We start from the raw sequence: 137,306 nt of genomic DNA, 5'->3' as shown, positions 1-137,306 counted from the left end.
AGAAATTTCATCCCGGGTCCAGTCTGCATGCCACGGCGGTCAGGAGAGCCTCTTTGACGGGTCATGGCCTGAAGCCCTGAATGTGCTGCGGACCATACTGCAGGTCATGCAGGCGCATGGTTACTACTGTGTGGGCTTGTTGTTTTTTCAACAGCAGCTTTATTGAGATATAATTCACATACCACACAAAACAGCCATTTAAAGCGTGCCATGCAATGCTTTTTGGCATAATCGCAGAGTTGTGCGACCATCACCACAGTCAGTCAGTCATATATAACATTTTGATATTCTCCCCCCACCCAAAATATCCTGCACCCATTGCCCCCAACCTTCTCAATCCTAGGAACCAGGACTACCTGTCCCTATAGAATTGCCTAGTGTGGACTCTTCAGATAGATGGAAGCACAATATATGGTCCTTTGTCTTTGTGACTGCCTCTCAGCCTAATGTTTTCAATGTTCATCCTTGTCAAAGATCATGCTTTGTATCTTTTAATTACTGAATACTATTCCATTGAATGGATATGCCACATTTAGTTTATCCTTTCACTTGGTTGATGGGCAGTTGGGTCATTTCTAGCTTGGAGCTGTTGCGAATGCTCCTACTGGGAACATGCATGTACAGGTTTGTATGCAGATACGTTTAACATCTCCTGAGTGTATTCCTGGCACTGGAATTGCTGGGACATGTGGTAACACTGTTTAACCCTTTCAGGAGCCACAAAACTACCAAAGCAGCTGCATCAGTTTTCATTCCCAAGGGTGTGAGGGTGGGTTTCGTAATGCAAACAAGTTTGGTTTGTTCCGGAAATGAGTAACTTCCAGAATTCTTATTTAGGTGCTTTTAAAGATTTACTTAATGCCTTCCTTTACAAAACAAAAACTAGACCTTTATTTATTATGAGACTAAGTGCTTTAATACCTGTGAAACTAAAGATCCCTGAGTTCTGTGTCCTGTCTTAATTGCATGGAAGCTGCACTTATAAGCATCCAGACAATTTCATGACTATATAATGCTTTATAAATATACCATATTTCTTCTATTTTTTAACTTGGAGGATATTATCAACTTCTCATTTATGCTGTGAAGATATATATTATTAATATAAATATTTTCCTGTATCCTGAGATATTTACTTAAGAGATTTCCAGAAGTATACAACACAGAATATAAACACTACTGAAGCTCTTGACTTATATTGGCAAACCGTTTTTTAAAAAATCCTCATGACAACTTACAGTCCCACCATCAGAGTGTAAGTGTTCATTTCATTGTGTCCTCATTAGCACAGGGTGTTCTTTCTTTTTTTAAAAATACAATAAAATTAAAAACCCTTAATTTTAAGAAAACATTTCTATTACAGTAACATACATAGAAAATTACACAAATCATTTATGTATAACTTGATGACTTTTCACAAAGGGACTTCCCTGGGGGACCAGACCCAACTCATTAGACGGCATTTTCAGCCACCATCAGACCCTCTTCCAGTGACCAATGGTTTCCACTCCCTCTCTCCCCAGGGAAACCACTGTCCTTCCAATACAGGAAGGGGGGAGAGCTTTGCTTATTTACACATTAAAATGTATATTATGCCTAAATGGTGATGGAGCAGTGGATAGAGTATTGGCCTGGGACGCTGAGGTTACTGGTACAAAATCCTAAGGGTACCGGCTTGAGCATGGGCTCACCAGCTTGAGTGTGGGGTTGCTGGCTTGAGCGTGGGATCATAGACATGATCCCATGGGCACTGGCTTGAGCCCAAAAGTCACTGGCTTGAAGCCCAAGGTCCCTGGCTTGAGTCCAAGGTCTCTGGCTTGAGCAAGGGGTCACTGGCTTGGCTGGAGCCCCCGGTTAAGGCACAAATGAGAAGCAATCAATGAACAAAGTGACATAACTATGAGTTGATGCTTCTCATCTCTCTCACCTTAAAAGCATAAAAAATAAGTATATTTTGTTCATGTAAACCAAGTTACCACAAAATTTCCAACCCTTTTTGCCATTTGTGGGTTTTTTTGGAACTCCAGGGCCTCTACTCTGCACAGATAGGTTTCTGTATTTCAAGTCCACGGTTGAATGGGGGAGGTGGGAGCCCATGTGATTTCTAAATTCCAGGAGTTCAGGCTTGACCTGGGCCGTGTGCTCAGTATCCCTCTTGGGAACATGGTGAGACTTCTTTCTTAGTCTCTGGGCTTTTTCCCGCCCCTCGTAAATGATCAAATCAAACTCCAGAGGCTGTGACTCAAGGATTCTAGGAACTTACAGAATGAGTGAACCGTTTCTCCCAAGGCAAGTCCATTGCCAAACTCATGGCTCTCCTCATCAATTTTCTGTAGGTGGTGAGCTCCCTTTCTAGAACAAAATAGAATAGCACCACAGGAAGCCATTGTTCTTTCCTCTTAGACCTGGGTAGAAGCTGGAATGAAGAGGCCGTGGAGCCAACCGCAGTTCCCAGGGCCAGCTTGCTCCAGCTGAGCCATGGCTGTGGGAGGAGAAGAGAGATAGGCAAAAGGGAGAGGAGGAAGGATGGAGAAGCAGATGGGCGCTTCTCCTGTGTGCCCTGACCAGGAATCAAACCCGGGATATCCCCATTCCAGGCCGATGCTCTACCACTGAGCCAACTGGCCAGGGCCCCATCAATTTCTAGAAAGGGTCAGATGTGACCTCAAGCTGCTCTCTTTGCCGCTTGCTCCTTCTCCTCAGTTCACACACTCACCTGTCAGGCAGGCAGTGATTGTCCGAGCAGCAGCAGAGATGCAGCTTCCTCCAGGGCTGGGGGTGTGGGTGGGGAAGGGCCATGAGCGGCAGGCCTCGGAGCTTCGACAGAGGAAACTGTTAAGGGCACAGCAAGGACTGGTTCTTCTGAGGTCAGCCTGGCCCTAGGGTCAAAATCACCACAAACCATGGCTTGAACACCTCATCAGCTGGGGATCCTGTTTGGTCATTCAGCGACCAGCCATTTGCTGTTAGCAGGGCTTGTCTGTGTGTCTGTCTGCAGGTGACAGTGCTTATAAACCTGTCACAGAAATAAAATAAAATGTAAAGCCCTAATGATTCTCGCTGCATTTGCACTACCCACCACAAGGTGTCAGTCGACTGCCTAGGAAAAGGGTGTTCTCAGCCGCAGGTTGGCACCTTAGTCCCTGTGCCCTTGAGGACAGGTCCCTCCTTCTGCAGTCCTGTCAGAAGCCCTGAGTGGGCGTCACCGACGCTTCCTTCCCCCTCTGCCCCTCTGGCTCTCACTGTCACCTCAGTGCGTCTACTCCCACAGTGCCCGTGCGTTCTCCCCAGGACACCCACTCCCCTAGCACTGCCTTCCAATGGCCTGAATTTGTACATTTACTATGTGCCAGGCTGAGATAGAAACATAGAATCACTCGATTTAATTACTAAAACCAGGCCTACCAGGCAGACATAGCTGTTTGACAGATGAGGAAGTGGAGGCATGGAGGTTAACAGTAATTGGATCAGAAGCCTCAGCCGGGCTTCACCTGGGTGTTTTCCCAGAGGCAGGGCTCCAGCCGTGGGCTGGGCCACCTCTCTCTCTCTGTCCTCTTTACTCACAGGCAAACTCTGAATGGTTCCCAATCACTGTGTGCAGCAGCCCAGACTGAGGCGGGTCATCCACATCTCCCCAGGTGGCAGACAGGTGTGGGGCAGTGCCAGTTCTGAGAACACAGCCTCCTTCCGCCTTACGTCCTGGGACCCAGGCACACTGTTTTTTGGGTTTGTTTGTTTGTTTTTGCCTTTTCCTAAATACAGTGTGTTCGAAAAGTCATGGTGCACTTTTGACCAGTCACAGGAAAGCAACAAAAGACGATAGAAATGTGAAATCTGCACCAAATTAAAGGAAAACCCTCCCAGTTTCTGTAGGATGATGTGGCAGCATGTGCGCATGTGCAGATGATGACATAACACCGTGTATACAGCAGAGCAGCCCACAGCCACGCCAGTCGAGATGTGGACGGTACAGAGGAAAGTTCAGTGTGTTCTGTGGCTCGCTGAATTCGAATCCGTGACCAAAGTGCAACGTGAATATCGGCACATTTATAACGAAGAGCCACCACATAGGAATAACATTACTTGGTGGGATAAGCAGTTGAAGGAAACCGGCAGTTTGGTGGAGAAACCCCGTTCTGGTAGGCCATCAGTCAGTGACGAGTTAGTAGAGGCTATACGGGATAGCTACCTAAGGAGCCCTATAAAATCTGTGCGTGCGCCCACATCGAAGTGTATTGAATAGGTATGAAACTGGGAGGGTTTTCCTTTTATTTGGTGCAGATTTCACATTTCTATCGTCTTTTGTTGCTTTCCTGTGACCAGTCAAAAGTGCACCATGACTTTATGGACACACTGTATGTTAACCTCCAGCTTTCTCATCTTGACTTTGGTATCACACAAGAGGTTGCTCATTTTCTGCTCAAAATCTTATTCTTCCCTCAAGGTCCTGTTATGAGACGACAGATGACACATACCCCCAAATTCCTGTACCAAAGTCCTATACCCAGTACCTCAGAATGTGACCTTATTTGGAAACAGGGTTGTATAGATACAGTTAGTTAAATTAAGACAAGGTCATACTGGAGTAGAGCCCTGCTGACTGGTGTCCCACTAAAGGCTGTTGTGTGGAGACAGTGTCACAGGGAGAGCACCAGGTGAAGACTGGAGAGGTAAGCCCCAGCCAAGGAAGGCCACGGATGACTCGCGTGGTGGGAGAGGGGCTTCGATGGCTCCTCCCACACAGCCCTCGGAAGGAACCAAGCCTGCCTGCACCTTGATTTGGGACATGACTTTGACATCTCAATTCTTGGACCTCCAGAACGATGGGGAAATACATGCCTGTTGTTTAAGACAGTCAGTGGTAATTTGTCACGGCAGCCTCATGACACGCATGCAGGTCCAGGTCCAGTCCCTTCTCTGCAGTCTGTTGAGGGTCAGCACTCGGGTCCCTGAGGGGCCCAGGAAGGCCCAGGCTGGTATCAGCTCCAGAGTCTCAGTGGCATAGCCCTGCCCCTCTAACTGAGGGTGCCCTTCCCCAAAACAGGCTCTAGGCAGGGGGGAGGCAGCCTTGGCCTTACTCCCAGGCAGCACTGAGCATGCTCAGGAGAGAGTCCCTAGAGCCCAAGGCCCAGCCACCACTGGTTGGCTCGGCCACTGACCACGGATGCAGGTGTTGGGTGGGCCCTGCTTTCCAGGTGATGCCTGTCTACCCTCAGGCTGCGAGCTGTTTGAGGAAGAGTCTGTTAACCTCAGCCCAGACAGATCCTAACTGGGACTCTGAAACAGGATAGCGACCCTGCGAAGTGGTGGTGACCAGGGCCGAGGAGGAGCAGGTACATGGGAGGGGGGCAAGAGGAAGAAAGGAACACTCGTTCCTCTGCACGGTCTCAGCCCAGCAGCAGGCTCACCCGAGAGCGCCAGAGCGACATGGCCTGCGTCTTCCTCTCCACTCACTCAGCCCGCCCTGGGGGTGGGGCGATGTGGGGAGTGGAACCTCTTCAATGTGACGAACAGGTGCTACCTTCACTTTCTGCTCCCCGTGACTGACAAGTAGTCGTTGTGGTTCCCATTTTACAGATCAGAAAACTGAGGTTTACATTAGCGAACTGGACAAAAGCTCCACAGAGGTTGGTTACTAGCAGCAGCCACCAAATCTGCTCTGATTCACAAGCTCTGGTGGCTTTTGGAGCAGGACACCCCTTGTCTGGGTGCTGGCTTGGGTCCTGGGTTTGAGGGGAAGCCAGTCACAGGAGCAGCCAGCTGCGGCCCCTTCTGCCACTGAGGACCTCTGTACTTCTTCATCTGTGAGTTCACTCCCTGATTCTTATCACAACCACTAATTAGAATCTTATCATAACCCCTCTGTGACTGAGCCCCGATGCCCCCCAGGGCTGCCTGTTAGACAAAGGGCCTCTGTTCCCCTCCCCCATCATCACAGCCCGGAGAGACAGCAGGTAGCCCAGCAAATGGGGTGTCATGCGCAGCTGTGCCAGCACACTCAACACTCAGTCCCTAATCCTCCTCCACTAAGTGGTGATTGCTGCACAGCCCAGGGCCTGGGCCTCGGCCCCCTGACTGCAGCCGGTGGCCGGGAGAGGGTAGCAGCTGGCGGGCGCACTTCGGATGGCTGCCGCGGAGGCAGATGCCAGGCCAGATTATTCCAGGAAGGCTGCGCGAGGGGTCTGCATTTGCACTTCAAAGGGGTCGGACCACAGCTCCCCACTCTTGGGACCTCGGTCTATTGTGAGTGAGTTACCCACCCGGCCCCCCTCTTTCCTAACCTGAGGGTGCTTTACACACCCGAGGAGTTGGAGCCGCCAGCCCTGCCCGGTCTGGAAGCTCTCCTCCCGGTGGGTCTGCTTAGTGGGCCCGGCACGGACTCCTCACGGTGGCCTTTTAGTCTTAGACCTCCCAACGCCTCGGTGAGAGGTCAAACTGTGTCCCTCAGTAGCTGTGTTGCCATCGGAACCCTCAGTACTTGAGAACCATCCTTGTTTGGAAATGGAATCCTTGCAGATGTAATTAGGTTGAACTGGCCTTGAATCCAATCTGACCAGTGTCCTTACTGAAGAGGAGAGAGACACAGAAAGAACAATGCCCGGTGAAGACTGACGCACCAGGCAGCCAGGGGAAACTGAGGCAAGGCTGGAAAGATGCTGCTGTGATCAGGCTGGGAGATGCCGGAGGCCACAAGGTGCTGGGAGAGCTGGGACCACCCTCTGGAGCCTTCAGCGGGGGAGGGGCCCTGCCCACACCTTGATTCCAGGTTTCTGGCCCCACAGTGTGAGACAATGAAGTTCCATCAGCCTGTGCTGCTTGTTGGTAGCCCTAAGAGAGCAGCAAGCCCCTGAAATGCAGGTGGTGTTACACCGCGTTAACTAAAGAGGAGAGGAGCTGAGAGCCCCTGACTCCCCAGGGGCAGAAAGCTAGGACTGCTGGGGCTTCTGCTGTTCCCACGCTGGGCACTTTCCCAAGGACCAGGCTCTGACTCCAGGCGATCTGTGTGGCTGGGGAAGGGGAGACCAACCCTAGCTCCCCCTCGCCCCCCATGTAGTTAAGGTGTGACTAGGGCCTTAAACCACCTCATGAAGCGGAAAGAAGACTGGACTGGAAGCTGAGAGCATCCCTCCTCCACCTGACCCCTCTCAGCTCCCCACGTGACCACGGTCACCTCATCATCACTTGTGTTTGTGTCTCCTCGACCAGGAAGCCAGTCCTGAGAGCAGCGGGGGCTCAGCCCTCTCCCCACTCCTCCCACTCTGCTCAGCGCATGCCTCCTGGCTGGTCCTGGGCCGGGATTTGAAAGGCATGAGCATCCTCAGGAAGCTTACCATCTGGAGGAACCGTGAAGGACGAGGTATTCCAGCTCCTTCCAGGCCAGTGCTGTCAGAGCAGCTGTCAGCCTTCCTGAAGGCAGCATGTACTGAGGTCCAGCCAGGCCCAGAGCACAGGCCCTGACTAGGTACTATTCCGCTCTGCACTGTACAACCCCACCCACCCCGGTTCTGGGCAACCTCATGGGACCCAAGGGTGGGCTATGTTCCACTCCCAAGCCAGGCACCCAGTCCCAGTGGAACAGCCCCGTCAGTTTCCTTGGTCCTTCCCCACCGGAGACCCTGGCCGGTGGCCTCCAGGGGGTGGAAGCCAGCTTGTAGGTCATCTAGCAGCACCCTCGCCAGGCTCGTGAGCGCTGCTGGCATCTGGGTGGGGCAGAGGTAATCGCTCATCTTGAGATGTCACCATCCCTTGTTGTCTGTCTGGTGCCTCGGGGGACACAGACTGGAAGATGCTGAGGGGAAAGACCACCACGTGAGAATCTTGAGAAAGTGTTGTTTCAACGGCCACCAGCCGTGGAGGTGGCCCTTGACAGTGTCCTGGTCATTCAGGGAGCTGTGAAGGGGGTTCAGCGTGCCTCCCGGCACAGGAGTGCCACAACTCCTGCGGTGCGTACACCTGGGACTGCAGAACCACTGTGCTTTCCCCGACAGTCTGGGCTGCTGCCTCCCTCCTCCCGGTGCCTCTGAGAGAAAGGGAGGCCAGTTATTGTGCCTGCCCCTCCTGGGCCAGGAAGCGAGGGGAACCCTCCCCTTGTGCCAGTCCAGGCCCTGTCTCCTGCCCAGGAGTCTGAAGCAGCTTAATGACCTCTTCTTGCTTCCATAGGCGGTTGAAAGGCGAGCCCTCAGCCCTCCCTAGGCCACCTCCCTATCATGCAGCCATTTGTCTACAGTCTGTCCTTTCTTCTCTGTGTAGAGCACAATAGCCTGGAAATGGCCACTTCCTCTGTCACTTACTTCCTGAGATGGCCTCACCAGCTGCACGAGGGAAGAGCCCTCACCAAGGATGCTCCTGATCATTATGACATGTGGATAAGGGAAGCTGGACCGCAGAGGTTAAGGGGTTTGCTCAAGGTCACTTAGTGAACTAGCCATGAAGCCTGTGGAAGTCTGACTCCCCATCCAGACCCTTCTGCCAAGGACTGAGCACCCACTGTGGCCAAGGACGTGCTGGCTGGCTTTTGGGCCACTGCTCAGAGGTTACTGATAGCTGGGCTGGTAGGCTGGCTCTTAGCAACCACAGAACAACACAGCACAGCATGCCCTGGGCCCCCTTCCTTGCCAGCCCCAGTTCTGGTGGCACCAGCTGTCCTGCACATGCCTGGTGTCTGTCTCACTATGGGAGGTTTGCTGCAGGCATCTGAGGAGTTCTCAAAAGTGCCTGTCACTGAGCACACTGGAGAGATTCAACACACGTTTCTTCTTTTCTCTGTAACTTGCCCAAGTTACAAGAATGATCCTTGGCAGTGAGCAACAATGAGCATTTGCACAGCTGTCTTTAGGGGACAGGAAGAGGGCGCCATGCATGTGGGTCACAATTCAGCTTCCCCAGGGCACTGGATTGGCTCTCGGCGCCATCCCGTGAGGACCTGGGCGTGGGCTGGTGAGAGCCAGGACAGAGGCCCCCGCCATACTGCTCTGGTTTGCAGTGCAGGTCAGGGGTGGAGGTGGGCAACAATGAGGGTACAGAGATGAGGGGGGAGAAGAGAGAGAGAGAGAGAGAGAGAGGCTGTGGTGGGGGCAGACCACCCTCCAGGAGGAGGGGGCGTAGTGGCTGCAGCTCTCAGCTGAGGTTCCCTGAGACTGGCCCTCAGCTCCGAGAGCCCCTGAGCCCACAGCACACCTCCACGGGCAGTGGCGGGGGAGTGGGGATGGGGCAGGCGGTTGTACAGGCCCAGGCCTTCCACCCCCCTCGGTGTGAGGATCAGCTGAGCACTCACAGGGAGGGCTCCCCTTTACGGGTTCGCTGGCTTCCTGTCCTTGGGGTGATCCTGGGACAGGTTCCCCCGTGGAGCGTGGAGTGTGCGTGCGTCTGTTTAGACCCAGCCGCCTGGGCTGCCTCACCAATGTCAGAGGCACTTTCTGGAGGTTGACCTGCTCTCTGGTAAGGAGTGGGGATGAAACCTAGGAAATGTGGCGCCCTTTCCCATTTGGAAGCACCCTCCAGCCCCTTCTTACCACCCCCATGTACACACACTCACACCCACCACACACACTCGCACATACACACACAAGCCCTAATCTTCAACATCAACTTAGAAATACCTGGAAACTAGAGAAAAGGAGCCTGTTTTCGCCGGTTTACCCATATGTGTGTGCGCACATGTGCACATGTGTGCGTATATAAGACAAGTAAGTGGCTTGATAGTCATCTTTTCTGTGTGGCTGTGCCCTTTGGGAGTTGTAAGTAGGGAAATCCCCTACTAAACTGAGCCATTTCAAGATGGCAGTGTGAGACTGAGCCTGAGCATGACCTGCTTTCCTCAGGCTCAGGAAGCAAGAAGGAGCTGCTGACCAGCTGGGACCGCTGGGCTTTAGGCAGGAGTCAACTGGTCTTCCCGTGCTGTGCCTTTCTGTGATGCCAGCTCTGGCTGGGAGCCAGCAATGGGCATCGTTGTGACCCCCTCCCCCACTTTCTAAGTATAGCCTTTGAGTTCTCATCAGACGGAGCTGGAGCCAGAGTCTCCCTGGAAAGCACATGCTTTTACAGGGCTGGCTGGGAAGCGGGGCAGGAGGCCCAGGGGCTGGAGGGGGGCTGAGCAACTCAGCCCCCCCATGGCTTCCTACCTGGGCGGCCTGGTTTGCTGGGCTTCCTGTCTATACAGAATGGGCTTGGATGGAGGCCCAAGTGAGCGGCTATCTCCTGTCAGGCTGATAGTGGCCAAAGGTGGGGCCTGAGGAGACCATGCTCTGAGCATTTTCAGGGGTGGAGGATGGGTGGCTCTGATTGCTCGGGCCACGCTCATGAGCAGTGGAGGGGAAAACCAAGGCGGGCCCTGGCCGGTTGGCTCAGCGGTAGAACGTTGGCCTGGCGTGCAGGAGTCCCGGGTTCTATTCCCAGCCAGGGCACACAGGAGAAGCGCCCATCTGCTTCTCCACCCCTCCCCCTCTCCTTCCTCTCTGTCTCTCTCTTCCCCTCCCGCAGCCGAGGCTCCATTGGAGCAAAGATGGCCCGGGCACTGGGGATGGCTCTGTGGCCTCTGCCCCAGGCGCTAGAATGGCTCTGGATGCAACAGAGCGACGCCCCAGAGGGACAGAACATCGCCCCCTGGTGGGCATGCCGGGTGGATCCCGGTCAGGCGCATGCGGGAGTCTGTCTGACTGCCTCCCCATTTCCAGCTTCGGAAAAATGAAAAAAACAAAAACAAAAAAAAAAACAAAAAAAACCCAAGGCGACCTTGGTCCAGCAGACATTCGTCTACTCACTGCTGCTCCCTTGCCACCCCCAAGCCCAGACCCCCTCCTGGAGCCCGGTGTCTCCCAGGTCCCGTTTTTCTCTGTCTGGGAAATACTTCAGAATCCCATTCACTTACTCAGGGGTCACCTCTGCAGGGATTACTCCTGTTCCTTAAAGCTCAGCCCACAGACGTGCGCTTCTGACAGTGGAGTGTCAGGCCGCGCAGGGGAGGGCCTGTGCTGAGGTGATGGTGGCTCTCTGTCTGTGGGCAGTGGAGCAGGGGCTCAGACACCACCTTCCACGGCTTGTCAGGGACAGTGAACCGGAGCTTACTGTAATGAGGGAGGAAGCAGAGGCAGCCTGGGGTAAGCGCTGTGGCCGCAGCCAGGCCTCACGTCCTGGGGGCCTGAGCTCCTGAGCCATAGCCCCTTGACACGGGAAGTGCAGGGCCCTGTGAGGGGTGGACGCAAGCTCAGGTTTGGGAAGTCACCCAGCCCCAGGGGCGCACATGGGAACATCCCTTTGGGCTTGGGCAGCAGCTCCGCCCCACTGGGCCTGCTCTGCTACACACTGGTCTTCCTCCCTCATAAAGCCAACCACGCGAAGGGAGCCGTGGCTTTGAACCCACGGGCTCTATGCACAGAGCCTGCAGCCCAAGAAGGTGCCACCAGTGACAAGTCATGGCAGGAAAATCATCCCGTTACTTTTGGTGTAGAATTTCATTTGTCTCACCCGTCGCTGATGATAAATACTGTCTTGAGCTACCTACTGCTCAGTTAGCCCTGCTGGAAGCAGTGGGGCCAGGGGTGGCAGGAGAATGGAGGGGAAATCTGTGCCTGTGTGTGCACATGTATGTGGATTGTGCTGTGTGCACATGTATGTGGGTGTGTGTACGCACATTTGTAGGAATGATTGCGAGGCAGGGCCGAGTGTGGGGAGAGCGGTGGGCGAGGAGTGGCTGCCCCGGGGGAGGGAGCAGGGTGCTGACTGCGCCCTTTGGCAGGGATCTTGGTCAGTGTCACAGGCTGGCTCAGGCCCAGGCCTGTTCTGCCACACCCCCTAGCAAATTTCTCTTTGTTCTTTTCTTTCCGCAGCTGCGCCCTCCCCCAAGGGGCTTTCCCCACAAGCCAGCCTTCTGGTGCTGAGGAGGGGGGAAGAAGAAGGTGGAGAGACAGCTGACAGGATCAAGTCAGCTGTTCTCCAAGAGCTGGGGCTGCGGAAGTCTGGGTAGCCACTGTAGTCATCATAGATTGGAGCAGTGACATATTAACAAACAATAATAACTATGGTTAACGAATTATGATAGTAGTAATAACAATGGCAACACTACCGTATTTCTATTGGATATTATCTCGCTTAATTGTCAAATCAGCCCTCTGAAACCCAGGGTTAAGTCAGTTATGTCACCAATGTCAGCCAGCGGCCGTGGTGGAGCCTGGAGCAGGGGGCAGCCAGCTCTGGTGCGCAGGTAAGCACCTGTCCCCTCCCGGAGCTGCCCTCCACGCAGGCACCTGCTGGCCTCGGGGTGGAATGTGGGACTGGGCAGCACAGTGGCGTTCTCTCACAAAGATGGTGACTGACAAGAGGAATGTCTGGGTGTTTACTGAGCCTGTGCTGATGGTAGATGTGAAGTTTCGGTGAGTATACTTTGGTCTGTAGTTAGATTCGGTTTGCTGAGATAGGTGTTGGGACCACATAGTGGAGAGGCTTGAAGCCAGCTGAAGGCATTGAACTTCATTTGGAGGTCAATGGGGAGCCCCTGAAGGGGTCTGAACAAAGGAGGCAGCATGGGATAAACCCGACTGCTGAGTGTTGGTGGCTTTAATGGGACAGAGTGGGTTGACAGGGTTGCCAAGGCGACTGGGTCTGTCATTCACTAGCCATGTGACCTTGGGAACTCCTTTCCGGTCTCTGTCATAGTGAGGTGGTTGGAATTAGGTGCTTAAGGTCTTGGGCATTGTGTGATTCTCCTGATGACTCAGCTGAGACAGTAGGTGCAAGAAGGGAAAAGGACAGAGGGCTCTAAGAGGAGGAGTGGACCCTACAGGATCTAGGTCTGACTAGAGGGAGAGGACGAGGAGAGGCAGGTAGCCAGGGGCAGTGCCCACTGCAAGACAAGGCTGGTGGACGAGAGCAGCCCCGGGACGGGTCAGATGACACAGCGCGCGAATAAATGTCTGCTGAGCCCCCAGCAAAGCAGACCCCTCTCATCCAGACAAAAGGACATTAAGAAATATGTATAGATGGATAAGTTAATTGAACATGTCTCATTCAAGTCACATGGAAAGATGCTATTTTAGCTTGAGCCTCCATACAAGGTTTAAGCCATTTTACGTAATTTTGTTTTTAATTTTCACGTGTGGAAGCGCGATGCTTCATACTTCAGGCCTGCCAGTGGTCTTCGCTGGAAGTGACAGGAGGAGCTGTGGGAGAGGAAGGCAAGGTTGCAGCTGCTCAGGGCTGCAGGGAACATTCAGGTGCAGTGATGAGGATGCTGAGGTTAGAGGAGAGCCATGAGTCGCCTGTCAAGAAGCTGTCTGCTGAGGCCCCAGGGAAGGTAAGATTTCCACAGAGAGAGAACTTAGGGGTGAGCGAGGGGGAAGGTCCAGGTTAGGAAAGGACAGTGACTAGCACAGGCCCCCAAAATGTTGAAAAGAGGGGATGCTTCGGCGCTTCAGCCTTCCTTTTCTTTTCTTTTTTTTTTTTAATTTTATTTATTTATTTATTCATTTTAGAAAGGAGAAGGAGAGACAGAGGGAGAGAGAGAGAGGAGAGACAGAGAGAGAGAAGGGGGGGTAGGAGCTGGAAGCATCAACTCCCATATGTGCCTTGACCAGGCAAGCCCAGGGTTTCAAACCGGCGACCTCAGCATTTCCAGGTCGATACTTTATCCACTGCGCCACCACAGGTCAGGCTCAGCCTTCCTTTTCTTGTGCCGTCTCTCCCTCTCCCTGCCTGTGGGCTCCGCCCTGCCCAGCGCAGAAGAGTCCCTGTGCTTCCCTGGCACTCGGCAGAGCGGGGCCGCCTGCTTCCCTCTCCTGCTGCAGCAGGAGGTCTGTAAGGAGGGGGACCTCGGCTGTTTCTGTCCACCTCTGTGCCTCTGGTACCCAGAACAGGGCTCAGCATCACACTGGAGCCCAATGAGTCTTCACTGAGTGGATACACACATGCGCATGTGAGGGAGTGAACGGTGATGTTCGATGCTTCACCTTGTGATGTGTGGGTTGAGGAGAAGTTAGGGGGCAGCATGATTTTCCTCACATAGCTCAGAAAGCATCTGCTACGGAGGCTGCCTGGGGCCATCGCCCACTGCCCCCCCCCCACAAGCACAGCACAGTCCATCTAAGGCCCAGGGAGGGCACCCTGCGACTGTGCTCCTGTGGCCATGCTGGGGTTCCAGCTGTTTGTTCTGAGGAAGAAAGAGGCTCCTTCCCCCTCCCTCCCTCTCTTCCTCCCCCACTTCATTTCCCTTTGTTCTTTTGCCCCTAAAATAATAAGCAGGTTTGGGGGTTCAAGGAAGGCTTGCGTCCTGGACTACACTCCAGGAGTGGGGTGGGGAAAGTCTTTGCCCCCCACTCTGCTGCCCCTCCTGAAGCTGGAGGAGTCACTCATGGCCTGTCCCTTTCCAGGGGCCCTGCTTCCCTCGGTTCCTAGACCTGTGGGTGGAGTGGGGCTTGTTGGGGTGGCATGGGGGTGGCTGGAATGTGCTTTGGTTATTTACTTCTAAGCCACATAATAAATCACCCCAAATGTTGAAAGTTGGGCTTAGAAACCCTGCATGGCATGGTCCTGAGGGCAGGTTTGTGGGAGGGCAGCAAGGGGGGTGGGCAAATCTCTGTTCTACAGGGGTTGGCTGGATCTGGTCACTGTTCAGCTGTGCTCAGCTGGACTCTAGTGGGACAATAGGGCCTTCTGCCCCTGGGGTCTCTGTAGAAGGCTTGGGGGCTTCTCACAAGGCAGCTCAGGGCCCCCAAGAGTATAAAAGTGGAAGGTTAAAGAGAACCAAAGGGCCTGCCTGAACTCAAGGGGAGGGGGCCATACAGGTGTGAACAGCAGGAGCCTTATTTCAGGGGAAGCCACCAATTCAACAGTCTGGCAGCCTTGGGTCGGGCTGCGAGGAAGGTAGGTGGGGCTTCCCAAGCTGGGCCTGACTCCCTGGCCCCAGTGCAGGGGGCTTGCCATTGGACCACTGTGGGATCCAGTCTCAGCCTGGTCACTCTCAGCAGCCTGGCCTTCCTGCTTCTCCAGCATGCTCCAGGGACCCGCGCGGGCAGGCAGTGACCTCGCAGGTGTGAGCACCTGCCTTGGCATGCACTTCTTCTCTTTCCCTCCCCATTTTCTCCCCACCTTGTCCCCAAGGCCCCTTCTACCTGCCACCTTCCCTGGACATTCTGATCGGTCCCACCGAAGAGACTCGGTCATCTAACCCCCATGCATGCCATAGGCTGCCTCCTGCTCTGAATTCCCTCCTTCCACGGCTCTTCTGTCATCTGCCACCTGAATAGAAGCCCTCTGATCCTAGGATCTGAGCCCAAGGCAGTAAGTCGGTAGTGCTTGCCGAAGTAAATAAGGTAGGCTGGCACAAGATGGCTGCACAGATGGCCACTGTGGTGACTGCGTCTCCCCAGCTGGAGGCCCTGGGTAGGGGGAACAAGAGCCACTCTGGACTCCTGCCAGAGAGGCCGTGTGCGACAGACCAAGGGGTTGGCTGGTGAGGTGGGCGCTGGAGGCGTAAGGTAAGGGAGGCCGAGGTTAGGGCTGGGGAGGGGTTCTTTTGGGGAGGAGCCTTGGCCTTTGCAGAGGACCATTCCCTGGGTCTCCTTTCCCCTTCTCAGGGCTAACCAGGGTCCATTCACTGATGAGGCCACAGGGTTGGCAAATGGCAGGGTCCAACTGGATATCTAGCTGCTACCAGACCCGTGCTTTCCTCATGACTCATCGTGCAGTCCCAGCTCCATCCCTGGTCGGAAGGGCATTGCCTTTCTTTTTTTTTTTTTTTTCATTTTTCTGAAGCTGGAAACAGGGAGAGACAGTCAGACAGACTCCCGCATGCGCCCGACCGGGATCCACCCGGCACGCCCACCAGGGGCGGTGCTCTGCCCCCCAGGGGGCGATGCTCTGCCCATCCTGGGCATCACCATATTGCGACCAGAGCCACTCTAGCGCCTGAGGCAGAGGCCACAGAGCCATGCCCAGCGCCCGGGCCATCTTTGCTCCAATGGAGCCTTGGCTGCGGGAGGGGAAGAGACAGAGAGGAAAGCGCGGCGGAGGGGTGGAGAAGCAAATGGGCGCTTCTCCTATGTGCCCTGGCCGGGAATTGAACCCGGGTCCTCCGCACGCTAGGCCGACCGGCCAGGGCCGGCATTGCCTTTCTTATTCCACATGGAGCAGCCCCAAGAAACTGCCGAGCTGTAGACAGGGTGAGGTGGGGAGTGTGGGGAGTGTGGGGTGAGGTGGGGAGTGTGGGCAGACAAGAGTGGCTATGGAGGGCATGGGAAATGGCATTCTTTATTCATAAATAAAAACATAAAATCACCAGAAATAGTTTACATGGCCAAAAAGGGGGCATCAAAGAACAAAATAAAACAAAGCTGTCAAAAGCAAAGCAAACCAAACAACAACAAACAACGAAGAGAAAAATAACTGTGTACATACTCTTCCGAATGCGAGTCCATCTAGAGGCAGCCGTGGCCAGGGGCTCTGGTGCTGCCTGCAGACACAGCATGGACTCCGCACAGAGGGGAGGGGAGCGCCCACCTGCACAGGGCTAGCGCTCAGGCTCAGCGAGCTCAGGGCCGCTGGGAATGACCCTCCTCGAAGCTGCTGCTCCCGTGGTCCAGCCCAGCTTCCCTTGGGCGGCCCCACTGGGTCAGAACAGGACCAGGGCGGGGACAGAGGCGCAGCAGTTTCTTCTCAGGGAGACACGGCCCCCAGTCCCCACAGGGCTCAGTGCCCATGGTGTGCAGAGTGCCTCAGCAAGGCTGCCTGAACACCTGCAGCAGGCACCCAAGAGTCTGGTCCTCTTGAGTCCCACAGGCGACTGCCCCCCTGGGAGAGGGGCTGGGTGCTCTCTTTGTGGACAGTGTTGCCATGTTCAGGCATTCTTTGGGAGCAGAGCGGGTGGGTCTGGGTGAGCAAGCACGCCAGCGGGGCTGCTCAGAGGGAAGGACAGCGAACTCATGTGGCCCCAGGTCAGGCTGAGGCCACGTCGCCTGACCTCCCCAGTCCCTGCTCAGCCTCCGCTGTTCGGAGCCTCCTTCTGGACAGCTTGGCTTGGCATAGTCCAGGGGGAGTAAGGAAGTTTTTCCACAGGGAGGGGAAGAAAGTCCACATGGCAGTGAGTTTGCTATGTTACAGGACACTGATGCGCTCTGGTGCCACTGTGGGCCATCCTGGGGCCTTGGGCTGGTGGCAGCCCAGGGAGGGCATTCATGGGTTGGCTGAGGGCAGGGATGTGGGGTGCAGGGTACAGTCACACAACAGTTAGCACCTACCATCCCGGACTCAGCACCCACCTCTTCTCATGTGAGGGACTGTCTTTGGGGAGGGGTATCAGGGGTATTTCTAGCCTGGAAAAGGTGCACAGCCCCCTTTCTCTGTCCTGCGGGGCAGCCTCACTAAGGGAGGGACTCGGACAAGGCACGGGCTGGTGGAAAGGGAGAGATGAAGGGCCACGGCACAGGGGATTTCTGACTTAGGGGTCTGCACTCTGCCCCCGAGGCAGGGAGGGGATCCTGGCCTATGGGGTCCAGGTTTAAATCTAGTTTATGACTAAGAGCCATGGCTTCAAATTCCAGACACACTCCTCTGTCGTGTGAAGGCAGCAGGACAGGCACAGCTTAACCCTGGGGGTCGGAAGACAGATCCAACCTCAGGAAGACGGCCCTGCCCTCACCCCAGACTCAGGGAAGGAAAAGGAGCAGCTCCATTCCCACCTGGAGGCCTGGAGCTAAAGGTCAGAGGTCAGAGAGGCAGCTGGGGACCGGCACGGAACTGGTAAGGACCCAAACTCTCTGCCCCCCTGGCCTCCGGGTGAGCCCTCCCAGCAGGCCGGTACGAGGCGTGGGAGCCCAGCAAGGGCTGGCTGTCCCCAGCGCAGCAGCTGCGGCTAGAGTAAAAAATAGAGCACAGAACAGCCTGGCTGCCTGCTAGGACTCGCTTGCTTCTGAAAAAAAACAAGAAAAGAAAGAAAAAAAGGAAGGAAAAAAGATTCCTGAAATAAGCAACTGAGAAAGTCTATCTTTTCTGTCCTCCCCCAGCTCTGCGTGTCTTCTGAAGAGAAACCCAGCCTCCCCAGCACTGGCCCAGCTCCCAGCAGCTGCCGCCTCTGGCCTCTGACAGTCGGGGTTCTTGTGGGGCCGTGGTGGGGCTCAGGGCGGAGGCAGACCAGCGGCAGCCCTGGGATGTTCCCGAGGCTGGGCCTGCGCCCCTCAGCCCTGCCGCTTGGCGCTCTGGTGGGAGGACTCCAACCAGGAAGGACCCCTGTCTGAACTTGGCACTGGAGCTGTGAAGGGAAAGGTGTGTGTGTGGGCTGTGTGTGCTGCGACCCAGATCATCCTGCCAATGCTGGCGGGTCGTCTTAGTGGACGCGGGCTATTTTGGATCCAGCTAAGGCTTGATTCTTGGGAAGAAAACAAGTTCAAAGTAGCTGTTGGTCAACTTCAACCAGGTGGGGAAGCCCTGCCTCCAGCCCTTCCCCGGCACTACCTGGAGGTTCTCCTTGGGACAGCTGGAAAGCCACAACCATCCCACACCATGGTGCCTTCCATCTTCCCTTCCCAGCACCTACTCAGCTCCTCAGCATCTGTGGCTTTACGGAGAGTGGTTGCTGAGGCCCAAGGTCGCCCGCCACCCAGAGGCTGCTAGCCTCCAGTTAGCAGAGCCCAGCAGGGTCTCCCTCTGCCCCGTGGTCCTCCCTGAGCGAACTCCGGGGCTGCCACAGCTCTGCTCGCTTTCCGTGGCTGCGGGATCAGGACAGTGCTGATGGTGCTCAGCCCAGTTCTGCACACTCCACTCCAGCCCCTACACCTCCTCGGCCAGAGGAAGAGCTCCGGTTATGACTGGGTCAACTTACAAGGGTGCTGGTCACAAATGGCTTTTTTCTATTCCCAAGGCATCCCAGTGTATCCAGGGGAGAACGACTGTGGGAAGAGAGGAGGTCACTGGCCTTCACGGCAGCCACCGCCATCCCTGGGGGAGGGAGGGTACCTCTAAGTATTTGAACAGAGGCCAAGGCTGAGGGAGACCTTAAAACTGGAGGCCTGGTGGGCTGCAGAATGGTGAGCACTGGACCACGGGAGAGGGGCAGAGAGGCCAGGCGGCAGTCCCTTCTCTCGCCTCCTGGCCCTCCCCTCAGGGACCCCAGGCCTGTCCCCGGGCAGGCCCCAGAGAGGCCCAGCTACTGAGCAGGGAGGGGAGGGGGCCTCCTGGACAGGCCCAGCGCCTCTGCCTCCCAGGGCCAGGCCCCCGCTCTCCCCCTCCCAAGAGTCCCTCAGATCTCAGTGGCTATTATGTCCTCGTAGGGGATGTCAGCCCCTTCAATGTCAATCTCCAAAGATAGCCCTGTGCCGTCCCTGTGGGCCAGCTGCTGCAGTGCCTTCTCCAGGTGCTGGTTGCGCTGGTACATGGCCAGGTAGCTCTGCTGCAGCTGCTTCTGGTACTGAATCACCTTCTCCTTCTCCTCCTTCCACACCAGCCGCTCATGCTGGAAGCCCGATGACATCTGGCTGTGGCCTTGCCGCTCCTCCTGCAGCTCAGCCCGCAGCCGCTCCAGCTCCCGCTGCAGGGCTGGGATGTCCTCGCAGAAGGCGGGCGCTGGCCCCGCCCCCAGCCCCGGCCCCCAGGCCACGCAGTCCCGCTGCAGGGCGGCCTGGGCCCGCAGCTCCAGCAGCTCCTGCTCCAGCAGGGTCACCTTCTCCCGCAGCAGCTCGGCCTCGTTCTTCTTGCGCTGCAGCTCATTCTCGCAGACCTCCAGCTCCAGGCCCTTGGTGTGCAGAGCGCCCTCCAGATCCTGCGTCTTCAGCTCCACGCCCTCCAGCCTGCCCCGCGTGTCCTTCAGCTGCGCCTTCAGACTGAGGATCTCGCTGGCCTTGGCGTTGACCTCCATCTGGGACTCTTTCAGCTGCTGCTTCAGGAGGGAGATCTCGCCTGACTTCTGGCACACCTGCCAAGGGTCGGGGCGGGAGAGGAGAGTGCAAGGAGTGAGACATCGTAGCCCAGAGTGAGTTACATCTCCACCGCCTCCCAGCACGAAGCCATCCTGACACGGAGCCTCCCAAGAGGCCCCAAGCCTGCTGGTCTGAGTGACCCATGGAGCCCCCCCCACCCAGGCTCATTTCATTCTGTAGTTTGGCTTGGTCTGTCCTCATGCCTCCCTCACCACCAATTCAGAGTCAAAATCTCCATCTATACCCAAGCCTGTGGTCATGGGTCAGTCAATGACCAGGGGCTAAATCTGTCCACTGCTGGCACCTCCATCATCCACATTTAACATCGATGGTACCCACTTCCATGTCTGCCACATTTCCACCCCCACGCTTATGCACATACATTCTGATCTGTCCCCTGCATACCAGCTCCCCTCTCCTGCCTCTTGGGGTGAAGATACAGCCAGGCATTTACCCTGTGATAAGCACGGCACCTGGCTCAGAGACAAGGCCTAATTCCTACCTACCAAATGACGGGCTACTGTGTTTCCACTGCCCCCTGCCCTCACATTTCTATTCCTCTTCCGCACCCAATGTTGGCCAAGATCTGCAAACAGACCAAAAGCACTGCAGGTCTGTCCGTTTCTGAGCCATGGCCATTCAGGGTCACGGGTGGCTCAGAAGACCAGTCTGGTGCATGCCACAGAGTGTTTCCCGCTGCCCCGGGAATGCTGGCAGAGTGAGGTCAGGGCGTGGGCCTCTGACGAGGGGATTCTGGGAACAGGACTGGAAGCCACCTAGATACTCCTCACTTTTCATCTCACAGTGGAAATCTGCCCCCCCCCCCCCCCCCCCCCCCGCCGCTGTCATGAACCACCTCAGAAGCACTGACTGGAATCAAGGCCAAGACTGCATTTGTTCATGGGGGGAGCAGCACGGAGCCATGGTGGAGGCATGGGTCTGGCTGGGGATCCTGACTTGACCACTCATGCCCTGAGTGACCATTAGCGCAGTAGTAATATGGTATGGTATAGTGGTTAACAATTTGAGCTCTGGGGCCAAGCTGTCAGGATCAAGTCCTGGCTCCGATACTTACAATGTGGTGGGCATGGGCAAGTCATTTAACTTGCTGTTTGCTATCACAACCTCTCTGTGCCTCAGTCACCTTGACTATAAACTGAGGATTAGTAATCATATCTTCTCCACCGGGTAAGGAGTAGAAGAGAGAACCTAGGGCCTGGCACTTAATAAACACGCTAAACATTATTGTTATAAATATGTTTGAATGTATCTATGCTATAAAAATGTTTAATTTATTTAACTTACTGTTTTACTGTATAGCCTGACTGAACAACCTGGGAGTGAGGTTCATAGCAATGTCCAGCTTAGTTCCAGGTCAGACAAACAAGGATGGGGTGCCTATTGCCAGCACTAGCTTCTATCTCCGAGATGCTCTGAAGTGTCCCCGAGCCCTGGCTGACAAGCAATGACCCAGAGAGGGTCTGCTGCACCCACGTCGACAGGAAGGAGGAAAGGCACTGCTCCCGTGGCTAACGTCCTCTCCGCTGCGGGCGACCTGGCAGACGAGGAGTGACTCTCTTCTCACCTGTCTGGTTCCCCATCCATCTCTTCCACAGAAAGGAGCCTTTCCCTCCACTCCTGGTGACGCTGTCACTCTGATTCCCAGTATAAGTACACAGAGCTCCTGTGCAAACAGATGGCTGAGCTGCTAGGGTGGTAGTGCTGGTCCAACCAGACACAGTGACCCCTCAGTCCCTGTCCAGGGGAAAGTCTGCCCTGGGGTGAAGCACAGCACCCCCCTCATCCCAGCACCACCTCCAGGGGCCTCCCAGAAATAGAAGCTGCTCTCAGGCAGGATGTGGGGGTCAAGGCAGATGCACAGGCCTCACCTCCAGCTTGCCTGACGGTGCATGAGCCCTTTTCTTCCTCTTGTTTCTATCTCAGACCCCTGATAGAGCCTCCACTTCCACTTCTAGAACTGCTCCATTCTGTCACTGAGACCTGCCACAAACAGGGTCACTCTCACCAGTGGGTGGGGCCCTTCCCTCAAAAAGTAACAAATCCTATGCTTTCTTGTGGCTCCTGGACCGGCATGAATCCAGGTGTGGCTGTGCCTCCGTGGAGGATTCTGTGAGCAGACGAAGCGAGTTGGCCCTCAGGTACCCAGCTAGGCTTTGTTTCTCATGACTCCAGCCTCTCTTGGTCAGTGACTGGGTCAACAAACTCCATTCTGGGGCCATGAGACCCTGACACAGGAAGAGAGGGAGAAGCCCAAAGTGCATCCCTGATGTGGTTACCCAGGAGCCTCTCGCTTGGATCATGGAGCTGGCTCTCCAGCACAGCATGCTGGGCTAGGCTGTGTCATACACCACTGGCCAGACCTGGAGCAGGGGAGGGGTCTGGGCACCAAACCTCAGCCACCCCAAGCCTCACCTCCCACTGGGTCTCCTCCAACGCAGGGGCGAAGCTGGTCTTCTCCTTCTCGTAGGACCGCAGCTTGGTCTCCAGGAGGTCCTGCTCCTTCATGAGGTTGTCGAGCTCCTGCCGGAGCTGTCGCTTCTCCTGCTGGAGCTGCAGCACCTGCAGGTGCAGCACTTGCTGCGTGCGCTGGCCTTTCTGCGAGGCCGACTTCCGCTTGCTGCCGCCCTTCTGCTCCGGACCCTCCGGCTCCTCCTGGCAGCGCCAGCGCCGCTCCTCGCACGCCTGGCTGGAGGCCAGCTCCTTCTCCTCGAAGCTGCGCTGCAGCTTGTGCAGCGCACCCTCCCGCTCCAGCAGCTTCTGTTCCAGCTCCTGGATGGCGCTCTCGTCCGTGGAGATGGGCGAGCGCACGCACGAGGAGCCCCTGTCCACCTTGCCGGGGTGGGCCAGCTTGCTGCCCCCATCAGAGAAGGACAGCGCCTTCAGGCTCATCATGTTGCTGTCCTGGAGGAGGATGCCCTGGGTGATGTTGTGGGCTGAGCCACCGAAGCGGCTGGCCGGCCCCACGGCTGTGACCAGTGGGTCCAGCTGGTAGCTGCTGGTGGTGCTGTGCGTGGGCAGGCTGGACATGGAGTTACGGCCGGAGTCGGAGAGTGCCCCGGAGCACAGGCCGGGCTTCAGCTCCTGCTCCTTGGGCTTGTCTGGAGGGGCGGGGTGCAGCTGGTGGCTGGTGCCCTCGGGGGAGGCATGCAGGACGGCCCCCGATCGCGGCAGCACGGGCTTGAAGGCTGTGGGCCTCGGCGCACCCTTCTCTGAGGCCTGGGGAGAAAAGAACCACACGACCTCATGTCCCCCTCCCCACGCTGCCGCGTGGCGCCCTTCTCCATCACAGCCACAGGCGATCTCCCCCGGTGCTCGGAGCAGCCTAATGTGTGGAATCCTCCTCTCAAGCAGGAGAAACCCCTCCGTGCCAGGGGCAGTGGGGACAGGGGGATGTCTTTCATAATCACCCGGGAACTGCCACCCGTCACCAGCTTGCCTCAGCTGCCTGAGACGGGGAACAGCTTCAGCTCTGTCTCTGTGCAGTGTAGGCAGGGACTCTGGGATAGGTGAGCACGGTGTCCCTGTGATAGTCAACCCCTTGCTCACCTCACTGTCCCTTCTGGTAGACACCACCCTGGCCTCCTCAAAGGTTGGGAAGATCACTTGGCATAACCTTTTTCTTTTTCTTTCTTTGTTGTTTTTTTTTTTAGTGAGAGAAGGGGAGATAGTAAGATAGACTCCTGCATGCACCCTGACCAGGATCCATCTGGCAACCCCCATCCGGGGCTGATGCTTAAAACCAGGGGTCCCCAAACTATGGCCCGCGGGCCGCATCCGGCCCCTGCCGCACTTCCGGAAGGGGCACCTCTTTCATTGGTGGTCAGTGAGAGGAGCATAGTTCCCATCGAAATACTGGTCAGTTTGTTGATTTAAATTTACTTGTTCTTTATTTTAAATATGGTATTTGTTCCCGTTTTTTGTTTGTTTTTTTTTACTTTAAAATAAGATATGTGCACAGGGATTTGTTCATAGCTTTTTTTTATAGTCCAACCCTCCAACAGTCTGAGGGACAGTGAACTGGCCCCCTGTGTAAAAAGTTTGGGGACCCCTGCTCAAACCAATCGAGCTATCCTCAATGCCTGAGGCCAACATGCTCAGACCAACCAAGTCACTGGCTGCAGGAGGGAAGAGAGAAAGGGGAGAGAAAAGGGGACAGGGAGGGGGAGAGGTGGTCACTTCTGTGTGCCCTGATTGGGGATCGAATCTGGGGTGTCCACATGCTAGGTTAATGCTCTGTCCACTGAGCTCTAGCCACTACCATTTTCACTGGTAAAGTGCTTTTCAGTTTATAAGCCCTTTAGTTTGTTTTCTTTTTTTTCTTTTTTGTATTTTTCTGAAGCTGGAAACGGGGAGAGACAGTCAGACAGACTCCCGCATGCGCCCGACCGGGATCCACCCGGCATGCCCACCAGGGGGCGATGCTCTGCCCACCAGGGGGCGATGCTCTGCCCACCAGGGGGCGATGCTCTGCCCCTCCGGGGCATCACTCTGTTGGGACCAGAGCCACTCTAGCGCCTGGGGCAGAGGCTAAGGAGCCATCCCCAGTGCCCGGGCCATCTTTGCTCCAATGGAGCCTCGGCTGCGGGAGGGGAAGAGAGAGACAGAGAGGAAGGAGAGGGGGAGGGGTGGAGAAGTAGATGGGCGCTTCTCCTGTGTGCCCTGGCCGGGAATCGAACCCGGGACTTCTGCACGCCAGGCCGACGCTCTACCACTGAGCCAACCGGCCAGGGCCAAAGCCCTTTAGTTTGAAAAGCTTAAGGCTCTACGCAAATGTGGAGGGTCACTTCTTGGTGTGTCCAAGCCAATGTGGGGCAGGTGACCACTGGTGGGCCCCATGAGAGTTTAATCTGGCCTAAGGACTGGGTTTCTGAGTATGTAGGACTCTGTGTCCTCATTTCTGCTAAAGATTATGGCAAGAAATTCATAGTCCTCATCCAGTCAGATGCCTCCTGGCCCAGCTTGAGTGAGCAGCTCTGCACCATCCGGCAGCCAACGAGGAAGGAGTCTGCTGGCCAGGGAAGTGCCAGCTCTCTGCGTGGACTCCCCGTCTGCTCTTCCAGACAAGCCAGAGCACCCTCTCCTCCCACACACACTGAAAATGCTGCTGCTGCTCCTGCCAGCCCGGTGGGGCAGGGAGGGCAGGAGCTCAGAAAGCCTTGCATTTCCCCTTCGCTGTTTGCTCAACGGCTCACCCAGGACTGACCAAAGCTTCTCTTCCTTTGTTCAACCTTTGATTTCCGCAGTGTGGCTGGGCACCCTCGCCCTCACTGAGTGCTCCAGCCCTTCGCAGCTCTAGATGCTTAGATCATTGCCGCTACCCCTCCCTGCCCTGTGCTCTCCACTCGTTTTGCTCTCTCCTGCCATTCCAACCCATCTGCCATTACCAGAGACTCCCACTTACCACTTCTAGTTGATCAGAGAAGGGCATGAGCTTGGGTGGGGTAGACGGGCCAAAGTCCACCCTAGCCTGGCCCCCTAAGTCCCCACTGGACAGGGCAGTATAATCAGGGTGGTGGGAGCCTCGAGCCTTCTGGCTGACTTTGATGTAGAAAAAGTCTTCACTCTTTCCCATTTTGGACTTGCCATGACCTGAGTCCTGGGAGAAGCCAAATCTGAGCAGCCCGTCTGAGTACCGGTTGAGCTTCTTGAGGTGGGAGGGCTTGCGCAGCTTGTACTGGGAAGCCCGGCAGTGCTTGCTGTGGAAGCCGTGGCCAGAGATGAGGCTGCTGACGCTGCCCATGGCGCCCCGGGGCTGGGGCCAGGCGGGGCAGAGCGGGAGCCTGGTGCGGCTGCGGCAGCGAGCAGCAGTCCTGGAGCTGCAAGGGTCCTGCGGGCATAGCAAACCGCTCACAGAGCCTGGGGGAGCGCAGACCTGGAAGAGACACAAGGGCAGAGTCAGACGGGCTGGTGGCGCCTTGAAGGGAGTCATGCTCACTGCAGGGTCTGGGCGGTGGCGAATGTATGTGCCTGTTAACAAAAGCTCAGCCCTGTTTGTAAGCTCTCTGTTCTTCCTTTGTCCCCAAATTCAACAAACCTTCGCCGAGGGCCTTTTTCTGTCCGGCACTGTTCTGGGCATGGAACACCGGAGTGGCCAGGACACTTCCTGTCCCCGTGCTTGTGGCTCGTGCCGAGTGCAGTGAGGACGGGCCAGAAACAAACGTGCACCATCTCAAGTGACAGAGGTGACATGGGAAGTAAAGCTGAGTGCATGAGATGGAAGTCGGAGGGGGGTGTTGTTTGTACAGGGAGCACCAGGGAGGCCTCTCTATTGGGGTATAATTTAAAGGGACCCCCACAATGAGGGAACAAGCCATGCAGCAGTGTAGGGTCTTGAGAAACAGTTCAGAAGCAGTCCGAGTGCCGAGCCCTGAGTCCCAGCGGTGGGGAGAGCCCAGCAGAGGCGAGACCTGCAAGGAAGCCAGTCCCGCAGCAGGGCGGGCGAGGAGAAGTCAGGTGCTAGCAGGCCTGGGCCACACAGAGCCTGGTGGCCTAAGGGTGTTTGCTGTTACTCTGATGGCTTTAAGCAGTGACACCATGATCTGACTGAGGCTGTGGAAGGTCCCTCTGGCTGCTGTGTGGGGAAGAGGCTGTTGAGGGGTCTGGGTGAATGTGGAGGGCCAGTTGTGTTAGATGAGTGACTACCATGGCTGGGTCAGGGTGGTAGCTTTGGAGTAAATTTAAGATTTAATTTTAAGTTTCAGCTGATAGGATTTGTTACAGGATTGAACGCAGGGAGCAGGAGAAAGCAAGGAGCCAAGGCTGACTCCACTGTTTTTATCCAAGGAACTAGAGTAAGCATGCTGCCATCCACTGAGATGCAAGACCACAAAAGGCGCCAGTTTAGGATGACGTGGGGTGGGAAGTAGGGGCTCAGTGAAGACGTGGAGGAGTGTTGCAGAGTGGGTGGCGGGCTGCGTGGGGCCTGTGGGGGCTGCAGATGGCTCTGCGAAAGTTGTCTGCATAGAGAAGGCAGCTGAAAGTGGGGGAGGCCATTGGAGAAGCAAAGGCAGGAAGACAAGAGAAGGCTGAGGACTGGTTCGTGGTGGCAGGAAGGTGAGGCGTCTGAGGAAGAGAAACTGAGACGCTTCCAGTGATGCAGGAGACAAAGGAAGCCACGTGAAGACGTTGTCTCAAGGGAGGGCACCAGAGCTGCCGAAGTAAGGTGACTGAGAACTGGTCAGGGGATTGGGCCCTGGGAGGTCATCAGTGGCCGCAGCAAGAGCAGTTCTGGTGGAGTGGCAGGGAGAGAGGAAAGAGAGAAAGAGGAGGGAAATAACTACACCTTGGATGCTAAGAAGAGGTACGTGATAATAGGGGGGTCCTCAGGTTACGACAGTCGCAACATATGATGTTTCAAGTTTACGACACTCACTCCCATAAAAACTTAAAAATATTGAGATGTGAGTGTTTTGGCTTACACAGTTCGCGTCATACTTATGGATTATGTAGGCAAACCAGGTTGTTATGGGTGCCTTGCAATGCTATAGCCAGATTTTGGAAGAGAAGTTGTTAACTTTCCAGACAAGCCTGCAACAATTCTTTAAGAAGGTAGAGATACCTGCAACAGATCCTGTACCCTCTACATCAGCTGCTTCTCGAGATGAAACACCTGGAGTACAGGTAGAATCATCTCCAGCATCTCCTGCCTGTTCCTTAGGTAATCCTGATTCTCCTGACCCAGCATCTCCAGCACCTTCTATAGGTTCTCCTGCCTCTCCAGCTTCCTCCTCCCCATAGGTCACTCTCTCCACCTTGCAATACCCTTCCAGTGTGCGAGTCAACCATGGGAATAAAGGTAAGAATATTTTTTACACTCATTTTTTGTAACTTTTTCTATTGCTACAGTACAGTGTCCAGTACAGTATATTTATGTCCTTTTCCTTTTTCTGTGGCTTAGTTGTGTTTTTATGTTCTAGATTATGACTTTACAACTGTGTTAGGATAGGTAAGTGACTTAGGCTAGGGTGTGTTTCAACTTACACCAAAATTCGGGTTACATCATTGTCGTAGGAATGGAACTATGTCACAACCTGAGGACCTCTTGTAAACAGTTTGGATTCCCAGTTATGCCCCCCTGCCAGTTGTGACATGTGAGGTAAACTCTAACATCTTCAACCTTCAGTTTTGTTTCGAAGACAGTTTCAATTCTAAGACACTAAACAATTTTTTTTAAGTAATTGAAATGCATCTAATAATAAATGCTGAAAACTATAACAACGACCTTGCCTATCACTGGACAGAGGAACACACTGGGACTTCAGTGCCAACACACTCACAGATCTAGGCAAATCTGTAAGCACTGGTCACATGACTTCCAAAGCAAAGAAAGGCTGTGGAGTTGTCGTGCGTTGTGAAGGAGTATTTCTCTTAGCCAGTCAAAAGATCCAATTAAGAAAGAAAAACGACAAGTTTAATAAAAAATGAAATCAGAAGGAACCCTGTGCTCTTTACTCTGCTCTAAATGATACTCTTGATCCTGAAGGGGCAAAAAATGTCCCGGGCAGGCAGGCAGGCTATGGGGAGTTAGTTCCGCATGCACAGCGGAAGGAGCCAGAAGCCTCCTCAACTGTGAATGCAAAGGCTTGGACTAAATCATGCATTGTTACCCTGAAGAATGAAGTGGCTATGTTATGAATAAATATGCTTTATGTTCCATTTGTAAAAGCACAATACAACCAAACATCATTGTGTAAGTGTAATGTATGTTTTCCTCTGGAAAGCTTTTCCTAAATTGACGGCCTCTGAGAACCCATGAACCATAGCCATTCCTACCCCAGAGGATCGTGATGAGGAGTGTATGAGATACCACCATCAGCTAACAGGTGTATACTAGGTGTTCAGAAAACGGTAGCATTTTCATTGGTATTATGATATCATTACCCTTGTTCCCTCTAGCAATCATCATTCCTATGTTATCTTTGATCCACCCCCCACCCCCATTTTCCAGCATGAGATCTTGCCCTTCCAAATGCAAACAGAGCTACCTAGGAGTATGGAGTTCCTCTGCTCACTTAACTGGTTGACAATGACGAATATATTTTTCATCCCCCAGGTCATCCATCTCTTATTTAGCCAAGGCCTTCAGTTCCTTGGAGAAGAAAAATTCTGTTGTCCATATGTAGGAAAGCTATTTTTGGCCAAAAGACTCTCCTGCACTCCGCACGTTATACCCCGTGGGCGACTGGCCCATCCCAGTGCACATCTGTGAGCATCTGTACGGACAGTGTTGTGGAGATACGGCAGATCTGGATGTGAAAATCAACTTCTCTGAGGTTGCTTTGCTCACCAGATAAAAATAGTAACTATTTTCGAGGGTCGCTATGAGGATGAAGCAGACTAACAGAAGTCAAGGGCAATGCTCGGCACGTGATGGGTGCTCTACAGACACGTGATCAATGGAACGGCGGGCGAGGGTGTCGCCATCGAGAAGGGTAGAACACAGTGAGACTGTAACTAGGCAGACATACTCCATGGGTCCCTTTGCATTCCCTGGCTCCTCTGCTATCTCCTCTCACCTGCCTCTTGAGACACCGCCAAATTTGTCTTTCCCCGAACTGGTCATCTTAAGCATCTGAAGTGGCACAATCATCACGCACCCTGACGAAAACCCTCAAGGCTCCCTATTGTTCTTAGAGTAGAGCAGACTCCTTACCAAGTTCTGCAGGCCTTGATTTGCCTGCTACGCCAATCGTATCTCACCCTCTTCTTTCCTTGCTCATATCTACATCGACAGCCCCTCAGCTATTTTTTGTTGGTTGAACACAGCAAGCCTTTCGCCACCAAGGGGCTTTCGCTCCTGCTGTTGCCTTTGCTGACAAGTCCCTTCCCTTAGCCCTTTACACAGAATAGCCTCTGCCAAGGTAGCTTTGTCTGGTTACCCCAGGAAAAATCCATCTCCGCAATTACTCTCTATTCTTCCAATCTGTTCATTTCCTTCATAACACTGGCTTGATTTAATCTGAAATCTTATTTTTAAACGTGTGTGTTGTGAATGTCGCCACCAGAATATGAGCTCAGGGGGAGCAAAACTTTGCATCTATAGTTTCTAGAACACAAAAGAGGAAAGTGAGGCACAGATTCAGAGAGGTGAGATGATCTGGCCTTTGTTATTCAACTGATCAGTGACCATGGTGGACCTAGACCCAAAGTCCATGAATCTGCTCGATGGTACACTGTTGAGGACTTCAGGTGAGGTTCAGAGATGTTAGGGGTCAGCCTTGGATAGCAGTGAATTTCCAGGGTTGGGGCAGAGAAGCCTGGAGGAGAAATCAAGGCTGTTGCCCTTGGCCATAGCTTCACTTCCCTGCTGGGCGGATGACAGCAGGGTTTCAGGTATAGATGAGCCCCTTTGCTACCTGAGCAGCAGCCTGGATGGCTTGTGAACCACAAGCACTGCTCTAGGCCCCAGAGGACTGGGAGAAAGACCCATGATGCAGGGGGGCAGAGGAAGGAGGGCTGAAGGATGGTGCCTCCAGCCCTCCGAGTGCATTCTTAGTCCCTGATCCCTGCCCTCCCTCCATTTCCCAGGTCTTGAAACACAGAGGAGCTTTGAAGTTTGAGATTATCCCCAGATCCACTAATTACCTTTAAATGTCTGGACTTGTTCAGTTTTCAACTTGGAGAGAACATCACAGAAAAGTTGGCTGTGGTCCAGCCTAGTTCCCAGCCCTAGTTTCCCACCCACCCAGCTCTGAAGGACTGTGTATCTGTGCTCAGGGAGGAGGGAGGAAGGGCAGTTTTACTCCTGGGAGACAAATCCCACTAGCCAGGGGTATGTGTGCAGGGTGGAAGTAAGCAATCACACAGATCCCGGGCGTTCAAACAGGGGGAAGGAAGAGGGAAGGACCAGGTTGAGGAAACAGGGGAAAAATGATAGAACTTCACAGTGAGTATTTTGGAGCAACCTGTCTGTACGACCTCCCACTGATTTCAAAGGAGCAGCAAGAACTATACTTCGGTTCTTAAAGGAAGAGAGAAACAGAGAACAGCTAGTGGAAAAGGAACCCCTAGGCTATCCTTCTCAGAATTTGGCCCCAGAGAACTCAGGAGATATCACCTCCAGACCCAGTGCCATCCCAGTCCCCCTTTAAATGACTGTGGCTGCTACAGCAGGACTGGCAATGACCTGGATTCTGGGACACCCTCAGCTCTGAGCTGCTTCTACTCCCACCACAGCCGCCTTCTCCCACTCTATTCTGCTTACTCTTTAGCAAAGGAAACCAGGGCTGATGCCACAGAGACCACATGTCTCCGATCGTCCCTTCCTGGAATATGGAGATAGAGACACGGAGGTGAAGAGGGGCCTGTCTAGACTCAGGAAGGTGAAAAGTAACGCTACACACCCTCCCAAACACAGGGAAGAGCAGTTTAGGACCTGCCCATACCAATCTAATCCTTCTGGCCTGGGGAAAATGAGGGTCCATACCTGCCCTCCCCTCTCCCCCAGGCCTGAAGAGGTAGGTCATCACAAGATGAGGATACTCAGCCTCCAGCCACCTTACCCCTTCTCAGCCCTCCATTCTCCCCTTCCTCTCCCTGTTTTCTCTCCCTCCTTCACTCTCCCCTTCTCTCCTCCTCCCCACAGCCTCCCTGGGCGCTGTCCTGGTGGGAGTGTCAACCAGACACCCACAGCCACACTGTGAGACATCTCTGCTCTGCCTGGCCCCTCCCATCGACGAGGTACCACTGCCCACTGCGCACCCACAAGGACTCACGGAGCTCCCTGAGGACGCGCCAGAAACCTGTGTAGCCTCCTCCAGCATCCAGGGTGAGCTGTGCTGGCCGCTCCCAGGCCCACCCGGTGGGGTACGTCCCAGTAACTGCTGTGCAATGTCACCTGCAAGCTAAGCCTAGATGATGGGGCTGTGTGTGGACGGTTCATTTAATCATTTATTCAATAAATATTAATCAGTATCTGACAAGGACCAAGTATGCAAAATGCAAGGGGAGGGAGAAAAAGGAGAGCAGTTAAGTGCATAGAATAAAAAACCAGGATTGACCTGTGGTGGCACAGTGGATAAAGTGTCGACCTGGAACGCTGAGGTCGCTGGTTCAAAACCCTGGGCTTGCCTGGTCAGGGCACATTGGAGTTGATGCTTCCTGCTCCTCACACCCCTCCCCACCCCTGGTCTCTCCTCTCTAAAATGACTAAATGAAAAAAAAATCTAAAAAAAACAACAACAGGGAAGAACAGGTGTGTGTGTGTGTGCGCACAGCATGCACAGGCACATATGAGGGAGCATTTACTACTTCACTGGCCCCAGGGAAGGCCTCTGAGGAGATGGCATTCAGGAAGAGGCTGCCTGATGACATTTTTCAATAGAAACCTCCCTTGGGGAGAACAGCAGTATCAAGGCCTGAGGTGGCGCCACGTGCTTGGCCTTGGTTCTCAGGTGGGATAACTTGGCAAATGGCTAATTTTGGGGACATTGACTGTCATGACTGGGATCTGGTAGATGGAGCACAGGACAAAGACAGCCCCTATGACAGAATATCCTCCCAAACTATCAACAGAGCTGAGGTTGAGAAGCCTGGTTTTAGAGGAACAGAAAGAGCATTTTTAGATCGTCAGTTCTGCCACTGACTCTGGGACTTTGAGCAAATGATCTGAAAACTCCGTGCCTCAGTTGCAACGTGGAGGCAATCATGCCTGTGCTGCCAGAAGACTTCTATATTGTCAACCAATGGTCAGTGGGGCTAATTCAGCACCAACAGGAATCCCCGCTTTGGAGTATGGTGAAGGAAATTTATTTACTGCAAACAGCTTAACGGTAATTGTACACCATGGCTGTGAAAACTGCTGTGTGCTCAATATAGTGCAGCCTGGCCGCGCCACAACACATCGTTCAGTGCCTTCGGCTCCACCTAGGAAACAGTCTTCCTTTTTGGAAAACGCACTCTCCCAGGTATAGGGCAACTGACTTATATACACAGAAGTCCCCACCCCTGGTCCGTGATTGGTCAGAATAGAGCCACTCTGATTGGTCAGAGCTCGCAGTTTCAGTTGGGTATGAGAAAGTCTCAATCCTATTAGTTGAAATAGGACTCCAGGAACTCCTTAATTAGGGGTAGTTCAGATGGCAGAAACAGTGCTGGCAGGCACCTTGGCACAGAAGCTGGCAGGTTAGCACTGAGGCTTCTCTTGCTAAATACAGTTTGCCTGAGCGGCCCATGTGTAGAAATGGCCGCTAGGCTGTTTTTAAAAATTTGAGCCCAGTTAGCCACCAGGAGCCTTTCTTTCTTTTTTCTTTTCTCTTCTCTTCTTTTCTCTTTTCTTTTCTCCCTCCCTCCCTTCCTTCCTTCCTCCCTCCTTCCTTCCTTCCTTTTTTCAGGGTTCACAGTATGAACATAAAAGGAAGTGAGAGCTTAGCAAGTATTTGGGAAAATCACCAGTGCTGGTTATTGTATTATTTCTCATTCTCCAGGCCAATTTGCTGAGATGTTCAATTATACAATAGACGGCTTACTACAGGAGTGCCTGGCACTCCCAGATCAACCTGGCTGGCCACCAGTACTGCCTCAGTGGTCTGCAGAATGCAGATTTGCCATGTTGCTCCTGTACCCAGGAGAGACAGATGGGAAGCCAAGTGTAACCCCCCCTCCCCGCCCTTTGCAGTGGAGCCTATGCCCTCTCTGGGCTGTTTCCAACAACCACATGAAGGTTTGGGTTCAGTTCAGTTCTTTGAGACCTCTTGAGTGAGAGCTATTGACCCACTCCCCACAAAAGTGTCTCCCCTCCAAGAGCTGGCTATGACTTCATTCTTAGGGTTCCTCCTTGACCCGGAACTCCCTTAACTGACCCAGATTAAAAAGATGAACATATCCTATCCTGGGGGGATCAAAGGTGAGCTTGGGGCTCTGAGGAGGAACACATAACTTGGTTTTAGATTATTGTCTTAACTAATGACTCCCGGCTTCCCTTCAGGGGCTGGGGAGGTGAGAGCAAAGAGGGGAAGTGAAACTAAAGAAACTGTATCACCTCAGTGCAGCCTGCTCTTCCAAACTCAGACTCCAGGGCCCCAGCCCCACCTTCCCAGGATTGGGGCAGACTTCAGACCTACTTCAAAGGGGGTCATAAAATGAAAGGAGGGGCCAGGCAGTCAGAGGGGCGGGCACTAGAACCTGATGAACCAGGTTCCGGGTGGGCACCTCACCAATGCTTGCCGCTGCTCCTGACATGATGATATTAGAGCTCTCTTCTTCTATTTATTTTTGATTATTAAAATAACAAAATACTATAAATAACATGAGTAGCTCATGCAGATTTGACAACTGTTAAAACATTATCATATTTGTTTCAGAAATAAAACATCTAAGTAGAAATCTCCATTCCCTAGTCCTTTCCTCTCCCCATCTTTCTTTCCCTTGGCGGGAGGTGGCCCCCTATCATGAATTTTCTGGGTCCATTTCTTTTTTTTTTTTTTTTTTTTTTTTGAGAGAGAGAGAGAGAGAGAGAGAGAGAGAGAGAGAGAGAGAGAGAGACAGGGACAGACAAACAGGAAGACAGAATGATGAGAAGCATCAACTCGTAGCCAGAGACCTTGGACTCAAGCCAAGGACCTTTGGCTCAAGTCAGCAACCTTGGGCTTCAAGCCAGCAATTATGGGGTCATGTCTATGATCCCACACTCAAGCTAGTGCAGCCATGCTCTCAAGTCAGATGAGCCTGTGCTCCAGCCGGTGACCTCAGAGTTTCAAACCTGGGTTCTCTGCATCCCAGTCTGATGCTCTATTCACTGTGGCACCACCTGGTCAGGCCTTAAACATTTTTAATATACAAGAATACTCTATGTATCACTTGGTTTTTCACTTTTTATAAATGGTGTTGAGATAAGAATCCCTCCCCCCCCCTCTTGAACTAAGAGGTGTCAAGGGCATTTTATGATTTAGGCCAAGTGTTCAGAGAGATTTTGTAAATGTGATTTTTATACTTGTGTGTGATTTACAACCAGCTCAAGATGGCCAATTGCATTCCTGCTTAGGAATGGCTATTATATTGCAAATGGAGAGGTTTTTGTACTAGAAGGTTTTGAAAGGAAGGAGGAAGGAGACTTCCGACCCCCCACCCTTCTCCACACCTGTGAGGAGGAAGATAAACAAGTAAGGAATGCAGGGGGGAAGGGAGATCTAAGGATCCCTTTCCTGTCCCCGTTCTTTCAGTTTCTGAGACCTTAATGTGCGATTTATAAACACTTATCCTCTGATATCACTTAAATCCCGTCCTATCCTGAAATCGTGTGATTGACGTGTTGTAAAGCCAGTAGCCACTGCCACCATCACAGCGGCCTGGCCCATGCAGGTTTGCATTAGATTCGAACAGATGGTAATGAAACTACGGAGCCAAGAACTGGTGGGCCATCATCTTTATCCTACCTTGCACCTGGTGGGCAAGAAATACACACAGTGGGAAAACACTTCCCTTTCCATTCAGGGCTCCCAAAGCCACTGACTTATCCGAGTTTCCTAGAATCAAAGGTTTCTAGCTCACCAGCCTTATTCACCTCTGTTCCCCATCTCCTTCTCTCTGCACAAACTCTGCACAAACTGGCCTCTCCTTCAACACTCCACCATCTTGGCTGCTTCTCCTCTTCTCCATGTGGCCTTTCTCTGTTCTCCTCCAGCATGGGCTCCTCTGCCCCATTTTATAGTGTAGAAATAAAAACCTTTAATCCAATATACAAACAAGTGTTAAAAGTACCACACCCCAGTTTCTGAAAGGCACTGTACTTCACTTCACTGATTCCATGTAGAGACACCCAGTCCAGATAAATTTTTTTTTTTTTTTACAGAGACAGAGAGAGAGTCAGACAAGGACAGACAGACAGAAATGGAGAGATGAGAAGCATCAATCATTAGTTTTTCATTGTGCATTGCAACACCTTAGTTGTTCATTGATTGCTTTCTCATATGTGCCTTGACCACGGGCCTTCAGCAGAATGAGTAACCCCTTGCTCGAGCCAGCAACCTTGGGTCCAAGCTGGTAAGATTTTGCTCAAACCAGATGAGCTTGTGCTCAAGCTGGTGACCTCGGGGTCTCGAACCTGGGTCCTTGGCATCCCAGTCTGATGCTCTATCCACTGCGCCACCGCCTGGTCAGGCCAGTCCAGATAAATTTTGAAGAGTTTTATTAAAGGAGGAGATTTATTAATATGCCAGCTGCATATGACTGACACGGGGCATCAGGCCCAAATCGTGCAGTCCCCCAAAATAGTTCAGGGGCTGTTTATATACTCTTAATTATACATGGGAGGGGAAAAAACCTGACATCACGGCATAAGTTTATACCTTTTGTTTAGAGATACATACATTAACTACATGCTTTCAGGAGGGGAGGGGTAGTTTCCATAGGGACAAATGCTTGTAAATGGTTCATCAGTATAAGAAAAGATTTTAATTTAATCTCTTCCTTCCTGTACCTGGCTAGCTATTCACCCATTTCCCCATAGGTATGGGGGAAGATCAGGGAATCCAAGTCTCCTTCCTCTTCTGCATTTACAACACAATGCCATAGGCCATATCGGTTCTATGCTAATCACAAGTACAGAGGTCACCCACAAAACCTCTCTGTACACCCAACCCAAATCAACAAAATGTTCTTTAAACTTCCTAAAATATTAATATTAATTCTGTAGCTTTTGGCACCTTACAACACAAGGAAGTTTCTGACACAGAGTCACTTATCTGAGGCATAATGGGATTCCTCATGAGAGTGCACCACCCCACATCATGCAACCGTCAAGGGTGTGTGGAAAAGCTTAGTCTTAAAACTAAGCCTTAGGCTATAATGACCCTGCCAGCTTACAGCCTGTCCCCCATACTCAATGCAATCTATAAGCGAGCAAACATATATATCATATTTACAAACTTATTTGACCAACACGTGTGTACCTCTAGACAAAGGAATCACGAGATCCATGTATATGAACCTGTGTTCTGTAAAGGGTATATAGGATGTAAGAAATCTAATTTCGGGGAGCATGTGTCTTTGGAGCTACTAGTCCCATGTGCTCCGCTGGCTTTTTAAATAAAAATTCTCTTTTCCTCTTATACAGTTTTCTGAGTGTCTGTCCTCCGTTGATTCATTTTCCTGCAACAGTGTCATGTTGCACATATTATTCTGCAACCCTGATTGCTTCATTTAACATTTTGCACACTGGGATCACTTGTGTTGCGCCTTCATTTGCTGTGCAGCTTTTCTCTCACATTTGATTGACCATTCCCTACTCAGGTGTTTCCATTTTGTTGCTAACACCCTCTTGTACACAATTACTTCCCCACATGTATGGGGGGTTTTGTAATAATTATTATTTTTTTAGTCTTGGTAGATAGCTAGTTTTTAAAGCCCCTTCCCTTAAATTGAAGCTCTCAAGAAGAGGTAGCATCTGAGACCCATATTGACCAATGTCTCAAAGAAGGGCAAGAGTGGGACCAGAGCCCCAAACCCCACTTTGCCATATTACTCCAGAGTGGGGAAGGGGCACATCATTGTTATTCAGAAGAGGAAGCCATTGGCAGAACAGCAGCAGGAGGGAGGACCCAGGTGACAGGGTATAGAGAAGGAGTCTTGGCCAGAGACCTCATCCTGCTGCAGGTGACAAAGGACCTTCCTTCTCTGAGGCAGCCTGAACACTGAGGACAGCACCTTCCGTCGTCAAAATTCCACACCAATGAGGCCGCACCAGAGCTTAGAGAGCCCTCAGCCCAACCCCTTTGCTGCACAGGCTGCAGAGAGGCCCCGAGCAGGAAAGGGACTTGCCTAGTCACATAAAAAGTTCTAGACTTGAAACCAGCATTCTTTCCATTGTACCAACAGGAGAGGGCTGTCTTCCATTTCCAGACAAGGGGTGAGCAGCTCCTTGCTGTGTAGGGGCCCAACATGTAAGGGATGTATGTGAAGAGCGTGTGATACAGATGGGATTCCTTCCTGTGAGCTCTCAGCTCTCTGCACCACTCCGATAGAGATGATCCCCTGGGAGTCAGTGCCTGAGAGGCAGAGGAGGAAGCTGGGCAGGCTCTGCCTCCGCTTGGCCCAGCCGTGAGGGATGGGGAAGCTGCCCTGCCTCCAGCAGTGACTGATGGTGGCTAGGCTGGGACCACAGCTCTACCTGCAGCTGTCTCCCCCAGTCTGGGGGGCATCACAGTCCAGGACAACTTCCAATCTTAGCCCCGGGAGCCACACCTTTGTTTTCTTAGTTCAGGTTTTATCTGTGGAACCTGGAGAACACACTCACTATTAATTCATTCACATTTGTCCTTCAGGGTAGACCACATGCCAAATGTCAGGAAAGGTGGTGCCTAGAACAGGGGCAAGCCTCTCACAAAGAACTTGAGCCTAGGAGTGAACAACCCGCAGCTTCTTTTTAAAGGATGAATCCTGCCCCCTCCTGGCCTGGCTTGGGTCTCCTCACTTTGGGAAGCCCTTAGGACCCTAGGAAGCCCTCTTTCTCTGCTTTCAAGGGGATGGTGGAGAGACAAGACAGGTACATCTAAATAAGAAGCATTTTAAAAGGCAGCACCAGTTGAACTGAGGATTATAGCTAGCTCCGCCTCCAGCACAAATGGTTTTTAATGTTTTCTTTCATGCAGAAGTGATGCCAATGTTTCCACTCTACTGTCTGCTAATGGACTGAATGTGTGTCCCCCTAATATTCATGTGTTGAAGCCTTAATTCCCAATGAATGGTATCAGGAGGTGGGCCTGGAGGGTGATTAGGGTGAGATGAGCATGTGGGTGGGGTCCTCACGATGGGATTAGTGCCCTTATAAGAAGATATCAGAGAGCTTCTATACCCTCAATCTCTCTCTCCCTCTCTTTCTCTCCCTCTATCTTTCCACTACCATGCGAGGACACAGCAAGAGGCGCTACCACCACAGACAGATCTGCTAGTGCCTTGATTCTGGACTTCCAGCCTCCAGAACTGTGAGGAGTGAATGTGTGTTGCTTATGCCTCCATTTGTGCTATTTTGTTACAGCAGCCCCGCCACGCCATTGTCCTCCTTCCCCAATCAGACACCCTGGCAGAAGATGCTACGTAGGCCACCCTATTTCTGGCACTGTCCTTCCTCCTGTTTCTCTGTCCACATGGTGCAGATTGCCCCAAAGTACTCAGACTTGCTGTTGTCTGGGGACAGTTATAATGGGACAGTGCTTGGTGGAAGTCAGGGAAGCTCAGCTCTACTTCCGGCTCTGTCTCCTCCAGCTCAGACTCACAGCAAACAGGCTCAGTTTCTGGCCCTGCCTGCTGTGACTTGTTTGCCCCCTCAGGCAATCCTCCTGAGGGCAGGGCCTGTGCCTGTGTAGCTATGTGTCCATGGGAGAAAGCCATCAGGCATCATTCAGTGGGTTCTACATGACCTGTGTGCCACCTGCCTGATGGCATTGGACCCTTGACAAAGGCTCAGAGGTTAGTGGATCTGTTTTGTCACCTGGCATAAGGTTTAACCTCCTTTCATCTTTATTTTCTTATGGGTCGGATAAGTACAGCTGATAACTACCTCACAGAGGAGGTATTCACATGATTAGATAAAAAAATATATATGAAAATGCTTAACCACAGTAAGAAGAAGTGCTTGTGAAATGATCAAGAAGTGTGGAGTGTGGTAAGGTACCAAAGAATTGCAAAAATTAATATTTTTTTAGGAGGAAAAGTCAGGCTTCTTGCCCCATCCTTTCTTTAGAAAATGGAGGGAGAAGAATGCAGAAGCTTTCCGGCTTACAAGGACGACTGGTGTCGGAAGCCGATCAACGGCTGCTGGTTGACAAAGTCACAGCAAAGAAAAGGCACAACGATACTTCCCCCTTTAACTTTTTGAATTAATTTGGCCTTTTATCCCCCCTTTTCTGGGTGTGTGTGCTATCATCTTTGGCACAGGGCTTTCCTTGTAGATTCATAGTAATTTCTTTGGAAATGAGACAGAGGGTGTGAGTTCCACAGAAAAGCCTGTAAGCCCCTTTGCCTGGGCTCATAGACATAAGAGGCTGGCTATGATATCCTTCGAAAAGGGTTAAGTTTGTAGGAGAATTCCTTCCTATTAATAATGTTAGAAAAAATAGATTGTGACTTATGAATAGGTAGGAAACAGTGACTATACACAGAAGTACCTTTCAGCCTTCACTTAATTTATTACTTTACCTCCCTAGCCTTTTCATGTGGTAGAGAAACTTTCCTTTCTCCTTGCATACCTGACCTGCAGGTGGTGGAACACTCTGAGAAAAATAAAGTTAGAACTTAACTAGTGTATGAATATAGTAGACAAATAAAATTTGACTAGACAATAGGACATTAGGTAAGGTAGAGTTATTAATCAGTACTGACCTTTTAGAAGTTTGCACCAATATTGTTATTGCTGCTCAAGTTATTGTATAACTATGCTTAGAATGACTTACCACCTGATTTATAGCTTATAGAAATGAATTAACTGTTGCCTAGAAATATGTAACCATAATGAAACAAAAACAATTATTAATCAATGTATTCTGAATACCATGTGATTGTAATTTAGTGTGTGTGTGTATAAAAATAAATCTAGACTAGCCATTGGCAGAGATGCGTGGCAGTGAATGCTAAAAAAAGAATTCGGCTCTCTCACTCATTTAGTGCCAACACCATCTCTTCCTATAGGACCCCTGGATTCCCCTCAGGGCTGGACCCTGGCAGACTGGGTCATTTAGTTTAACTATAGAATAAAGGTTATCTGAAGAACTTCCTTTCCCTTTCAATAAGAGACAATATTTGCATGCCCTACGCTGATTTTAACTCTTCCTGCCCTCCTAGAGTCCTGAGAGTAACATATACCTCGAATGGGAGTGTGAATGTCTTTGATATGTAAAACGACATCACTATTGTGTTACCTTGTAAGTTTTAATGATTTTTATAGATCCTATAGACAAATGTTATAAGCTTGTTAATGACTGACTATTGTGTCATGTTCCCCTTCCTTTTTACCCCAACCTGTACGTGATCAAGTCAACATAACTAGCTACAAGACTATTTTTGGAACACACACGATTTGGGTCAGCTATACCCCGTGTAAGTCATATGCAGCCAGCTTATTAATAAATCTCCTCCTAAAAAGTCTTCTGTATCCTGCCTTGGTGTCTCTACATAAACCCGCAGAATTAAGATACGTTACTTTACAACAGAAAGATGCTAGAACCAAATCCTCATGTCTTGAAGTTAAAGGAGCAGGTTTTTAGGGAAGGATCACCCCCCCCCCCGCCCTATTTCCCTGTGGAGAGCCGGGCAGGGCGAGACCTGCCTCTTTGCCTGCAGGAGGGCATGGGGGGCTTTCAGAGTGTGAGAGCAGCCCATTGGCATCTGCTTGCCCTGGGTGGCCCCCAGCCAGCCAGCTCCTCAAAAGAGGTTTCCCTGGGGCTAAATGGGGTACATGCTCAGGATTACTTGACCCCCCTTTCAAGATGCCTCTCCCCCTGACTCTGTGTCCCCCACCCAGTACACTGCCGACTCAGCTTTCCTTACCTGGAATTCCCATGTTTGTATTACTGGCCGAGGCCTCTTTCACCATGTACTGCCTTGGGTGAGGATGGGCGCCAGGGTCGGGGCTGGGCGGGGGTGAGCTCGGTAGCTAGTCAATCATCTTAGCCCAGTCTGCAACCCACCCAGTGCTTGCTTTGCTGATGCCTGGAGGGCTGCATGTGCAAAGCTCAACACACATTTTCTGAGTGAATGGATGAATGAAAAAGAGGTGAGGATGGAGGAGGAAGAAGGTGGGGGAGCTTGGGCAGCCTGGAGAGGCTGAAGGGGGTTGAGGGAAAGCAGGTTACAGGTGGGCTGAGAGCAGGGGCCCACGCAGCTCTCAGTTAAGTACACTTGGGTTCTGCAGAAAGGCAGAAAGTGAAAGGGAAATTGCTGGCAGGCTGAGTCATCCCATTGGGTGAACAATAGGAAGCAATTCTGCTTCCCACTGCTGGGAGTAGTCAACAGACATTCTTTCTGCCAGGCAGTCTTTTATATGCAGATTTCAGCAGTCAGCTGCTGGTTGAGCCCTCCTCAGCTTTGTGGGCAGTTTGTCTTAACAGTGCTGATTGGGATTCCTCCTTAGGAACATAACTGCCTACCAATGCCAACCTGCCCGTCTCCTTTCCAAAATTAAGCCACAGTTACATGCAAAGCTCACACAAATTTTACTCCTGCTGCTGTGAGGGCAGTGGCTGCTCCCTTGTGAAACAGCAAAAGGTGAGCTTTGTCCATGTCCATGACCAGGGCGCCATGGGCCACCAAGGCCCACTTCTCCTCCTTCAGCTCCTAAAGCATGGTGACTCAGGTCTTCAAGGCGAGGGGTGGGGGTGGTGTGTGTGTGTGTGTGTGTGAGTGTGTGTGTGTTGTCCAGGGCAGGGGTGTGTGTGTGTGTGTCTGTGTGTGTGTGTCTGTGTGTGTGTGGTGTGTGTGTGTGGTGTGTGTGTGTGTGAGTGTGGTCCAGAGCAGGCTGTGTGGTATGTGTGTGTGTGGTGTGTGTGGTGTGGTGTGTGTGTGTGTGTGTGTGTGTGTGTGTGTTGTCCAGAGCAGGGCTGAGGGTCTGGCTGACTCCTTCCCATCTCACTGGTCAGGGTGAGGGGCCCAGGGCCTGTTATGACTTTGGAGGCCAGAATTCAGGGGACAGATGGCCCCCTCGCCTGCCAAACCCTCACCATCCTAGAGTACGAACTGAGTGGGCACATCCTGGAAGGGTGAATTTGAAGACATCAGGCCTGTGTCTGAGTACCTGACAGCCAGAAGCAACAGGGTTTTACCTGTTTACCATCTCTGTGGCTACCTGAAGTGTTCTGAGGGCAGGTTCAGGCTCAGTAGGGAAGCAATGTGGGCTATGGGCTTGGAGAAGAGTGACATATGGTTAGCAACATGACTTCCCTGGTTCAGGTACCAAAGTTGGTACCTAGTTAGCCTTTGGCAAATCAAACAACTCAGCATCTTCAATTGGATGGGAGGTGTCTCAAGTTCCCTCAGGGTCTCTCTGATTCCATGGAATAATTTTGTGGCTCCATCTCTCTAAAATCCTGACCTTCCTTCACCTGTCCCCAGCTTTACACTTCTTCACTGGAGACACTGGGGTCCTGGGTGAGAGGAAAATACTTAGGTGTGCTACCTCACATTCCATTTCAGCCTGGAGCAGAGAGCCTCTTATTAACAGTGTGCTCCCTGAACAGCTAAAGGGTTCCAAGTCCCCTTCAATGGCATCACAGAGACACCCATATAATTACTGAGAGAGCAGGAGCCTACTGCCCTCATCAGTAAGACGAGGAACAAGAGAATGGAGAAAAACTTTTAAATCCTAGAAGTGTTGGCGCTGGCAGGGTGGTTCTGTTGGTTGGAACATCATCCAGCTGCACCGGGGTTGAGGGTTCAAAGCCTGGCTGAGGAACACGCAGGAGGGTTCGAACCCTGGCTGAGGTACACGCAGGAGGGTTCGAACCCTGGCTGAGGTACACGCAGGAGGGTTCGAACCCTGGCTGAGATATACGCAGGAGGGTTCGAACCCTGGCTGAGGAACACGCAGGAGGGTTCAAAGCCTGGCTGAGGAACACGCAGGAGGGTTCAAACTCTGGCTGAGGAACACGCAGGAGGGTTCGAACCCTGGCTGAGGAACACGCAGGAGGGTTCGAACCCTGGCTGAGGAATACGCAGGAGGATTCGAACCCTGGCTGAGGAACACGCAGGAGGGTTCGAACCCTGGCTGAGGTATTCGCAGGAGGGTTCGAACCCTGGCTGAGGCATATACAGGAGTCAACCAATGAGTGCATGGACAGGTGGAACAATAGATCAAAGTCTCTCTCTCTCGTTTTCACTACCCCCTTACTCCCTCTCTAAAATAAATGAATTTTTAAAAATTCATATCAATGCTCTATGATAAGAGAACACTGAGGCCCAAAGAGGTGACTTGTCCAAGACCCACAGCAAGGCGGGGAGCAGAGTTGGAGTAGAAGCCTTGTCTCCTGGCTCCCTAGCCAGCGTTCTCCCCATGACTATCTTCCTTCAACAAGAAAGAAGGAGGGGCTGAAGTGGCTACCTCACTCTAAGCTGAGAGGTACTGCTTCCATTACAGGTACTCAGATTGAAGTAGTGAGACTGAAGGTGAAATTAAGTCCCCAGTCTACATCTCAGCAACCTGTGACTTATTGTTATCACCAGCTTATCAAAGGAGTATCTTTCTCCACTGGGAAATTAGAGCTCATAAGTTTGGTTGGTGTGAGAGTGTGACAAGGAACAGAGGCAGCAAGACACAGTAGAAAGAAGCAGGCAGAGTAGAAACCCTTCCACTCCTGGGAGAACTCTGCTTCTGGACGGAAGAGGGAGATCTCACAACAAAAGGCACTGACTAGCCCAGAGGTGGGCAGGTGTGGAAGAAGGTGCAGGGTAGATGAAGTATGGGGGAAAGAGGACTTGTCCTCAAGAGCTTCCCTTTGCTCCTCTCCTGCCCCTCGTCCCCACCACAGGCTGGCCTTTACAGCCATTGAGTGTATCCAGTATGTGTAAGTGTGTTTATGGTGGTGTACCTGGTACTTTTTTGGAACTGTGAATCCTGAGAAGGAAGATATCAAGTAAGAAGAGCTCCTTGGTGGCTAACTGGGCTCAAATTAAAGAAACAAAACAGAGGCCCTGACCAGTTGGCTCAGTGGTAGAGCATCGGCCTGGTGTGCAGGAGTCCCGGGTTTGATTTCTGGCCAGGGCACACAGGAGAAGCGCCCATCTACTTTTCCACCCCTCCCCCTCTCCTTCCTCTGTTTCTCTCTTCCCCTCCCGCAGCCAAGGCTCTATTGGAGCAAAGTTGGCCTGGGTGCTGAGGATGGCTCTATGGCCTCTGCCTCAGGAGCTAGAATGGCTCTGGTTGCAACAGAGCAATGCCCCAGATGGGCAGAGCATCGCCCCCTGGTGGGCATGCCGGGTGAATCCCGGTCGGGCGCATGCGGGAGTCTGTCTGACTGCCTTCCCATTTCCAACTTCAGAAAAATACAAAAACAAAAACAAAACAGAGCCTAGCAGCCATTTCTACATGCAAACTGCACTCTAGGGAGAAGCTTACACAGAACTACCTGCCTCAGTGAACTGCCTGCCTACAATGTGTTTCTGCCATCTGAGCCAACTCTTATAAAGAAGCTTCTGGAATTGTATTTCAACCAATAAGACTGAAGCTTTCCCTATCCAATCAGAGGTACATAGCTATATCCTATCAGCATCTTCACTGACCAACCCGAGTGCCTCTATTCTGACCAATTCCATGGCAAGGATTTGTGCTCCTCATTTGCATGAAGATGAACCGATCAGGGGCCAGGGCTAGGTGCTTCCATCTATCTAAGCCAGTTCCTATCTGGCTAGGAGAGCACACTTGCCCTTTCCATTGAGGACTGAGTTTCCCCACCAGAGATGTCTTGCTAGATCAGAGCAAAGTAGCATGGAGTGGAGCAGAGCAAGGCTGTCTTGAGGCTTGTCTGAAGGCCACCGTGCCCAAGGGCTACCTCACTGCTCTGCTGTTTTCATAGCTGTACAGTATCACAGTTATTTCCACCGAATAGTTTCCTTCTTCACCGCACCCCAAATTAGGGATTTCTGTTTGCACTGAATTGGCACCAGTGACCAGCAGTTGACAAAACTCAGAAAGGGACTGGAGCTGGGGAAGCCCTAGCAGAGGGCAAAGCTGACTCCAGACTCTGGATTCTGGAATGACCTAGAATGGCTTAATGAGTTTAGCCTGGTCCCTTAGAGGGTGTGGCTTTTGGTATCTAGAGTTGTCCGTGTGTGCCTGAGTGTGTTTTGTGTGCTCAGAGGCATGGTCTGTCTGATGGGATCTGTGTGCACAACGCGGGAATTTGTGACCAACCGTTCCTGATGAGTCTCTACATCTTACGTGTCTGGCTAGGGAATTTTGACTCTGTGTCACCTCTGCCTGGATTTCTTACCCTCACTGCTTCCTCCTCCAGGGTACATTCCTGTCGGGAACTAGAAGCCTCACATCTATATAGCAAAGCAGCCTCTGATGAGTATCAAGTAACCCTGCTCCCCTGCTGGAGCTTGCTGCCTGCACTGCCCTGACAGGAAATAATTACTCGACAATTACTGCAAAGCCCAGGGATCCTGTAGCATTGGCCAATGGCTGCCCCTAAAGTCCCTCCTGACTGCCCCTTCACCTGTGCTACTTTAACCAGCAGGGGTTACCATCTGACATAACCACAATGGTATAAAGAGGCTCTGAAGAGCCATGTGGAGATGCTGGGACTTGAAGGTCACTCTGGCTTCCTCCTGCTCCTTCTTGGGCTTCATGCTCCGGTGAGACTGAACAACTCGTGGCTCCCAACCCGCCTCTCATGCGTTTCCTCTGCCAGGAGGGCCCTCCCTGATGTTGGCTGCTACTCTGGGAAAGGCAGAGAAGCCCCTCTCCTTCCTCAACTGTGTCTGAAGGAAGCAATGCCAGTCCTATGTCCAGCTGGGAAGTCAAATCCAAGGCCACAGGTCTTCATTCCCTGAACTGCGGGAGGAGCACTGGGCACACGACAGCGGCTAGAGACCTCATATGTCTCCTGAACACTGTTCTGTGCTGGTATGGCAAAATGAGTCACCTAATCCCTCAGTGTCTTTGTGGACAATAACCTCACGTTCTTCATCCAGTTTACATGAGAATTAAATGAACAATGCAAGTTGAACACTTGACAATTTGTGCTTAGCACATCGTAAGACTCAATGATTGTTAGCTATCCTATTTGGTATCCTGAGCCCTGTTTATCTGTCAAGACCCATCTAAAATGCTGCCTCCTCTGTGGAGCTTCCCACATGAATTCCAGGCATGTCAATCTCTAGATCCTCTTTGACAATGGTTCTCAAAGTATGACCCCCAGATCGGCAGCAACAGCGTCCCCAGGGACCTTGTTAGAAATGCACATTCTCAGGCCTGCCCCAACCCAGCTTCCTGGGGCCCAATAATCTGGGTTTTTATGGCCTCCAGAAGATTCTGTTTCAGGAAAAAGCTTGAAAACCATTGTTTTGGTATTTTCTTTGTATTTTATTATTGTATTGATCATAGCTTGACCTGAATTATTATAAGCTTCTTGAAGGTAGACCTTGTCTTATATGCCAAGGAAATGCTCGGTGCATCCTTGTGAATTTGAGTTTGATGAACTTAAATTTTAATTAGATTTCATTTGAATAATTCTTTTTTTTTTTTTTTTGCATTTTTCTGAAGCTGGAAACGGGGAGAGACAGACTCCCGCATGCGCCCGACCGGGATCCACCCGGCACGCCCACCAGGGGGCGACGCTCTGCCCACCAGGGGGCGATGCTCTGCCCATCCTGGGCGTCGCTATGTTGCGACCAGAGTCACTCTAGCTCCTGAGGCAGAGGCCACAGAGCCATCCCCAGAGCCCAGGCCATCTTTGCTCCAATGGAGCCTCGGCTGCGGGAGGGGAAGAGAGAGACAGAGAGGAAGGAGAGGGGGAGGGGTGGAGAAGCAGACGGGCGCTTCTCCTGTGTGCCCTGGCCGGGAATCGACCCGGGACTTCTGCACGCCAGGCCGATGCTCTACCACTGAGCCAACCGGCCAGGGCCTCATTTGAATAATTCTTAACCTTGCATTTCCCCCACCCCCATCCCCTCAACCTTCCTATCCACTCAAGGCCCTGGGGAAATCATCTTACCCTCTTTCAGTAAGAGATCCCCTCCCCTCCCCTTTCCTCTCCTTTCCTTTCCTTTCCTCTCCTTTCTTTTCCTTCTCCCTCCTTTCCTCTTTTCCTTCCTCCCTCCCATCTTCCAAGATAGCCACTGAGGGCTCATGTAAATGACAGTGTGGAGTAAGGGTGAAGGGCACTCCAGGACTTTCAGGAAACTCTAGATATCTACGTTTGGATCAGAGGTATAAGATATTGAGCTCTCCTCTCAAAATGAAAACCAGGGCAAGGGAGTCTGGTCCTACCCCCAACACAAAGACTCCTTCCAGGATGCCCGGTGCCTACTTGTTGTGACCATAGCATTACAGCCGGGTGGAAGAGAACTAAGGACACAAGAACCCCCTTTAATCCTTTCCCTATCACCTCTGTGCTGGCAATGGCTCTTCCCCAGGTCCCATGTGCAGAGTAACTAAAGGATGGGGTGACTATGGCCAGGGAGCCATGTGCAGCATAAGCATGTGATGTAGCCATGCTGACGTCTACTCTGGGTTCTCTCTGTGTCCTGCTAAAGCTACTGATTTACAAACACAAGCTTTCTCAGGGACACAGAGGCTTTGCACACAGCGCAGGCTATCAGGAGGGTGACCATATAATTTGGACACTTTGAAGAGTGAACAGGGCACTGGTATAAATTACACTAGGACAGCAGACATAAAGTGGGACGTGTGGTCACCTTACTATCAGCCATATATCTTGCCATGAGGCCAGGCCAGGAATAAGGATGTCGAGAAGGGAGATCTGGTGTCTCTTGGTGAGCTGCCTCCTCCCCTCAGCCTCTTAGCATTCAGTAGACTACAAGGGACAAGGAACAGGAAGCAACTAGGAATCAGTGACTGCCAGCTAAATGGGCCATTACCAGGTGCTCTGCCTACAGTGACACAGAGGGTGCTGTGGCACCATATACTTTCAGCACCTTCACACTGGCCCCGTATCTCATCTGTCTTCCCCACAGCCCTGGACAGGTGTTGTAACAGAGTTCCAGGATCACAGCTAGAAGAGCCAGTTCTAGAACCCAGGACTTCTGGCTCATAGGCCAGTCAAGGGGAAAGCAAGGCAAAGCAGGACTGACATGCCCGGCAGGGTGGGTACAGCTGTATGTCATTTCCAGGACACATGTCAGCAGTTGCTTTGACAAGTGGAGAGATCTGTCCCTGTGGGGTGCGCTGCTGGGAATACACATGCCTTCATTCAACATTCCCAAGTATTGGGTGAGCATTCACTGCACACAGGCATAGCAGGGGGCAGAACAGAGCCTGCCCTTCTCCACAGGTACAATCGTCTCCGAAAGTAACAACTCTAGCTTCATTCAAGGCCCTGTACATCTAAGCCCAACTTCTTTTCTCACCTCACCTGCCACTATTGCATGCTACAGCAACGAAGCACGTTCTCCAACTGGTCCAGGACACTTAGGGTTGCAACTCACATCGACAGGGATCTCCTTCCCAGCATCCCTGAGTACTCAAGGGTCCATCCAGCCCTTTCCCTGCCCTGTGCCTTTGTCATGCTGCCTCCATTCATCTGAGGCTCAGCCCCACACCCCATCTCAGATCTATCCCTCCTGCTTTCTCTTGCTTGGGAGGCTGCATTGCTGAGTAGTGCTCTCATCACCTAGAGAGTCAACTTTTTGAGCCCAGATTCTGGGGGGCATACTAAAGAACCCAGATCTCCTAGCAAGCCTACATTCTGCCTTCTGCCTTCTGTATTTCTCAAGTCAAACCTATTAAACCTTCTCCACTCTGTAAGCCTGTACCCACCTCTGCACTTGACTCCCTGCGAAGTAACTTCATCTCCACGATACAGAGATAACTGGAAATACCAGAGAAAAACCTCTCAATTCCTCAATGCAACTCCATTTTCCCCTCCAGGAACAACTGTCTTTCCTCCCATTCACAGCCATACTTCTTGAGATAGAAGCTATACTCACCGTTGCCACTGGCTCATTTCCCACTTCCGTCCCTACCAACCCACTAGAACTGTTCTCCAGGGATGTTGCCAAATCCACTGATAGTTCTCAATAGTTATTCAACTTGACCTCTTAGTAGCTCATATTAGTGTCTCAACTTCATTCTTTTTGGGACCATCTTTCCTTGGCCTCTCCTCTGTCACTTTCACCTCTTTCATCCTGAAATACTGGTTTCAGGGTTCTATCTGGAGCCTGTCCTCTGCTCCTGGCTGCCCCATCCTTTCTATGGTTTCAGCAACATCTACATCAGGGGTCCCCAAACTACGGCCCGTGGGCCACATGCGGCCCCCTGAGGCCATTTATCCGGCCCCGCTGCACTTCCGGAAGGGGCACCTCTTTCATTGGTGGTCAGTGAGAGGAGCATAGTTCCCATTGAAATACTAGTCATTTGGTTGATTTAAATTTACTTGTTCTTTATTTTAAATATTGTATTTGTTCCCGTTTTGTTTTTTTTACTTTAAAATAAGATCTGTGCAGTGTGCATAGGGATTTGTTCATAGTTTTTTTTATAGTCTGGCCCTCCAATGGTCTGAGGGACAGTAAACTGGCCCCCTGTGTAAAAAGTTTGGGGACCCCTGATCTACATGGTGATGACTTTTGGATCTGCCTCTGCAGCCCAAACCTCTCTCCTGAGCTCCTGACCTGAACATCTAACTGGCCATCTTCCCTTGGGTGGGCTACCACGTCCCACACCCATCATGTCCAAAATGGGATATGCCTGTTTCTGTTCCCTGCCATTACCCATCTTCCCCCAGCATGTCCCTGCTTCTGGCTCCAAGTCTTCGAGAATGGCACAGCCAAGCCAGAAATCTGATTCCAGGAGAGTAGACCAACATTTGAGTACTAGACTTATCAGAGTGATCATTTTGTAAGTTATATAAATGTCTAACCAGTATGTTGTATACCTGAAGCTAATATAATATATATACAGTATGTCAACTGTAATTGGGAAAAAAAAAAGCCTGGCCTGTGGTGGTGCAGTGGATGAGTGGCAACTTGCTAAGGTCGCTGGTTCAAAACCCCAGGCTTGCACACGAGAAGCAACTGCTACGACTTAATGCTTCCTGCTCTTCCTCCCTTTTCCTCTCTATCCTCTCTCTAAAATCAATAAATAAGATCTTTAAAACTAAAAATAAAGTGATCAAGCCAGGAAGTCTTGACTCCTTCCTCTCCTTCACCCTCCTATTCAAACAATCACTAAGTCCTGTTTTTTTATGACTTATTTTCCTCAAAGTCAACATTTCCCTCCAACTCCGCTACTGCTGACTTAGTCTGGGTTTCTGTTATCATTCTGTTGGGAGATGAATGGGTCCATATTTGCTCTTCTTCAAACTTTCTCAAGGATTCACTGTTTCTCAAAGAATAAAGTCCACATTTCTGAACATGACAGAGAAGGCCTCCATCTCCGCACCGTCCTGTCGCATGGCACCACTGCCTGCCCACCCCCACTGCCCTCCACCACCCTGACTGGTGAGAGTTCTGTAATGGGCGGCGGCCTCTCACTGCCCTCCCCCAGGACCTCCCGTGCTGCTCCCCGTGCCAGAGTCCCCGGGATGCTGGTGGGAAGGCCTTCTGCTGTGAGGCCTGCCTGTATGTATTCAGCATGTCCCCTGCCTTATTCTCACAACAGCATCAATCACACTGTAGTGAGTCCTCTTGCTTCACATCTATTATTCAACGAACTATAAGACTGTTTTAGTCAATGCTGCATCCCTAACTTCCAGCATGGTACCTGGCTCTGAGCACAGCATTTGTTTGTTAAGTGAATGGATAAGCATGCATTTAAAATTCATATTCTATTTTATGGTGCGGGGGTTCCATGAGCAGCAGCACCCTTTCCTAGCTCAACACCATAAAACACTACACAGTAGGTGTTGACAACTTTTTGAGCCCTAACCTCCACCCTAGCGGGCTCCTGGGAATTTACTAGGTAGCCTGGAGCCAAGCTAGGATAAGCTCTATCCCACCATGCTCTAGAGCAGTGTTTTTCAACCAGTGTACTGAAGCACACTAGTGTGCCGTGAGACATGGTCAGGTGGGCCGTGGGGAAATTAAACATGGGTCCCCAAACTACAGCCCGTGTAGGCTATTTATCCGGCCCACCGCCAGCTGCCTCCATCCGAACATAAACATTCCCCTCACAATCCCTCCAGCTATCAGCGACAGGAAGAGTGGAGGCACAGGGAACGCTCACTGACCAATCACCTTCTAGGATTCATCCCGACCACTAGTGATGAACCAATAGTAGGCCGCCTCTCATCCACACCCAGGAAGGTCCCCGCTTGGGCTGCCGCGCACTTGTCATTGTGTGGCCCCAGTGAGTAGTTGAAGCTGCTACTCCTCCTCATGGTCCCAATTTCTAATCCTGGTCAGGACTGGAGGTAAATGTTGCCACCACTAGATGAAGCCTCAGCCTCAGCTGGTTATGTCTATCCTGATGGTGTATATAGATATTTGACCATTTTCTTTTTAAAAGAGGCCCCCCGCAGAAGGTGATATACAATGCATCACAATGTTATCTATATTGTATATGGCTTCCTGAAAGGTCATCTTCTTAAAGAGCTCAAATCTCTATATACACCATCAAAACAGACAGAACCAAGGCCCCTGCACCCAGCTGACCATGGGATTTGAACCCACAACCTCAGGGAGAACTCTAGTATTTATCAGAATCCTTACCTAGAAAGCAAACTTCTTAATCTGACAGTAGAGATGCTCTGAGGACTTATGATGTTACACAAGTACCCAACATTTTCTAAAATTGATTTTGTCCAGTCTCTATATAGAAAGAGTATTTGCCAAATTGATTTGAACCCACAACCTTGATGAAAGCTCCAGTATCTATTAGCGGGACTGTATATATGAGGGGATACATGGGACTATATATATGAGGGGTTACATGGGACTGTATATATGAGGTTACATGGGGCTGTATATATGAGGTTACATGGGACTGTATATGAGGGGATGTTACGTGGGACTGTATATATGAGGGGTTACATGGGACTGTATATATGAGGGGTTACATGGGACTGTATATATGAGGTTACATGGGACTGTATATGAGGGGATGTTACGTGGGACTGTATATGAGGGAATGTTACATGGGACTATATTTATAAGGGGATGTTACGTGGGACTGTATATATGAGGGATGTTATGTGGGACTGTATATATGAGGGGGTTATCCTTTTTTATTTAACTTTTTTTTTAATAAACGTAATTTATTTAAACTTTAAATAAATTCTAACAGTTAGAGTGTCATTTTGGTATGTGGTGTGCCCCAGGATTTTGTAAATGTAAAAAATGTGCCATGGCTCAAAAAAGGTTGAAAATCACTGCTCTAGAGGAGCCTGCTCTGTGTGCACTGTGCCTCAGTGGCACCCTAGTTGAGTGTAGGTCTGGGGGTGTTGGGGTCTGCAGGCCTGTGTAAGACCTTCCACAGCCGTCAGAGCACAGCCAATGAATGACCTGACTCGCTGGGGTTCACGTTTGTGCACTGGATTCAACATCCCTATTGGTGTTGGAGTTCTCTAAGGCAGTGGTCCTCAACCTTTTTTGGGCCATGGACCGGTTTAATGTCAGAAAATATTTTCACGGACCGGCCTTTAGGGTGGGATGGATAAATGTATCACATGACCGAGACAAGCGTCAAGAGTGAGTCTTAGACGGATATAACAGAGGGAATCTGGTCATTTAAAAAAAATAAAATAACGTTCAGACTTAAATATAAATAAAACAGAAATAATGTAAGTTATTTATTCTTTCTCGGTGGGCCGGTATCAAATGGCCCACGGATTGGTACTGGTCCGCGGCCCGGGTGTTGGGGACCACTGCTCTAAGTCATCTGCCCTCTGAGCTCCATTTTGTGCAGAGAATCTGGGACTCACCGAGTGAGCAGCTGTCCAGACTTGGTTGAGACTGTGGGAATTTCTGAGATGTGGGACGTCAGTACTAAAACAGGGAAAAGTCCCAGGAAAACTGGGATGAGTTAGTGGCCTTATCTAGCCGGCAGCTGGAGTTAGTACAAAGGAGATTGAATTAGTTCTAGTGACATCCAGATCTGACCCCTGGCCCCTCACTGAGTGGTTCCCTTGGGTGAAGTAATAGAAAACAGAGATTGTGTGTGTGTGTGTGTGTGTGTGTGTGTGTGTGAGAGAGAGAGAGAGAGAGAGAGAGAGAGAGAGAAAGAGATGAGGTAACCTCTCAGGGTTGTGATGTTGGGCTCCTACACAGAAGTGTCTGTAGGGCCATGAGTTGGGGACAAAAAAGCACCATGTAGCCATGTGGAGGGGTAGGTGGATCAATAAGTTGAGGGTAAAAAGAAAAGGAGGAATTGAACATATTAGTTAGTCCCCCAGTTCCACTCCCTCCTGAAACTTTCTTGAAGACCCCAGAGAGAGAGGCAAGCGAGGAGTGGGGGCAGCACCCCAGCAGGAGGAGGTCTATGGGGAGGGAGCATGGGATCCCAATGTATGATGGGAAATCTGGGGGTGGGAAGGGGAATGAAGACAAGAGGGGTGAGGAGGAGAGAGGAGGGGGAGGCGGGGGTGGAGGAAGAAGGGAAGTGCTGGTTGGTTGCATCTGGGACCTCTACTGGAAAAGACCTTCATTGTGAAGTATATAAATGCAGTCACTAGGGCGGGTGCGGGAGGGTGGGGGAGGGGGGCAAGCTGAGTGCAGCAAGGTGAGGGTCCAGGGGAAAGACAGTGGAGATAAATGCAGAGATGATATCGTAGCTGCTGCTTATGGGGATCTGATTGCTTCTGTGCAGAAGTCACACGCTGGGTGAGCTATTATTAATTAACTAACAGAAGTCAGGGTGTCCTGGCGAGGAGGTGTTTGGCTGAATGCATTTTAGCATGGCAGAAGAAATCTTGTAGCCTGCAGAAGTGAAGGCAGCTTTTCAGGGCCTGGAGCACATTTTAATGGGAAGAGACATCTGTGGACTAGTAGCCACATTCTTCCTCCCATCACCACCACTATCAGCATTAAAAGTAAAATAAGTGTAAGAGATCTGTAGGTTATCAACATGTAATATAATTTTGGAGTAGACTTGTTTTACTGTTTTCATTTTAAGGTACAATGGCTTGAAGAGTGGGTAATTATTAAAAGTATCGCCAGGAATGAATAAAAGTATATAAGGCTGATATTAATTTTAACAGGACAAAACCAAGAAACAATAGTTTAAAGATTGTACTTTGAACTGGATTTTCACTCTGGAGGTCACTCTAAGTGAAAGGAAGGGGGGGATAATGCTAGAAGCCCTCAGCAGCCCTAGGCAGGCAAACTGTCCTAAAAGCACCCCTTTCTCTGCTGTTACACACAGCAGAGCCAAGATTTTCCTGCAGGATCCAAAACAGGATTTGTCAGTGTTTTGGATGTTTCCCAGAGGGGCTATCTGTGTCTACTGCCAGTTCTGACTTGGTGCGGTCTGGGATTCTGGGGCTGGCGGGAAGCTGGCAGAAGAGCCTCCCGTGCCACCAGGGGTGTCTCAGTGTGTCCTTGGGAAAGATGTGTAGAAATAGTTCCAATTACCAGGATTCCTTTGGACTGTATAATTTTGCACACTGCCTGCCGCAGAGTTGGAGCCTGAGAAATGTCCGTTGAATGAATGAACAAACCTCCTGCTTAGCTCTCTCCCAGCTCAAACAGAGCCTCTGCCTAGCAGCACTAGATGTTACTTTTTTAATTTTAATTTTTAAATTTTATTTATTCATTTTTTAGAGAGAAGAGACAGAGAGAGAGACAGACAGAGAGAGACAGAGAGAGAGAGAGAAGGGGGGAGGAGCAAGAAGCATCAACGCCCATTTGTGCCCCGGGTTTCAAACTGGCGACCTCAGCGTTCCAGGTCGACACTTTAACCCACTGCACCACTGCAGGTCAGGCTGAGATGTTACTTTTTGAAACACAGATCCAGTCACTCCAGGTTGAGGTCCTTTCAGCCTCTCCCTTTGGAATAAGAGTCTTAATTTCCTTCCTCAGACACCTGTGCTCCCAGGGCATTCATGATTCTACGTGACCTGGGCTCCAACCTCTCTTTCCAGTTTTGTCTTACGTTTCACCCTCCACCCGCTTCTGTTCCTCACCATTTCTCCTGGTACCGCTCGGTATAGAACCCTCATAGCCTGGCCCAGGCTGTTGGCTCAATCTAGAATCTCCTTCACAACTTGTTCCTGTGACCCAGCCTTTAGCCTGTGATAACCTACTCTTCAGTGTCCCATTCAAATACCACTTCCTCCACAAAGCCTTCCTGTCTCCCCTGCTTCTTTGCCTGCCATTTCACACTGGGGGCCTGAAGTTATGGCAGCCCTGACTCCATCCTCTCTTTTAAATTGCTTGTTCTTTACCTATCAGCCTGCTACTTGATCTGTCTCCACATATTCAGTATATTCAGTAAATGACTCTTAAAGAAAGGAGAAAGAGAAGCCAGAGAGGCTTAAAAAGGTTGGAAGAAGAAACATTAATGGGCTGGTGTTAGGAAAATAAAAAATGGCAAGTCTTCTAACTATTTGCCTCAGAAATCGCTGAAACTGGCACCAATTTCCTTTTCCTGATTCAGCTTCCACCTCTGAAAGAGGAGAGAATAAAGTTCTCCACGTTTTATCAGAGAGAAGATGAGGCTGGGCTTTCCTTCCTTCCTCAGTTTTTTCTTTCGAAAGAATAGGTCCTGATCTGCGAGCATCCCACAGCGCAGGCCCACCTTCCTCTGCTGCAGTCTGCCCAGGAGTAGCCGCAGGGAGGGCTCCGTACCTTCTTTCCGCAGCCCTGCTGTGTCAGGAGCCAAAGTCCTCTCTGGTTTTCTGGCTCTGGATACTGCCAGTGCTGGCACCCTTCCTTGTCATTCAGGCCTCATGAAAGGCCTCTTACAACAGCTCATTCACTGCACCTCATTGTTCCTGTCCATTCACAGACATTCACAGGAATAATTCCTCCCGTGCCACAAGCAAGGAGGCGCGTGCACATGTGTTCAGACCTGTGCTCCATTAGCAGTGAGGACACTTGAAATAAAGGGCAGCACTGCCTGAATGTGGATCTGCCCTCCCCCTCTAATAACTGGGGTGTCTACTCTGCTAATGTTATTTCAAGAAGCCCCGGGAGAACTGGGGACTTCATAGGGCAGGCAGGGAGGAAGGGAAGGGACATCCCAACAGCTCCCTTCTCTAAACACTGGCAGCCACACTGCTCCAGACAGACCCTGCTTTCCCCTCCCAGACCCCCCAGAACCAGCTAGTTCTAAAGACACAGCCCTGCATTCCTCTAAGTCAGTGGTTCTCAAACTTTTTGAAGTTGGGGCGCATTTAAAATCCTACAAATAATTGTAGGCGCACTATATACAAATTTCTGAGAAATATGTTATAATGAGTAAGTCAAATATTAAAGAAAAAAATATAAAGTCCAAGCGTGCATTTATGATGAAATAAATACAAAATTAAATTTATTCTGACATTAAAAAACATTTTTGTTACATTTTTTGAGTTATGGTTTTTAGAATTCATAAAAAAGAGGGGTTAAAAATAAAAAAAACAACAAAAAAGTTATCTTTATATATATATAGATACATTCTTAGTAAGATTTAGTAAATTAGGTTCAGCCGCAAATGTGTTTTTTTTCATATTTGTGTTTATGAGAAACATAAGCCTGATGTGTCCTAGCAATTTCTTCAATGTTTGGACATATATTGGAAAGGCAAATTCTCATTTCTTCATGAATACATTGAAGAATTCCTCTCTTTTTACTCTTAATTGTGTTGAGGGTAGAAAGTCCTAATTCACATAAATAGGATTTGAGAATTGTAGTAAAATGTTCAAAGCTTTTTTAGATATTGCCACATATTCTTCTTTTATAGAAATCCAAAAGGCTTCAAAAGACAATTCCTTATGTTTAATCATCAATCCAAAACCCCCACCATACATATCATCTTAACTTTACACCAAACAAAGGATAGAAGAAACTTGCCTCCAGTCTTTTCCGAGAACATGGGGGGTAGTGTAAACAATCCAGCACCACAGCTTAATGGCCTTTTGCAACCTAATCAGGCAAGTGAGGTTGGGGTTGTGTTGTGGACGATAAATGGCAAAAGCCATTTTAGATTCCAGGCTTAGCAAAAGGTTAAGTTCTCCCCCCTCCATCTCCATATTTGGCTATTATGCTGAGTATTTGCACCCACTTCACTTGCTTCCTTGGGTTGCTGGAAGCAATTTACATCCCTTTCCTCTGACTCTTTGTTTTCAGATGTTGGTAGATTTCACTAATGTATCCTGTTTTTGCCTGGGGAGAGTTCCTGTCTTAGCCTTGGATGTGCAACTTTGTATCAGGGTCCTTGATTTGCATATGGCTATATAATAAAGCAAACTGGGGCTATGGGGTATTTGGATACTGCCATCAGCATTTGAAGAGCCCTCCCGGTCCCATTTTTTCTTTCTTGATGAGTATGTTTCCTTAATTCTGCACCGTTATTAGGAGCTGCGCTGGTCCGCGGCAGGGTTGGGCAGACTGTCAGCTTACAGCCAATTCCCTAGAACTCTGTCCCCCAAAAATCTAAACTCCAAAAACCCTGTTGGTTTTTTGGTCCCCAACAGGCACAAATTTCTCTGGAATACCATAGGGCGCACCTGGAAATCTTCTAGGGTGCACCAGTGAGCCCTGGCACACACTTTGAGAACCACTGCTCTTAAGTGGTTAGCCTGGCAGTCAAGAAACCCCAGAAGCTGGACCTCAGGTACCCTGCAGGTTTATCTGCTGCCTCCCCACTGCACCAAGTCCCAACCCACGGGCCGGTCTGTTTCTGGATGGGCTGTTGCTTTACTTATGTCTTCGCTGAATCTCTGCCGAGGGGTTGGGCAGTGCAAGGGCAGAATGGTTGTTCTGTCTCAGCAACTCAGAGGAAACGGTGTCTTTCAACACTTTTTTAAGATCAACAAGAATGTTGCTAGGGCTATGAAAGTCACTAGAGGAAGCAGAGCAAATGTTAGACTGTGAAGTGGAAGACACAGAGGAGAGTGAGTGGTCGATTTTATCACCCACCTACCAATAGAGCGCTGCAAACACCCCCCCACCCCACCCCAGTTCCCCAGCCCAGCCTCAGAATCAGGCTTATTCTCCTTGATGTCAGGACCCCAATTCTCCCCTGAGGCTCCCAAGAGCTGATCCCCACCAGGGCCAGGGCCATGGGTTTCTGGGCAATATCATCAACTGGCATGTACCAGCCCTGTGCACATACTGTAACACATTTCTGGAGGGCAGAGGAGGAACTCAGACCTCTGTAACCCTCCGAGCACTGGTGGGAAGAGTCTGCCCTGAGCAGCTGCTCAGAGCTCACCAGCTTCTGGGTGGCAGGTGCAGGTGCCTGTGTGCTTACCAAGTGAGAAACAATGACATTTCTTCTCTCCCAGGACAGGTGGGACCTGGTGGGAAGTTGCTCTGGAAGGGGCATTTTGTAACCAAGGAAGTACAGGCTTTCAGGTCAGACACGTGGCAGTGCACAGCTGGGGAAAGGTCTCAGGGAAGCTGCTTAGCTCTGAATTCTGGTGTTTCTTTGTGCATTTGTCAATTGCAATGGGGTTCCTCAGCCTCCGCATATTGACAAGTTGGGCTAGATCATTCGTTGTTCTAAGAGGCTGTCCTGTGTATTGTAGGCACTTCAGGGCCATCCCTGGCCTCTATATAGTAAATGCCAACTATACTCACTCTCTGCCCCCTCTCCCGCCCAGCTGTGACAATTAAAAATGTCTTAGCCATTGCAAATGATCCCTGGGATCAAAGTCTTTCTCAGCTGAAAGGTACTACTATGTATGCTTTATTCTAAAGCTTAGACGCTGGGACAGCACATGTGTCTGACACAGAGAGGAGGGGCTCAGTGAATGTGAGTCCCATTTGGTATTTTAAGTAAAATTTGGCAGTTTTCCTTCATCCTCACTTCCCAGGACATGTCCCTGGACCTCAGAAGTGGGTCGAATGGAGACAGTCCTGGAGAAGAGCTCAGCAGTCTCTCCAGTGGCCTCACAGGTCTCAGAGGAGATGTCTCACACATGCTCCAGTGTGTCTCGGGAAGTGTCTCATGAGAAAGGGGTTGCACAGCTGGAGGTCCAGAAAGGTTTCCCCAGAAAGCCTTTTCCAAGCAGGCAGCACGCATCAGCTTCGGTCCCTCCTCCCCACCTGGCTGTTCTGCGGAGACGTATTGCCCTTTCTACACTAGGGACTCCAACTGAAATAGAGTAGCAGTTCATACCACAAGGAGAGGGTGTGGAGACACCGCTGAGAAGCTCACTTAGCTGGGCACACGAAGGGAAGAGTGAGTACGCTGGCTGTAACCGCAGGGCCCAGAGGACCCACAGTCTGCCCACCTTGCCTTCAGCATACCTGGCCTTCGAATCGGCCACGTCCCGCCTGCCCAGTTCCAAGCCTTCTTCACTGGGATGGGATGACTGAAAGGAAAGAGGTCTTCAGAGGCCGGGCTTCCTTCAGGGCTGGGGTCCATGGAAATCGCCCAAACCCACTACTGGACTGTATGAGAAACAAAACTAAGCCAGTGTAGGTAATCTCACTGTTGCCCAAGCTATCAACACCCTACCTGCTCTGGTTGTTTTTTATTGTTGTTGTTGGTTTGTTTTAAAGGTGGAGTAGAATACAATGGACCAGGGGCTTGAACTGGCTCCTCTAGCCCATCGATAGCTATGGTCTTGAGTGAGTCATTTTCTCCTGGGCTCCCCTTGGTCATCCCTCTGGGGCAGCACATCAGGACTGCTGTCTCAGACACACACACTCTGAGAGGCTGTGGTGAGATCAGCGACCAAGCATGCTTTGAGAAGAGGGAAAGGATTGTTGGTGTCCGCCACCGCCAAGTTCAGCCTCATGCTGCGGGAGCACAGGGTGCAGCAGAGCCATTTAAAAGAGAGTCATGGGGCCCTGGCCGGTTGGCTCAGTGGTAGAGCGTTGGGCTGGCATGCAGAAGTCCCAGGTTCGATTCCCAGCATCGCCCCCTGGTGGGCATGCCGGATGGATCCCGGTCGGGCGCATGCGGGAGTCTGTCTGACTGTCTCTCCCCGTTTTTGGCTTCAGAAAAATACAAAATAAATAAATAAATCGAACACAGGAGAAGTGCCCATCTGCTTCTCTACCCCTCCCCCTCTCCTTACTCTCTGTCACTCTCTTCCCCTCCCGCAGCCAAGGCTCCATTGGAGCAAAGATGGCCCGGGCGCTGGGGATGACTCTGTGGCCTCTGCCTCAGGTGCTAGAGTGGCTCTGGTTGCAACATAGCGACACCCTGGATGGGCAGAGCATCGCCCCCTGGTGGGCGTGCCGGGTGGATCCCGGTTGGGCGCATGCGGGAGTCTGTCTGACTGTCTCTCCTCGTTTTCGGCTTCAGAAAAATACAAAATAAATAAATAAATAAATAAATAAATAAATAAATAAAAGGGAGTCACGGGGTGAGAGGACTGAGCTAACAGGATGCACACGAGCAAAGGCAGGTCATCTCCAGGAGGCTGAGGGAGCAGCCCCCAGAGAGAGAATGAGGTCAGTGTGTAACAGGAGCTGGGAGCCCACAGCCCTGGAAGAGGGGGTCCAGCAGAGCAGATGCGGGGGATGGTTTTCTGTCTGTTTTGGTTTTAATTTTAATCAGAAGATTAGCTGAGAAAGGGTAAAAGCCATGCAAGTTTTGCTTTTTTAATTTTTTTTTTTTTTTTTTTTAGGGGAAGTTGAGATCTAAAAGCCCCGAAGGCATGCTTTCACTAGTATGTATTGCATTTAGGGATTGTGGGCCCGACCCGTGGCCCCTGGCCTGTGCTGTGGCTCCTTCCACTGTGGTGCCCACCTCCCCTCCCCCTAGGGCCTGCATCGTCCTGGGCCCGGTCTGTGGTTACAACCTTCAAGATGGGGGGCTGCCTCTCATTCTGCACAAAGGTCTTCTAAACACAGATCTCAACACTTCCATCACTTATCTCCTGATAACCTTTCCTGCTCCCCTGGCCTGTCTCATCAAGACCATGCTCCCATCTGACAGCAGGAGAAAGCCTCTCCATCAAGTGGGGAAGCCTGTCTTACCACTGACTTCCTATGGAGAGACTTTGGCCAAGCCTCTTAACTCTCGGAGCCCTTTCCTTGGCTCTAAAAGTGACACGAGAAGACTTTACACTTGACCTCATAGTTGTGCAGTGGGGGTCAAAGCAGAGTGGATGTGACAGGGTCTCACAGGCTCTAAGTGCAGTGCCAACATTACAACCCACTGAGGTCACTGCAGCCACTCTCAGGGTCCGTCCAAGATGGGTTCCTCGTGCTGTTTCTCCCCATAGGGTTCTCCCTCCTTTAACTGGCCAGGCGGATCCTGCCCACCGGGCTCACTGCCCTTCTCATTCTGATGTCCTCCTTCACTAACTGACCTTTGGCACTGAGTCCTAGTCCTGCCTCAGTTCCTTTGCACACAGGTAAGAGTTAGTGAGCCTTTAGAAATTTATCCTTACGATAAATTTAGCATTAACCCTTACAAATTTAGCAAAGTGTCTGGATTCAAGGTCAGTATGCAAAATACAATCGCATTTCTATATAGTAGCAATGAAGATTTCAAAAATTAAAAAACAGACCTTTTAGAAAATGTACATGCCTGGGAACAACTGCTGTTGCACACAATCGCTACACTGAAAACTTAAGTATTATTATGATAAATTTAAAGAAAAACCTAAACAAATGCCGACATATGTCAGGTTCATATATTCAGAAGACTTTAACATTCTAAAGATGTTCATTCTCTCTAAATTGATCTATGGAGGTAACACAGTCTCACTCAAAAATCCCAGCAGCCTAAATATTAAAATGCAAAGGGACAAGAATAACCAAAACCATCTTGAAAAAGAACAAAGCTGGATGGTATATGTTAGCAGATTTCATGCCTTATGAAGTAAGAATAATTAAGACGATGAGGTATTGACATAAAGCTGGAGAAACTGACCAGTGGAATGAAATAGAGTTCAGAAATAGTCCTGCACATAAATGGTCACTCGGTTTGTGACAAAGGGGACAGTGCAGAGCAGTGGGAAAATAAAGCTATTTTTATTAATTGCTGCTGGTATCCATTTATAAAAAAAAGTAAATTTTGACTCCTACTTCATACTATGCACACAATTCCAGATGAATTGTGGATATAAATATGAAAGGTAAACCACTAAGGCTTCTAGAAGAAAACATAGAAGAACAACTTCTTGGCCTCTGGATAGGCAACAATTTCTTAATCAGGACATAAAATCTCCAACCATAATGGGAAAATATTGACAAATGAAGAATTTTTCCTCCTCAGAAGTCTTCACTGAGAGTTAAAAGGCAAACCAGAGAGTGGAAGGAGATATTTCCAATACCCATCAGAATGCAGAACAGAACTCTTACACATCTCTAATGAAAAGACAGAAACCAAATTAAAAATAGACAAAAGATTTTAGCTAGCCGCTTCATAAAATAGGGTATGCAAATGGGAAAAAAATGTATAAACAGGTGCTCATCACGATCTGTCATCACAAAAATGCAAATTAAAACCATGATTAAATACCACGAAACAACCACTACAGGGGGTCAGTGGAAAACTCGACAACATCAAGTTTTGGCAAGGACGTGAAGGAAGTGAGACTGTTCCAGTCACCTGTGGCAGTGCGGGTGTCCTCGACCACACTGAGAAGGACTGGCATATGACCCAGCAATTCCACTTGTAGGTGTACACCCAGTAGGAATGTTCACATGTGTTTACGAAAAGACCTAGCAGCATATGTGTAAGAGTCCTAAACTGGGAATGCCTGGAAACTTCAATCCTGTGTATGGTGGAATATTCGTGCAGGAGCACATTACGGGGTGACGAGAGTGACACACATGGGCTGGCCTCTCACAAAAGGATGCAGCATATAAGATTCTCTTAATAAGATGCTTACAAAGAGGTAAATATAACAGCGTCAGGGATGGACGGACTAGTCAGAAGCGAAGCAGAGGATATTTTTATGTTCTATCTTTTCCTAGGGTTTTCTTTTAAACTGATAAGAACAGATACTACACTTGATCTTAGCCAAAAGGCCAAGAAGCAATCCTAGGGTTTTCTTTTAAAGAAAACTTCTCCTCTTTTAAATTTTTGAAATTTTTATTGATTTCAGAGAGAGCAGAAAGGAGAGAGACATTGATTTGTTGTTCTGCTTATTTATGCATTCACTGGTTGATTCTTGTAGGTGCCCTGACCGGGGATTGAACCTACAACTTTGGCATACGGGCTGATGCTCTAACCACCTGAATTATGGGCGAGGGCCCCTAGGGCTCTATTTACATGAGAACTTTGAAAAATCATCTGGCTGCTTGTTTCATCCATGAGTTGTACATATTTTTATATTATACTTCAATAAAATTCTCACAATTTTTTCCCCCGTTTTTCCCAATTTACCAAGGAGGTGACTCGGCTCAGAGGGAACAAGGAAGTGGTCCGAGGCCACCTAGGGATGAGAGGTAGAGAAGGATCCATCTCCTGACTCCAGGAGCTCCAGTCCTCAAGGGGCTCTGCACCCTTGGAGCTGGGAGCCCTGACTCCCACCTGCTCTGTGCTCCCACGGCTGGCAACACAGGGCTGGACACTGCAGCCTGCAGATGCTCAGCGCCATGGACTGACTGCTTCTGTTCCCCCAAATTCATATACTGAAGACCCAACCCCCAATGGGACGGTATTTGGAGGGATGAGCCTTTGGGTGATGTTTAGGTTTAGATGAGATTGTGAGGGTGGAGCCCCATGATGGGATGAATGACCTTACAAGAAGAGGAAGAGACCAGACCCTCTTTCTCCACCATGAGGACACAGCAAGAAGGCAGCCATCTGCAAGCCAGGAAGTGGGTCAGACACCAAATCAGCCAGCACCTTGATCTTAGACTTCCCAGCCCCCAGAACTCTGAGGATGAATGTTTACTGTTTAAGCCACCCCACCTATGCATTTTGTTATAGAGCCCACGCCGACTAAGACATTCAGTAAGGAGAGGAAGGCTGGAAGCTAAATCTATGAACTCACCCATCTGTCCTTTTCCTCTCCCTTCCTCCCTTTCTCTCCTCTCCTTCCTGGCTCTAAAAAGTGTTCCTGAGTTTGCCTTGTTCTTAACTCAGCCTCCTGACTCGGCAGAAAGGTGTCATCTTTAGAATGCGGCTGTCAGGGTGGCTTCCACAGTGCTCCCAGGACATGGAGGTCTCCTGAACTTGGCTGTTCCTGGTGACAGCCTCCCCGGCAGCGAGGGCCGGGACTGCCGTGTCTGCTCAGCTCTCACCGCTCCCTCCTCTCGGCTCTAGGCTTAGTCCTGACTCCTAGCCCCTCAGCCTAGCAGCTCCCTTCTCCAAGGGAAGAGGGAGTTGAGCAGTGCTGGCAGATCGCAGATCAGGGCTTCCTTCCCGCTGCCTCCCTCCTTCTCCCACACAGCTGGGGATTCTTACTGCTGTCGCCCTGAAGAGTCAGGACCTGGAAGCTGTTAGGAAAAGCTGATCACCAGCCTCCCACAGCTCAGAAACAGGGTCACTGCTGCTGGGGAAGGCTGTGGGACACGGCTGCCGTCCCTCCTATCTCGTCTGGCCAGAGGATGTCCAAGCCGAACAGCAGAGGCCAGTGATGCTGAGCAGGGGAAAAGCCTCCTCTTAAGTTCCCTACTGCTGAGCGTTACCTTAGGTATTGGACTAAGTATGGCCAGAGGCAAGCTGCACCCCAAGGCCTCCCGAGAGGCACTGCTGTTATCCCCACCTGACAGATGCAGCAAGTGAGGCCGCAGGTTTTATACCTGGCAAGTCAAGTGCCTGGCTTTGAACCTGAGCTGTGATCAACAGCTCTAGTTCTGTATCTCCAGGGGCATCAGTGCAGCCCTCGCCACTGGCGGTGATCCCCTTGCCCCCTTTCTGCCCACCCCCACCTGGGCCTCCGGCTCTCCAGACCTCACCCCAACTGCCCCATAGCCCAGCCCCTCCTTCACCTGCCCCTGTGCTGCGGGTTCACCCGCAGAAGGGAGCTGACAGCAGGATCTACCTCACAGCGCTTCTGCAGAGTGAGTGAAATGCTACTTGTAAAGGCACTAGGATATAAGAAAGAGCTCAGCTCAACAAATAGCATCCAGTTCAGTTTTGTTTTGTTTTGAAACATATAGGACTGGTGACTGAAGACAATTGCTGGGCTCTAACACTAGGCTCAAACTCCTGATATATTTTTTTCTAACTTTGCAGGTCCTTGGGCTCTACTTTTTTTTTTTTTTTTCCATTGTCTAAATAACTGGGACATTTCCATTTGGGGGCTTTAGAGATTAGAAATTTTTGAAAGATGAGTAATCGCCTATCAACTGTTCATAGGATTGCTCTTACATTTTTAGAAATCACTGACCTGACCTGACCCATGGATGGTAAAACCTCAAGAACATCCGGTGTCACCAGGGCCTGGCACAGACTCCGCTAGGCAGGAGAGGTCTGGATGCCCCTGGGAGAGGTACTGAGGGTCAGAGCTCTGCAGCACGGGGGGGGGGGGGGGGGGGGCAATCCCAGCCTCTCACCTGGTGAGACAGAGGGTTAGGGGCTGGCGTGTGTCCAGCACCAGCCCCTGCTCTGCTCTAGTCACAGGTATGAACAGCAGCCCAGCCTGGGGCCTCTCTGGAGACAGGTCTGTGGGTCTCAGCCCTGACGTCCTCTGGGGCCACAGCGCTGATGCTGGCCTCCCTGTCTCTTGCTTCCACTGTTTAGTCCACATTTTTCACCACTGTCTCCTTGAGGAAAACTAAACTGGGGCACCTGTGGGGATCCTGTCACCTGAGTGCAGGGAGGGGCAAGAGGAGGGCAGGGTGGGGGCTCCAGGGTATCGTCTCGGCTCAGGGTCTGGAGCAGGGAGTAAAGTGGAACAGCACCAGGTGGTCTGTCCTGAGCAGGGCTCCATCCTGCATAGGGGCTGGTACACACTGAACACTCTGTGGTTTTCTGGCAAAAGAAACTGTCATAGTCACCAACCCTTAGAAGCCAGACTCTACCTTCTGCCGGCGTGATTCTATGTGGAAACAGATTTGCCTGAGAAGACTAAGATCCCACAAGGTCTTCCTGGCCCTCAAGGAAAGTGGCTGATTGGTGGGGTCCCCACCACTGTGACCTGACAGACTGCTATCCTGGCTGCCTCAGGAGCCCTGTGCAGCCTGCGTGGGTCCCGGTAAGGCAGGGAGGCAGCCATGATAAGACTGGATCTGCAAACGACTGCTCCAGAAATCCCCACCTGCCTCCCTGTCCCTGTCCCTCAGTGGCTATGGTTCAGGTAACTGAGCTCAGTCTTCAGCTGCTGGTGGAACAGGTATGGGGGAGGGAAGTGGGACCCTGGGTTTGTGCAGCCATCTCCTTACACTGTCTCCCTGTCCTGGAACACATCTCCCCAGGGACCTACTGGGATAAGACTTTTTTTTTTAATTTTTTTTATTCGGTGAGAGAAGGGGAGGCAGAGACAGACTCCTACATTTGCCCTGAGCAGGATCCACCTGGCAAGCCCACTAGGGGCAATGCTCTGCCCATTTGGGGTGTTGCTCTGTTGCTCAGCAATCAAGAATCTTTTAGTGCCTGAGGTCATGGAGCCATCCTAAGTGCCTGGGGCCAACTTGCTCCAATGGAGCCATGGCTGCACCAGAGGAAGAGAGAGAGAGAGTGAGAGGGGGGAGGAGTAGAGAAGCAGATGGTCGCTTCTTCCGTGTGCCTTGACTGGGAATCGAACCCGGGACATCCACATGCAGGGCCGATGCTCTAACACTGAGCCAACTGGCCAGGACCAGGGATGAGACATCTTAAGCAGGGCTTGTGTTCCTTCAACAAGTTTCTCCTTTCTGCCAGCTTTCCAGTATATAAAGGACAGTCAGGAGGGAAGTTCACAGATACTATCCCAGGGGCTGTGTGGAAGGCATTCCTTTGAACTCTGCCTCAGTCCCACAGGTGAAAGGTGGGCAGGTGGGAGGGTCCCCCCTCTGCCTGATTTAAGAGTGGGGAGTCAGAGACTGCTCCAGGTAAGTGCCATGACCTCTCTGTTCCTGGACAGCTCTTTGAAATCTCCTCAAACTCTCCTGGTCCTAGCTGCAACTGGGCTGGCACCCCTTCTCCCAAATGGTCCTCCACTCCATGTGAGCCCTACACTGGTAGGGGCGCTGCCATGTCCCCAGTAGCCACCAACAGGCTAGGGCGGATGTGTCACTGGATTTGTCAGATCAGAAACCTAACTGCTGTGTGCTGTGTGCCCTGGAAGAAATAACTCCAACTCTCTGGGCCTCACCATTAAAGTGAAGAAGTTTCCTCCACTTCAAAAAAGAAAAAGAAGCCCTGGCCAGTTGGCTCAGTGGTAGAGCGTCGGCCTGGTGTGCGGGAGACCCGGGTTCGATTCCCGGCCAGGGCACATAGGAGAAGCGCCCATTTGCTTCTCCACCCCCCCCCTCCTTCCTCTCTGTCTCTCTCTTCCCCTCCCGCAGCCAAGGGTCCATTGGAGCAAAGATGGCCCGGGCGCTGGGGATGGCTCCTTGGCCTCTGCCCCAGGTGCTGGAGTGGCTCTGGTTGCAGCAGAGCGACGCCCCGGAAGGGCAGAGCATCGCCCCCTGGTGGGCAGAGCGTCACCCCTGGTGGGTGTGCCGGGTGGATCCCGGTCGGGCGCATGCGGGAGTCTGTCTGACTGTCTCTCCCCATTTCCAGCTTCAGAAAAATACAAAAAAAAAAAAAAAAAAAGGAAGAAGAATCCAGAGGAAGAGGAGAAGGCCGGTGGAAGCTGCACTCAATGCCAGCCTGCTTGTTCCACGGGGGAGGATGGTATCTGGGTCCCTGGTAGGGAAGATGTGCCACAACAGGAGCAGCTTCTCCTTGGCCCACTCAGGCTCCTGCCACCATCGGGCTGAATGCCAGCAAGGCAGAATAAACAACTGGATTTTCCAGCATAGCCTTGGACTTCAGTCACTGCGTTCTCCCACGGGATACAGTCAGACCTGGGCCCTCTCACATCTGTGCACCCTCCTAAACTGAATGCACGTAGAAGTTCCTTTTTGTTTGTTTTTCTTTCTCCCCCTTTCCTGATCGTACATACTGCATAATCCAGAAAGTGATCCAGATGGGAAACACATCGGCTTTGAAGTGGGAGGCAGAAGGAAGGAAGACGTAGCACCCCTTCGACCCAGCCCTTCGCCTTGGGAGAGACTGTCCTCCCTAAACTCTGTTCCACACAGCACTCGGGTTGGCACTGTCGGTCCTCCCAGAGGCTGAGGGAGCCCCCAGCAGAGTTCCTCTTCTCATCTCCTCCTCTCCTTCCCGCACGTGGCATAAGCCAAAGTGAACAGGAAATCCACGTTCGGTGCTGAGCACTGACTTAGGACACCTAACGATGTCCCACTCGCTGTTCTACATAATATCGTAAGCCAATTTTAATTTAGTCATATTGACAGCATGGATGCCCAGAGCATTGATGCCACGTTGGGAGACAGCGACAAAGGTAGAGTTGTTCCCTCTCATATTGTTTTTAGTTACAATGGTCTCCCTTTGCAGAGTAAGCAGATAAGAAGGTGGCTGTCACAGAGAGCACTACCTGACTCCAAAGTTGTCTCTCCCCGACCCCTGCACATGTGTGACTGGGCCACGGGCTCAGGACCCTCTTGAATACAGAACTTACCCTCATGCCCAGTTTCCTGCCACTGGAGCTGATGGGAAGGGGCTGCAGCTAACACCAATGGAGCGCCTACTGTTTCACGTGCTTTTATTTACATTGGCTCAGAGAATTTTCATAGAAATTCTATATGGGACACAATACGTTTTACAGATGAGAAAAATGAGGCTCAGAGAAGTTAAGTGACTTGCCCAGTGACATGCAGCTAATAGGAAGTATAGCTGGGATCCTAACACTGGTCCTCTGATTCTAAAAACCATGTTCTTTCTACTGTCCAGCCCCAGATTGTTACAGGGGATTGACATGCATGAAAAAGCCCACGCCTCAGCTTTGGGACTTGCCTGCCCTCTCAGGCAGGGCTGTGGGCTGCCATCCGGGGAGGAGGAACTCCTCGGGAGACTGAGGGAACATGGCTGGGGCTGAAATAGCTCTGGAAGAAGCTGCTGTCTCCAGGCGTCATCTCACCAGAGACTTCACAGGACACTGCCCTGGCACTGCCCGCCCTTGGCTATGTAGGTTGTTAGCAAGCAGGCAGGAAGCTCTTGGGCGGGTGCCAGGCTGAGGAGCCTTTCAAGAGAAGATGGGAGTAGTGCTTTGAGACCTTCATGGCATGTGCAGGGGACCCCTGGCATCACGTTCTTCTGAGAGTAAAGGAAGCCCCTGCTTAATAAGACCTGTCCCTCGATGTGGCATCGATGCCCTGGGCAGTTAGCAGTTAGCATGGCTGACTGGCACCTATAACCTCTGTATTCTGTTTAGATTTGGTTTAAACTGAGAACATATGAGACAGAGGCAGAGACCTGGTTTTCATTTCTTCCTTTTTTTGGGGGGGCAGAAAGGAAGAGACAGGAAGGGAGGGATGAGAAACATCAACTTGCAGTTGCACCGCATTAGTTGTTCATTGATTGTTTTTCATACATGCCTTGCAGGGGGGAGGGGGCTCAAGCCAAGTCAGTGACACCCTGCTGAAGCCAGTGACCTTGGGCTTCAAGCCAGGGATCTCCCGGTTCAATGCTTTATCCACTGTGCCACCACTGGTCAGGCTGCTTTTTCATATTTAAAAGGGGCCAACTGGCCTGACCAGGCAGTGGTGCAGTGGATAGAGCATCGGACTGGGATGCAGAGGACCCAGGTTTGAAACCCCTAGGCCTTTGGCTTGAGCGCAGGCTCATCAAAGTGGCTTGAGTGTGAGCTCACCAGCTTGAGTGCGGGGTTGCTGGCTTGAGTGTGGGATCATAGACATGTCCCCATGGTCACTGGCTTGAGCAAGGGGTCACTCGCTCTGTTGTAGCCCCCTGGTCAAAACACTTATGAGAAATCAATCAATGAATTAAGGTGCCGCAACGAAGAACTGATACTTGTCATGTCTCTCCCTTCCTGTCTGTCTGTCACTATCTGTCCCTCTCTTTGTCTCTCTCCCTGTCTCTGTCACAGGGACTGTGTCTCTGACACAGTAAACTGTCTCATCAGCTGGAACCTCTCAGCACCCTGAGAACAAAGCAAGAGCAGAGGACCAGAGGAAAGTAACATTCCTGAAGCAGCCAGAGAACAAGAAAGAAGACAGGCCAGAAAAACGGAGGCCATGGGGTCAGCTGTTACTGATGGCGACATTGACCTGGTGGGGAGAGATCCACAGAGACCGAGAGCACCCACCATCAACACGTCCCTGTCTGTCCCTGGGGCACACCTGCAGAACACTCAAGGTTGCAGACCTGGTTAATTCTACTGGCCCTGCAGTCCTTGTTCACAGACGCCAGTGGGTGAGAGGAAAGAGTCCTGTGGTGGGAGGTCAGTTCTGGCTCTGCCACTATCCAGCCCTGGGGCCCTGAGCTGCCCCTCCTCCCCCAACTATGGCCTCTGTGTCTTCATCTGTGAGAGAAAAAAAAAAAGCTGTTGTGATTCCTTCCAGGTCCAAAGCAGTCCAAAACCAGCTGCAGCCATGTCTCCGGTTATAAGTAAGTCCTCCACATGGCACGTTATCCCTGACCTTTGATCTTAGACTAGGAACTCCCCTCTCCTGGAAGCTTTGGCTCCCCCATGCAGAGGCACATGAGAGCTCTACCAACATGTGCATTCAACTAGGAGACAGGGAGGTTAGAAGGATATTCTAATAAATAGTGTTGTTTCTAGAAAGTCTCTCTACCCTCACTTCCATTCTATACTCTATTGCTAGATAAACTTCCTAAAACCCAGGTCTGCAATGTGCCAGCCCCCCCCCCCCCCATCAATACTGTGGCTCCCTACTACCTCCCAAATAGCCTGTGAACCCTGAGCCGGGTGTAGGCAGGACCCTCCTCCATTTGATTCAGCTTGCCTTTGTTTCTCTGCCACTTATTGTCCCTATCTTTGCCATCCTCTCCCTTCATCTCTTACAATCAAACCCAGCCCACAGGGTCCTTCTCAAATTATCTACCTTCCATAAAGACTTTTTAGAATCATTTAACTTTGTATAATGATATATATTTAATGTATCTGTCTCCTCCCCAATCCCAGGCCAGCTATGCCTTGTGGAAGGGTCTCCTCCCAGGAGCTGCCAAAGTGCTTGACATGCACACAGCATTCTATAACTTTAAAGGAGGGGACTAAAATAGAAAGAACTGTGTTCCTGGGTCCAGAACAGCAGTTCTTGGAGTAAGTAGAAAAGAGACCACAGCCTAGGGACAATAAAACGGGGCTCAACTATCCTTTCAACCCTCAAATGTTGTGTTTCTATGCAGCATACAGGTCATTCCTTCAACACAGGCTCTTTAGTTTCCAGATAAATCCTGGACCCTGGACTTGGAGGTCCCATTGTAGCCCTAATATAGAAGTCACTCCATTGTCAGGAGAAAGTTTTTAAGTGAACAGACGGTCCAGATGCTGCTCAGAGGTCTGGGGAAGCCAAAAGCCTGGTGCTCCAGTCTTCCAGGTCGATGAGGAAATGTTACGGTGGCAGGAAAAGCCCAGCGTCCAGCCTCCAGCCTCCAGGCGCCCCCCAGCTGGTGCAGAGCCTTCAGCCCCGATCTGGAGGAGGCTGGCAGCTGGAAGCCCTCCTAGCCACAGCCAGCTCCCTTGACAGTGCAGGTGGAGGCTGGGGGTTGCCTGCGGCTCTCTCCATCTGCCTGCAGAGCGGTCTGTCTGCTGGCACCACTGAGACATTGGGACTGGGGGAATTTGATCAGCAAAGAAGGGGAGGCTGTCTTCCCACGATGTGAGAGCCCTGTCTAATCCATCTCTCCTTGCACACTGGTGAGATACTCTTCTGAAAGGAACAGAAGGGAGCCCAAGCTGCAGTGTCTGAAAGTTGCAATAAATAAGGGAAGGTGGTCCTGAGTGCTTAAAAGTGTCTGTCTGACACCCTGCGGCCCCTGACCTCACTGCAGGGGTGGCAGGGCAGACCGCACAGGCATCCTTGAGAAACTCAGACAGCCTGCCTCTAGCGACTGGCAGAAGGTCAAGAGCAGCTCCAGGGCTCACTTCCCAGACTTCTGACCCTTAACATTCAGCATGTGGGTCCCAGGGCGCCTGCCTCCCTAGCAGTGTGGCAGCTTTTATTCTCAGGGTTTTCCCATTATCTGACTGGAGAAGAGGGAGGGAGGGAAGAATCAGGGCTGGGGCCCACAGGTCCCAAGCTAGCTCAGATTGTTCTGTGTTCCCCCTCCACCCTCTCCCCAGGAGACCAAACAAATGTTATCAGTGAGTCGGAGAACCTCCTCTCAAGGTCACACTGCTCTCGCCTGATGCTGCCTCCGCTGTCTGGCGTGAGAACCACTCTACTCCACCTCTTGCCAGCCCCACTGGAATGCCCGGGCGCTGGCCAGCCACCCAGCAGAAGGCCATCCGTGTTGGAGAGTGCCTGCAGCCTCTCCAAGTGTCTGCTCCCCTAGCTGGTCTGTTCGGTGGTGGAACCTTCTTCCTCCCCGAAGCTTCCTTACCGAGAGAGGAGACCAGGCTCTGAAGCTCCCTTGTCATCCCTTCTACTCTTGGCTGCGTTGGCTCCCAGACCCCGTGGACCTTGGACAGCACGAAGAAATCTGAAGGGGCTTGGTAGGAAGGGCCACCGCAGGCCTGACCACCATCAGTCTCAGCCATTTCGGGCTGAGCCCTGACTGTGACCAGGGCCTGGTGCGACCCACCTGAGGCATGACATACTTCCTCTTTCAAGAAGTGTGTAGTCTAGGCAGGCAGGAAGGAGAGAGGTGAGCATTAAGTAATAATACATGGCACAGATGGCCATTGGCAGGACAGAATCTACTGTTGAACTTAAGGAATAGGGGCTGATGGAGGGTAAGGTCTTTCTCTCCACATCTGCTGTCCTTTCCTCCCTGCAGCCCAGGCAGCTGCTGCCCCTCAGTAGAGAGTGTGCCCCTCTCAGCCTAGAATCCCTGACTGTCTTCCTGCTGAACGCACATGCACATCGCCCACCGCCCCACTGTCCAGGGTTACTGAGGTCACAGGGAAGGTGCTGGCAAACCCAGGCTTTGCTTTCCTGCCTCCTTCGCTTCCTCCTGGCTCCTTCCCTCTCTCCTTTCCTCAGTGCGCTCTCTTTTCAGCAGGAATATAATGTTCGGCTGCTTTACACCCACTCTCTGAATGCTGCCAGTGAATAATGACTAAGGTGGTGGGTGGAAGTACAGCAAGTTGAGACCAATTTAGCAGTCCAGGGTGCCAGGAGGAGGCTGACTGAGCAGCAAATGGCTCTGCCGCATCAAGGAGCACAGCTGATGCACGGCCCTGCACTGGGCCCCGCAGGCCCTGCCTCAGCCGCCTGTGGTCTGTGCATGCATGCAGTCTGTTAGGCTCACGCATGGGCTGGGCTTGTCTACACACCACTGCATTTCCAGAGCAGTACCCTCCCCGCCCTGATCTTAGCTGTACTTCTGATACCTTCCGGGGGCTGTGTCCTTATCCACCCCCTGGGCTGGGAGTTGCACCTAGTCCTTCAGAACTCTTTCTGGAGGACGCTTGGCCTGGGGACATCTGCAGCTCTACAGGGCTGATGGTAACCCGACAGACTGCTCTGGGCAGGGAGGAAATTGCCATTCTGGGGTGTCAGGGAGGGTGCTGCCCAAGCACATGGCAGACCATGTCACAGACACACCAACCAAGGGAGACCTAGGTGTGGGTCTTCCAGGTGCCACCATCTGGAAGTCTCTGAGGGTTCCTGTTATAGGGTGTGACTGTGAGTGGGGGTACTGGAGGAGAGCACGTCTGGGTGGGGCGATGACAAGACTGGATGAGCGACTGTGGGGTGTGTGTGTGCTGGCTGCCACCCTGAAGGCAGTCATCTTCTCCCATCGAGAGTAATGGACAGGGAAACACACCTGTGGGTGACTTGGGGAGGGGAGCTCCTCACTGCCTTTGTTCCAGGTACTGGATATAACCCACATCACATCTGTTCACACACCAATTTAGCCTGTCACGTAGCAAGAAAAATCACCTCTCTGCTGGACAGATTAGAAGAACGATTAGTGTTAGCTGTTTGTGAGAGCGTGCGTACGTATGCTCATGCACACACACACACTGTTTTCTGTCTCTGCCGTCTCCTCCGCACCCGCTGCACCCTCTTCCCTGTCCACACTCCAACCAGGTCTCTCCTGACTCCTCATCGGGGTGGCCTCGGGGTACAGTCTCCTCCCACGTCTGGTGCCCACACCTGCTCACGTTACCGGGGGAGACAGCCAGTCCATTTAGTTTGGAACTTATCTGCCTATAGATACGGTAGAAACACCGAAATAGATAATGTAATAAAGTTTGGTGTTCCAATGAAATGTCATTCCTTCAGACAGTCAGATTCAGTGAAGGCAAAAGTTGCTATAATTTCAATGTGGAGGGGACTAAACCTTACGAATCGACAAACTATAAAAAGGAACTGATATAAGATAAAAGTTCATTTCTTAAAGTAGTCTCAAGTAGGCATTCCATTATACCAAATACTTCCTTCCTAGCTTACTATGTATTGATGTAACATCTGTACATATCAAGTGCCTAGGGAAAAGGGGGGAAGAGAAAAAGTGAAGAAAACACTGACTCTCACACTTGAATTACAATAATTAGGAAAGTACCTGAGTTCTTATAATTTTAAAAATCTTTTTCTGCACATTAAACACTTGTCAACAATTCAGAACCTAAACCTGTTTACTCAGGGAGGCTGATGGTGGGTGGCTATAGCCCCAGACTGAGGCAGGACAGCTGGGTTCATTTCCCCGCGTTCCACTGAAAACCCTGGGTAAGCTCTTTTACCTTTGACAGGCTCACTCAGCTTTCTCATCTGTCCAGCTGTGGAAGAACAAAGTCTGTCTTCCTACAGAGTTGGTAATAATTATGTCCCGTTTACAGTGTAAGGTCCTAGACAGATAGAAAGGGCCATTAAAATCATTAGTACAAGCAGCCTAGGAACGGTGTTCGCCGTCTGGTGGAAGTCGGCGTCTGGCAGGAAGCGGGAGTGAGAAGCAGGATGCGGATCGCAGAGACAGAGGAAGTGGTGCCAAACGGCACCTCGGCAGCTCGCCTGGAGCCCAGCTCAGCTCTGACACATCCCCACGCACAGCTCCCAGTCCACGGAGGAGGGGGGCCACGGCCAGTCTGCACACTGTCTGGCGGGAGGCAATGTAAGAGGTGAGCCCTCCCGCCCTTCACTACCAGCTCTGTCTGGTCAGGTTACTGGCTGAGCTGGGGGGAGGAGGGAACAGGCTCCTCCAGGATTTCCCCGGAGGAAAAAGCTCAACCCCCTCAGCCCTCACCCTGCATCCTGGAGCTCTGACCGGGGCAGCTGCTGTGTCTACTCTCATTCCTTCTTGAGGTTCAGTCCATGACCACCTCCTTGACATCTTCCAGCTCACCTCCCGAACGCTGAGCGGCTGCTGGGTTCAGAGTCAATCCAAGTGTCAATGTCCTTGTCAGCGGCATGTGTGCTGCTGCCCCTTCCCAATCCTCATCACAAAGTTCAATCTCAAACCATGATTCAGCCATATTTCTACATCTACCATCAGCCTGGTGCCTCGCATGGGTAAGACCTTTAACAAACAGTGAAATGCAGAGTTTTTCAAACCTGACTGATGGTCTTTGAAAGAAAAACTAAAATTATCACAATCCCTGAGAAGGCATGTGGCAACCCTGACATGAGAAATAACAGGGTGGTCTGGAGGCATGGGGAAGGAGGGAGTCATCAGACTCTGACCCTGTGACCTTGGGCACATCATTAGTACTTCCCCAAACACAAATACTCCCAGCAACAGAGTAAGAGTGTCCAGTTTAGATCAGTGGTTTTCAAACTGCAGCAACACAAAGATCTATTCAAAAGTAAACTCAAAAGTCCTATCATGTAAATTGCTTAAAGATTCCTTAGGCCTTGGACACTTCTTTGTTGGCAAAGTCCCAGAAACACCTCATCACTGTCCTGGAAGCACTGCCCTTGGGGTTCCAAGTGAACAGTTTTAAAACCCCAAGTCTAGATCACACGTAGCGTCTTCCACTTTATAATTGTACTTGTCGGTTGAATGAGCTGGAGATTGAGTGGGTTGGCAGATAGAGTGGGTGGGTGGGGACTAGGTTTCCCATAGGCTCTGAACTGTTGGAGGCAGGAGCTGGGATGGAGATGCCCCGTCTAGGCAAAGCCTCTGATGGTGCTAGCTCAGTAACAGAGGTGGGGATATCAAAGGCCAGCCCAGCAGAGTGTGCCCCTGTAAAATCTGCGTTGAAGAAAAATGCTCCCTGTCAAGGGTCTCTGCTCTTTTCTCTCGCATCAGTCTATGAAACAAGCATGTGCTTAGGGCCCACGTAGACACTGAACTTGGAGCTGGGAATTCATGGCACAATCTCTGCCTCTGCTGGCTCTTCAGGAGCCAGTGGGTAAAGGTGATATCTCATGGAACGATGGCAGGAATTCAGGAAGGCCCATGACCCAGACTTAAGGAAAGGAGGACAGTTTCTTGGAGGAGTTGATCCTCATGGTTAAAACCAGAAATGCAAGGGGGAGCTGCTAGGTGGAAAGACTGGGCAAGAACATTTTATAGAGAAGAAATACCTATGTTCAAAGGCAGCAGGCGAAAGTGGAGGAGCTAGGGACTGAGCAGAGTTCAAATCCTTGCCCCTTCCTCCATTTGCTGTCCCAGCTATGTTATTGAAGCCTCCTCCTCTGACCATCATACATACCCCGCAGGGCTGCGCTGAGAACTCACTGAGATAATGGATAAATAATTGATAAAAAGTACTGGGTACGCAATGTTTGTGGTGGATGTTATCACATGTTGTGAACGATTCCCCATTACACTAGTCTGGAAGTTCCTTAATGACAGCTTTGCCATCATCATTCTGCCCATCTTTGAAGCCTTGCTGCCTGGCCCAGAGCCCTGCATTTTGTAGGCACCCAATGAATATTTATTAAATGAATGCTGAATAAGTGCAAAGACATATAAATAACTTTAGGGGATTAGAGAGCCATTTTTTATGGCTGGAGCCCATCTACCTCTTGGCCCACACAGGCAGACACATGACTTCTCAAAACTGCCTGGCAAATCTTCCAATACATGCCAGTGCACAGGCTCTCCCAACACACACATGACATAGCAGTGCACCTTTGTGGGAAGCCATCCCGCTACATGTCTTCTGAGGCACACACAGACACACAAGCACAGCTGAAGGGTTGAAATAGGTTTTAACCATCTCCAATGTCCTGTCCTCCTTCCTGCTCACCCACAGACCCCTTCCAGAGACTCTTCCTTCTCCGCCTGAGCTTCTTCTCATTATCAGCCAAGTGAGTGTCCCCCACTCATATCTATCCAGCTGAGGCCTTTTGCTTGAATTCCTAGTTGCTAAATCTACCTTTACTCCCATTAGCTATAGGCCTCACGGAGAGCCCTGCCCCTCCTGTGACTCAGTTTCTTCCCTGGGAAGCAGAGGTAACTGTGCTTCATGTGAACCTGGTAGTTATATTGTGAGGACAGTGGAGATAACAAAGGAGATAACGTCTGTGATGTGCAGAAAGGGCCTCAGAAGAAAGGCGCTGGATAAGTACAAGGTATAGACACCACGCTTGATTAGCGTGTATGCCTGTCCACAGACTCCCACACACAGACCTGGCTCTTCTCCACCCTGGAGCACACATGCCCTTCCCCCTGCGATCAGTGTCTCTAACACCCATTTTCACATGCACACATATACACACATTTTTCCAGCACCTGTATTCTTCCCAGCATGCCCACTGAAAGTTGTTTTTGAACTTAAAGAAAGCTCAGGTTACAAACACTTTCTGGCTCCCACCCACAGACTGCTTTCAAGGGTCTCTCAAAAATTACCAGGCAGACAGCTAGCTCATCTCTCTGTGGCTGGGCTCCTCTGCTCAAACGATTATAATTGGGCTGCTCTTTCAGCAGAGCAGGAGACCCTTATCTGGCACAGCTCCTGCTGAGAGCTCTCCAGAACTCAGTGCCTCCTCACTCATTTGCCTGCTCCCAAGACCAGAGCAGAAAGGCTGATGGCAGCAGGAGAGTGTGGATGGAATGGAAGAGGAGGGAGCTGGGAACTTCAGGCGCTCAGATCCCAAGGCACTCCTTGTTCCTGGGCAATTGAGGGCTCTGAAGCTAACAAGTCTGGGGCACTTTCCTAGGGCTTACACACTCATGGGTGAGGGTACACATTTGCTCCACAGTGCATTCAGTCCTTCACTTGGAGCAGGAAAGAGAAAGATCACCTGGCTCTTGGTGTCTTAAGCACTGGAAGGCTGTGTGTGTGTGTGTGTGTGTGTGTGTGTGTGTGTGTAGGAGTGAGGAGAGTGGGGGGCTGGCTGCCTCTGGTGGATGAGAGAAAGAAGTGAATGTTGTGTGTGTAGGTGTGAGACTGTGTGTGTGTCACTTCGGCTGCGTTTCATGTCCAGGACTGATCCTGGTGACCTGCAGCACCAGGAGGCCACTGAAATTCTGGGGTTCATCGCCCCCATCCACATCATTCCATGTGACATGCTCCTTCAGTGGAATATCCCAAACCTCTAACTGCATCAATATTCCTGCCACCAGTGCAGACATAGACTATCACCAAAGTTCCAGACTGCCAAGTTCAGTGGCCAGGCTCCAGCTGTCAAACCCCTCTGTCTGGGGCCAGGGCCCCTCTGGCCTCACCATCACCTCTGGCTTCTTCATCTCTGACACCAGTGTCACCCAACACTTATGTCTGTCAAGATCAGATTCGTGGCTGGGTGTAGATAATAAGTCCCGTCTGCAGGAGACAGAGACCACCAATACAGAAGGACATTTTCTGTTCTGGGCTGGGACCAGCCAGCAGCACCTACCCTGGCAGAGGGGAGACGTGACAAGACAGTTACGTGCAGAAACAAAGACACCTAGACAGATATGGCACAGACAGACAAAGACCGACGAACGTGCGGACGCTCTGCACGTCGCGGGGAACGCGGTGTCCCCGGAGCTTGGGCATCCTCCGCGGCAGCAGACCCTTAAGGAAGAGAGCGAGACCCCCTCGTTCACCGTACCTTACCTGCCCCCTGCGCCTCGGGCTGACTTGAGAATTATTTTTTAGTGCGTTCTGCAGTTTGTTCTGGTTCTCTTTCCCCAGAGCTGCGCGGTGGCTCTGGCTCGCCGATCCAGGCAGGCAGAGAAAGTTCGGCCGCTCCGCCCGCACGCTGCCCGCCGCCCGCCCGCTCCCAGCGCGCGGGCCTCTGCGCTGGGTCCCGGAGCTGCGGGCGGGCGGGGCGGGAAGGAGCCAACGCCCCTCATTGGCCAGGCTGGGCTGGGGAGGAGCCGCTGGCAGGGATGGGCGGGGCCGGCGTCGGGGCCTCTCATTGGCTGGGGCGGGGCAGAGCCGCGGTGGGCGGGGCGGTGAGGGGCGGAACCTTTCATTGGTCAAGGCAGGGCGGGGCGGGGCCGACGGCGGCGTCGCTCATTGGCCCAGGCGCGGCTGCTACCTAGCCCTCGCGGCTCCGCGGCCTTTTGTTTCTGGCTGACAGCTGGGGCTGCCCGGGTCCTCCCCGCTCCTCTGCGTTCGCCGCGGGCGCGGGGTCCCGGGCCCCCATCTTTCGGTTCTCACTTCCAGCAAAGCCCGCAAAGCAGCCCTGCTTGCTCAGTCTTTCTCTCTTTCTCTCTTTCTCGACTGTTCCCATTTTACTCATCCCCTCCCTTTTTCCTTTTATTACCTGCATTCCGTTCTTACTACTTCTGGTTTCCTTTATCCATGCCTTCACTTTCTCATTTGCTCCGTATTTGCTCCCTTCTTTGTCAGCCCTTCTTATTCACCATTGTCTTTTTACCAGCAACGTTTCCTCACTCCAACTCTCAAACCCTTCAAAGAGGCTGGATTTCTAGTTTCAAAGACGACCAGCAGCCTAGTGAGGGGCATTGCTTCACTATGCCAGTCTGACGGCTGGAACCCAGAGCACTGGCACTCCTACTCCCAAGACATTTCAAAGGCGAACTTTTTCAGTTCTCTTCCAGGGACTGAGTTTCAGGGAAAAGTTGAGAGCTGTTTCATGTTTATCGCCATTAATCTCACCCAGTACCTTTCTAACTATCATTTTCTCTACCACACACTCACTTCCAACTTTTAGCAACTGAGCTAGAAGGAAAACCAAGCTTACATACTTCGGTCAGACAGTTAAGTGGGGTGCCAGGTGTTGCCTGAGGCCCTGGTCCTGAGGGTGCCCTGAGACTAATCCTCTAAATCCCGGCCATGGCTGTGCCCAGGCAGCATCAACCTTAGACAAAAGAGAGGCAGGTGTGTGTGGGTGTGTGTGGGTGTGTGCGCGCGCGCGTGCGCGCGCGCTCATTGGCCCAGGTTGAGGTGGCTGACCTCTGATTGTAAGTAGAATGAAGGAAGACAGCTCTAAGGAAGCAACACCCTTTGTTTCTTTCACCCTCTGCTCAATACCCTGTAGGAGATCCTCACTACCAAATCATGACACTGTAGATCCCCAACTGTCAATTCCAGGCTTCCTGGAAGGTACCACAGCATGGGGTTTGACAGTACAGACAGGCTCTGCCCCTTATCATCCATGTGACCCTGAGCAGTGCATTAGCTTCCTTATCTCTCTCTCTTTTTTTTTCACTTATAAAATGGGGGAAGCAATTCCCAGAATGTAAACTCCCAGGCTCAGGGACTGTTCTCTTGGGTTCATGGCTAAGGGACTTGGTCTTGTTTTGTTCACAGATGTATCCTCAGCACCTAGAACTTGCCAGGCACATAGTAGGCACTCCATAAATATTTTTAAATAATGAATTCATAGTTTATAGTTTGTGGTGAGGATTAAATAAGAATCCCTGGCATAAAGTAAGTACTTACACATGGTGGCCATTAAAAGTAACACTACAACTTCTCTGTATCACCCCAAAGGCTACTCAGCCTTCTCTGAACTTCACTTCTTTCCTACCTTTATATGTCCTCGACCCTCAGTTTGAAAAGCCTTTCTCTACTTGTCAAAATTTTGAGACCTAAAATACAATCCTGATTCACAACTTCTTTGATCATCCCAGCAGAATGATGGCTCTTTTATCTAAAGCTCCATGCTTCCTATGGCCCATTTATTGACACAGTATCTGTATACTTGCTTGCATGGTGGCTGTGACTATAGGTCTGCATCCCTAGAATGAGCAGTCTGTTATCAGGGATTCTATACTTATCTTCAGAGACAAATGTGGTATTCACAGCTGGGAGTTTCTCAGGAGTATTTGCTGAATGGGTTAATATAGATTGAACACCCCAACCCCTTATATAAAGGGTAGACTCTTGGAAGGTAGAGTAAGGGATCGGGCCATGGAGGCTCCAGACTTTAGTCAAACTCATTTTTTTTTATGTCTTCTGATATGGAATTCCACTAAAGAGGCCAAAAGCTTCTGGAAGCCTGGTGCTCCTGGTTCTCACCCTACCCATGACCATTTAAATGCTGTTGGAAAAGCCATGTCCCTGGCGAGGCCTCAGTTTCCTCATCTGAAAAGTAGGTAGCTTGAATGAGACTATCTGAGTGCCCTCCACCCATACTAGCATACTGTGGTTCTCCATCAGAGGCATGACAGGTCCTGGCATGCAGCCCTCTTATTAGTGACTGAGTTAGGCAAAGGCTTTGGGCAGTGTATTAGTGTGTGTGAGGGGTGGAACCTGGATCCAGTATGTAACAACAGAAGCACCCTGTGCAAGGGATGCTTCAGAGATAAAGGATGCATCGACAGTAGAGGTAGATGTAAGCAAGTAAAATGGGGGGAGGAGAGCTGTGATGGTATAGTGTGTGTGTGTGTGTGTGTGTGTGTGTGTGTGTGTGTGTGTGTGTTCATGAAAGCCTCAGGAATGTGGTCTCCAGAAGTACAAAGCCATAATTAGCTCCCCGATTCAGCTGTTGGGTATGGTAACGCAATGGCTGCGTGCCCGCCCTTAAATCCCCTGGTGAGATTCTCAGTGCGGCTCCTCTTCTTTGTCTGGTGAGGGAGTGCTGCTGCTCCTGTGCCCTGGGTATCCCATTTGGACATCTGCATCACTCAGGCTCTCCCTTATCTGAGCTGAGTCTAGAAAGCTGGGTTAGAAAGCATGTTCTTATAAAAAAATTTCCACCATCCTCATCTACTCATCACTTAAGACTCAAGTAGCTTACTTTTCTGGCTTATCATTCTGTTCTTCTTCATGTCTAGAACCTGAGATTGGCCATGTAAGACCAGCCCACAGACCAGTTAACCCAGCAGTTTGTCTGGATCAGAAACACCTCTGCCTTTCCACTGGACTTTCACCTATCACAATTTAAATAATTGTCCGGCTTCTTGTTTACCTTCAACTCTTATAAACTTCTCATTGAAGATTGCTTGCTTCTTATCTAGCATCCAGTCCCCAGCACATGGTTGGTATTTGGCAAACACTCAGAAAATACTTGGATGGATTCTGTAGAGGGGGCAGGATGATGTTTCAGAGAGGAATGGGCTCACACACAGAGGACCCACATCTACTCCCACTTCTTCAAGCCTGTGCTGTCATTACAACCTTTTCGAGACTCAGTTTGTTCATTGATAAAATAGGTCCAAAAATGTTTGCCCTATCTGTCTTGTGGCAATGACACAAAGATGAAAAGGATTAATAAAGTCTAAGGTGGTAAGAAAAGTAAAAAAAATGTTAATAATTGTTTAATTTATTTTAACTCTAAAAACCCAGGGCCTTGTATTGGGAGATAAGAAAGGCTGACTATGTTTAACTAAGGTTGGGTACTCTCCAAAAAAAGGTGAGATAATATTATAATGTTAGATTGTCGAGAAAAGCTTTTGGGGATCAACAGGCTGTGGCTACTCCATCTCTTTTCCAGCTATCCTGAGAAAGTACAGGAAGGTTGCTTTTCCTGCAGGTTGAGCCAAGGCCTGCTAACATTAGAGCAGGACTCGGGAACCTTTTTGGCTGAGAGAGCCATGAACGCCACATATTTTAAAATGTAATTCTATGAGAACCATGCAATATGTTTAACACTAAATACAAGTAAATGTGTGCATTTTATGTAAGACCAACACTTTTAAAGTACAATAGGTCTCTGAATTCTTTTTAATAACTTTGTTATGTTGTTGCTAACCAATGATGAATAAAGTACTTCTTACCATTAATGCGACTTCTGGTGCTGCATGGTTTTGCTGATGGCTTTGTAGTCTGGTTGATACGTGGTGAGGTTAAGCTTCATGCAGGCATTGAGACTTCATTCCGTTAAATGTGATCGTAGGTTAGTCTTAACGTTTTTTAGATGTGAGAAAGACTGCTCACATGCATACGTAGAGCCAAGCATTGTCAGTACCGCAATACTCACATGCTGCAGTGTGTGGTATGTGACAGGAAGCACATTCCAAGTTTTGACAATCAGCTGGTCTGCAGGTCGAAGTTTTTTTATTTCTCCCCACTTGTGTTTGCTCGCCAACTCTGCTTACTGTTGTGCAAGTCTTTCCAAATCTTCATTCATGACTTGAACTTATTCACCCACATGTCTGAGGCCTTCAGGTCAGCAGCTTCTAGCTCAAAATCTCTGACGGAGACACCGGGGATGTAACTCAGGTTGGTGCTGTCCACTGCACACTCGTGTGGATAGGTGATAAACTTAAAAAGACAAGTATGCTCATGAAATTCTCCAAAGCATGCTTTGAATGACTATAGGAGATTAGGTGTGAAGCCTGCTAGCTGCTGGAGATCAAGGTGTTGAGCAGGGTCACTTGCTGTGCATGCATCTTTAAACTCTCCCAGTTTTTCAAAGTGTAGTAAACGACCTGTTTCAATGTCAGCGATGAAGAGTTCCAGCTTGTTTTCAAATGCAAACACTGCTTGTTGAAGGGATAAGACTGTATTTCCAATGCCTTGCATTTTCACATTGAGCTGGTTCAGATGTTCAGTCATGTCCATGAGATAGTAGAACATCAGGAGCCACTCAGTGTTAGCTAACTCAGGATGCTCGACGTTTTTCATTTCAAGAAAGTCCAGATTTTGCTCAGAGAAGCCACGAAATGGCTGAGCATCTTCCCTCTTGGAAACCAATGCACATTGCTGGGCAGAAGCAGACCAACTTATTTATTCCCAACTACATCCAGCAGTGTTTTAGACTGGCGATCATTTAAAGCTTGGGCAACAATAAAGTTGACCACCCGAATAACCAGTGACATCACCTCACCAAGCTGCTCGCCACACATCTGAGCACAAAGCGCCTCCTGATGTAGGATGCAGTGAAAACTTAGGATGGGTCTCTTTTTTTGTTCACGAAGAAGTGCTACGAATCCTCTGTTTTTCCCCACCATGCATGGAGTACCATCAGTACACACCAAAATAAGTTTATCCATTGGTAGATTTTTTCTTTGCGAACTCAGTGAAAGACTTGAATAAATCCTCCCTTCTTGTTGTCTCTTTCATAGGCAAAACAGCAAGACTTTCCTCACATAATGTGTCACCGACAGCATACCTTGCAATCACGCTGAACTGGGATAAATGGCTTACTTCTGTTGACTCATCCAAAGTCAGAGAAAAGAATAGTGCTGCATTTATGTCCTTCACTCGTGTTGCCTCAATTTGATTTGCCATCATGATGGTACAATCGTGAACAGTTCTTGCTGACAGAGGCATGTCTTATATTCCTTTGATTATCTTGTCTTTATTTGAAAAGTCGTCAAAAAGTTCATTGGCAACATCAAGCATGAATGTTTTGGCATACTCTCCAACTGTGAATGGCTTTCTGTTTCTCACAATTGCTAAAGCACCAGCAAAGCTAGTTGAATTCCAGTCACCTTGTTGGGTCCAAACACGGAGGTGCTGCTGACTAGCTTGCACTCTGCACAGTAGCTCTTGACATGCTTTCTTCCTGCTGTCCCCTGCTGGATATTTCAATGCAAATGTAGTATGGCATGTGTCAAAGTGCCACTTTATAGTTGACCGTTTGTTTCATCAATGCAATTTTATCATTGCATATTAGACACACTGCAGAACCTGCTCTCTCCACAAAGGTGAATTCCTTTGTCCATTCCTGCTGAAAAGTATGATACTCCTCATCTTTTTTTCTTTTAGCCATCTTCTTTGTCAAAAGAGTTTCTGCAATTAGCTAGCTCAGTGGACCCCAACCTTTTTTGGGCCACAGACTGGTTTAATGTCAGAAAATATTTTCATGGACCGGCCTTTATGGTGGGACGGATAAATGTATCACATGACCGAGACAAGCGTCAAGAGTGAGTCTTAGACGGATGTAACAGAGGGAATCTGGTCATTTTTTAAAAATAAAACATTGTTCAGACTTAAATATAAATAAAATGGGAGCAATGTAAGTTATTTATTCTTTCTTTGCGGACCGGTACCAAATGGCCCATGTACTGGTACCGGTCTGCAGCCTGAGGGTTGGGGACCACCCCCAGGCTAGCTGACTACTTGATTAAAAGGAAGTTTACTTCTTAACCTCACAACAACCCATGTACTTTATGTATTATCCAATAAAAATTTGATGTTGTCCTGGAGGACAGCTGTGATTGGTTCTAGCCACCGGCAACCATGAACATGAGTGGTAGAAAATGAATGGATTGTAAAACATGAGAATGTTTTATATATACATATTTTTTTTGTATTTTCTGAAGCTGGAAACAGGGAGAGACAGTCAGACAGACTCCCGCATGCGCCCAACCGGGATCTACCCGGCACGCCTCACCAGGGGTGACGCTCTGCCCACTAGGGGGCGATGCTCTGCCCTTCCAGGGCATCACTCTGCCGCGACCAGAGCCACTCTAGCGCCTGGAGCAGAGGCCAAGGAGCCATCCCCAGCGCCTGGGCCATCTTTGCTCCAATGGAGCCTTGGCTGCGGGAGGGGAAGAGAGAGACAGAGAGGAAGGAGGGGGGCGGTGGAGAAGTAAATGGGTGCTTCTCTTATGTGCCCTGGCCAGGAATCGAACCCGGGTCCCCCGCACGCCAGGCCAACCGGCCAGGGCTGTTTTATATTTTTAATGTTATTTTTTTTATTAAAGATTTGTCTGTGAGCCAGATGCAGCCATCAAAAGAGCCACATCTGGCTCGCGAGCCATAGGTTCCCGACCCCTGCCTTAGAGGATGCCCATCAGGGCCCTGTGTCCCTTCAGGGCACAAAATAGTTCCCTAGGAGCTGCGCTGGATGTGTAGCTCTTATAACCAGAATTTACCCTGCTTTCTTTAAGTACCAGACACTTTACTTCTTATCTCTGGGCTTCAATAAACTCTCCTTTGCACTGGGGAGGGGAAGCTCTTCCTTGACTCCTCTAGGTGTTAAACAAGATAGAATGCAAATAATATTTCTCCTTTTCTAGAAAGTACTACCTGACTTCAAGGAGTTGTTTATCATTATCATGATCCTCCTCATCATCAATAGCGTGATTATCTATAACTTTTTGCTGAGTACTCAATCTGTATTCAGGTTCAGGTGACCAGTGAAATTGTAGAGGGAAGAAACTCTTAGGTGCCCTGGAGAAAATTTGCTGACCTCAGAATTCCTTTCCAAGGATGACTCACCCAACTAACATGCTCAAGTTACCTGAGCAAATATGTCCACTTCTCTTTCATTGAAAAAAAAATTGAGTCCAAGAGCAAGAGGAGAAATAGTTTCACTGGAGCTGGGACCCCAAGGTTCTAAGGCATGTGTCCTATACCTGCCTCAGAGAGCATGTTACTGATGCAGTTTCTTCACATGGTCTGGTTTGGGCAGTGTAGACCACAAGCAGGCAGACTTCCCCTGAACAGAGCACAGGGGATCAGACATCTTGGCTAATGCAAAACCAGGACTCAAATGACACTAACCAGCTTCTAGGGCAAATATACATTGTTTAGCCACCAGTTGACAAAGCTCATGTGATAATCATTTAGCAAACCCTTTGATATAAATGCAGGATTGAACTTGATGACAGAGCAATGAGCAAGAAGTATTATAATTTGACTTGTCCCAATTCCAAACACCTTTTCTGAAAGGATGTAATAGGCAATTTCTAATTCAACATCCCAGCTTTGAAAGGTCCTGGCCCATTACCTGTTCTGGAATCTATCTCTTCCATGGTTTTTTTTTTCTTCCATGGTTTTGACTAGTTTGTCTAAAAACACGAATCAGGAAGCTATTTCCACTTACAGCTAACAAAAAACCCTAATCAAACTGGCTTAAAAAAAAAATCTCATGAATTAAAAAAATTAAGAACTCAATTCCCAGGTTACTTTCCACCTTGGCTGTACAATGTTATCAGAGATCAGGTCCGCCCATCTCTCTGTTCTGACACTCCCAGATCATGGGCTTGCCCTCAGAATGGTACTTCATGACTGCAGGTGTATCTATCAGCCTAGCTGTCACAGAACCAGCAATGGGCTGAGGACTAAAAGACCTTTGTTCCTGCATCTCTTTCTTAGGATCAATGAAACCTTTCCTGGAAGGCTCTCAGCTGACTCTGGACAGATTCGGCAATGACATCTGACAGTCATGGGCAAACTCGAGGAGATTACCTTGGTTGGCTTTGACCTGTTGGTTCCGGTGGAATAGAAATAAAGACATACCTGTATATCTCATCTTTGTGTTCAAGGAGAAAAGGAGAAGCCATGGAGAAAAATAGTCAGGCTGCCTATTATCCACTACATTTTGCTGGACATTTTAATCTATTATATCTTATAGAATAATCATATAAATCATTATCTCTATTTTTTAAAGGAAGAAATTGCAGCCCAGAGTGGTTAGATAATGTGCCCCAAATTCCACCACTAATAAATGAAAGGAAAGGATCTGGACTCAGGGCCTTCCAAAGGCTTTGAGCTCTGCTGTTCTAGACGCCTCTCTAAAGCTGACTTTTTTCAGTCTACCTGAGTCTAGATACCTGTTGGCCAAATAAGTTTTTAAATATGATATATGTTTGCTTGCTTATAGTTTGCATTGAGTGTAGGGGACAGGCTGTAAGCAGGCAGGGTGGTTATAGCCTAAGGCTTAGTTTTAAGACTAAGCTTTTCCCCACACCCTTGACTGATTGCATGATGTGAGGTGGTGCACTTTCATGAGGTACACTCGCATTATGTCTCAGATAAGTGACTTTGTGTCAGAGACTTCCTTGTTTGTATATTGAATTAAAGATTTTGATTTCTAGACTATAAAATAGGGCAGACCGGGAGCTTGCTCTCTCTCGGTTCCTGAGATTAGCATTAGAGGAGAGAGCAGAGAAAGGTCACATAAAGGAGAGGAGACCCAGCCAAGATGGTGGAGTGCTAAAGGAGAAGCCAGTTAATACAGAATTTGTGCAGAGAGAAGGAGATCGGGAACAGAGGTGAATAAGGCCGGTGAGGTACAAACCTTTGATTCTAGGAAACTCAGATAAGTCAGTGGCTTTGGGAGCCCTGAATGGAAAGGGAAGTGTCTTCCTACTGTGTGTGTTTCTTGCCTGCCAGGTGCAAGCTAGAATTAAAGCTTAAACTGGCCCACCAGTTCTTGGATCCATTATTTCATTACCGTCTGTCTGAATCAAATGCAAACCTGCATGGGCCAGGCAGCTGTGATGGTGGCCATGGCTTCTGGCTTTACAAGACCCCAAACTGAGTCGGAGCCTTCCAGGACCACTGTAAGCACAAGAAAGAAAATAACTTTCCCCTCTATCATCAAGTTGAAGCATCTTTGCATAGCTCTCAAACACCTCTACAATGTGTCTTTATCCTTATCTCCTCATTCCTTTTTCTCCCACTTCCCCTCCCTATAGGTCTCCTCAGTTCCACCCTGCTCTCCACCTCCATCAAGGCCACTTCCTCCTCCTGGGCCTTGTCCTCCGTCAAGCCAGAATGAAAGTGTCTTTGAAAGCCCTCTCCACACCCTGACCCAGCTTTCCTGGATCCCCCTTCTCACCCCACTGAAGTCCCATCGGAGATCCCATCCATGTCTTGCTATTCTTACCTTCACTGTGCACTTTGTAACTTGTGTTCTGTTATTTCATGTGAATGAATCTCATTTTCCTACTCAATTTTTAAGTGCTCCGTTTGATGCTTGGCACATGATAGACACTCAACAAATATTTAATAACTAAATGAAGGCTAGGCCCACCTATTATTTTTCTCTATCTCTAATAACACTCGGCCTGCTTCTGAGCACATGGAGGGAGGGGCGGGGGTGACTAACGGCTAATTGACTTTAAACTAATTTCTCTCCAGGGCTGAGGAACGACTGCAGACAAAGCCATTGGCATGACCTTTGTCAGTTCTGAGGGAAGCCGCCAGTTCTGAGGGAAGCCTTTGGCAATGGGTCCTGTCAAGCTCGCATTGCTTGTAGCCCTAAACTCATTTAAGCAAACAGAACACATGAGACCAGGACTCCTGGGAAATCATTTAGCTTCCCCATGGGGAATGTTGGTGTGCTCATTTCCTTCCCCCTCTCCCCAGGGGGAGAAACAAATAGCAGAGCCTTTTGAGACCCTGTGTGTTGAGATTTAATTTACATGTTGATTCAGTCATTTCTCGGGAAGTCCTAGACTGAAAGGCCCAGGTTGTCCCCCTGAGACTGGGATCAGAGACTGGTTGTGTGAGATGAAGGACTTGGGCTCCTGCTGGTCTGCCTGGCTTTCTGGTTGAATCCCCCTGGCCACTGCCTGTCTCTGCTAATACTGCCACACTTCCCTGATGTCTTCTGGCATAACCTCACTCCCTTTACTTTTGTGTCCCATTCTCTAGGTGTAGACCGCATACTTTGCTCTATTTCCAGACTGAGTGTAGTCTCCATGAGAAAGACCTCAATCTTATCACTGGCAAAAATAGAGGAGAGGAGGGGGCAGAAGAGTGGCAGCCGGTGTTTGTACCAGCTTATCTCTGAGGTCACTGTCAGGATTTTCTGACTCTTTTGGCCAAGACTAAAAAGTTTATGATTCTTTTAGCTCAAAGTTTGTGGGAACAACACAGAAGGACAGTGGCAGCAGCTGGGTGAGCATTTCATCCAGAAAAGGCTCTTGGTAAACTTAGAGTAATTTTCCCTTTTGTACAATTGAGGCAAGTGTGAAACTGTCAGCCTGCCTCCCAATGTTGCTGGGAGATGGCTTGATACTTGTGGCGTGTGTAGCACTGTGACTGGCAGAAGGGAACCTCCTGCAGTCATTGTTCCTTGTCACTTGACCCCCCCACACAACGCAGACTCCATGCCTTTTCTACCTTAAACCTTCTGATTGGAAACAACCCGGTGATTTGTCCTGAGGCCTACTCAGCAGGGTGCCGTGGGAATCCAGTGGAACGGCATTCTGGGACTGTCGACTGGAGGTGAGACAAGAGTTTGGATTTGACTCTGTACTTAGTAGTTGTGTGACCTTAGCCAAGTCACACAACTTGGGCACTGTTGAGTGATACTGACAATATAATTCCACAGGCAGGAACCCAGGAAGCACACAGAGCAGATTGAATGACAATTACTACAATTCTGGGGGACACTATGATTGCTGTGAAATAAAGTCCTTCACACCAAGGTTGCATATGACAAAACAGCTTGATGCTGCTGTTTCTTTCCTACCCCCTTCCTAAGGTCTCTGAATGTTATCAGAGAAGATAAGCTAAATGAACAAGGCAAGAGAGAACTTTCTGGCACCAGCAATGGGCAGAGAAGGTACTTGGAAGGTTGGGACTGCATCTTGTCCTTTAGATGCCAAGCCTATGGTCTGAGCAACGCTGGCCTGCCGAGTGCAGGAGAGCTGGCTTCAAGTCCAGGGGAGGCAGCCAGGGAGCCTGTTCACAATGGCAGCTTGAGAGGAAGTCACTGGCTGCCTGTGCTGGAACCTCTCGGCGCGCAGTGTTTAGAATGTTCTCTCTCATTAATCCTATTTAAAGCCCAGCTGCTGAGAGGGTAGGCGGTGAGTCCTGTTTCAACTTGCAGCTTGAGATTCCCTGTGCTGCAGGGCTGAGCTCAGTACTGGGACTGGGAGGGGGAAGGTAGCTCTCTGAGCAGAGCTTCTGGGGCCTCCTCTCCCCAGAGACCTGCGTTTCACAGGGCCGCCCAGCCCTAATCTGTGTTGAGGGAGAGGCCACTGGCTCAGCACGGAGGAGGTGTGGGCTGGCAGGCTGGCTATGCAGGATATGGAGGTGTGTTGGTGACAGGTGGAGAACTCTTCACTGAAGTGCGGCTTGGGGAGAGAGGGACAGAAATGAGTGGGCTCTTGGACTAGAGTGTTTTCTGGGAAAGTCCCTTTCCCTCTGGGCATAGGGAAGTCTCTAGCTGGTTTAAAAGCTAGTAACAAACACTCCCAGTTTCTGTTGCTGGGGTTCTCGTAGAAGAGCCAGGTCTAGGAAAAGGAGCCTCTCCATCATCCTAAAAGGGAAAGATGTGAGTGAACTTGCTATTGATAACACTGTAGGGTCAGCCTTTTGCCCAGAAGGGTATGTGGATAATGTTTACCTATATGGTATTGCTTCTGGGAGACCAAAAAGAAACTTCCTAAATCTGTCACTATAAATAAGAGTCAATGCCTGAAATTTGGCCAGGGCAAGGCAAAATCTTCTAGTATTGTCCAAAGACCAGAGTTCATGGGCAGCTCTGACACTAGCTACATGACTATGCATGTCATTTAACCTCAGCTGATTCTCTATAAAGTGGAGACCTACCCCCCATCCTCATCTGTCATCTCTCACTGGGTTGTCACCAGATTTGTGACAAAATCAGGTGACAATGTGAAAGTTCTTTCACACAGGCAGACATTAAGCTCCTAGCTCATACTTGTCCCCTATTGTTCTGATAAGCTTTGAGGACCAAACACTGGGATTTCACTACAGAGACAAACTTGCCCTCCTAGTTACTTTCTCTTGTTCTGAGGACCCTTTCTCTGCCTAAGCCTTTTCCGGATTGTCTGAGAAGATGCCACAATCAAGGTCAGAGCTTTTCCTAGTGAGCCTGGCCAGTGATTGAAGGATCAGTGTGTCATGATTGTGAGTGGATTGGAGTTGAATCAATCCATGGGAAAGGCAGAACACTAGACAATGTCTGAAAATTTAGTAGCAAGAGTAATGTGCCCACAGGAAGCAAAATGTGTAAGCTTAGGTCATGCACCTGTGTAAAGGCACTTAAATTGTTTTGTATCTTAGTTTGCCCCTCAGTAAAAGGAGGATAATAAAACCCACCCCGTGGCTCCATTTGGCTTGCATGAGGGTGACAGGAGCTTGGGAATGAGAGGCTGCAAATGTAAGATAACTCAGACCCCTGGAACTGCCAGGCCGTCCTTGATGCACGACCAGTTGGCGGTGCTCTGGCTTCTTGAAGCACAGCCAGCCTCGCTGTGGTTTGCATAAACTCCCACAATGCCAGGCACTATTGTCATTGCCTTGAAAGCAAGGAAGCAGTTAGGCAGAATATTCTATTTTAAGACTTAAAACTGGAAGAAAAAAAAAGAAATCAATGTGCACATAAAGGGATGACTTAACAGGACTGTATTTGTGAGGAAAGGGAAGAGACCTTATACATTCCCTTCTAGTCAGGTGGAACTTGACATTTATGTACCGAGTGAAATTGTCACAACTAAAAAACCAAAACAAATAAAAAAGCAAGTTAACAGCCCTCCTCTCCCCAGGCAAAGAGAAAGCAGTGCAGACTATCTCTAAGACATCTAGCGGGAACTGAGGAAACACACACCCTTGGATTAGATCGACACAATCTTGGCCTGGATACCAGAAGACGTGGTCCTTTAGGATTTAATTTTCTGCCTACAGAGCAGAGACTTGCTATATTTGTAGAGCACTTTATAATTTTGAAATCCAGACATTGTCTCGTATGATCTTTGTCAACCTTTCATTGCAGAAAGGGCAGCGGAAAAACCCAGGGCTCAGTAAGATTAAGTCACATACTTAACAGGCCACAGAATAAGGCAGAAGCCACTTCTCTCTCGGGTTCACATTCTTGATGTCCATGCGGAAACACTCAGCCTGCAAGTAGAATTTTTATAGGATTCTAAATGCCGTAGAATCGTTCACCCTGGAATCCTCACTACAACACATGCAGCAGGTGGTCATTCCACTCTGCTTGAAGATTTATATTAACAGAGAACGTACTGTTTTATGAGCAAACCATTCTGTGTTTGATACCTGTAAGTGTTGGAGAGTTGTGTGAAATTAAAAACAAAAACACTCTGTCCCTGTAATGTCTGCTCATCATTTAATAAGCCACTCATTAAATGTTGAAGCCTGAATGGAACTTAGAAATGATGAAATGATGCTCAGGCCTAAGTGACAAGACTGGTGTCGGCTGGGGAGGGCTCCGAGCACCAGCGGGGTCCTCCCGTGCCAACTGCTCCTTGCTCCCTCTGCTCACGGGAGCAACCCAAACAAGCTTACTCCCTCTTCTACCTGAACACCTTACACATACGGAAAAACCACAATCCAGTCCTCTTGGGTTTCTTCCTTTCTAACTTGAATGTTGTCGTTTTACTTTGTCCTTACTCTAAGATGTGATTTTCTCATTTATTCAGTCAGTCAATAGTTCAAGAGAACCAGCCACGTGCAGCACTGCTAGGTGCTGGGAACAGAGCAGTGAATAAGACAGTCACATCCCTGTCCTCAGGAAGCTTTCGGTCTGGCATGGAATAGGGTCATGGGGCAAACAATCTGAGGTGTGGCACATGCAATGCTGTCAGAGGCAAGGTGTATACAGGAGGTTCAGGGTGGCTAGGAACTATGTTGGGAGGCCACTTGGTCTGTACTGCCACTAGCCATTTTTGTTGCTATGTGCCCACATGCTGTCTAGTTAAGGGCATTCTCTCTTCTTCTTCCCCTCCCCTCCCTTCTCCTCCCCTTTCCACCCTCTCTCCTTTCCCTCTCCTCTACTCTGTAACAATCTCTTCTTGTGTCTGTTTTTATTACAAAGATATGTTTGCAAAAACTGGCCTGTGGTTAGGTTATCTCAGTTATGGGAGCTTACGGTAAGGACAAGAAAAGCTTCTGCAGATCCCCAGGGAGAGCTCTCAGAGGATGCAGAAGAGGTAACCACTGCAGCTGCCGAAGGAGAACCACCTGGGACCGTCTGACACACAAGCGTTCTTGCTCTTCCACCTCTCCTTCCTGCTCCCATCTGTTCTTTCCCTACTTCCGACTTTCTTTTTGTTCTTGATTTTTTTTCCTGTTGCATTTTCTTCGTCTTTCCATTTCTACAGTGTTCTGTCAGCTGCTTTTGAATCCCCAGAAGATCTGATTGGATCAGCCATCCTTGTCAAGAACCAAGAACCCTTATGGCGCTGTATATTTGGATCGAGGTCTGCTCCCATGGGCAGGACTGTGTGGCATTTGTGGCAACAAGCACCCTTACATACATCCAAGGAATCTCTCAGAACAGCAACATGGATATGCTGGCCCCAGAGCACAGACTCTTAAATTCTAAAAGTGTCTGAGTGTGATTTCATTCTCTTAATATTTGTTTTTTGTTTTCCAGATTTTATTCATTTGTATGTCAGTTTTGGACCTGGTAACTCCTTTACAAAATGAGCAGTTACACTCTTCCTCTTCATGTATGTGCTGAAAGCAAGGATCATGATCCCAACCACTTGAACCAGAGGAGATTCATCAGTTTTAATCTAAATGATACCTGTAATAAGATGCCTGTAATGTCTTATGCATTAATGAAGATGTTGTCCAAACTTCTGGTGGAATGGGCAGTTACTCAGTTTCTCTTCTCGTCAGTACATCTGGCTGTTGAAGGACAACAGGGAAGGAGACTCAAGGCCAGTTCTCTGAGGGGTAGGAACATACGCATCTGTGGTCCCTGTGGTCAGCCATTCCAACACTTTTTGTTCAGGAGAGTGTCATAGTTTCTGCAGAACTTAAAGGCTGCCATTCAGAATGATATCTGACCAAGTGTTCTTTGGCTATTTCAAACATGGAACACAATTACTTCTCCAGTGGCTCGTGAGCAGAGAATAAAGCTGGTTGACTAGTAGCTGGCCTTCATAAATTCTGAGCTTATATGTCTACAAATATTACAACATATATTAAGAACAATAAGGCACAAGAGGTTCTTTAAGAATGACATTAAAGTATTATCCAAGAATAGCTGTGTCTGTGGCATCAATATACTTCAATTGTTTGTCTTGTTATTTTCAAAGTGTGGGAATTTATTAGAAATGCAAATTCTCAGGCATCACCCCCACCTACTGAGTCAGAAATTCTGGAGGTGTTTTAGTAGGTGGATTTAAAGCACACTCAAGGTTGGGAACCACTGCTTTCAGTGAGAAACAAATTTTTGCAAATATTATTAAGCAAGGTAAAGGCCAAAATAGATATACATTCTGAACCTTTATAATTAATTATAAATAACAAAACTTGTGCATGTGCATATTATATATTTAATATACATCTTATACTTATATATTTCATATATATATACCAATATATATTTTCATATTTTATGAAATTATTTTATTTTATTTTTTTAATTTATTTTATTTTATTTATTCATTTTAGAGAGGAGAAAGAGACAGAGAGAGAAAAGAGAAAAGGGGGGGGGAGCTGGAAGCATCAACTCCCATATGTGCCTTGACCAGGCAAGCCCAGGGTTTAGAACCGGCGACCACAGCATTTCCAGGTCGATGCTTTATCCACTGCGCCACCACAGGTCAGGCCATGAAATTATTTTTCATAATATGTGGAAAATATATAAAATATATTTCCATTTATAATATTCATAAAATTATATATTGTTTATTACACACAGGTGTGTGTATATGCATGTGAAATGAGCCTTGTGAACTACTATGCAATCTTAAAAATGGTGTCCTTTTGGGATTTAAAATGCACCATTCTTTTCTACTTTGCATTTACAACCAATTGTCAATAGGACAAATTAAAGTGGATGGGGTTGACAAGTTATCATGATGCCTTTATTACTAAAAAAGACCAGACCGAAGAACGTGACTGGAGTCAGTGGACAAATAAATGTGCTTAATATACCAAGAAATGCTCCTGTGGGGATATAGAGAAAAGCCAGGAATGCCACACTTTACCTTGAGAATGGGGACAAAATATTTTTCTCTAACAACCCTGGCTTTTTAACCACAGTATTTAGCCTTTAAGCCAAGAGGAAACAAGAATACTTTGCTCCCATACATCCACCCCCACCCCCACCCCCCAAGGCTGGAAATTAGCACTGAATCAGAACAACTGTGATTTCCCCTCAGCCCGCCTCGCCCTTGAGGACCAGCTACAGCTCTTAGAGTATCTTTCTGCGACCCCTGCGGTTCAGAGTCTATCCCAGAATCTCTGAATGGATCAGAACAGTTCACGAGTTAAATAAAACCATGACCTTTCTGTACTTTGGTTGAAAACTCCCTTTCCCATCCCAAATTATATCTAAACACATTTTCCAACATAGCATATCAGGTTCTTCAGTGAAATTAAATGACTCACTGAGATCTTCCAATTATAAACATATAAAGAATTCCATAATAAAATGTCAACAATTTAGGAATGCTCCAGATTTGAATATAAGTTCCCCTCATTATCAAGTTCCCAGGGAGAATTTAAAGTTCAAAGTGTCAATTTCCTTGCCAAGTCAAAGTTCAAAGAAACTACTCTCCATAATCAAATTCACTTGCTTTCATGAGTTAACGTTAAGGAAATTAAAGTCTGAAATTCTTCCTCTTCCATTTCTTACTGTGTTGAGACTCAGCCACAGAATTTCCTGCTGGTTGGGTTGAACTGGGGTTTCTTCAGCAGCTGCACCTGGACTCTTGCTGGATGGTGAATTCCTTCAAGGGACTCCGGAATCTTGTTAAGCCAATGTCAAGCCTCAAATGCTTCACTTTTTTTTTTTTTTTTGTATTTTTCTGAAGCTGGAAACGGGGAGAGACAGTCAGACAGACTCCCGCATGCACCCGAAAGGGATCCACCAGGCACGCCCACCAGGGGCGACACTCTGCCCACCAGGGGGCGATGCTCTGCCCCTCCGGGGCCTCGCTCTGTTCGGACCAAAGCCACTCTAGCGCCTGGGGCAGAGGCCAAGGAGCCATCCCCAGTGCCCAGGCCATCTTGCTCCAATGGAGCCTTGGCTGCGGGAGGAGAAGAGAGAGACAGAGAGGAAGGAGGGGGAGGGGTGGAGAAGCAAATGGGTGCTTCTCCTATGTGCCCTGGCCGGGAATCGAACTCTGGTACCCCGCACGCCAAGCCGACGCTCTACCGCTGAGCCAACCAGCCAGGGCCAAATGCTTCACTTTTAAAGAGCTTGATTGGTTAGTAGAACACACAGCTTATCCAGTGCAGACCACGTAGAGCCCTGTACAAGCATTCTTTCCTTGACCAAACTCTAAGCAGGATCCTCTGAGCACTTTTTGAACTAGGTCCAGCACCAGAGCATGTTTTCAAGAGCTCAATTTGAGCAAGAATTCTGCTATGTCAGTTCAGTCAGAATTCCCCATCTTTGATATCTGATCATTTGTGATTTCTCAGCAGATTCCTTATCCTCCATCTTCCCCAAATGATGTCTGATTATTCTGGCCAGCCTTCAGTAAGACTCCTGTTAAGACAGTTTAACCAGAATTTCCCCTTTTAGTGATGTTCCCTCTTGGTAGTTTTCCATCTACCTGTAACCAAGTAAAAGCTGGAAACTTCTTGAGGAAACACCGAATTCAGGCTTGTTTTATGTCAGTGGAAGGGGGAAATGGGAGGGCTTTGAGATCAAGGAGTGACTGGTGACTGCCGACATCTGTGTCAGCAAAGGGCCCAAGGGGGATGGTGAAACTTCAGACTCCAGTTGCCGTGGTCCCAGTCACGAGATACCTATAAACCTTTTGTTAAAGAATCATTATTTTTGTACATATCTTCCTTATCTCATTGGGGAGGGGATTTTGAGCAAGGAAGTTGTTTCAGCAAATTCCTAGGCTACAGGTTAGATTTCTTTCGTGATTATCATATCTACAGGCACGACTAAGCAAAAGTTGCTAACTGACATGCCATGGGACTGGGCAGGCTCGAGCAAGATGGAGTTAGAAAGACTGATTATTTTATCCTACTACACACTGACCCCCCCCCACCCTGCTCCTTGGCTACAAATCCTCACTTTTCCTATATTTGAAGTTGAACCCAATCTCTCTCTCTTACTGCAAAATATCATTGCAGTGGCCCCTCTATTCTTTGCAATATTTCTGCTGAATAAAGTCTGCCTTTCTGTTCTTTTTTATTTTTATTTTTTATGTTTTGTTTTGTTCTTTTGTATTTTTCTGAAGCTGGAAACGGGGAGAGACAGTCAGACAGACTCCCGCATGCGCCCGACCGGGATCCACCAGGCACGCCCACCAGGGGCGCCGTTCTTCCCACCAGGGGGCGATGCTCTGCCCCTCCAGGGGGTCGCTCTGCCGCGACCAGAGCCACTCTAGCGCCTGGAGCAGAGACCAAGGAGCCATCCCCAGCGCCCGGGCCATCTTTGCTCCAATGGAGCCTTGGCTGCGGGAGGGGAAGAGAGAGATAGAGAGGAAGGGGGGGGGGTGGAGAAGCAAATGGGCGCTTCTCCTATGTGCCCTGGCTGGGAATCGAACCTGGGTCCCCCGCATGCCAGGCCGACGCTCTACCGCTGAGCCAACCGGCCAGGGCCACCTTTCTGTTCTTTAACAAGTGACAGAATGCATAATTTTTTCTTTAACCAGAATCACTCAAGTCCCAGCCGTTATCCTAGGCAAAATTATGTTCTTGAATTCCAATATTTAGTGCTGCCCATTGACACTTCTACCTGAGAGGCAGGGGGAGGCAAAGAGAATCTTAGCTTCTCCTTCATCATTAGGTGGGTCAGTGACATCAGTTGTTTGGAATCCGTAGCTGATGAACTTAACCTTAACTGAAGGAAAGCTCCCAGGCAGAGGTTCATTTTGGCACTGTGCATTGATTTTGGCACTGTGGTCTATCTGAACAGGCAAGAATCCACTTGTGGTAGGTACTGCCTGCGCTCTCAGGAAGGTGTTGCAATGTTGTTGCCTTCTTGCAAAGTTTGAGAAGTTGCATTAGCATTGTTCCTCTCCCCTGAAGTCTTGGATTTCAGCCTTGCATTGAGGATGAGCACCACACCATCCGGGAGCATAGTTTCTGCTCTGTCTTGTGCTCGTGCCCCCTTGTTTCTGCTGAGTCTGGCCAGGAGCTTCTGTGGGTTTCTAAACCTTTGCCCCTATGGCCTAGCAGGGCCCAATTCCTTCATTTTGACTTCTCAAGATACTACATTTTCTTGATTTATGAATTCCTTAAATTTCTTGGGCCTATCCCCTCAGGACCCAGTCACAGCCCCCACTGCCCACCTACAATTACCGTAATACCTTGAAATGCACCTTTCAAAGTATTTTCTTCTTTTGTACCTGAGGACAAGCCTCATAAATACAAAATCAGTTCTCCCAGACACACTTTCTTGAACCTGCTAAAGAACAAAACCCAAACTAGTAAAGCTGAAGATTTAGGGGTTCTACAAAATGGAAGGTTTTCATAGGAATAAGGGTGGGGCATGGAAGCTATTAGCAAAAAAATAAAATAAAATAAAAACAAATAAAAAAATAATTATTTTTTAGGCCAGAACATCTTTTGGGGGAAGGAAAAGGCCAGGACTTTTATCCTGCAGGTTCTGTTTTCTTCCTACAAGGACCTGGAGGGCCCTCCTGACTCACTGGCGTTGACCAGATTAAGATTACGTCTCTGGTTAGGGTTGAAACTGCAATTAAATCATGGGCATTGCCACAAGTGACACCATTTTGGTCCTGTGTTTTATTTCCTTTAACAACTTTGAAGACCAATAGAATTTGGGGCAAAGGTGGCTCTGCCAACCTGAGCCTGTCACTAAGGATGAGAAGCTAGAACCCACTCAGTGTCTGTAACACACAGGAAATTGTGCTGCCTGGCACTTTAAAAGGAACTGACGTTGTTCTGCTCACTGTGGCCTGGAAAGCTCCAACCCCATCTCAACTGGTCTGTGATGCAAGTCCAAGCTGTTTTTTACAGTGAATTTGCAGTGGTTTGTGTGGAGACAATGGCTTCTCTGCTAAGCCAGGATGGCCATATTTGACTGACCGGCTGGCCTGTGCCCTGGTCAACCATGTGACCAAAGCACTTTGCTTAAGGCAGGTATGACCCGAGCAACATTTGCTTTAAGCTGCCCACAATTCAGTCATGACTCTCTGGATACAGCCACTCTTTGTGCACAAAACCATCATACGCTTCTGCTCAGGGAACACTGTTCAAAGACAATTGGCAAAAACCCACAATGGTAAAAACCCACCGGCTCTGTGTAAATCTCTACAAACACCATGAGCAGTCCAAGGCCCATGCACCCTGACCCCACCAAAAGCCATCTCATATGTTAATTTGGTCTGAGAACTCAGTTTCCTGGCCCATGGAACAAATGATGAAGTCTCTGAGTGGCTCAGTTTATGGCACCTGTTTTCCCACCTCAGCTCTGATGCGGATAAAGGCAATGTCTTAAGACATGGCTCATGTTCGTGGGCACAAGTGCGCTTCCTAATTCTCTGAGTTCTGCACACACAGAAAATGCCAGTCTACATGAAGACTCCCCAGCACTCTCCTCCCTCTCCCATGACGTAAGATCCATCATGGAGCAGAGGGGAATTGTAATTCCCTGTAGGCAGCTCACTCCCAAGAGAAAAAAGTAAAGAAGTGAGTTGTGCTAACAATACTGTTCCTAGTTGTTTCTTTTCAAATTCACTGATCCGAATAAATTATTCCTTTTCCCCTGGGAAGTGATAAGTAGCGAGAGGAACCAGGAGTGTCATACTCCCTATGGAAGAAGCAGCTATAGTGAGAAGGAAGTGCTCACCCCCTCCACATGACAGAGGTCGCATCATATAGGTGTAGAAGAGTGGTGTGTAATAAATCTACTATTAGTAGTAAGTTCAGCACCTGCCCTTCTCCTCTTGTTACTTGTGTAAATTCAGAGAAGTTACTACTAATAGTTCCTAAACAAGGACTCCATTCCTTCTTTTTCCTTAGATTTTGCTCTAAAGATCTATTAGAAAAACAAAACAATAAACCCCTTCACATTATTATGCTGTATTTTGTAGGCTATATAGTTTATTCTGCTTCTAAACCTCCTGCCATGCCTGACCTGTGGTGGCACAGTGGATAAAGCCAACCTGGAACACTGAGGTCGCCAGTTTGAAACCTTGCACTTGCCTGGTCAAGGTACATATGGGAGTTGATGCTTCCTGCTCCTCCCTCCTTTCTCTCTCTGTCTTTCTCTCTTGCTTTCTCTCCTCTCTAAAATGAATAAAATAAAATAAACCTCCTGCCATTCTTACCACTGATTAATTTGTCTCTGAAATATTTAATCACCTGAATATGTTTCCTTTAATCTAACATCAGCAATACTTATGGCTACCTCAAGCCTCATAGAGTATCTTCTTGTCCTTTTCAGTTATATAACCTGCTTCTCAAACAAGATAAACTGGTCAATTAATTTTTCGCATGGGTGTCAAGGCATTAAATGAGGGAAAACATAATATTTTCAATAAATGTTGTTGGGACAACTGGGTATCCATATTTGAAAGAATGACCTTGGATCCCTAACTCACACCATTCTAAAAAGAAGGAACTCTTAAGGGGTAGTAGATTTATTTAATTTTAATTTAATTTAATTTAATTTTTTTTTTTTTTAGCAAGAGAGTCAGAGACAGAGAGAGAGAGACAGACAGACAGGAAGGGAGAGAGATGAAAAGCATCAATTCTTTGGTGCGGCACCTTAGTTGTTCATTGACTACTTTCTTTTTTTTTTTTTTTTTTTGTATTTTTCTGAAGTTGGAAACAGGGAGGCTGTCAGACAGACTACTGCATGCGCCCAACCAGGATCCACCCGGCATGCCCACCAGGGGGCGATGCTCTGCCTTCTTCTGTGTGCCCTGGCCAGGAATTGAACCCGGGACTCCTGCACGCCAGGCCATCGCTCTACCACTGAGCCAACCAGCCAGGGCCCATTGACTGCTTTCTTATATGTGCCTTGACCAGGGGGCTGCTGCCTAGCCAGTGACCCCTTGCTCAAGCTAGCGACCTTGGACTCAAGCCAGCGACCTTGGGGTCAAGCCAGCAACCTTGGGCTTCAAGACTGCAGGGGGTAGTAGATATAAATGTATGAGCTAATACTATACAACTCTTAAAAGATAAAATAGGTGTAAATCTTCACGACTTTGGATTAGGCAATGATTTCTTAGATATGATACTAAAAACATTATTGAAAAAAAGAATAAAAAAATTAAATAAATATATTGTTTTTGTGTGTGTGTTGCAAATGATACCATCAAGAAAGTTAAACAGGCCCTGGCCAGTTGGCTCAGTGGTAGAGCATTGGCCTGGTGTGCAGGAGTCCTGGGTTCGATTCCTGGCCAGGGCACACAGGAGAAGTGCCCATCTGCTTCTCCACCCCTCCCCCTCTCCTTCCTCTCTGTCTCTCTCTTCCCCTCCAACAGCCAAGGCTCCATTGGAGCAAAGTTGGCCCGGGCGCTGAGGATGGCTCTGTGGCCTCTGCCTCAGGAGCTAGAATGGCTCTGGTTGCAACAGAGTGATGTCCCAGATGGGCAGAGCATCGCCCCCTGGTGGGCAAGCCGGGTGCATGCGGGAGTCTGTCTGACTGCCTCCCCGTTTCCAACTTCAGAAAAATACAAAAAAAAAAAAAAGAAAGTTAAACAACAACCCACAGAATGGGAAAAAAATATTTCTGAATTATATATCTGATAAAGGATATCAGAATATCTAGACTATATAAAAAAGTCTTATAACAAAATAATAAAAGACAAGTTAATTTAAAAATGGGCAAAGGATTGGAATAGACATTTCTCCAAAGAAGTCATAGAAATGCCCCACAAACACATGAAAAGATGTTCAATGTCATTAGTTATTAGGAAACTACAATCAACTGACATTGTTTTGTCACTATGTGCTGAGCACTGTCCCTGATGCCACCTCCAGGAAATAAGACCTGGGCTCTTACTATGTTGAACCTGCAGCAGCAGCCCTTCTCTGTCTCCCTGCCCCTGTCATCACCTTCGCTCCACCTGCACTCTCTTCTGGGAGTTTCCAACTTCTTTTCTGGCGAGGAGTATTGGGTACAGGGGAGCACAGAATTTGAAGTCAGACCAACCCGCATCAGCACCTGCCCTTCTTCCCTTGTTACTTGTGTAAATTCAGAGAAGTTACTTACCCTTATGAGTCTTTATGCTCGTCATTGGTAGGTAGAGAAGATCATAGCTCCCCAAGAGGGTGGGGCAGGTGCAGTGGTGTGAAGATTGAATGAGATCATGTAACTAAGGCATTTAGCACAGTGTCTGGCCCCCGGAAAGTGGTCTGAAATTGGTAGCAGCTGTTATTATTTCTGCCTTGAGCTGGGCCAAAACATCACAGAAAGCAGTGTGGTGTGGAGGCACCCTCGTGGGCAAAGCCCCGCGCCTCTGTGCTGTTCCTCATCCTTCCCTTTGTCTATGAAAGCTGCCCCAAGAGCTCTGTGGGGGGGGGGGGAGGCAACAGCCCAGTCCTCAGAACATTTCACACTGTGACCTGACTCCAGTCCTCCCAAGTTCAGCGCTTCTAGGTTTGTACCTGGGATCAAGGCTGGAGGAGGCAAAGGACTACACAGCTGCCTCCACACATATTTCTGCTGCCCTGCGTGGGGACGCTCATCTCTGCCTTCCTAATCATTCATTCTGGAGAGAAGTCAGCCCTGCCTGGGCACACGTTTAAATGCATTTTGGCACCAAGGCGCCAGCCACGCCCATCCCACACACTCCGAGTGCCAAAGTGTTCTTTCTCAGGGCTGATGGACTTGTTTCAGGCAGTCAGAACAGGTAGTCCTTAGTCTCCAAGCAGCACCCAAGCCCTGGACTTGAGATGTTCTTCACGTCCCCTCCTAATATACAGTACTCAGTGGTGCTCAGTAAATATTGCTGTACTTGATGAGTCACATGGGCTCATCTGAGTTTGGAATGAAAGGGAAATGAAACAAACATCTCAGGCCCTGCAGCCCACCAGGGCCAAGGCACTCACAGCACTGGGTGAGTCAGAGCTGACTCTTCTCTGTCATCTAACTGGCCAATGGAACTAAGAGCATAAACAGAGACAGAAGAGGAGAAGAGTTTCAAACCAGAGGGCCTTGTCTCTGGGTGAGAGCCAGACTAGTTTGGGGGCTTTTGTGTACAGAATCACACTGAATCCTCATAATGCCTTTATGAGGGAAGGTTTTCAATGAGTCAAAAGGCAGTCAGAGCCATGATCAAGTTCTCCAATGGTCTTCTCTTTTAGCTTATTTTTAAAGAATTTCACTGCTTTGGAGAGGGGAGGCACATGGTCTGTCTAGTTAGATATGTGGCCAGGGTTTGGAAAAGGGCCAATGTTTTACCATGAATTATCTGTTATTAGACCGGCTGGGAGCCCATGATTCAAAGTTAGGTTTTGAATTTTGTCCCTGGGCATTTAATAGAGTTGTTTAAGGACATTTTATCAGGGCTCATAATAAATGTTGAATTTAAACCCTTTCCTACCCCTCTTGGTTGACAGATGCTGAGAAGTCAGGTGTAGAGAGGTGCAGTGACTTGTTCAAAGCACAGCAATCAGTTAGGGTCAGTGCTCAGATCAGGACCAAGGTTTTCTGGTTCCCATTTCGTGACTCTTTTTACTCATCAGGCTGCTTCCTCCCTTGCCTGTGCCTCATTTGCCTTCAAGGCTGTCTGCAAAGATATCAGTGGTTGCTGGTCGTACTCTGCAGGAAGGGGATGGTGAGCAGTTCAAACCTTAGTCCAACTCACTGTTGTTTATTCTGCATCGGGGTGGGGCAGAACAAAAGAATAGACATTAAATCACCTTGCAAGGTAAACTGAGAAGAACGCAATTTCTCAATTTTGGCCAATGATTCAGAAATGCAGGGTTTTGTTGATCTGGTTACTGCCAATTTTCTGTAACAGATAATCTCATGCAATAAATGATTCTACTGGTTCATACCTATGTAACATTTGATAATGAAATAACACATATGTTAGCACTTACATCTGAGGAGACACATTTACACCCTGAGTCACTAAGCTGGCATGGTTATTAATGTCGCCTGTGTGTTGATCTGGGCTTTCAGATCATAACATTCTTGAATGCAGGTACTACTCCTGAAATTTCTTTATATTTCCCACAGTATCTGGCAGTGCTGGATATTAGGAATTTTGCGTTGCCAAGTGCTAGATTGTGTTGGAGAGTAGATACCAAACAAATGTTAAATAGATTACAAAGAGAGCTGAGATGAGCTCTATTATGTATGCCCCACTATCACTTGTGCCAGTAATTCAACTTCCCTATCTCTTGCCACCTCAGACATCCCAAACAGCATATTAGTTTTGAAAGCTATGAGCTAGGAAGAGAAAAAACAGAGTTTTGGCTCCCTATGAAGATTTATTTTATGAGAAAATATTAAGAGTTTGAAGACACCATAGAGATCATTCAGCTTGAGGTTGTCAGACTCCCCCTGAAAGCAAAGCAGAGTAAATATCTCATCCCCAGAAATGGTTTATACAAAATTTTTTGAACTTGTGTGCTCTTTATTGTAAAGATCGTGTATCTATATCTGCTGCCCCTCTCCACCTACTGCTCCGTAGGGCCAGCCTCCAAGCAACTTTTTCACCTTAACTAAAGCATTGACCAAGTCATTTAGATGCTATTGATTGGGAATTTGAAATTTAAACCAAAACAGACTCAATGTTAGAGTTCTAGAAGGAAAAGGCAGGGAGTTCCTACTGCTGAGGCCTTCAGAGTTGCCCTGGCTCGTTCCCTCGCCAATACCATCTTGTTCATACTAAAATCATCAATTTTGTGCTGATACTTCCCTTTTGGACTTAAGCTAGCTTGGTATGAGTGGTCACCTCTTCTTTTCACGTGCAATCTCTCTCTAATAGATACGTGTTTGTTTCATGCAATTATTATTTTTTTGATAAAATGAAAAACTAGCTCAAGTCACTTTAATTTAGCATTTCAGTGATTGACACATAGCTACAGGCATTAATATATTTAGCACAAACTTCAGAAAGTTCAGTGAAATCAATCATGACTATGGAAGCATGACAGTCTGAGTATCAAGGCATATAAGGCACTTGCAATCACGTATAATGAGTTAAATATTATTCCAAAGCAGCCACAGCTATATTTAGTAAAAGAAGGAGAGTGCCACAGGATACATTTTTATAAAATCATTAATTTAACAATTTAGAAATCATTTTTTATTTTTCAATTAGAGTTGACACACAGTATTATATTAGTTTCAGATGTACACCCCAGTGATTAGACATTACATAACTCAGTAAGTAATCATCCCAATAAATCTCATACCCATCTGATACCATACATGGTTATTAGAATATTATTGACTGTATTCCCTATGCTGTACTTTACATTTCCATGACTATTCTGTTTCTACCAATTTGTACTTCTTAATTCCTTCATCTTTTTCACCCAGCCTCCCCCCCCTAAGCCTCCTCCCATCCGGCAACTGTCAAAATGTTCTTCCTATCTATGAGTCTGTTTCTGTTCTCCTTGTTCATTTATTTTGTTTTTTTTTTACATTCAATTTCTTGTCATTTCTTGTTATATTTTTAATCTTTTATTCTTCTTTATATTTTTTTGTCTTTTTAAAATTGAATTTTACTGGGTGACACTGGTTGACATAATTATACAGTCTGAGGCGCCCAGTTCACATCTCTGTACACTGTATTGTGTTTGTCCCTCCCCCACCTCCAAAGTCTTCTTCTTAAAGAAGACCTTTTAACATTTCATGGAACACTTCTTTGGCGGTGATGAACTCCTTTAGCTTTTTCTTCTCTGGGAAGCTCTTATACATGTCCTTTGATTCTAAATGAGAACCGTGCTAGGTAGAGTAGTCTTGGTTATAGGTCCTTGCTTTTCATCACTTTGAATATTTCTTGCCAACCCTTTGGCCTGCAAAAATTTTTTATTGAGAAATCAGCTGACAGTCTTATGGGTGCTCCCTTGTGGGTAACTAGCAGCTTTTCTCTTGCTACTTTTAAGATTTTCTCTTTGTCTTTAACCTTTTGCATTATAATTATGCTGTGTGTTGGTGTGGGCCTCTTTGGGTTTATCTTGTTTGGGACTCTCTGCTTCCTGGGCACAGAGAGTGCCCAGGTTAGGGAAGTTTTCTGTCATTATTTTTTCAAATAAGTTTTTTACTTTTTGCTTTCTCTCTTTTCCTTCTGGTACCTCCATGATGTGAATGCGTCAGAGGCTCCTTACACTATCCTTTTTTTTAATTCTTTTTTTTTTGTTGTTGCTATTCTTATTGGGTATTTTTTGCTTCCTTATATTCCAAATTGCTGTTTTGTTTCTCAGTTTTATTTGCTCTACTGTTGATTCCCTGAAAATTATTTTTCATTTCTGTTAATGTATTCTTCATTTCTGACTTTATTTTTATGGTTTCCATGTCCTTTTTTATGCTGTTGAAATTCTCTCTAAGTTAATCTACCCTTCTCGAGTTCATTGAGCATCCTTATAACCAGTGTTTTGAACTCTGCATCTAGTAGAGTGTTTGTCTTCATTTTGTTTAGTTTTTTTTTCTAGAGTTTTATTCTGTTATTTCATTCGGAACACATTTCTTTGTCTCCTCATTTTGGTAGCCTCATTGTGTTTGTTCCTATGTGTGAGCTAGAGCTGCTGCATCTCCTGGGCTTTGTAGAGTGGCTTAATGTAGCAGGTGTTCTGTAGGGTCTAGTGGCACAGCCTCCCCATTCACAGAGCTGAGCACTCCAGGTGTATCCCTGTGTGGGCTGTGTGCATCCTCCTGTTGTAGTTGAGGCTTGATTGTTATTAGCTCATCAATGGGAGGGATTTACCTCCAGGTTGATCACTTGCAAGGTCTGGCTGTGACCATTATGGACGACTGGCTGTGCAAGGGCCCACCTTATGTAGCAGGACTTACTCTGGTGCCTGCTGAGCCTGCCCCTTAAGTGTGTCATCTGTGGAGATGGTTGGATGGTGCTTTGATGTGGTCTAAAGCTGTCCACAAGTTCTGCTGGCTCTGGGGCCTCTCAGGAGGTGCCTGTTAAGGTCAGCCACTGCCTGTATTCTGCCTAGGAACACCTATCATAAGCTACAGAGTGATCTGCACATGGTTACTACTTGTGCTGGACTTGGAGGTGCCTAGGAAAAGACAAGCTACAAGCCAAGTCTGGCTGCCGTTAGTGCCAGTGGGGACACTTAGCAAGCAAGGTACAGGGCACATCAGAATTAGGTGCTGTTTGCTTGAGAGATTTTTTTATTTTTTTATTTTTTTGTATTTTTCTGAAGCTGGAAACGGGGAGAGACAGTCAGACAGACTCCCGCATGCGCCCAACCGGGATCCACCTGGCACGCCCACCAGGGGCGATGCTCTGCCCACCAGGGGGCGATGCTCTGCCCCTCCGGGGCGTCACTCTGCCGCGACCAGAGCCACTCTAGCGCCTGGGGCAGAGGCCAAGGAGTCATCCCCAGCGCCCGGGCCATCTTTGCTCCAATGGAGCCTTGGCTGCGGGAGGGGAAGAGAGAGACAGAGAGGAAGAGGGGGTGGAGAAGCACATAGGCGCTTCTCCTATGTGCCCTGGCCAGGAATCGAACCCGGGTCCCCCGCACGGCAGGTCGACGCTCTACCGCTGAGCCAACCAGCCAGGGCCTTGCTTGAGAGATTTTAGGAAAGTCTGAAGCATTAGCCAAGAGAGGCCATTTGTATGGAAATGCCATTGGAAATAGCATGGGTGGGCCCACAGGTCTCAGGGAATCACCATGGTGGGGCAAACAGTGATAGCCAGGCTGATGGAAACTCAGACATGATGCCAGCCTGCCAGCTCTGTCAGGGAAGGGCTCAGAAAAGGGACAGTGGCCTCTGTCAGCGTTCTATCTGGCAGAAAGTTGCCACTCCAGCTCTTACCCTGAAGCCACGCACTTAAGTTTTCCCCCATAAGTCCCTGGTGTCTTTTGAACTCCTGCCCTAGCACTGGAACTCAGAAAGAGTGAGTCCACGTAAGCCCATGTACAGGCCCTTTAAGAGTATCTCCTGGGACACCAGCAGCCTTCTGTTTTTCTAAGCCTCAAACTCCTCTGGTTTTTACAGCCAGAAGTTATGGGGACTTCTCTTCCTGGCACTGGAACCCTGGGCTGAGAAGACTGGTATGGGGCTGGAACCCCTCACTCCTCACGGGGGACCTTTACAGCCAAGATAACCCTTCCAATTTTTGTTTACTACACGTGGATATGGGACCAGCCCATTCCTCATCTCCACCCCTCCTACCAGCCTCTATGTGGCTTCTTTATATGCTTAGTTGTAGGATGCGCATTCAACTAGATTTTAGGCAGTTCTGAATGATGGTTGTTTTGCAGTTTAGATATTTTATTTATTGATTTTAGAGAGAGGAGAGAGAGAGAAAGACGGAGGAAGGGGGAAGAACAAGAAGCATCAACTCATAGTTGCTTTTATGTACTTTGATCGGTCAAGCCCGGGGTCTTAAACTGGTGACCTCAGTGTTTCAGGTAAACTTTTTATCCACTGTACAACCACGGGTCAGGCTGTTCTGTAGTTTAGTGGTATTTCTGATGTGATTGTGGGAAGATGCAAGTACCACACTTATGTTGTCACATTGACCAGAAGCCCACAATTACTTCTGACATTTTTATTAGTGAAAATTCATTGTCTCTGACTAATTTGGATATGTTATGATTTTAATAATACAATATAGTTTGCTACAGGTAGTGCATATTAAAATGAAGAAGAAGATGTATAAGACTGAACCATTTTAAATCGTCAACTTAACTGTTTTTGACCTACAGCAAATTCATATGGTTCAAACAAATAAATCTTAAATTACTCAGCAAGAACAAGGAATATATACAGACATATAATCACTCATCCGCTCAATAACCAGTCACAGAGCACCCTCAGTCTACTAGAAGCTTAAAGAACCACAAAAAAGAATGATACACAGACTCTATGCCCAGGGGGTTCACAGTAGTGGTTAGAAGGCAGACAGTAGCACAGATGATAAATGATGTTCTAATTACATTCTATGAGAGAGGCAAGATGTTTCTTCTAAAATATTAAAGTTTTCATGAATGCGATTGTTTTAGAGTCAGGCTTTTAAAGTTTGATAACATCTTTAGATTCAAATATTTGGGATAAGAAAATTACTCAGAGAGAGAAAATTTCTCAGAAAGTGTGAGCTAAGACAAAGAGAGAAGAAAGCTGGAAAATTATGGTTCATGGATAGACAGAAATCAGAAATTACTGTCTTGCTAGAATGCAGTGTGAAGGAAAATCATGAGGCAAAACAAGTAAAGAGGAAGTTGAGGCCAAATTATGGAGGAGTTTTAGCAATGTGAAATTATAAAGGTTTTCCTACCAAGAAATGATACAATTAGGGGTGCCTCATAAAACATATTACCAGCCAGCATGAGGAGGCAGAATGGGAGTGGGATAGTTCAGGGGCAAGGTGATGGAGGGCATCTAGGGTGACAGCAGTGACATGGAGTCTTGGGGGTTAGCCTGGTCCAATTAGACCAAGGGAACCACACACAGTTCATTCTCTTTGACATATTTTTTTAAAGCTTTTTACTTTATTTATTTATTTATAGATTTTATTTATTCATTTTTAGAGGGAGAGGAGAGAGAGAGAGAGAGAGAGAAGGGGCAGGACCAGGCAAGACCAGGGTTTCCAACCGGTGACCTCAGCATTCCAGATTGACGCTTTATCTACTGCGCCACCATAGGTCAGGCCTTTCTGATATTTTAGACACAAAGATTGGCCTCATCTCCTTTCTATGAGAGGAGATCCATAAGCTCTTTAGAGATGGGACCTGAAAGGACTTTCCTCCAATAAGCATTAAATTGAAGAAAAGAGTCGGTCAGAAGAACTTGTGTTAAATAAGGAAAAGTATAAAATTTGAACTCATTTTATTAGAAATGCTCTTTTATTTATTTATTTTTTTTTTTAAATTTTTTTTTTTTTTATTTATTCATTTTTAGAGAGGAGAGAGAGGGGGAGAGAGAGAAACAGAGAGAGAGAAGTGGGGAGGAGCTGGAAGCATCAACTCCCATATGTGCCTTGACCAGGCAAGCCCAGGGTTTCGAACCGGCGACCTCAGCATTTCCAGGTCGACACTTTATCCACTGCGCCACCACAGGTCAGGCAGAAATGCTCTTTTAAATACAAATATAAAACTTTATAAAAATGTCACTTGTGAACTCACATCCTCTATTTGCATCCGAACATCTGGAGCCCAGCGCTTCTCAGAGCCATGGTAGCTGAACACTACAATGAGCAGTCCGCAGTACTACCCGAGACAAACTCTCCAGGTGAAAAGGTGACTCTGAAAAAGTCCTGAGTTTTCTTCCAGGCAGTTCATCTTCTTGGTGATGTCCACTTTCAGTTCTGTTGGCAGAGCCGCACCAGCTTTCTGGATTCTTGGTCTGAAGCTCCCTCTTGCTCAAACCCGGGAAGGTTTAGCAGCTTAGTTCACAATGCAGATACAAAACTTCCGCATCAGTCCATTATGCAATAACTAGGGCTATGCTTACCTCCCTGCTGCAAACAAGTAGAAAACTAGGTAGAGGTATCAGGCAATAGTTTTTGTGCACTGGACAATAGGTCATTAAGGACAGTGGTCCCAAGAGAGAGGAAACAAATATGGTGAACTCTACAGTTTGTTCCAGCTCTGCTTAAACCCTAGAGAGACTCGCAGTGTCAGCACAGGGTGGTAACTGCAGTCTCAGAATGGAGTAAACAGAGGATAGAGGTTGGGGAGGCTGAGGTAGTCAGAATTTCTGGAATAGTGTGCTAGAGATGAAGGAGTCGCATAGAAAAAGAGATCCAGAACTCTGCATAGTTGTCCCCTTAAGTCTATTGCTCAATAATAAGTGACACTTGCCTAGGGTGAAACTTGACCCAGCCAGTTAAGGCAGTGGTCCCCAAACCCCGGGCCGTGGACCGATACCGGTTCGTGGGCCATTTGGTACCGGTCCGCAGAGAAAGAATAAATTACTTACATTATTTTCTTTTTATTTATATTTAAGTCTGAACGATGTTTTATTTTTAAAAAATGACCAGATTCTCTCTGTTACATCCAAGACTCACTCTTGACTCTTGTCTCGGTCACGTGATACATTTATCCGTCCCACCCTAAAGGCCGGTCTGTGAAAATATTTTCTGACATTAAACTGGTCCGTGGCCCAAAAAAGGTTGGGGACCACTGAGTTAAGGGACAAGTCGGGGAAGTGCTGCCCTGCACAGTTGGGAAGATGTTTGAGCTCTGACTACTGAAGTTGAGGGTCCTCACTGAGCAGTTGGGGCTCATAGCGGAAACTTCGGAGGGGTTAATCATGGGTTAAACCAGTCATCGTGTGCAGGCTCCTTTGAAGACAAGATAATAAAGCTTAACAAGGAGCTTTAAAAGGATTAAGCAGATGCACAAGAAACTTAACTGTTTGCCAGAATAAAGTGAAATGCCTCTAGTATATTTAAGATGTTCAGCACACAAAACATCAAACATGATTTCTGGCCTCCAATTAGGAATGTCTAAACTATGAAGAAGTAGAAATAGAAGACCCATAATAAGAAAAAAAATCAGCCAACAAAAATAGCCACAGAAATGAGAGAAATAATGAAATTAGTTGACAAGGATTTTGAAAACAACTAGTTTAAATATGTTTAATAATTCAAGGGGAAAAAAAGAATTAAAAGAAACATATGAGTAAAGAAAATATATATTTTAAAAGAAACAAATGAAACTTCTAGGAATAAAAAGAGTAGAAATATAAAATGAAGAACCCACTGGATGGAATTGATTAATAGAAGTTTAGAAACTGCAGATTAGTGAACTTGAAGACATAACAAAAACTCAGTCAATGTGCTATACTTCCACCCAAAGTACCTAGAAGGGAAAATCAAAAGCAGAAGTCAATAAAAACAGATAATTTGCAAAAATAGAGAAGAAAAAAAAAACAGAACAAAAACTTATTCTTTAAAAGGGTGAATAAAATGTATAAACCTCTAGCTAGGCTGATCTCAAAAAATGAAAAGAGGCCCTGGCTGGTTGGCTCAGTGGTAGAGTGTCGGCTTGGCGTGCAGGAGTCCCAGGTTTGATTCCCTGCCAGGGCACACAGAAGCACCCATCTGCTTCTCCACCCCTCTCCCTCTCCTTTCTCTCTGTTTCTCTCTTCCCCTCCCGCAGCCAAGGCTCCATTGGAGCAAAGTTGGCCCAGGCGCTGAGGATGGCTCCATGGCCTCTGCCTCAGGTGCTAAAATGGCTCTGGTTGCAACAGAGCGACGCCCCAGATGGGCGGAGCATCACTCCCTGGTGGGCATGCCGGGTGGATCCCAGTCAGGTGCATGCGGGAGACTGTCTGACTGCCTCCCTGTTTCCAACTTCAGAAAAATACAAAAAAAAAAAATGAAAAGAGAAGTCATAAGTTAACAGTATCAGGAATGAAAGAGAGGCTATCGCTATAGACATGAATAAAATTGACACATTTTCCTGTGTGATGTGTGGGCTAAGGATGTGGTGAAGGCATTGAAGATGTAGAGGTCTTTGTAAAGTGAATCTTTTTTTTTTTTTTTCTGAAGTGAGAAGCGGGGAGGCAGAGACAGACTCCCACATGCATCCGACCAGGATCCACCTGGCATGCCCACTAAGGGGCGATGCTCTGCCCATCTGGGGCATTGCTCTGTTGCAACTGGAGCCATTCTAGTGCTTGAGGTGGAGGCCATGGAGCCATCCTCAGTGCCCAGGCCAACTTTGCTCCAATGGAGCCTTGGCTGCTGGAGGGGAAGAGGGATAGAGAGAAAGGAGAGGGGGAAGGATGGAGGAGCAGATGGGTGCTTCTCCTGTGTGCCCAGACCAGGAATCAAACCCAGGACTTCCACATGCTGGGCCAACGCTCTACCACTGAGCCAACTGGCTAGGGTCTAGAATGAATCTTAAGATGGTCTCTGCCATCATGAGGAAGCAGGTTGAGAGTAGAAAGAATAAATGGAAGTAGTGAGTAACAAGCTAAAGATGGGTAAACTATATCGTGTAAAAATTTTAACTCACATAGAAGAGTCATGGAACTATATCACATCTAAGCAGGCATAAGATTTTCACTGGTATCTTCCATAGTTATTCAGGAGAATATAAGTATAGTTCAGGCTTTGGCCAGTTGGCTCAGAGTGGTAGAATATCAGCCCAGTGTGTGGATGTCCCAGGTTCAATTTCTGATCAGGACACACAGGAAAAACAACCATCTGCTTCTCCACCCCTTCCCCTCCCTCTTCTCCTCTCGCAGCTCTGGCTTGATTGGTTTGAGCATATCGGTCCCGGGTGCTGAGGATGGCTCCATGAAGCCTCTACCTCAAGCACTAAAAATAGCTCAGTTGTGAGTATGGCCCTAGATGGGCAGAGCATTGGCCCAAGATGGAGGTTGTCGGTTGGATCCCAGTTGGGGCACATGTGGGAGTCTCTCTCTCTCTATCTCCCCTCCTCTCACTTGGAAAAGAAGAAAAAATAGTATTGTTCATAGAATCTCCTGTTAACTTCTCTCTTCACCTGTTCTCTGGTGCTCAGCAACTCCTCAAAGCCTCATCTACTTTAAAACTCATCTACTTTAGAAAATAATCCTACTCTCCATGTTCTCCTCTCTCCACAATATTGTTACCTCCACCATCCCCCTTCACCCTCTTCAACTTTACCCACCCCCTTTCCCAGTGGTAATAATATTTATTGTTTATAATTGTTGATGTCTATAATTATTGTGCACAACATTGTGCAAAATGCTATGGGGAAAAAAGGCAATTTCTGATATGTTTAACCATTGAAAGACTTATAATCTAGTTTAGGAGACATGTCCTAGATTCAGAAAATAGTATGATAGACCTCAACGGGGAAAAAGTATCAAAGCCAATGGGAGGAATAAGTATTACCTTGAGAATCAGCAAAGAACTCAATATGGCCAGAGAAGCTTCTGGAGGAGAGAGAGCTCCTGAGCTGGATTTTGTAGGATGTGAGAATTCAAAAACGATGGGCACAGGGAAGGACTCTCTGTGCAGGGCAATATCAAGAAGCCCCAAAGATGGCAATGCCAATTTCATGTGTGGATCAATGAGGGGATTGAACAACCTTAAAAGGAAGAGTAGGGAGTGCTACAGTGAACTTGAAAAGCTTTTCAAACAGATATTAAAATATTTTCATTCCAAGGTGAAAGGAAGGCTGCAAGTCCTTCCAGGAAGCTCTGACCTCATTCCCGTGACACCTTTCTGGCTGACTCAGCAGAAAGGCCCCTTCCTGTTGTTTTCAATGACCTAGAAACCAAGAGTGATTCCTGCTGTCACTTTTTGTCCCATCAGGTTAGACCTCTGCCTCGTGGCCTCACACATATGCTTTGCCAACTCTGCTACTTGTTTTCCGCCACCCACCAGGAAAAAAGCTGGCCAAGACCCTGTGAGTCCAACTCAAGTGCTAGCTTCTGGGGTTTGTGCTCTGTGCTGTCCACTGGGCCCCTTCACGCGAATGCTTGGAGGAAGTTATCATAGACATCCTGAAAACACGAGGTAAAAGAAGGGTATGGGATTGACCCAGGAAGGGGAGGGGGAGCCAACATTATTGGGAGTGGAGACTGTCACCGATGTGACTGCCTTGCAGTGCTTCTGGTGCTCATTCATGATGACCTCTCACTCTGTACTACTTCCGGGGTCAGTACTGCACCTCAGGTTGCTCACAGCCCAGTGAGGAGGCAGACACATACGTTGATATTGCGACACAACTAGGGATGACTGCCGCAGAGTTCAGTCAGGGAACCAAGGGGCTTGGTGATTCAAGAGAGCTGCCCTAGAGGAAGTAATGTCTGTTGTGAGAAATAAATGTTGAAAAACAGCAGTGATCAACTCTAAGAGACAGTTATCACCTAAAATAGCTTCCATTGACACAAATCATTGACCATCTTCTCCCTAGGATTTGTCCTGCTTTGCCTCCAACTTTTTAACTAGTGTTAATAACCAAATTTTAACTGAGTCAATTTGAAGATCTAATTGGCTTTGTTAAAGGATTCATGAATCAAATAGCATCTCATCTAGCAAGCAAGGAAATACTCCCAAGAGGTTATGTAATGTGGAAGGCTTTATAGAAAGGAGAGATGGGCAAGGAAATCAACCAGCAAGAGAAAAATAAATTTTCATTGGAAAAAAGTAAGCATTTGAAGGAGTAGGGCTTCTTATTGGCTGAGCTGCAGCATTTTGATTGGCTGAGATTGTTGCTGGGCAAGAGGAAAATCTTCTTCCTCTTTTTGGGGTAGTAAAGTAGTTGCCCTTCCTGTTTGGAGGTACAAGGTGCAAGGTACATCTCTTCCTGTTGGAGTCTGCAATTGACCTCTTCCTATTTGGGGTAATTGATGATTGGTAGGGAATGAGAATTCCCTCTACAATTTTTCCCAAGTCCAGTTTTAGTTAAGGGTTTCTTCATTAATTTCATGCTAGTTGCTTCTTTTATACATAGGTGAGTGGGAAAAATATAAACCATAGAGTCAGGAGGTCTGGACTATTGTCCTAGCTTCTTATAATTTATGATGTGACCTACCTCATTTGCTCCATCTTGCTGGGTCCCTGTTGCCTCTGCTGTAGTGGCAACAGTTGACTCACCTGACGCAATGTTGGTCTTTGCTCCTTGAAGTGGAGCTCCAGGCTGTGCTGTTCAACTCTCCCACCAAGTTTTCAATACATTCCCTTCCTGTCTAGTTAAGCCTGTATCAGTTTCTGTTACTTGCATCTATGTCCCCCCCCAAAACATCAGGGGTCAAATCAGATGCCTCCCAAGGTTCCTTCCAGCTCAGTGTTCTGTGATTCAAGAATTTGTCTTCAGACTGGCTAGCATCATCGTGCTGGGCCCTCAGTGAATGAATGCTGAGTGGCCAAGCAGGCACAGGATCTCTGTCTTAGGTTTTCTCTTTTCCAAGCTTTCCCTTATCTCACTTAGTGATCTTAGCAATGCCAGCATGGAGGTACTGAGAGCCACATCAGCAAGAAAGAGAAATGCTGCTCCACATGCCCTATAATTGTACTTATTTTTTTGGACAAGTTGTTCAACACGGAAGCACTGTGGAAGAGACACAGGACTCAGAGAATGGAGAAATCAGTGAACAGACAGAGAACAGAGAACAAAAGTCAGAGAGTATAGTTTGAAAGTTGGAGTGGGATTTAGATAAGCAGAAGGGAGTTCATACTTGGTGGCAATGGGGTGGGGTGGGCAGAGGTGAGAATGAGCCGGGAAAGCACATGGTAGGGTGGAGGGTGCACCCTAGGGCTACAGGAACAGAGCTGAAGCCTTGCTTTCAAGGGCTGTGATTGCCCCATGATTATGAGAAAGAGTGCCTGCCTTCTACATTTTACTTCTGGGTCCAGAAAACAAGCAAAGAACACCAACAAAAGAAAGGAAACCATTCAAAGACTGAGGAAGGAGAATTCAATTTGATTCTATGAGTATTCTGAGTGCCTGCTGTGTCAGGCAGTGTTCCAGGTACAGAAATAAAGAAACAAGCAACATCTAGTTCTCATGAAGTTAGTGTTCAATCAGGGCAAATAGATCACACACACACACGCGCATGCACACACACTCACACTCATACACACACATGGACATAGAGATCTCAGGTGGCGATGAGTGTGTACTAAGGTTATACAAAAGTGCTGTTGTGAGGGAGGGTGAGTTGTAGATGAGAATGTCAGTTCACCTATCTGATAAGGTGATGTTAGAGCAGAAATCAAAAGGAAGAGAGAGTTATTTGTTTATCTGGGGGAAGACTATTCTAGACAAAGGAAACAGCAAGTGCAAGGGCCCTGAGGCATGCTTAATGTGTTCAAGGAGTACAAAGATAACCAGTGAGGCGGAAGCAAAGTGAACTTGAAGCAAAGTGAGCCAGGAGAGAGTGGTAGGAGGAAAAGTCAGAGAAGTAGGGCACAGGGGTCACATCCTGAAAGGTCATGGAGAATGACTCGTTTGGTTCACCAGAGTAAACATCCATGACCATCCATCTTCTTCCTTCCCCCTGCTCTGACCTTGGGTGAGCTGCATTGGTGAGTTGCACCTGGAACTATTAATCTTCGTAAAAGAGTGCTGACCTGTTCCATTTCCACTGACCTTGGTCTCAGGGGCTCCCTCCCTTGCCTGTTCACACTGTCAGCTGATCTGCTAATCTCATACCATCAAGAGTGAAAGCTGACTTGGGGATATGTTCTCTCTTGGCCTCTACTTGCTTTGACAACATGGAGTAGGAGCTGATTGTCCATGAGTGATGATAGGACCAACAACTGGTGAAAGTTTCTCTAGAAACTCTTGCTCTGAACATCTGTTTGGGCAAGGCTGGCAATTTCCATTGGCACACAGGTTTGAAGCTCTGAGCTTCTTTCCTTCTTCTCTTTGAGGATACCCACCAAGGTTGTGGTTCCCTATTTGCCCAAGGGTGGTAGACCCCTTGCTTGTAACCCCAGTTTTCTCAGAAACTAATTATCTTTCATGTCCTTGCCAGGCTTCTTCCTTTGCCTTGTTACTAACCTCCCACAGGACAGAACAAACACTCTGTGGTTGTCACTCAGAGATATAACAGTGGGGGTGGGTCTTTGGGGTTTTCACAAGGTCAGAGCAAGGCAGAACTGCATCGAAGTGGAAAGAGTAGCTTTGGGAGTGCTCAGAGACTCCTGTGTTGGGAGCTGGGCTGAGCTCAGGCAGACAGGGATGCCAGGCTGCCTCTGGGAAGTCCTACAGCAGCTGAGCTCCAAGTGGCACTTCACAGGAGTGGCCCAGGATGTCCTTGAAAAAAGAGAGCTCACAGGAGCCAGAGGGGCATCTCTGACTCTTCAGTCACTCCACCTAGCCAAGGCTCTGCAGTCTCAGTGACATCATAACCTTCCCTGTGTCCCTCCCCGCAGTGCCCTATGACTCTGGCCTGCAATGCAGCATAGTGGAATGCCCCAGCGCATGGGCTCTGAGCCAGACAGCCTGGCTTCCATCTGACTATGTAGATTTCTAGCATGAGACCTTGGCGAGTGACTTAACATCTCAATGCCTCAGTTTCATTAGCTACAAAGTGTGGATAATGTTTGCCCCTACTTCAAAGACAGTTGTAAGGTTTATATGGGTAAATACAGGTAAAAAGCTCTTAGAACCATGAATGCACAAAAAGCACCTAGCACTAGTTATTGATAGAAATAACTCCACAGCATGTGTTGGCTGTGTCTCAAGGTCTGGCGGAGTCTCCTAGGCTTTGCCCATCTCTGTTCAGAGTCTACCTAGCATGAATTATGTTTGGCAGATACAGGTACTTTCCTCTCCATCAAGAATTAAGAAATGAATGAACAAACATAGGAAGCCTCAGCTCTTCAAGCAAGTGGATAAGTTCTCCTTCATGCCTACCTCCTTGGAGCTATCACTTTATTTATTTTTATTTTTTATTTTTATTTTTTGCCTTTATATAGAAGAAGTGGAATAGGAAAGGCAGGGCAAGGGAGAGTGCAGGGAAGTCTTTTGCAAACTGAGACCCCTTGGTTAATACACAGACTTGGCTTAGCCCTAGACTGCCAGGAAGGGGACTTAAAAATTAGCAAGATATGATTTCTGTCCTTTAGGAACTTACAATGTTGGTAAAAGACAAAATGAAAGAAAATGGGGTGCTGAATCGCAGTGACAGTTTAGACAGGAGACCATCGATGAAAATTATGGATGGGGGAGGGGCAGGCACCAGGCAAGATGAGCATATTGCACTAAGCCATCCATAAAAGAGAGCCAGGGGAAGCAATTTACGTGCTGAGGATGGTTCTAATCTCAAGGCAGTTGCATCATTTACCTTCATCTACAGCTCCTTCTCTGGGGTTGGGGTAGATCAGAAGTCTGGGTTTGTCAGATAATAGAGAACTCTTGATATCTCTCTATTTATAAGCCTAGTATGAAGGACAGGTTCAACTAATAGCTGTCAAGCCAGGTTTTGTGTGTGTGTGTGTATTTGTGTGTGTGTGTATTTGTGTGTGTGTGTATTTGTGTGTGTGCTTGTGTGTGTGTTTGAGAGAGAGAGAGAAGCATCAACTTGTTGTCCACCTAGTTGGCACTCATTGATTGTTTCTTATACATGCCATAACTGGGGCTTGAACTGGTGACCCCAGGGTTGAGCCAGGTACCCCAGGATTGAACCAGTAACCACAATGCTCCAGGACGATGCTCTATTCACTGCACTAGTGGCCAGAGATCAAGGCAGTATTTTTATTTTTTATTTATTTAGTTTTTTGAATTGTCTTTTTGTTTCATTTTTTTTATTTATTCATTTTTAGAGAGGAAAGAGAGAGGGTGAGAGACAGAGAGAGAGAGAGAGAGAGGAGAGAGAGACAGAGAGAGAGAAGGGGGGAGGAGCTGGAAGCATCAACTCCCATATGTGCCTTGACCAGGCAAGCCCAGGGTTTCGAAATGGCGACCTCAGCATTTCCAGGTCGACGCTTTATCCACTGCGCCACCACAGGTCAGGCTAAGGCAGTGTTTTTAAAATAGCTATCTCATACTCTTCACAATGGTGCTGAAGTTGGCTTTTCTGTACATATCGTATTTACATATGGAGTCAGGGGATCAAAGCGGCAAAGCCTACACTGAGGCTGCGGAGCTAGTGAAGGTCAACACTGCAGTCTGGACCCTGCGCCCTTCTCACATGCTCTTCCCACCTGGAACTTCAGTTTTTCTTGCTGCAGGATGGAGGGAGTGCCTTTAGGGGTGCCCCCTTTTCATACAGATGGGGAGCCCTTGAACAGTCATCCCTGGGGCCATCTCCCACACACACCTCTTGTCCTCCTATTTTTCCTTCTTTTCTATGCTGCAGAAGAGTCTATCCTCAGGGAGCCTGAGGTACAGAACTAAGGGGTGATGGCTCATGAAGAGGGAGCTGTGCTGTGAATGACAACAGAAGATGAGGAAGGAGCGCTGGCTGGGGGTCAGGAGAGATGGCTCCTTGTCCTGAGTCTGCCTGGGGCTCGCTGTGACCATGTCACCGGCATTTCTAATGTCAGTTTTCTCATCAGTAAAAGGCTTGGACTAAAGGAGCTTTATGATCTATTTTTACACCAGAATTTTATGGAAGGTAAAGTTGAGTCTGTGAAATTGCAGAATTCCTCTTTCCTGCCTCCTGTTCTCAGTGTCAGCTAACACCTCTTTTGTCCCAAGCAGGAGACTGGAGGCTCATAGCGAGTTTCTGTTCCTCACCCTTACTTTCCACCCGTCCTGTGTCAGCGCCTGGATTGCCTGATCACCACCAGCAGCTGTAGAACCAGTAGCCACATACTTCCTTCCTGCCCTAAAGCACTTGCTTTTCTCCATTGAGGACCTTGGGACATCAGACTGGCTTGGCACTTGCTCTCAGGTTCGGGCAGGTGGGGACGGCAGAATTGCTGGTGATATTTGGGGAGAGTTGGAGAGGTAGTGCTTGGCAGAGTTTCCTCACAGCTTGGAAGCCCCCGGAGGCATGGGACTCTGCCTCTGGTATTTCTAGAGCTCAGGCACAGATGGCCTTATCAGTCCTTGAATGGGGGAGGCTTCCCACTCTGGATAATCTGAGGAGGGGTCTCTAGAGGCCTCTGCTCAGCCAGCCATCTCTTGCCTGAGACTGTTTAGTATAGAAGGGGGAGGGGAAGGGCCAGATGGACCACAGCCTTTCTGCCTCAAGGTGTAAATTCCACTTCAACCTTAGTCATATTGAGTAGGGGGGAAGAGACACCTCTTTGTTAGACAGCTGTTTGTTTGGCAATTAACCTGGGGTGCTTAGAGGGCACTCAGGATTACACCTGAGTGTGGCAGCTGACTTCACAGCTGAGGTCTCAGTGGGGAGGGTTGGGATGGGGGTGGAGAAGACTTCTTGAAGGCAGACTGGCCTGGGATCCTGGACCCCTGGACACCACAGGTAAGATGTCAGCTGAAGGTGGGCCATTTGGAAAGCATTCCTGGAGGGGAAGATAGTGCCTGAGAGAGTGAGGGATGCACTTCCCCAGGCCCCGTGTGTCCCTGCCCATGGCTTCAGGGGAGCACTCTGTAGCATGCGGTCCAGAGAGACCTTGGGGCTGAGCTGGCCAGAGGTCCTTTGCAGCTGCTCCCCTCCCAAGGGTGCTCCCATGAGCTTTCGCTTCCTAAGGCTTCCACTCCCTCTGCACAGAGGCTGCTCATGTGCCTCCTGAAGCCTCTTGGAGCAGGAAGTGGAGAGCAGAACTGTCCCCAGTACCGGCAGACTGTCACCTCATGCTGTGTGGCACCTTAGAAACCAGATGGGCTGAAGAGCAAGGCCGTGTGCACAGGGAGGGCAGGCCTAGGGGCTCCGCCTGTGCAACCAAACCCAGCACCTGCCCTGGGCTGTCGGGAGACTGCCATCTCAGGACTGCGAGGGATATGACAGGTGGGGAGGGGCAGGCTACAGGGTTGAGAATGAATCAGACCTGGGTTGAATCTTGCGCTCTCACAAGCTCAGCAACCTTAAGCATGTTTCTTAAGTCTTTGGGCCTCGGTGCTTTGAGGAAAAGGCAAGTCCTGTACCTACCTGGGGCTGATCTGAAGATTCAATGAGTTAAGGTAGGTAGATGTGTTATTGTGTTATTTATTACTATGGAAAGGAAGAAACAGAATAACTTTGGGCCTGAAGCCTTGTGAGGATAAGGTTGGTCAACACTGACCATGCTGGGGGTGGAATTCTAGCTTGTAATAGACCAGGAAAAAAAAAGAAAAGAAAAAAGGAACACAAGAGCTCTCTGCTGGTTCAGCAGGTGGAAGAGATTATGGGATGGAAAACAGTGTTCTCAGCCAGTCCAAACCCTGGGAACTTCAAGGTGAATAATTTAAGGGCTTTTCTAATTCATGGGCACAGGGAGTGTTTTAGTCAGAGTGAATAAGTAATGTTTCCCTGTGAAACTGTTTTTCAAATGCATGTAGATGCTGTTGTGATTATTAAAATAGGGACTTATTTTAAAGTGTCATGGAATTCATGGTGACTTTTTTGTTTGATGAGTTTTCTTGAGCAAGAGTGACTATTTGGTAGGGATACTGGATGAATTGGTAACTCTAGTAGGTGAGTGGGGATCTCTGCAGGGGAGTAGGGTTTCTTCACAGGGACAGATGCCACCTATCTGAGGAGAGGGGCTGGGGAGCCAGAGCCTGACTGGAGTGTGGGTGGGGCTGCTGGCTGGCCCTGGCTGACAGTCTGGGCTTTGGGGCCAAGGGTGGCTTCCAATCCCAGCTCTGCCTCTCAGATCAGCCATGGGTGATAGACAAACGTGTCCTTGTAATCCTCAGCCTTCACAGAGTTCGTGAGGAGTAAAGGAAACATTATTCTAAAGTCATAGTACGTCCTTGAAAATGTGAGTTAAATGATCAGAAGATGGCATCTTCTCTTTGACAGAATATTTTCCTTCTTATATTGTCTTCAGTGCCCTGTTCTCCAGATGAGTTGCTCAGAGAAGCCGGTCTAAACTTAGAGGGCTTCATTCAAAAGAACAACAACCTGTTCTGCTTACTTTCTCTCTAAGAAGCAGGGAAGGGGAAGAATCCTATAGTTAGCCCTGGCCTCCCCTCCTCCAATGGGCAGTGGGTCTTATAACTACATTTCCATTGTTTGCTTGCTGGTGCTGGTCCTGAGGGTCACGGCCTGGATTAGATGTCCTTCTGGCCATCAGCAGCCTGCGAGGCTGCCCTGGTAAAGGAGCATCAGAGCAGCCATTGCCTGAGGTCTGGGACTGGCAATCACCTCTGACATGTAGGAGGGGCTCACTCTGCTAAGTGAGGGAATGAATGGATGAATGGTCCGTGCCTTGTCCTGTGTGGACAACTGCCTTTGAAGTGGTCTCTCCTTCTTCTCCTACTGCCTGGTCACCCCAGCCCATGGCAGGAGCCCATCTGGGGTCACAAGCTCTGCCTAGCCTCCTTCCCTGGGAGAGTCGCAACCCACATGCAGGGTTTCGGGAGCAGCACTGTTCATTGTACGGTCTGACCCTCAGGCCTGAATCTCAGCTTTGTTCCTGATATCAGGAGAGGGGACACTTTGTTTCTTAGGCGGGGCTGCCAGAATCGCAGGCATAAAGACTGTTCCTCCCCCACGCCAATCTGTGCTCCTTTCTAACTAGAGTTCAATTAAAAAAAAAGGTGGCAAACCAATTCACATCACTAATGTTAAAGTGATAATAACTTGGAATTGGCCTCCTGGAAATGCTGGCATTTCATAGAATGTGCTTATAAGCATTAACGCTCTACAGAGAGGGAGGTTTTGTGAACAAGGGGTCTAGATAGGTGGACCAATCTCCATGCTGCAATTAGTTTTTCAACTTTGGGAGTCACCTTTCTCTCTCTCTCTGTAAATTTTTAAAAAGTTGAACTAGATAAAAACAGCCAGTATAAAGAGTGTAGATTACCCCATGTATGCTTTATAACACTTGTGAGAGAGATCCTATTAATGGCACCTTTTTACAGTTGAGAAAACTAGGGCCCAGAGAAGTTAAATGTCTTGGCTGATATCCAGAGCTACTAAGGGGCAAAACCAGGATGCAAACCCAGACAATACGATGCCAGCATCTATCTACTTGCCTCTCGCCATTCAGCCTCTCCCTCTCACACTCAAAAAATAATTCTGTCAAACATACAGATCTGAATGTGTGTATGATGTCACCTGATACTAAAGAGGGTGCGAGAGACAGGTCAGGGCAGAGGGACTGCCTTGCATGAAACTACCCTGCTCTCCCAAGTGTAGCCTGGGGCTGGAGGAGGAGACATGGGAAGGGAGGAGGGGGTGAGGCACATGATAGACGCTGAGCAGACTTTCCCTCAGCCCTCACCCACCTCCAGCTTCTTCCTGCAGAATTCAGATTTGCCAGCCCTCACAACCACATGGGCCAATTCTTTAACACACACACACACACACACACACACACACACACCCCTCTTTTGGTTTTATTTCTGTGCTTATTGAGTGCTTATAAAACTTACTAGACATTGCTCTAAGCATTTAGTATGTATCAACCCATTTGATCTTCCTATCAGCCATATGAAGTAAGTACTAATGTCCCTATTTACAGTGGATGATGCTGAGGTACAGAAAGGCTAGGGAATTTGTTCAATATCACACAGCTCGTGAGCACTCCCTGAACCGGCTTTCTGGACCCTTGGCTGTGCTGCCATTAGGATGTAAGGCCACATACCTGGATGTGAAATCAACACTCACCCTGCCTGAGAGAGAGCAGAGATCACAGTCTTTCAGGAGAGTACGCAGGCAGCCAATCTTCCCAGCCACGGGAGACACATGCACTGCTGGGACCATCCAGGGATGTTGAGACATTCCTGCTCAAGGTGAATCAAGAGAGAACTGGCTGTTGCGGTCACACACCTGCTGCACCCTGGCCGAGGACAGCTGCGATGGTGCTGTGTGCAGATGTGGACACTGGCACTCAGGGGCTGCTGAGGGACAAGGAGCTGGGTGGCCTGACATGACACCACAAAAGCAAACCGAGGTGGTGTCTCCCATCTGGCCTTCCCCGGGTGGAGCTGGTGGAGATTTACATAATCTAGAAAAAATTGAGGAGCTTCTGGCTCCAGCCTGAGCTCACAAGTGTGCCTCCCCTGCTTCCCAAATTCCACTGAAATGGCTGCAAAGATATAAAAAGGAAATTGATCTACAACTGTGCTGAGAACAGCAGGGGTGGCTCTCCGTGCCCAGAGGCTGTGATGAATTTCTGAGACTCTGGAAGGATAGGCTGGCAAGTGTGGCACTATAGCTTAGAAGATGTTTAGGGAAGGGCTGCAGGTTACCCTTCAGTACTGCTTGAAAAACAGATCGTGTGCAGTGAGAGGACTTCCATAATGATCCTGATAAATACAAGAAATAATATAGTTCCTCGCTTTCAGTCTGCCTGGCATGGTCCCCGTTGACATTGAGACGTGCTTTCTTGAGGTTCATTACCAGGATCTGGCTGCTACTGTGCTCCTGCCCCTGGGGCGGACATGTTCAGCTGGGGTTCTAGGAATTTGCTGGAGGCTCACAAATAGACCTAGGAGGCCAGAAGCTTCTGAGGTCTGTACAAACATTAGTGCTTCCTCGGGCACTTTTCTGGGGCCATCACTTTGGTTAGAGTTGCGTGAAACTCCATGACCCAAGGCAGAGGGCTCTATTAGAGTTGTACAGGACTTTCCCAGTTCTCCACAGATGATAAGTTACTAAGTGGCTCCTCTGAGCTCCTAGTCCTCAGTACTTTCTGCCCCTACTACCAAAACAGTGCTTTTTCAGAATGCTGCTGACTATCTTGTCATATTTGAGAGTTTCACAGTAGCCCAGGTGAAAGACAGACATGTAGCGTCATCCTTACTTGAGAAAGGAGGGATCTCAGACACAGTGCAGTCGAAGGGTTTATCCAAGGTCACATAGCAAGGCAGGGGCAGAGCACAGTGGGGCATGTCTAAAGGGCCCTGTTGGTGCTCTTTGCTGCTTCCTTTGTCTCCTTACAAATGAGAGGATCACTTCTGCAGTCTGAGCCTGCCAAGTGGTTGACACGAGAGGAGTCTGTTCAGACTCCTCTAAAAACCTGGCCCAGCAGCCTAGGGTGTGACCTTGAAATAATCCTCACCAGAGCCTGAATCTTTCACATCTGCCTTTCCTCAAATAAGAACTATCATTACGGTGGGAGTGGCAGGGCCATAGGAAATTCCAGTTACTTTTTTATCCCCCGTGGTGTCCCCAAGCACTTCTTTCCCCGCAGGCCCAGGAAGAGGTGGCCTTCCCCTCCTGCTGCACTCCCTCCCTGAGAGTCCCTGTGTGCATCCCACGGAGCCCTTTCCCTGGCTTTAACTGATGCTGCTGGGTCGTTGTTCATTACTCCCTGTAGTCCCCCAGCATGTAATGGGTGGTGAGCCAGGGCCGCAGAGATCCAACCAGCAGTACTTAGCATCTGAGTCATTTGCACGAGTGCCCTGAGCTGCTCTTCTCTCTGTCCCTCCTTGTCTCAGAGTAGCAGTGTGTCAGAGAGATTTGTTCCACATCTGTACCCTGATCAGCACAAGCTGCCGACTCGCATCTGTTGGCTCTACTGCTCGAAACCACAGCAGTCGAGTGGAATGGGCTTAATTGACCATCCTTGTCTCGATCTGTAGGCACATCCAAAGATTCGGCTTTGGGAGGTTCCCAGCTAATTGGCTAGCGGCTGGGTTTTGGATAGGCAACTGTTCTTTGTGGTTACCCCATTCCCAGCCTAGGTGGACATTTTCAAATTCCACAGGAGCTTTAAATTACAGTCATTTGTAGGGAAGGGGCTTGTCTAAAGTGCCATTTTCACTCCCAGTTTTTATTGGGGCAGCTTGGTGCCTCAGAAAGGTAACAGGCATTGGGATTCAGACAGACCTTGCCTGTTGGGAGGACTAAATAAGTCAATTACGTTTATGTGAGAAAAATAGTGGCTGGCCCACAGCAAGCTCTACAACTATCTTAACTACTGTCACAGTTCTTAGACATCATGCCCCTAAAGCCCAGTACCATTATTATGATAAGTCTCATCCAGCACAGGAAGCTTCCAGGAACAAAATCATATCTTTTTTCCACCACCTGCTTAGAGCCAAACTGGTGCTTGTTGGAGACATATCAGTGCCTTAGAAGTCACCCTGGATATGAAGAAAAAAGCCTAAGCTTTAATCTTAGCTCTGTCATTAGTTGGCTTCACAATCTAGACTGAGTCACTTTAGTCTTTAGGGTTTGTTCCCTTGAGGTGGGCTGGTCATTGAAGACCCTGTATTGGGTTGAGTAGTGTCCTCCCAAAATGAATGTCCACCCAGACCGCAGAATGTGACCTTATTTGGAATACTGCCTTAGCAGATGTAATTAGGTTGAGTTTATACTACATTATGGTTATTCCTAATCCAATGTGACTGGTGTCCTTACAAGAAGAAGAAAGAACACAGAGACTCAAGGACAAAAAGACATGCAGGGAGAATGCTATATGATGGTGGAGGCAGAGATTAGAGTGACGCATCTACAGCCAAGAAATACCAGGGGTTGCTGATAACACCAGAAGATAGAATTGGTGAGGAAGACTCCTCCTTAACCCTTCAGAGAGAACAGGGCCCTCTGACACCTGGAGTTCAGACCCTGTCTTCCAGAGCTGTGAGAGGGTAAGTTCTATTATTTTAAACCACCCAATTTGTGATAATTTGTTGGCACAGGAATCAAATATCCAACCTGAAGAGTCATTGGCTCTCATGGTCTTTTTTTTTCTTTTAAAGATTTTATTTATTCATTTTAAAGAGGAGAGAGAGAAAGAGAAGGAGGAGGAGCAGGAAGCATCACCTCCCATATGTGCACTGACCAGGCAAGCCCAAGGTTTTGAGCTGGCGACCTCAGTGCTTCAAGTTAATGCTTTATCCCTTGTGCCACCGCAGGTCAGGCTGGCTCTCATAGTCTTGACATCTGAACACACACAACCCTGTCCTCTCATTTGACATCATCCACCTCTGCTCATCACCCTGGTCTCTGGAAGTGCCACAGAACTGGGCTGTCCCTTAAAAAGCAAGAAGGGGAAGGAGAAAAAGAAGCCAGGCTGACAATGGAGTGGGGTGGCCCTGTAGCGCCTGGAGGGGTAGGCTAAAAGGACGATACCAGGGCTGGGGGAGAGGGGTCTTGTTCCATTGTGGGTTCATTCCCACAGGCAATGGGTCACCAGGAGAAAATGCCTCAAGTGGCTCCGTTAAGCAAAAGTAGAGATCTAAGAGCCTCACGATTTGGGGAGGGCTTAAAACTGAGTCAGTTCTACAGATCTGGGAAACCTTGAATTAGTATTTTCCAGGGAACTTATAGACCTCCTCTCAGCAAAATGTTTAGAGACTATTTGTCTCTGGAAGGTGGGGAAGAAGTTGACATTTTTCCCTTTATGCTGGGAATTGTGCTGGGAATTGTAACAAATTTTATTTTCATTTACTTTTGAGAACAACTGTGTGGTAGTTACTAATAACACTAGTTTGTAAAGGAGGTTCAGAGCTGTGAATTCCCTGAATGCCACATGGCTTGTCCAAGACCTTTCTGGTCTGTGTGACTACGAAGACACCTGATTTGGCCATTCCCCCTTTTTGTCCCCATCAATGTCTCTCTCTTCTTCCTCAACTCTTATCCACCTGTTTAGAGCACTCATAGAACCATTCACATTTGCATAAAAAATTTAAAGAGTCAGAAAATGTCAAAATAAGAAAGAACTTTCCCACTTTTTATTTTTGGAAATGATGAAACTCTTTTCCTGCCTTAGTGTCCCCAAGGTTTTTAAGATTTAATTCTTTAAATCTGTTACATCTCTGAGGTATCCAACTCTGCAAAGACATGGAGAGAAGAAAGGACCACACAAAGGAAACACAGCCAGAGAGGGTGAGCCAGGGCTTGACCCGAGAAGTCCGGCTCAGCTCAGATCCACCACACTTGCTCTGGGGAAACATTGCCATCAATGAAACACCAACTGACAGATTCCATCTTCTGTATCCTTGCGATTTCTAGGAACCAGATGAAATTCTTTCAAGACCTCTTCTATTGATGAGAAAAAAAATGAAGGACCAACAGCATTGATGGTTTACACAATCTGTTAAGGGATATAGAGGTCAATGTCCTGAACTTATTCATTCTCTTGCTTTCGTTCCCTGTCATTCACAATATCTATCATTCACTCTTTGATTATCTAAACATCATTGACGACTAGAAACATTAATCAGAGACAAGCCAGGCACAGATTGCTCACTTTTTATAAAAAATTTTTGGAGCCCTGGCCGGTTGGTTCAGTGGTAGAGCGTCAGCCTGGCGTGCGGAAGTCCCCGGTTCAATTCCCGGCCAGGGCACACAGGAGAGGTGCCCATCTGCTTCTCCACCCCTACCCCTCTCCTTCCTCTCTGTCTCTCTCTTCCCTTCCCACAGCCGAGGCTCCATTGGAGCAAAAGATGGCCCGGGCACTGAGGATGGCTCTGTGACCTCTGCCCCAGGTGCTAGAGTGGCTCTGGTCACAACAGAGCGACGCCCCGGATGGGCAGAGCATCGCCCCCTGGTGGGCGTGCCGGGGTGGATCCTGGTCCGGGCGCATGCGGGAGTCTGTCTGACTGCCTCCCCGTTTCCAGCTTCAGAAAAATACAAAAAAAAAAAAAAAATTTTTAGAAAATAACATTGGGGAACAAGATTTTTGTTGCATCCACAAAAACACTTGTTTTTATCTAATTCGAGTGTGCTGGTCTCAAATCCAACATTAGTTTTTCTCTGTAAGCTACAGTTTTTTTTGCAATTCAAGATTTTAGTTTTCAACATTTAGTTTAACATAATGAAGTAGGATGTCTTCTTGGGCATCATCTTTGTGAAAATATAATAATTTATATAATGCAGTAAATACACTAATATAAAGATATGATTGCATCAGAATTTGTCTACAATTTCGAAATAGAACATTTAAAAACACTTATTTTAATCATAAAATTTGCGCAAAACTTATTTAAATTCTATTCAGGCAAAAATTTGTGTTTGTAGCTCTTGCGTTCGTGTATTTGTTGAGGACAATCTCATTTGATGTTCCAGCAGTAGTCTGTTCATCACTAACAGCTCCAAGATTTTTGGGAAACTTATCAAGTTGACTGTTCAGGAAGTGAATCTTAATGCTTATGTTACATCCAATGTTGCAGAAAGCCAACAGCATCCTTTGAACCAGAAGTTCATAGTTTTCTGCTTTTTTGTTGCCAAGGAAGTTCTTTGTAACTGCCACAAAAGACTGCCATGCTGCTTTCTCCTCCTTATTCATCTTCCTGGCAAATTCTTTGTCACATATGAGGGTTTGAATTTTTTGTGTGTGTGTATTTTTCTGAAGCTGGAAATGGGGAGAAACAGTCAGACAGACTCCCGCAAGCGCCTGACCAGGATCCACCCGGCACGCCCACCAGGGGCGACGCTCTGCCCACCAGGGGGCGACGCTCTGCTCCTCCGGGGCATCGCTCTGCTGTGACCAGAGCCACTCTAGCGCCTGAGGCAGAGGCCAAGGAGCCATCTCCAGCGCCCGGGCCATCCTCGCTCCAATGGAGCCTTGGCTGCGGGAGGGGAAGAGAGAGACAGAGAGGAAGGAGGGGGTGGGGGGTGGAGAAGCAAATGGGTGCTTCTCCTATGTGCCCTGGCCGGGAATCGAACCCGGGTCCCCCGCACGCCAGGCCGACGCTCTACCGCTGAGCCAGCCGGCCAGGGCCTGAGGGTTCGAATTTGAAGTCCATCAAATACACCTGCTTTTATCTTCTCGAAAGACAAGGCAGGGAAAGCAGAAATAATATGTTGAAAGCATTCACTTTCTCTATTCAAGGCCTGAACAAACTGCTTAATGAAGCCAAGTTTGATGTGAAGTGGGGGAAAAATGATCCTGTCTCGATTAACTACAGGTTCATTCACAATATTTTGCATCCCTACTTCCAGAGCTTCACATTTTGGTCACTCCTTCTGTGTCCAGTGTTTCTCCCGAGCTCGGCTGTCCCACAAACACAGAAAGCAAGGATACTTCGTGAAACCTCTCTGTTGCCCTAGCAGGAAATTTACCATTTTAATATCCACACAAATGATCCAGTTATGGTCCTCATACTTCAGAAAGTTGAGGACAATTTTTATGTCATTATAATCTTCTCAGAGATGAGTTGAATAACCAATTGGAACTGCTGCATAAACATTACCATTGTGTAGGAGAATACATTTCAGACTTCGTTTAGAGCTGTCAAGAAATAGCTGCCATTCTGTTGAACTGTAAGTGGTAACACCTAGCTGGCTGAGAAGACTACTGATATCATGACAGTAGACAAAGTGTTTGTCTTCGGAAAAAAAGTCCACAAAAATTTGTTCACGCTTCCTGAAATGGGATACTTTAGCTGACCAGTGAAGTATATTCTTTTCTTGAAGCCTGGAGGCTAATAACTCAGCTGCTCTCTTTGATAGGCCCAAATCTCTTACTAAGTCATTCAATTTGGGTTGCCTAAACTGCTGAGGGGTTAATGACTGCTTGGCATCAGACGAAGACCCTTCAGATTCTACAACCATTTCCTCATGCATCTTATCAAAATATACTTGATCACTATGTTCACTTTCTTCGTCCTTAGAAGAAATAAAACCATTGAAAACTGGAACTGGGAGTGTCTCAGAGTGTGAGATAGGTCGTATTGCTGAAGGAATATTAGGATATGTGAACATATGCCGTTTTTTTCTTGCTGATACCCTTTGTATGGATCAGACAGAAATAACAGTCACTGCTGTGGTCCTTAGGTTCACGCGAAACCATGGGAATACCAGAAGGCATTCCTTTGCATTTTCCTTTTGTCCAGTCATGAAACATTTCCTCACAATTATGACACACAATATGAGGAGCAAAATTCTTGTTCTGATCGCCAAGGAGAACTTGAAAATAGGCAATATATGCACGTGTCACAAATGATGAAATATTGCGCCTTTGACGTTGAAGTGTGTAACAGCCACATATATAACAGAAGGTGTCAGGACTGTTCTTACATTTACGCCTACTCGAAGAAGCCATGATTCAATCTTAAAACAAAATAAGACGGTGTTTTTTTTTTATCAGATAATAATTTTTTACATTTAAAAACAACTACAATTATATAAAAGTGATGTTTTAAAAACATTAATTGCCTTATGGTTATATTCAGTCCAAGAGTTGTTGCCCTTTAATTCCAATTTAAAAAACAATGCATGCCATTAACTGTAACAAAAATAAATTAAAATTGCATAAAAACTAGAGCATGCACCAAAAAACAAATTTCAGATTTGGAATCAGCGATGCAGAAATATATAGAAACAATTCTAAAACCTCATGCAATAGAAAATAAAAAAAATTTGTTCCCCAGTGTAATTTTTGATTATTTATTTATTTTATTTTGTAATTCTTTTGACATATCGCTTATATGCAATACCATACATAGGTAAGTATGCAATTTAAAGAGTTTTGACATATGTATATACCCATAAAACCATCACCACAATTAAGATACCAAACATTTCTATCTCCTATCCCTGATTTTCTGGGGTCCTTGGCAGTCCTTCCTTCCCTCTAGTGAAATCCCCGGGCCACCACTGGTCTGCTTTCTGTCACTATAGATTAGTCTGCATTTCCTAGGCTCTGGTCAGGGGATGCTGTCACATCTGGTACCCTTTCTGTCTCTAGGGACCATGATGTGCCTTTTTAAGTCCCAGAGAACTTATGGTTCAAGAGTCCCCTGGTTCCATCCAGAAACCTGGTGGGTAAATAATACACTTGGATGTAAGAGGGTTAGGATAGGCTTGATCAGGCTGCACTAAAACAAAAGGATCAAACAATAAGTCTTGAAAAATCACTGAACAATTTTCAAATTTATATCCAATGACAGAAACCAAAAAACCAGCCAAGCCTGTTTTATAAAACATGTGCTCTTCAGAAGTTATCAGCTTCTTCCATTCTTTATTCACTATGCGGGCTCCTCCCTTCTCCCTTTCCTCAAGTCTCGACTTGAACACAGAATTCTATATTCAAGGTTAAATTTATTCTTCCTGAAAAGCCTTTGAGGCCATCTTCACAATCACAACCACTTCTTACTTAATAAATAATCACTGTCTCATTAAATGTAAATTAGTTTTCAAAAAACTACTTGTTCTTTAGGATAATAATTGGTGTTCTGTAAATAAAAACCCCTCACCCCCCCAAAACCAAACAGATTTCTTGTTTACTTCAATTTTATTGTGTCTCTTTCTATCTCTTTTATTTTCTGAAGCTGGAAACGGGGAGAGACAGTCAGACAGACTCCCGCATGCGCCCGACCGGGATCCACCCGGCATGCCCATCAGGGGGCGACGCTCTGCCCACCAGGGGGCGATGCTCTGCCCCTCTGGGGCGTCACTCTGTCTCGACCAGAGCCACTCCAGCGCCTGGGGCAGAGGCCAAGGAGCCATCCCCAGCGCCTGGGCCATCTTTGCTCAAGTGGAGCCTTGGCTGCGGGAGGGGAAGAGAGAGACAGAGAGGAAGGAGAGGGGGAGGGGTGGAGAAGCAGATGGGCACTTCTCCTGTGTGCCCTGGCCGGGAATCGAACCTGGGACTCCTGCACGCCAGGCCGACGCTCTACCACTGAGCCAACCGGCCAGGGCCTGTTTACTTTAATTTTTAAAATGCCAAATTAAACAAATTTCAACTTATTTATTGCAAGACTTCTCAAAGCCTTTACACTTTACTGTTAATCCTCACTATACATTCCAAGGGGGAAGGTAGAATCATCTGCCTTTTCTAAGTCCTTTACCTTCAATATGACAATATTTATATTATTTTTTTCTTATAAGAAGTGGCTCCTTAGTGGACCTCTCAGAATCCAAGCAGTTGTTCTCTCAGTTGGCTTCTCTTAGCCCTTGATCTTGTTCATCTGTCCTGCAGGTAAGTGGCATTGTGGGGCCGTTCCTCAGCAGGTGGGGACTTGCCACCCACGTGGGTTAGCCTCCATATAACAAGTGTGCTCTTCCAGATAAGAACATGCTGGTGCTTATGGGATTCCCTAAAGCACGTCTTTTTGCTTGATAAGCTCTCTGCTGTAATCTCAACTCCAAAAATGAGCAATTCCTTTGTGTAATGAACACATGAGGCTGTTTCATGAACTTTTATGTTGTTCCAAGTCTGTGGTTTTACTAAATTTCCACCTCAAAGATATGTAATTAGAGCCTCAGACAATCTGCTATTTTAGCCTTCCCACCCTCCTCTGGAATCCACAATAATCTCACAGGCTGGTTTCTGACAGGAACAAACACACAGTAGAGAGAGGGAGTGTGTGTGTGTGTGTGTGTGTGTGTGTGTGTGTACACATGTGCGTGCATGTGGTATGTGCCTGTGCACGCTCACATGCATATATATGTTTGTTGGTTTGTGTGGGTAGAAGAGACTGGCTTCAGTCTCCTAGAAATTGAGATGGATGGGTGGATGGGACTTGGATGCCAAATGCCCCCTTTTTGCTGACCTCTGGCATTTGGGCCCGGGCTGGGGCCGATCGCCACCTCCTCTCGAGGTACAGGCCCCCGACCTCTTCTCACTGCCCTCTCTGTAAGCCCTGTCACTTCCCACTTTCACTCAGGCTGTTCCCATGGTGTAGAGGGCCCTTCCTTCTTTTCTGGCCCAAACTCCTTTTAATTCAAGGCTCAGCTCGGACTCCTTTTGTCCCATGAAAACTTCTCTTTGCCCTTTTGACCTTAGCATTCTTTTTCCCCCCTCATTATTGCACATTAAGTGGATACCACAAAGCTCAGCATTTCCATGTCTGTGGATTTTTGTGTTGACCAGTGGTTAAGCTTCTTTGGGTTGGGAGCCATGTCCTGATTGTCTGTGTGTGTGTGCCCAGTATTTTTGTGATCCTCTGACGGCTTTTGGTTGGGGAAGAGGGACTGAAGCTGTCTCTTGTGAGGTTCCAGATGGGGCTCCAAGCTTCTGTTGTCAGGTGTTGGTCGTTATTCACTGGATTATACAACATCTCAATTTTCTAGACGGTTACAATTTGAGATGAAGTGGATTCAACCCAGGTTCTATCTAAGACAGATCTAAGGCAACATATCCAGGTGACCCTGCTTATGGCCATCTCAGTTTTCATAACAGCCTGGGACCTTGGTGCTACATGTGTTCCTTGCCAAGTCCTTCCCCTCCCTTGGCCGTGGCTCTAGACAAAGACCCCAGCAGGAAAGAGAACACTGCCAGATACCAGGGACCATATGACATGGTGGAGAAGATAGTGAGTTTTGGAATAAAATAAACTTGGATTTGTTTCTTGGCTTTGAACTTCCTAATTATGTGACATTCAGTAAATTAGCTCACCCTCTGAACTTTGATTTCTTCAAATTTAGAATGAGATGAATAATGACTTCAGGGTAAGGTGGTTGGGGTGACAAACCTTCCTTAAAGACTGCCATGATCACCATCAGAAATTGCTGACAAAGGATGGCGGGTGGAGAACACAGCCAGTTAGACTTGGATTCAGATAGATGATCATCTTTTCCACAACTATTTCTGGGGCCTACTCAGGACCATCTTATAGAACATCTCCTGTGAGTCCCAGCGAAGCCACATGAGACAGCAGATCTGAGACCCAGTGTAACCCAGGCGTCCCCGGCCAACCTTCCAATGCAGCTATTGTGCCTATTCACCTCCCACTCTACAATATGATCCAAGGGGCCTCAGTTCCCATTCCTAAGTCCTAGTTTCTGACTCCAAAGAAACAGAGACACTCCCTGTCCATATCATACATTCACTGTAAACTAATCTTTAAAGGAACAGGCCATGGGGTGAATGAAAAGGGTTAAAACCTTCTCACCAACAACTCAGGAGTGCTGGAGAAGAGTCTTCATAGCTATCTAACTGAAGTGTCCACTTACAGATAGAAAAACAGAGACCCAGAAGAGGAAACTGACCATGTTCAAAGACACAACTAAAGAGGGCTGAGACCAGGCCTCAAGCAGCCAACGCCTGGCCTCCAGGTCACTTCCTTGACACCACACCATGGTGTCTTTCTGCATCAAAGAAAACCCAATGGGGTGGGCCCATTTTCTACATCCTTGACATTCCTAAGAACTACCAGTAGGTGAATTTTTTTCAAACTCTGGTTATTTTTTTCTCTTGCTGAGAGAAAAGAGAGAAGAATAAAATCAACTCCATGGAGCAAGTTCTATATTAGTAGATTCTAAAAGCAAAATCTAGAAGATGAGGTT

General features: G+C 48.6%; 1 protein-coding gene and 2 non-coding genes across 5 annotated transcripts; 1 reads left to right on the top strand and 2 right to left on the bottom strand.

The window, feature by feature from the left end:
- Window positions 1–16,231: 16,231 nt before the first annotated feature.
- On the bottom strand, window positions 16,232–79,804 carry LZTS1 (leucine zipper tumor suppressor 1). 3 transcript variants are annotated; one of them, XM_066268109.1, is made up of 4 exons: window positions 79,652–79,804; window positions 25,321–25,791; window positions 22,332–23,135; window positions 16,232–19,894 (listed from the first exon to the last, which is right to left on the bottom strand). In XM_066268109.1, the coding sequence occupies exons 2-4, from the start codon at window positions 25,657–25,659 to the stop codon at window positions 19,223–19,225; spliced, it is 1,815 nt and encodes a 604-aa protein (XP_066124206.1). In that variant the 5' UTR covers window positions 25,660–25,791; window positions 79,652–79,804; the 3' UTR covers window positions 16,232–19,222. The 3 variants fall into 3 exon arrangements, with proteins under 3 accessions (XP_066124206.1, XP_066124189.1, XP_066124198.1); XM_066268092.1 differs by having other exon boundaries at window positions 79,647–79,781; XM_066268101.1 differs by lacking the exon at window positions 79,652–79,804 and adding an exon at window positions 75,407–75,513.
- LOC136321441 (U2 spliceosomal RNA) lies at window positions 63,420–63,611 on the bottom strand. Its single transcript, XR_010728682.1, has one exon. It is a non-coding gene; the product is annotated as a U2 spliceosomal RNA (small nuclear RNA).
- TRNAT-GGU (transfer RNA threonine (anticodon GGU)) lies at window positions 67,861–67,936 on the top strand. The gene has a single exon. It is a non-coding gene; the product is annotated as a tRNA-Thr (tRNA).
- Window positions 79,805–137,306: the final 57,502 nt, after the last annotated feature.

The sequence above is a fragment of the Saccopteryx bilineata genome, chromosome 1 (assembly GCF_036850765.1).
Source record: "Saccopteryx bilineata isolate mSacBil1 chromosome 1, mSacBil1_pri_phased_curated, whole genome shotgun sequence".
NCBI lineage: Eukaryota > Metazoa > Chordata > Mammalia > Chiroptera > Emballonuridae > Saccopteryx > Saccopteryx bilineata.
The sequence above is the reverse complement of the archived record's forward strand: the minus strand, read 5'-3'. Positions and strand labels throughout refer to the sequence as shown.

What these genes read in the sequence shown, in the direction of transcription:
- LZTS1 (XM_066268109.1), bottom strand. Translation starts at nt 25,659, where the DNA reads ATGGGCAGCGTCAGCAGCCTCATCTCTGGCCACGGCTTCCACAGCAAG. An exon ending in TCTCTGATCAACTAGAAGTG is followed by an intron (nt 23,136 to 25,320) that starts GTAAGTGGGAGT and finishes TTTTCTCCCCAG; the next exon opens with GCCTCAGAGAAGGGTGCGCC. An exon ending in TGGAGGAGACCCAGTGGGAG is followed by an intron (nt 19,895 to 22,331) that starts GTGAGGCTTGGG and finishes GACCCTTGGCAG; the next exon opens with GTGTGCCAGAAGTCAGGCGA.